Source organism: Gymnogyps californianus, chromosome 4 (genome assembly GCF_018139145.2).
Source record: "Gymnogyps californianus isolate 813 chromosome 4, ASM1813914v2, whole genome shotgun sequence".
Classification (NCBI taxonomy): Eukaryota; Metazoa; Chordata; class Aves; order Accipitriformes; family Cathartidae; genus Gymnogyps; species Gymnogyps californianus.
This window is the reverse complement of record NC_059474.1, coordinates 20,338,742-20,452,498: the sequence shown is the minus strand read 5'-3', so window position 1 is coordinate 20,452,498 and position 113,757 is coordinate 20,338,742. Positions and strand designations below refer to the sequence as shown.

Genomic DNA, 113,757 nt, shown 5'->3' with positions numbered 1-113,757 from the left:
AGCAGTGCTGCCAAGTCAGGCAGGATTTAGAAAGCAGAAATGCTGTCAGGGTGTCTGCAAAGGTGCAATGACTTCGGCTATTTACTGCCTGTCATGTTGTCTGACACAGCCTGTTAATGTCTAGTGGAGCTCCGGTGCTCACGAGAGAGGGGTTCATCCTGGACTGGGCGGTTTTAGCCTGCGTGGTGAGCACAGGGCTGGCGCTGGACTGCAAGCAGCACCTCGTCCTGCAGAAATCGCGGTAGAGGAACTCATTTGCAATTGCTATAAGGAGAAAAAAAAGAAAATAAAATGAAAAATCTTGCTGTAGCAAACGGAAAATCTGTCACTGGTCTAGGCTTACTCTTCCTGTTTATTCCTGTTCCTCGACTTGGTGTTTCTATTTAAAGAAATAAAGATATTTAGTGCCTGAGATAAGCATCCATTTATAATATTCTTGCAGAAGAGTTATATGCATTTCCAACTTTTCAGGGCATTACCCATAAAAAATCGAGTTAAATAAATATACAAAAGGGAAACAACACTGTTCTCTCTGGGGAATAATTTCTCTTGAAAATAGAAGATCATGCAACTGTCAAAGTACTCTACATCAGCCAACTTGAAAAATTCTTGAAATTCTTCCTCTTTAATAGCTTGAGAAGAAATCATTTTATGAGAGTGAGGGAGAGATGAACTGTAAGTAAGCTTTTTGAAAAAGCTGAATTCAGAAGCTCATTCTAGTCTGTCAACATAATTTAACAGAATTTCATCTTCACGTGTGGATATAAAATATAAATATGTAATGTAAAAAGTTGGGATGGAACCCAGCTATTAGATAATTTAGGTTATAATTTGTGTTTGCATTAATTCCCTGATGCTTTATTAAATGTTTATCCTTTCTGCTGCATAGCATTAATCTGAAGAGGGGTTTGCTGTTTGAGAGGAGACAAGAAATAAACACAAGACTTTCCTCGAGTTCAGTGTCCAATGGCCATAAATGGAAATATCTTGGGGTTTTTTTATTTCAAAGTGCGCATTGCACACATTGTGCATATTTGCACAACTTCAACACTGTGTGTAGCTTCAAGTCAAAGCTCAGGAGCCCCAGGGAGGTTGGGCCAGTAGGTCAGATATATGAGCAGCAGTTACGTACAAATAACTAAATACAAAACGATCTCTCTTTTTATGACACTTAATAGCAGGTGTCTCAGAAGTCTAATGATACCACAGATGAACTGAGCATGATTTTCAGATCTTTCTGTCCTTCTAGTGTACTAAAGAGACACAACCGTTGATAACAGGTTAATCTCTGCCTTGTGCTTGTGTACGCTGCGATGCTTCTGCTGTCACTGCTGGGGCGGGAGACAGGTTTGTGGGTACTGACAGCTGCCAAGTGCTTCTTCGGAGCGGTAGACTTGAGGCCTCCTACTCGAGTAGGAGGCAACAGGACTTCCCAGGACCAAAAAGGGAAAGCTCGGTCCCTTCCTACAGGAACAAGCCCAGTCCTGGCCCAGGCTCGTCCCTGTCCTCAGGAGCACGTCAGCAAGGTGAAAGAGGGCAGGTAGGAGCCACTGCAAGAAGCAGGGATGGAAGCAGACGGGAAAGGAGGAATTACAGATACTTCTACAAGCAAAAAGTTTGAGTCCCAAAACTGGCCTGATCCTTCTTCACACATTTCAGTTTAACTTCTGTTATGTTTATATGTAAAGGATTGGTCCAGTTTCACTTAAGCAGCAGACAGTATTTCAAATAAGAGAGTTGAAACTCTTTTGATTTACATACTGCAATACAGATACACTTTGCTTTATTTCAACAAAACATAACCCAGCATTCTCTTTAAATAACCTCCAAAATTTATTTGAAAGGCTATGGACTATCATGGATACCCAGTGCAGTTAAAGAGTAGGAGGAAAGCAAACTGTGCAAAGAAATACAAGTTGTTTTAAAGAATGCTAGGAAAGTGGCGGTGTGTCCACTCATGACCCCTTGTTTTGCATCTGTGCTAAGGTCTGAAAGGGATTTAGACACACCGTACCCAACCATACCAATGTAAATCATGACTTAAGTTTGTCTATCCTGCTCTTAAAACTCATCATTGATGAAGAATCTACCATCACCCGTGGCTTGACTATCCTTTCTCTTATAGGTTCTTCTGCTCTCTAGCCTGGTTCTTGCTGTAGATTAGACCCATTGTTTTGGTTGTATCCACTACAGACATGGGGACAGATCATTCTCTTCCTTGCAACAGCCTCGTGCAATCTTGAGAGTTTAACTCTGTACCAATGGCTCTTCCCTCTTTCAGCTAAACAGTCCCAATTCTTTTAAGCTTTTCTCCTAAATTTTGTAGGCTCCTATGTTGCATAGATCGCCTTTTCCTATGGACTATGCACCTCTTTCTGGAAGAGAAGTGCACAAACATCTCAGCGCATCAGCCAACCGGCATGGACTACTACTGCACGTGTCTTGCAGACTATATTACTCTCTATATCATAACGTGAGCTTTGCCTGATCCTTTCCTGCAGAACTGCTGTCTATGCAATTGTTTCCATTTTATATTTCTTTAGTTGGCTGTTCCTGCCAAGTATGGGATTTTACCTTTGTCTTAATTGAGTTACCTCCTTTTTTTAATTTCCCCCACCCCTTATTGTTTCTCCAGCTTGTCATGAACATTTTGAATTCTAATCCTTCCCCACAGCGTATTTACAGCCCTTCCAGCTTGGTGTCAGCTGTGAATTTAATCAGTTTACTTTTTGTTCCGTCATCCAAGTCATTAACAGAAGGGCTGAATAAAACCAAATCACAGACAAACTTCTGCACCCAAGGCAGGCTGTCCTCCCCATTGGGAACTGACTGGTTTCTAGACTGGGTGCAGATTTCCTACCGTCTCTGTACCTGCTTTATAGGGGTGTAATCAAGACCAATTTTTTTCCCCAGCTTGTATGTAAGAATATCATGTGAGACAGTAGTTAAGATATTTAGTAAAGCAAGTAAAGTTAAGATAAACATCTACTTCTCCATATGCAAGACTTGTTATTCTCTCATAGAAAGAAAATAAAAAGTTTCAGATGTCTTTTATTTATTTCCCTTTCTGGCTTTCAGGTGAATGCAAAAAGTTTGCCTCTTTTAGTAGTTTTTATGTGGCTGTGATTTCTGGATGGAGCCTCAGCTATCCTCCCTGAATCCTCAGACTTCATAGGAACCAAAACCATTTACTGGCCCTGTCTCAATGTATCGGCATTACCATTATTCCCCTGGCAGAGGTGAAGTGTCTTTGAAGTGCTGCCTGACACTAAGTGGCGTCTGAAACTGTAGGCATCCAAAAACTAATGAAAAGCCACCTTTTATGTGCATATCCCCACGTTGCTATATCTCCCTTCTGCCAAAAGAGTTGATGGAACCTGTTATATTTTAATGTTACATTAGCTATGGAAGAAAAGATGAGGTTAATTCATACTAACTAGACTAAATACATTTCCAAAGGTTCACATTTCTGACCCTTTTACTTCTTGCAAGCAGCACCTGTTTGTAAAAGTCGCCCAGTTTGTCCATGTTCCCCACCATCTTCATTACAATTGCCAATATCGTACAGCACACCTCACCAAAACCAGGAAAGCTATGCCCATTCCTAAGTTTGCATTTTAATGTAGTCATACGTGCATGTCAAGTTACTGCAGAAAGTGAAGAATTATGAGGTTTTATTTACAAACTCAGGAGGATCTTGGTACTCCCGTGCCACAGACAAGAAGCCTCCCGTTAGCACTTAAACTCTTGCTGACACCTGCAAGCACCAAAGGCTCTGCTTTGCACAAAAGCAAGCTAGAGCTCAGCAGAAGCTGAGGGCAATCATGTTTTATGAAGACAAAAGCCCACCTGGCTTTGACAGCAGACAGCAGTTCCTGCTCTGATAAGAGCCCATGCAAGCGTTGTATGTGGAGGCAGGTACCATTGACCAGCAGCCATGAAAGGCAACAGCTCTGGGCTTTTGCTGAAGTTGACTCTCAGCAGCATCTGGGAGGTTCCTTGTCCTTGAACGGTGCAGGAGTACAGGTTGAGTTCCTGGAGGCTTTCTCAAAGCAGGTATTTCACCACAGATGTTGAGGTATGCTACTATTAAAAAAAAAAAAAAAGTATGGCTTACTGTTGGGTACCCATCTCCTTCGAAAAATTGTGCAGAGTAGTTTGAGGTCTGAACCTCTGAGTACTTTTCAAAGCAGTTTGTGGTAAAAACCATTGTATTTGTATCTTTCAGGGCAGCAGAAAAAGAAAAAAAAAAACATGCATTTTTTTGTAGAGTAAAAATTGTTTTCATGGTAAAGTGGCTCCCCACCTTTTTAGCCATATTTATTCTAGTGGGTTGATTTTTGTAAGCATAACTGAAACCCTGGTAGACTAATGAAGTTTAACAATGTGTGTTAATTATATCCACTTTTGTTGTCTCAGTGAAAACACAGGATCCTAAATCCTGTTTACAATCTGAAATTTCAGAGGTTCCAGCCCCTCATCTGACCTTAACATCTCTTAGTTTCATGCAGCTTTTGTAAGCCTGTGCACATATTTAAGTTCCCCTGTGGAGAATGGTTTTGGAGATCAGATGTTCAGGGATTAGGAACACAAGAGTTTTTTACCTTGTTTAACATCATTTTGACGTTTTAGTGTAAGTCATTAAGATTGTTTTCTTGAACTGTCAAATGGGCCACAGTATGGGTGAACCATTTTTAGGAAAATTAAATAAAAAACATATTAATTTCTAAATGACTCACCTTTAAGAATTTTAACATAGAAACGTCAGCATGTGCAAAATTTTTATCTGAGGTAAATATTTTCACCTGAATTCCTCCCCAGGAAGATTAATTCCCAACTAAGTAAATAATTAAAGTCAGGGGCCATCCTGAGGAAGAGCAAGTAGGAATGGTCACTTCTATCTGAAGATGCTCTTAGTATTGTTTATATTTGCATTTGCTTTCTTTTTTTTTTTTTTTTTCTTTTAACTGTGCAATGGAACAAAGTTTCCCCAAATGGTGCCAGGTTTTAGGATCTCCGCAGAGATGCACTGTGGTTCTGTGGGTTCTAATTTCAGACCAGGTGAATCCCATTAGTTCCAACCCAGCAGCACAAAGGATTCGAACATCTCTGAAGCCGGGTGTTTGGCTCTAGAAAAACAGAGGATAGACAGGAGGCAAAACACATGAAAGGACTGTGTTTTTTACCAGCTCCAATGTATGCATTAATAAGCAAGACTGAGAATGCCACCTGCTTACAGAAAGGTTTTCAACTCACAGGGCATGGAGTTCTTAATAGTATTCCATTAGATATAATGAGGTATGCTGGTGCAGATTTCCCCCATGAAGTTAGTACACATTTGTACAAAATAAGGCTCCTGCTGGGGTGTTTTATGAATGTGGAGTCTTTCAGTTCCAGTTAAATAGGATAACCAGCTGTTTTCCAGGGCACATGGAGAAATCCTTGGATTGGTTGTTGTTCCTACTCTCGGCATTAGGATGCCTGCAAAAAAAGAACAAAAACACAGAAATATTTCACTGTGGCCTTGTTGAAGGGAAAGCGATCCTTCAAACGCATCAGAAATTGTTCTAATAGATGCGGGGAAAAACAAAGAGAAAAATCCATTTTCTTTGTCCTTTTATTTTGTTACAAGCCTTCCTTCCATCTTCAGCCTCCAGGTTTCCCTCCCATGAGTTGTCATCTGTTTTGTCACTTGCAAGATTTTATTCCCAAAACCTGCAGATGTTATTAAAACTGAGGATTATAAGGTTATGTAGTGCGTGGTAGAAGCCAGATACAGATTGGATTTTTTTTATTAGAGGATTACCAAATTTTGTTAACAGGAGTGTGCCTGAGTAATTCCACTGGAAGCTCTGCTGTGCTTGTTATGAAACATCTGATCCCGAAGCAGATACAGAGCTGCACCTTAGCAAGGTCCAGTTCTCTAACCACGGTGAGGACAGGTCACGTTTGTGATGTGTAAAGCTGGATCACCGCAAGAGGTGTATAATGGTTTCACTGGAAAAAGCATAGTGGTCATGGCAGAAAGTATCTCACCTACCATAAAATGCCAAATCTCCCACTGTCTTGTTCGCTTCAGAATCCTTTTCCACTGCTGGCACACATCATAAGCAACAAAATAAAATCAGCATATGAAGTATGTGCTTCAATGTTAGTTTTAAATACAGTGAAAATATCTAACACTTTTTGTAGCTTTTTATAACTTACATATCCATAGTACATGACACTAGGCCTTTAAGCAAACGTGTTGCTCCTAAGGCATGAGGTTATGATGACATATAACTAACTCTCTTAATGTCAATACATGGGTGTGTTTGTGAGTCAGGGGCTAACTCAAGCTAGTGAACCTAAAGCAAGAAATCGGAGAACATTAACAAAAAAAAAATCTGACCTTAGAGCCACCATTTTCTCATAGTGATGAACTTGTCTAAGGCCACCCAAGAGCTACTGAGGAGTTGATTTCTACAGGCTCTTCATTTAAGAGGAGGGTGAGTCAAGAAATTTCTAGAAGCTTCTAGCATTTTGCATAATGACTTGTACGCTGCTGTGGTGGGTTAACCCCGGTGGGCAGCTCAGACCCACCCAGCCGCTCGTTCCACCCCAAGAGGACGGGAGAGAGAATTGGAAGGGCAAAAGCAAGAAAACTCGCAGGTTGAGATAAAGACAGTTTAAGGGTGGCGGGGGCGGGGATGACAAAGACAACATGTGATGAAAAAGCAATCACTCCCCACCAGCAGACCAGTGCCCAGCAGTCCCTGAGTAACAGCAACTTTGGAAAAGCTTCGTCCCCTAGGTTTATTGCTGAGCATGACATCATATGGATTGCTGAGCACGACGTCATATGGTATGGAATATCCCTTTGGTCAGTTGGGGTCAGCTGTCCCAGCTGTGTCCCCTACCAGCCTCTTGCCCACTCCCAGCCTACTTGCTGGTGGCGTGGTGTGAGAAGCAGAGAAGGCCTTGATGCTGTGTAAGCACTGCTCTAAAACATCCCTGTGTTATCAACACTGTTTTGGTCATAAATCCAAACCACAGCACCATACGAGCTACTTATGAAGAAAATTAACTCCATCCCAGCCAGACCCAGTACACCTGCAAGGCTGGATGCTGGCATAGCCCTGTACTGGAAGGGAAAAGTGAAAACATATTTGTAAGTCACAGCTAATGTGGTTTGCAATTCCAAGAGGAAAGTGAAAGGTATTGAATAAGGACTTTATTTTGTACTTCCAGGTGTACCTTTCCTTCTGCTACAGGGCTGAATTACTGCTGCTGTGATAATAAAGTCCACTGGATTTGTCTGAGCAGACTCCTAATCGCTTAATAAATCACTCGAAAAGATATTTGGTAGAGTGGCAAATTATTAACTGGCTGGAGATCCAGCAAGCAGCAGCTGTTTCATACTAAAACTTGACTGGGAGAACTGGCCCAAGAACGCCTATGTTCAGTGCCAGAACCATGATTTTTTCTAAGTTTTAAAGTGTTCCTCACTTGTATCCATAGGGAAAGGGAAAATTTGGGTCCATGTATGTAGTTTTAAAGTGTAATTAATGGTATAAATGAATGTTTGGACATAATAAGTGGTATAAATGAACATACTATATTTATATATTTCCTAGCTGTGAATTAGTCGTACAGATCCTGTTCCACTCTGAATCTATTCATCAATTTGAGTTCTTGTGGTTATTCAGTTTATTAAAATCCAGTTGTATGTTTCTGCAGGAAGGATGAGTATCTTTTGCCTTGGTTATGGCTATTTACTCATGTTTCTGACTAGATCTAAGATGGCACAGTAGGAATCTTAGTTTATCTTTTGATTTAATGGATAAGTTTTAATTTCAAGATTGTTCTCACAATATCCAGCTGGGTGAGGATTTTAAAATCAGCTTTAGGAGAGTCCAGCTAGAATTCCACTAGGAAATTCAGATTTTAAAAAAACATCACATCAAAAGGTAAAATCCCTCTATAAGGTAGAATAGAGGATGCACACTATATGTAATCGCATAGTTACGTAGTTCCTCATTATAGCCATATAGTCTCATTTTTCAGACAACAGAAGAGGATCTCTGTGTTCTGAACGCTTCTGGTGTGGTGTGACCACACAGTTTGATAATTGCTGTACGTAGCTTCATCAGAGAATATTGTCACATCACAACAGGAAATAAGGTGCTAAGATTAAAATGCAGATTTGGATTCCGGATGTATTTTAGTCAGTGTCTTTCTCTTGACATGGAATAAGCCGTCTAACCTCCTCTTTCCTCCAATTTGCCCTTCTTCAAAATGTTGATAACAATGAGTCACTTCCTCACGGGGGTACTTTGAGGCTTAGATGAAGTCTGAGAAGTTGTTTCTGACCCTGAGCAAACTGATGTCAGAAACTGCAATTTTGGAATACTAATCTTTCAAGGCTTAGATAAATAATTGTCCACAAATGAAAAGCTATTTTCTCTGCAATTTTTTGGCCCCCTCTATATTATTCCTTGAATTAGTAGAGCCCAAACTTAATACAGACAACAGAGGAGATGGTGGACATTGCTTGCTTAAGTAAACAACAGCCAGAGCCCAAATTATTAGTAAATACCAAGGCTTCATTTAGGTTGAATAACGCTGCAATCCAACAAATAAATGAGCCATCAAGTTTGAATTTATGTAGCATACGAAACACATTAAAGCTATCTGACCATGACAAAGGCCTTTTCTGCTGTGAATAATGAGGCCAACACATTATAATATCCTTTAGATGAGACATTAAACCCAAGGTCCTTTCTGTTTGTCTCTGGTGGCTGTCCAGGTGGAAGTTAAAGACTCCATGACATTTCACTAAAACCATAGAAAATCTCCACCCCCCAATCGTATTACTTCCCCTGTAAAAAAATAAAATAAATTAAAAAATTAGAATAGCCAAGGCTGTGTATGTGTTGAATATCATCAAGCAAAATGCCAGTTCTCCTATCCATGAGGACAATGGGGAAAGTTCTCTTGTTTTAGTGAGAACAAGGTCAGTGTCCCTGGTATGAATGTAGGACTTCAAAAGTCCTTTGGGATTTTGAGAAAGTAAAGCAGAGAAAAATGCCTCATTCTCATCATTAACAAAAATTGTGAAAAAGAAGAACAAATGCAAATCATATATGATACGTTTGCATGTGTCTGCTTACATAACTAGACATGCACATTTACATGTGTAATTTCCAAGAAGAAATGGCTTGGAGACAAACAGAAAATAATTATGCCAGGAAAAACTCCTTACCTTAGCCTGTACATGTGCGATTCGCTTCAGGAAGTCCATCTCAATTTTCAGCTTCTTTTGTATAATCCTGATGATTTGGTATCACTTGAGATATTTTAGCTATGCCTTTAGTTTGATATGAGCCTCAGTGAATGTTTATCTACTGAGTGAAAACCAGACTCTTGTTCACTGACCCTGCATCTTAGTTGTGTAGTTTCACACCAAAGTTTCTTAGCATTGGATTCTCGTAAGGGTATGGCACAAGGCATCACGTGAAAGGTAAATTTCAGAGTCCTCTCACACGTGTAGATCTATTTCTTATTGTTATCTAGCTGACTGGACTCACTTATTTGAATTTAAAGGAATTAAAGAGAGGATGAGAGAACAACTCCCTTGAAAGAAAGAGAAGAATCACACTAGAGCTGAACCCCCTTAGCAGCAGAGATAATAAAGCCTTTCATGAAGAACTGACTGATGAATCTGGGCATCTTTCAATTTTCTGAATAATGAGCCAGCTCTTCCCTCTTGCCAAGAAACATATGGGATGTGAGGAAATCAGCTGGAAACCCAGCCATGTCTGTCCCGTTTGCCATCCTCTCCGCTAGAGGTGGGAGACTGGTGCCTTACGGGAAAGATGGTTTGAGGGAAACCTTGGTATTCAGCTAAAGCAAGCTCAGTCTTTGTGAGTCTTATGCCCCTTGATGTCTGCTCCCCTTTTATCAACAGGAATGCCACAGAAAGCTGAGGTACTTGTCCAACAGAGATTAATGCTGGCTGGGCTAAGGAATCTGTTCTTCCTTTTTTTAATGTGTATCTGCTTGAAACTCCTGACAGGATGGAAATGTCCCACAGGTCATATCTTTCAGGTCCTTATATTTGAGAAAGGCACTTTCCAAGAGAAGAGACGGTGGTAAGAGGAGAGCAATGTAAATATCTATCCAGGACACACCTTAATATTGATTTCATTGACTTTCATTTCATTCATCCCCATGTTAGTGATAGGAAGTCCTAGTAATGAGGACTGAAAACACATGCTGGCTTTGATTTTTTTTTTTTTTTTCCCCTTCTTTCTTTCTTTTCTTTCTTTTTTTTTTTCCCTTTTCCAAAAGTCGCTAAAGACCACGCTTTAAATGTATTTAATGACACTTAAAGATTTAGGTTGTTTGTGGGCTTTATTTTCAAAGTGCTAAGACCTCTAAGACCTTAGTAGTATAGAGCATCTCATGCAGGGAGGATGAAGGTTACTGAAACAGCAAAGAGAGGCTATGACACAGGACCAGTCTGAATGGGCTCCAGCAGTCTCGGCCCCTACACTGCAGAGCAGAGATGTCTGAGCATTCCTTGGGTGTGAGTCTGAGAGTAAGGTGTGAGCCGCATCCTAGGCGTGTCCATGTTGTTGATGCTGTGGATGGCAATTGCTGAAGGCTCTGCCCGTGGAGCGAGGATGACTCAGCTCCAAACACCTGATGAGGTTGCTGCTTCCATACTGGTCTGACACTTAGGGGATACGTGTACCCTATGACAGTACAGCCTGGTGTGATGCACATAACCTGGGTAATGGCAGAAGGAACGGCCGCAAAGCTGTGCAGCTGACCCTGTCCCTAAAGATCATCGCATGACTCCATTTCACCCTGTGATATGAAAGCCTCAAAAGGTTAAAAAAAATAGTTCCAGATCTTCCTATCAAAAAAAATTATGTGTGCTATCCATGTTACTTGTCTAAATGGGAAGATATTTAACTATCAAATGGATTTTTAAACCATGCCTTTTCTTCAATGGCAATAATTAAAGATGCTATTCTAATCTAAGGGGCCAGATTCAGTCCGTGCTTTGCGACAGCCACTTTGCACAAGGTAACTGCAAGCCTTGAAAGTAGCATAAGTGGTCTTCACAGCAACAAGTGGAGATTTCTTTGTTGTGGATCTCTCCTAGATGGACACAGAAAAGAATTTGTCCCTTCAAATTTAGCTCACTAACTTCTGAAAAAAAATATTTCGGTGATCTGAAAATTTTGTCTAATCTTCCATACAATCTGCTTTGGTATCGTTGTGTACCCTTCCACAAATTACCTACATAGCTTTATTCTATACCTTAAAATATTTTCAACATGCGGTATTAAACTCAACAGGATTTTTTTAAAAGTTACTGATTCCTAACCTTCCTTTTTGCCTCTTTACCTGCTGTCCAAAAAAAATGGAGGCAGGGTGCTCACAACATAGGGTCTGTGATGTATGACTGGATTGTTTGGACTCCATCCAGCAGAGGGTGGTGATAGACATCTGCCCAAAAAGCAATTAACTGCAATGTATTTGGAAAGACAAAATAATCCAATGGTGATTTACCACCTCCAGAAAGGGTTTGTGTTAGAAACAGGGTTGTTGTTTATTGTGGATTTTTTTCATCTGTTTTACTCTCAATTTTCAAGAATTAAGAAAAAGAAAAGTTGCGAAATATTTTACCATATAGCACAGACAACAATATGTAGAAGTAATTTATAGGGACATCTGAAGGGAAAACAGGGTTGCACCATTAGCCCCTCTAAAATGCATTGGAGTTGATGAATTATTTTAATGGGACAGAATGACAAAAAAGGGACTGTTTCACCTAAGCAGGGACAGCTGGTCCCTATGACAAGGATACATTGCTGTCTTGTGGAGTCTGCCAGCCAGCAAGGCTGAAATAATAGCACTGAGAGAGGTGTGAACGCTCCTCGTTCACCTTAATTGAGAGCTAATATGAAGTCTAATTATGAACACTTTGTATTAACTGCTTCGTGTCTGAAGGCAGATATCTGATCAACAGCCTTCCATCATGTCCAGGGAAAGTCTGCTTTGATTTTCCAGACAGTTACACATCCCGATGCCATGATGCCAGCTGTGCCAAACCACATCCAACTAACAACTGTCCTTACCAGAGGCTTTTGATCCTATTTCTGTTCCTGGGCAATGGGAGCTTGGGACAAAATTTCCATCTGGGGACCAAACTGCATGTTTCTCAAAAGCAGAACTTCTCCCTTGCCGCAGCCTGTGGGGCCAGGCGGCAGCTCTCTGGGACCTTTACAGGCTGTACCTGTACAGAAATCCCCCCTTGCTGCAAACCACTCTGTGCATGACAGCCCCAGCAGCCCGAGGAGCGGGGTTCATCCTGCTGCTCACGGCTGCCCTCACACCGCTGCCGGGGAGATCCACCAGCGTCACAGGCTGGAGGTGCAGGCACAGACTGCATCGACTGAACCATCTGCCAGGATTCAAAGCACGACAGGTGGGATTAGAGGATTTAGGTGACTAATTGCAGCATTTACTTTCATACAAAGTGTTTGTGTGAGGGGGAGAGAGGAGGATTAACTTGACTGCCAGAGATTTCTCCAATTATTTGAAAGGTGGTTGTAAAATGACTACTTAATGTTGCATCTCACCTGCTTCTGAGAACAAATGTGCTTAAATTTAAAAATGCCAACTAGATGGGGATGGGATGGCTCAAGGGACTGAGACTAAGGCTGCCGGGGCTTCATTTGTAAGTAAGTCACACGACTGAGGCTAGTGAAGAATGCAAGGCACCAACCATTTGCTGGCTTTTGTGGACTCTGTTAAATCAGACTGGAAACCACAGTCCAGTTCCAAAAGAATTAAGGACCTGATCCTACTTCCACTTAAAACAGTGGTCCAAGATTGAGGCTTAAGTACCACATTGCAAATCCTCAGTGCTACTTTTAGCAACTGTCCTGGCAAGTGGCGCAGAGAAGGCGAAGGTGAGCGGGCTCTGAAGAGCAAGCGCTTGGTGTTGCCCGCAGAACCAGGCTGAGTAGCACTGTCACAGCAGCGCTGGGCTCGTCCTGATGCTCAGGTTTGAAAGGAAAAGGTGGGGAGTATCTGCTGACTCCCATCAGCATTAAAAAAACCCCAACAAACCTACATGGGAGGGAGGGGAAGGAAAAGGAGGATGGAAAATAAGCTAAGAAAAAACAAAAGAACAAACATAAACAGAAAACCCATGCCAAAACCAAAGCCTTTGGTCCCCTGATCAAAACAACTTTGATCAATGCATCTATTCTCAGAAGCAACTTATTTTAGAAAGCAGCTAGCTTTCTAACAAATAAAGAATTGCTCTGTGGTTTCTTTCCAAAGCTTAAATTCAGCTTTCTAGAGTAAGATGAAAAGCTAATTTTCTTGAAGTTTAACATATTTGTGTAAGCACGTCAGGTGAAATAAATGACATTGATATTCAGTGTGTATATAGGTGGCACCAGCTCCCAAAACTCTATCTCTTTTCCATCTTACTGGAACATTAACTTATGCTCCTGAGGGCTATGCAGCATGCAGAGTGAGAGTGCGAACTTAAAGATAATTTATCATAGCTCTCTCCTGTGTATCGCTCTCTTTCCCTAAACTTTTCCATATCAGAATACAGAACAGAGGGAGTTTACTTTTGCCTTAGCTGCCTCTAACTGCACCCATGCAGGGTCTTATTCAAAACAAATGTTTGCATCCTGCGGATTGACTTCTCAGCATGTTCCCTTGGTAAGTAGATGAGTGGACATCTTACTATAATAACTGGGTCACAGGAACCTTAAGAATTGCTCTTTTGAATAACTATAGTAACAGTAAAATGTATTGACAGCTGTAGCAAGGGCAGAGGAGGGGAAAGGAGGAAAGGAATTTCATGGGAAAGCCTGTCATCCAGGCCAGCAGGAGCTGGTGACAGAGAGGTCCAAGGACCGCCATTCTTTACTCCTTGCTCCAACCGACTGTGAGCAACAGCTCTGGAAAGGCTTGGACTCTCTTTTTATTATGCATTTATATACTGACAGGTGTGACAGAGGTGTTCTTCTACTAAAGGTGCTATCTGAATAAGCACAACAATTAATAAGATAATTGAAATCTAATTTTAATAACAATGTAGATTATGTAGCACTGGTACCCAGTTTCCCTTTTTCATATTAATATCGATAAATTAGTCTGCATGAATTACTTAAGCTTATAGTTTACGTTTCAAGTAGAGCTCAGTTTTGCAATTCACATTTCACAGAATGGGAAACTGAGGCATAGTTTCTGCCGTCAGTACTGCTGACTTCACCACCACAATACTGAGCTGCTTTTTCTGGTTTTGCATAGGAATACCAATATTAGCTAATGTTGCTGATAGGGATCAGCATCAGAGATATCTGGAGTTGGCAGATTACATAGCTTTATTTTAAAAATAAAGTACTCGGAAGTATAATATATCTTCCTGAATATTTTTTCCTGTTCTTGTTTATTTGTATGTGATGTTAAAGGCAGGAGTAGGAGTTGCTGCAGAATAGGTAAAAAGCAATGAGTGAGAGGATGCGTGGCCCTTGAAGAGATCCAGAGTGCAGCAATTCCCCTGAAGCATCAAGATGGAGATTTATTGTTTATTTGTCTTTAGTTGTGTCTACACGAGAAAGACGCAGAGCTTGGCATAGGAGCACGCCTTGCAAATTTGCTTCCAAGGCCTTCACTTCCATCCGTCAGAGAGCCAAGCCATAGAAAAATAGTCTTTAGAAAAAGCTAGCAGAACGTGTGATCAGACGGGCTGCAAGTTTTGAAGAGAAATCTGACTGCCACAGTAGATGGTATTAGACAGTCTGGAACCCATAGAAACTTGCAATATCTGGGCAAAAATAAGCACTACAAAGAAAAGTCTGTAAAATGTAAACTCTGAATACGCAAGGAGCTTAATGATTATGTGCAGAGTGGGGGCACGCACAGTACTAAGCAGCACTCTTCCACCCACAGCCATACCTGTAAGAAAAAAGCCATTTCACAAAAGCTTGCAGGTAAGGGGAATAAAACAATAGAAAAACAAACTCCGCATAGCCTGGAGAGTGTATGCTGCACAAAGAAGACTGCATTGCCAGCTGTGTGAGATTGTATCAGATTATGTTGTGAATATGGTTCCAGTGGTGCGTGATAAAATAAAATGTGGAGAATGCAAGCTCTATGGTTGTTTGAAGAAACAGGCTGTTGATTGTAGAAGGCTTTGACAGTATTCTCAGGAATGTTTGATGCTGTATTTGTCCTGTTCTTGCAATTTCTCCTTACTCATATGCTACTGACCATCATCAGCAGAGGACGCTGACTAGTTTGACTCGTCGTCTGGCTCAGTACAGCCTTTCCTGTGTACCAGTGTTCAAGAGGAGGTTTTCAGCCTTTAAGAAGAGGTGGCCAGTCATTGTGGAAGCCACAATCTAATGAGACTTTCCAAAAGTAACATGAGCTTTCGATACTGGTTGTTCTATACAACATATGTAACATCCTTGTAATAATCTTGTTGGAGTTTTGTTGGAGTGGAATGGACTGATTGTTCCTAAATCCTTGAAGCAAGAAATGTTACATCTGCTATATAGGATACCTAGATATGGAAAAATCTAGACCATAGGTCAGAACCATGCTATGCAGGGATAAATGGACCTAAGTAGAGAGAAAATATCAATGGATGTTAAAAAAAAAAAAAAAAAAAAATCGAAGATAGGTGAATGAAAAATCTGGGAGGACAATTCCAGAAATTGTAAGACCATGGTCTAAGGTTGGCATGGATTTGTTTCTTTGCACTGCAGACAAATATGTATTGGTTTTGGATTATTACCATCATTGGCCAGAGTTGCATTGTTTGCAAAGGCAGCTACAAAATGGGTAATCTTGTGTGTGTAGCCAGAAACCACTTGTAGTGAGAAATACTGAGCTGTAACTTGATAGTTATGTGTTTAAATATTTATCAGAAGAACATGATAACAAGCACCCTCCTCTGAGACCAGAATAGCCAATGGTTCTGTTGAAGATAACATTAACATGGTTAAAATAATGTTTTAAATAAAAAGCTAAGGAATGTTATAAACTTGCATGCAGAGCTGTCACCTGCAGGAAATGTTGTTCAACAGAAAGGTTATTACCAAACAACCTGACTGTTTAAGCGTGAAAATTAAAAATAGGGAGTAGTGGAGTCTTTTAAACACTAGAAGCAAGCACACAGAAAATACAAAGCACGAGCAACAGTCTATGCTATGGCAGAACAATATGCATATTAATATGAAGAGTAAATACAGGTAAAAAAAGCTTCTTTTGTTTTTTGGAAGGTTTTTTTATGTTTTTTAAACCAGAACAAACTAAGAAAATGAAGACGATATGCCTTCAGAGGAGGAAAGGGATTTGGATGCTGAATCCCAGAATCAGGTGGTCATGGAAGAACCTGACATCTTTACAAGGGCAGACTGAGAAGAACAATGCAAAGACTAGAACAAGCGAGATGTTTTACAGCTCTAGAAAGCTAAGCAAACTGCCTCACAGACTGAGAATATAGGGTACGGTGTCTCACAGTCCATACTTTGTCCTTTCCCTTTGGAAGAGGGAGATATAAACAGCTCTTCAGTGGTTTGTACTGAACTATGGTCTTCCTGGTATAATATCTTGGCACAGACTAGCTGTTTGGAGTTAGTATTAGCAGCCTGACAGACTCAGAAATCCCTCTCCTCTCGTAAGCTCCTTCCACTGTTATCTGCTGGTCCTTATAGCACAGACTCATCACAGCTACAGCTGCTACTCCAACACGAAAGAGCTGTTGCAGAACAAGAGCAAACTACCATTATGGTAGTGACAAAAAGTTTGGCACTTTAAAGAAGTAGGGTCCAGCCAAACCATTTCTGCTTCTCTTTCAAATGCAGCACTTCAAAAAAAAAAAAAAAAAAAAAAGCATCATTGTCATCTTCTGCTTCACTAAAGTCCACTCCCTTTGCATGTGTCATCCTTGAATAGTTAGCAGTTAGCATCAGCTATGGCTAAACGTATCAATTGTACCTTAGACTTGTGACCCCTTTAAGAAGGACACTATTCAAAGTTTTTCCTCCTCTTTCACATTGAAATCCTTGAGCAGGAGGCACAAGGTTAGTAAAAGTCATCACAAAACCAGGAAACCAGCTGCCAAGTGCTAACCACTTTTCTATCTTACCTAAAGAGCACTCACTGACTCCCCCTAGTTTAAAGTCTTGTTTCTTGTTTGTAGGTGTTTGGGAAGAGAAAAAGTTTCCATACCTACTTGATTACAGTGAATGAAGGCAGTGAAGTACTAGCCAGTGCAAATTCCTGACACATCCACCACAAAGAAATGTAGCCAAATGCATCCACTTCGGTCCTCTAACACAGGTCTAATGTGCTGCCATGTTAAAAAAAAAAAGAAAAGAGATTGACATTGTGTAGTGTAAAAACTGTATTTTGTAGTTGCAGCTTGCATTGTAATGAGTTTATGATAATAGGAATGCACAAATATTGGTGCATTTATGTGCATGAAACAGGCTTATGAGGTAGGAGTTTGGGGAAGGAAAGGATTCTAAAAAATCCATCAGGGTGTACTGGTTTTGGCTGGGATAGAGTTAAATTTCTTCATAGTAGCTTGTATGGGGCTATGTTTTGGATTTGTGCCGAAAATAGTGTTGGTAACACACTGATGTTCTAGTTACTGCTGAGCAGTGCTTACACAGAGTCAAGGCCTTTTCTGCTTCTCACCCCACCCCACCAGCGAGGAGGCTGGGGTGCACAAGAAGCTGGGAGGGGACACAGCTGGGACAGCTGACCCCAACTGACCAAAGGGATATTCCATACCATATGACATTGTGCTCAGCAGTAAAACTGGGGGGTGAGGTTGGCAGGGGAGCTGCTGCTTCGGGACTGGCTGGGCATCGGTCTGTTGGTGGTGAGCAACTGTTTTCATTTGTATCACTTGTCTTTCTTGGGTTTTGTTTTCCTCTCTCTTTGTTATTTTTTTTCCCCTCTTTTCCTTATTATTATTATTATTATTATTATATCTTTTTAATTATTAAACTGTTTTTATCTCAGCCCAAGAGTTTCTTTTGCACTTTTACCCTTCCAATTCTCCCCCCATCCCACTGGGGTGGGGGGGGGGGGGCGAGCAAGCAGCTGTGCGGTGCTTAGTTGCTGGCTGGGGTTACACCACAACACAGGGACAATGGTTTTCATTATCATTTTATTTGTCATAAACAAAGGATATTTGCTTATATCCAAGGATCCGGATGGTCTAGATCCTACATTCTGAATTAATCACTTAAGCGTGCGGTAACCATCAGTACATAAAAGTTGTTGATTTCCAAGGTAAAACTGGTGTCAGCAAGCAAGGGGAGCCTAAGAAAGAAACAGCCCTCACACCATGTTCTCACCCAAATCTTTAACTGGTTTCTTCAGCCTTGCTGTCTGGCTTATCAGGAATCATTACATTGGCCAAATTAAGAGAGAGCCAGGTACATAACGTCTCACTCTCTCCAGAGAACACGGGTTACAAAGAAGACAACAGCCACTCAGCTCCATGGTTGCTCTGAGCCAGCAGATGAGGCTATTGCCATTCTACCAAGAATCAGAGTTGTTGGCTTGCTAGGTCAATCGGTATTATCTATATATTTATCTATCATTAAGATGAGAATTTTATAGGAATTGTAACAAACAGGAATATTCATGTATGCATTTTTTTCCTTCTTTGTTCCCTGCTACACTTCCTATAGCACCAACACCGTGCCAACAAGGATGAGGCTGGGGCTTTTACAGATTGCTCTCTGAGGAGCAGTATTCTTAATGCCAGGAAGATTTGCCAGAATAATAACCAGCAACCTTAGAAAGTAAAACCCAAGTCTTGGAATCTGAATGTATTCATCAGTATGCTCTCTTGCGCTAATGGTAATGAGCGAGTTATATACCTATGTATATAGAGCTCAATTTGAGAACTGTCTTGGGACAAGTTAAGTTCACATCAGCTACTGCTTAAAGTAAAAGTGGCCAATATATTATCAAGATGTAACAAAGATAGCATTGCATGTGATGTATGTGTACACCTTTAAAGCATCCTTGCTATAGATGCTCCTCTCTTCTAGGCGTTTGACCTCCAGGGTGACAACAATCCACAGCATCTGAAATCTGACTTAGATTTTCTAAGTGCAGGCGGCAGTTCAAAACTCCATGGAGATTGCTTAGATGAAGATGGAGTATTGGATACTATGGCCAGCTGGCTCCAGTTTCTATGCAAAGGAAGAGGTCACATGCGACCTTTTCTGCCTTCAAAACAAAGTAGGTTTGTCTCTGAGGCTTCCAACCTCTATGGCTATCACCCTAAAACTGAGAGCATTTTACCCGTGCCTGTGTATAGCATGAAATCTTGTAGGTACCAGCTAAGTCACTTCCTGACTGGAAGCTACATAAAGATGTGCAAGGAGACAGCGTGAAATTCAATGGTGAGCTGACCAAAGAGACAATCACTGATTCCTTCTTATGTCCAAGGGTTCTGGTCCTCTAATCCTGCTCAGTTTTTCTGTGGTGGCTAACAGATTATCACCCCACTGTCTGCAATGCCTTCTGAAAGAAGTTATCACTTTGCATGGATATGACAGAATAGGTAGCACATTTGCTCCTTAGCTCCCATAGCTAGAGCTCAGTATGAAACAGGAATCTACAGCATGAACTAAAGCAGTAGCTTATGGACTGATATATTAACTTCAGCCACCACTGCATGCATCTAAGGGAGAGAAGAGCCATTTTTGACCAGCCGTTTTCCACAGCCCACAGAGCATAGTTGATACTCATTCACTCCTTTTGGTGTACTGACACCTTGAGAGAGGATAGAAGCACAATTACCATGTGTCACTGGAAGAGGACTGCAAGGTAGTCCCTCCAGAACGTCCTCCAGAGTGACACCATATTTGGGTCTTGGTAACGTTCTTGGTTTTTCAGTGTTTCAGAAACTTGCCTCTATGCCTCCCTTTTCCTTCTGCGGGACTTCCACCTGCAGGTCAGCCTGGATACTGCAGCTGAAGGGTGACCTGCGCTTTGTGGCAAAATTAGCCAGATCAGCAGGTAGGTCCTACATTTCCAGCAGAAGGCAGGGAGAACTCTGGCTTTACTTGGCCGAGGTCCCCCAAAGTCAGGGACAGCTGGCGAGAGGGCCCATATCTGAGACACAGTCATTTCAGCATATGAGAGAAGTGTAGCTATCGGCTCTGTATTCCACACATCAGGATTCATCTTCCCATGGGCATAACATGAAGTACTCATGGTTATTTTAGCCAGGTGGGTTTTAGAAGACAGCGAAAAGCCTGACAAGCTCACCATTTGCAGATGTGGAAACAGTTTCTATAACTGACAATGTGCTTTGGCCATTTCTTATTAATGTCTATTGATAATCTCCTTCAGACATCAAATGAACTGGATAAGGACAGAGACTGTGTAGACAAAGAGCATCATTTGTGGTAACGTTCACACTGTGCTCACTCTTAGGCTTCAGAGAGGCTTACCTATTAATTTGAACAGGGTAGGAGGGGCTCTCTTTGCTGACCTACACTGTATAAAATAAAATATAGTTGCTAAAGTGGGATGGCTGACTTTGCTGTAAAGGTCCAAGCTTCTCTTCTCCCTTGTTTGATAAATGAGTGTCATCAGAATTACTGTGCTCTCCTGAAGCAATTAGTCATTATTGGATGATCAAAAGTATTTATCAAAACTTCAAGTGCGGTGCGATTGATCTTCATTTGGGTTGGAAGGGTTTCCTTGCTGGATTTTGGAGAAGGAATCCATCAGTGGCACAGCCATCAAACAGAAGGCAGCAGGTATATCCTTGTCAGAGAGATGTATGACTATGCAGAAATTCAAAAAGGTGCCAAGAAATGCAGCTCAGTAGCAGAGGTGGCTACTGTCACCTGGCAAAGCTGTTGGGGTTTTGAGTAGGAGATGGAAAGAACAGCTAACCAACCCACCTACATCAAGAACACCATAGCCTACCTTAAAACGTGCGCAGAGGAATTTTAATTAAAGGATTTATACAGCTGTGGAATCCTGAAAGCCTCTGAGTAATGTGCAATGGACTGAGACCTCCCTGGGAATGGCTCTTCAGTATTTGCAACATTAAAAACCTACAGAGGAGCTATTCCAACATGATGCGTTTGATCCACCTTATTCAGAAATCCTAGCTTCAAGATATGCAACCTGGATCAAAGTAACCTAAAATGTCATTGTAGCTGTTACAGCATCGTGTTCTTGAGCAATAGATGTGTTTAAGAAGACATCTCGATGGCAGGTCTTGATCTTGTAAAATGCCTTTAGGGCCAGTGAAAGGTTATTGGGTTTCAGAATACTTATCTTCAAGGTTTTCTGGTGATCTAAATGGTTTGCAACTGGACATGGTGCAGAAACTCTCTTTGTATGTTAACCACTGTTTCCATATGTGAAAGAGGTTAATATTTACTCAGGAAAGGCAGCCCTGCTCCTTGAGACACCAGTTTCCTCTTGCTATTCAATAATTCAAATACAAATAAATTAAATCCCCAGCTGAACTGGAAATACAGAACTATCAGTGGGAATTGCATTTGCAATCGCCTTCCTTCCTGGGGCAAATATTGCAGCAACAAAGCATTATACACCAACTCATTTTGACCATTCAACGAGCAGGTAAATTTTTCTTCTAATCAGTCTGTTTCTTTTCTTTTCTTTCCTTTTATTTTTTTCCTACTCTATTTATTTAAGCTAAAAGGGGCCAATTTTTGACTGTTTTTATAAAAACAGGTATAAATTCAGACTAATCTACTGAATACAGTTGGGTTACTATGGATTAACAGTGGTATAAATAACAGCAGAACTTGGCACAGTGTTTCCAAATTAATAAACCTAAATGTTTTTCAACTAATGAAATGGCTTGAATATGATCAAACAGATTTTGCTTTTAATATGTGAAAGAAAAATGTGTTTGCTTGACCTGTAAAGCAAGTTATGCCAAATTTGATCATGAAACAATATTTATGACTAATTTTTAATGCACTGAAAACAACTGAAGTGGGAAATGCTGATACACTAGTGTAACTATGACTGTGGAAATGGAACTAATGTAATAACTAAAACGAATGGGTGTAATGAAAGAATGAACTCACAGAGGTTGGTAATGCCTTAAAATGGTGTGATTTTGAGCCTAATGTGTATGGGGGGGAATAAAAAAAAAAAGTCAGCAGCTACAGCATGTGGAAGGAGTCTTTGCTGACATTTGCAGAGCATTGTGTTGTGCCAGCACTGTTGTAAGAAGTGTCTAAGAGCAAGAACATCGCAAAGTAATGAAATCTGGAGCACGGTGAAAAAGAATTACATGTGTGTGGACATAAATGTGGTCAAGTCCAGTATATTTCTATTGAAATTGGCATAACAGCTGATTTAACAAATAGACTCAGAATCTTTTCTTGGTGACATACTATCCCTTCCCATTTGCTGTACTTGAAAAAGAAAAAAATTCAGTTGAGGACATACATTTTTGAGAGACAGCACATGTGATAGAGTGCTGACTCTGCGTATCTCTGAAAATGGAAGTAATTGTACCGCAAAGTAAAACTGGATAAATGCAGAGAGAAATTACTTCCACTGAGAGTGGTGTCTTGTTCTCTTTTTAAAGTATCCTTTTAATGTTGTTAATAGATCTTCTTAAAAATAAATTATTTAAGGAGGCTTATCTTTAAAATACTACTAGAATTATGACTAGAAAACATATGAATCATTGCTGTTCTGTAGCACAATTAATTTTCATTGCTATGTTTGTGACCTACTTACACAGACCGCAAACACTAATCTCACTGGATAATTAAAAGAGTGTAAATATCATTTGTCCAGTCCCTGATGACTTGTTTTAGAAATCCAATGAGCTCTCTACAGTAAACTTGCAGATAAGAAATCCTCAGTTACATATAGACTTTAATTATTACATACCACTAATGATTCTTAATACTTGGTTTCATATTTTACACTTAGAATAATACAAACTGTATTTAACATGCAATTAAATATTTTCACTCATAAATTTATTTCTCTAACTGTAGCATTCTGATGCAACAGGATATGGATACATTGTACAAAACAGGCAAATACATTTGTCTTATATTTAGTCTTGGATAAAATATTTGTAATATTTTTGTTGATGTAAATGAGGTTTTCTTTAAAATTTACTACTGGCCTTCTAAATACAGGTGTATATTTCAGGATTGGACCAAAGAAATCAGTTTCACAATCAAGGAAATATTTGGCTAAAAGCCATCCTGATTGAGTGATAAAAAAAAATTAGCAATTAAAAACCATACATATTAGTTGCATGTATAATAAATTACATTGGGAGTCATAATAAACAGGAAGTGGTAATACAAATAGACTGAATGTTACAAGCACAGTAAAATGATAAAAGAAGCAAAAGATAAGGAAAAACTCCGTGACAGTGAATGATAATTTTATAAAGTATAGTAAGAATGACAGAAATCCTAGCAATGCTATAAGCTTGTAACTAGCTAAAGATAGTAAATTTGTTAATAATGATGAGGAAAGAGAAAGCATTATTTACTTTTGGGGGGGCTTCTGTTGGAAAGAAACTGGATGACATACTTGTATAGCATGAAACGCTTTCAAATCTACTAGTAAACTGTGAATTTACTTGGTATGTCTATGTTAAATGGATAGATAAATACATCTTCTGTCCTTAAAAATACCTTTTAAAAGTATTCCAAAGACAGACCGTGAGTCCTGCTGCATGTTGGTTATTATTTAAATACAAAATAATTCAATCTTTGTTAAATATATTATAAATAGTTCCAAAGATCAAAGCTCCATGCTAGTAGTGCTAAAATTGTGGGAAAACCAGTAAGTTCCAGGAAATATAAAGTTAGGGGTGAAGTATGCAATGGCCTTCAATATGAGACCTCAACAGAGGGTGTTAAGACAGTTGTTTATGTGGTACTTTACTGTGCTGTTACCAGGAGGACATATGGTGTGTTTCATCCTTAACTGTTCATTTTCTTCATCCACTTATAATTAGAGTCCAGGTACCAAGCAATCACCATGTGAGTAACTTAGGTACTTTACCACTCTTTGGTTTTCCTTTAAATATCTGGAATCCAGGTGTGCTTTCAGTGTGAAATAAGACACTACTTACTTCCATCTGTTTAACACATGAGTTTCAAGACTTATCATTTAGTACAATTGAAAAACATGCAAACCTTCAGTAGAGAAACTGCTGAGAGCTGCTGCTTGCATCTTCTCTATTGTGTATCATTTGCTCCGTCAATTCATACCAGTTTTCTGGTCCTCCCTACTCTCTTTACTCATGGACTAACTATGAGTGTTTGGAAACAAAGCTAGCCAGCCAAGTCTGGGGACATACGCTGAGGTAGGTGTGACATTTTGGACATTGAGATTTCCACCTATAAGGTCACCAGCTAAAACCAGCTCAACTGAACAATGATTAAAATTTCATCTCTAAGAGCTTCTGTGCAAAGGGACCAATATAGGAATCATTACACTGAACACACTGGAAGCGCATTAAACTAAGAATTGGAAAAGGAGTTGCTTCAGCTACAGCTGGTGTTTTTACACTAGGAGTTATTGCGGACGAGCTGTTCCTTATTTAAGCTTATACCTTACCTTGTTCTGGAGTAATGGTTTTGTGTAAGCCATTAGACTGACCCACGGAACCCTGTATTTGAAAAATTTCTGCCCCTAAATGGTGGTGTTATTATACTATGGAATAATTTGCAGGTTCATCAAAGAGGCTGCAAATTGCAAGAGCGTTGGAGGCCGAATCAGTTATCCCCAGGAGATACATCCTTCTCAGACGGGGGTGGGGTAATATAGGCATAGTCATATCTGTGGAAAGCTTTTTTTGTAGATGAACACAGGATTTAATTCAAAAAAGCTATTATCTAATACTTCTAATTGATACTAATTTATTTTTTAAACTGATGTTTGTAATTATTCTTGTATATGCAAAACAGTCTATTTGCATAACATACACACAGAGCTACACGAAACACAGCAGCCTGAGGTTCTACATCTTCTTTCCCTGACCCATTTTGTCATCTTTAATGTTTCTTTTGTCTCTTTTTGGCCTTCTCCATTCTCTTTTTTCCTTGATAGAAAAAATCCTTCTCCCTTATCATTCGTTCCTTACTCTTCCTTTTTTCTTTCCTTGGTTTTCTTACTCCTTTTTTTGATCTACACCTACCTACTTGTTTCTTCATTTTTCCAAACTCCATCCTCTCCCATGAGGTAAAGATATCCAGCAGTTGTCTTAGAATTCTGGCTTGCCTACCTACTAGTTGGCATTTGCTTTCATAGAGGGACTGGGTGAAATTCCTACTGTATCTGATCTCACAGAAGAGTGTTTCTCCTGCAATGGTTGTACACCAGTCCCCAGATGCTCACTAGTATGATAAGGAACGACATTTTAGAAGTAAATGTAATAAGTCTTGCCATAGTAGGCTCTTCAGGCCCTAAGTTTTTCTTTAGTAAGACTGATGGAAATAGTATATTAGCCTAGAAACTATTAATAACAATTGCAGATTAAAATATGGTAAGTGACTAGGTTTCATCCTGTCTCCACAGTGCATCACCCTCAGGGTTCCTCGTCTCCAGGACATCTGTTCCCAGCCACTCCACTCCTATAAATCTCCCTGTCATCCTTGGCTTTCTGTCCATCACTAGAGGTGATGTTTAGGCTCATTTGCACTGCCCAGTCATGTTCAGACCATCAGAAGCTACTGCTCCACGACCTCCATCTGCCTCTTGGTCCTTCACCCCAGTGTCAAGCTGGCCATGCCTTGCGACACTGCAGAACTCAAGTCTCTTCCCAGTTCCATTTTCCCTCCTCCTTTCCCTTCTTTGAAGGCAATAGTGCTCCTACTGACTAAATGCACAAGTCCATATCAGTACAGTGCTGACACGAGCCAGTAAAATGTTATAAAGAAGCCATGAACTCTTTATTTTACTTGATCAGTGATGAAAGTCACAGCTAGTTATGTGAATTACTAGTTTCTTGCATGACTATCTTGATCTAACTTTTACAGGGAGGTTTACTAAGCACTGGAATTTCATCTCTATAGGAAAAACTTATGCTGGCTTTCTAATAAGAACAAACAGGCAGACTCTGCAAAGATACTGACATTCTTCCACACCCTAAGCTGACGTGAATGCTATTCACTGTAAGAATGCTATTTGGCCACCACTTGCTGTTGTCATAGCTCTAGCAAGAGTAAAGATGCAGACACTGAGTTGAGACAATAACAGCCAACATGTGGAAATTACCATCAGAGACTGTTCTGAGAGAGAAAACTGACTGCAAGCGACACAGAGAAATCTGAAAAGGGGTTGCATGCAATGAGATTATTCTTCAGCACATGGCATGCCTGAAGTGAAAAAAAAAATTTCTATTTTTGTACAATTTTCTCCTGCATTTGAAGAATTATTTTAGCAATTGCAAAATACTTCTTTACCACCTAGATGACTCAAAACTTGGTAAACAGGTTTTCTTTGAACTTCCTAATTAAATTAGTTTTGGGTAGAATGCAAACACAATAAATTCCAGCTCTAAAGGTCACATTTTGGAAACATTATAAACCACTTAACAACAGAAGCTTAGAAGGAGAATGCTTTCTCAGCCTTTATGACCGCCTTGCAACGCTATAATAGCACTGGGACAGCAGTATTACTGCAATTAAATATCCTTTGCAACAGCCTGGAGAAGCGGAAACACTCTGGTCATCTAAGATGCGTAGCAGAGCAACACCCTTGGGACTGAGATGTGCATAAGGGTTAACTCTTTCTCAGGCATTGTAATGTGACAGCATCAGCTCCCACATATATAGCTCAGTCAATAAGCTTGTATTGATAAAATGATGAATTTATATATTTTATTGGTCAAAACTTTTGTACTTATGGAAGAGGGAATTCTTAAAGCTGTCTGTTACAGGATTCAGGAGACTTAGCTTTAGTCATTTGAGACTGTTCCCCTCCTCACTCTTCTGTGGTTACACTTGCAAGGGCAGAGGGAATAGGATGGGATGTGTATCTGTGCGATAGTCAAAACAGCAGTTACAATACATGTGGGGTGGAGGGGTAGCAGAAGCACATGGAGGTCTCCCACTGGACATGAGCAGCCTCCTAGACAGAATGGAGAAGCTGGCAGACCAGGAACATCCAAAACTGTCCCAGCTGAATCCTCCTGAGCCTGTCAGAGTCTCACAACCACAGCTATTTCACGTTAGAGAAAACAGCTACTCAGCTACTGCTCGCTGTTTTATTAGCTGCAGGTTCTTAAGCATGAATCTGAGAGCAATAGGTACATATCCTTATGCAATATGAGCTTCCATGCTCTCCAAGAATTCTTTGGTGACAAAAGGTAAGGACAAACTTCGGAAACTGCTCACTCCAATAAGTGACATTCTATTCTATGGGAATAAACTTGTATGCAGTCACACAATCATTACAATTAAAAATATAGAAATAACATGGTTTCTACAGTGTAAAAAAAAAAATAGCTGAGGGATAAATTATGGGAGTAAACAAGACACTTTTCTGTCCTTCAGGTTCACCTGGACGTCATGTGTACCGTCAAGACTTGTGTACCACCTATGATGTGCCTGACTGCATCCAGGGCAGTTTTTGTATACCTTTGTCAAACAGCCATCGTTTTGGCTGATAGCAAGTTTAGTTCTTAACCAAAACTAGAAAAAAACTGCATAGCTTGCAAACCAAACTATGAAAGTAAAAGGTATGAGAATACTATGCTCTCTGTAGAGAGAACATAGAAACATATTTAGAAAAGTGGCTTTCATATTTCCTTGAGATATGCAAGTTCATTCTACATATCTCTATCCCACAGCAGCTTGCATCTTCTAGGAATATTTGCTTCTGTGGTGTCTCCCTTCTTGACCGACACTGGAGGTTTTCACTGTTGCGAGCAGAAGTTTTTAAAACCTGAGCTTATAAGTGATGCTAAGAGGTTTAGCCGAGAGCTACAACAGTCATCCTCTCTGGTTTGGGCATGGATGACATTGTGCAATTCATACTGTCCAGTGAGTAATACTTGTACTGACTTGCTGCATTGCATTTCATGGCTTGTATTACATTCTGGTTCCAAATATAAAGTACAAAGAGTGGGATTATACCAATGTAGTAAGTTTGTTTCTACATGTTTTAAAAATTAGCATTTGTTGGATTGCTTACAGCTTACTTGTGCATTTAATGTATTGAACAATTACGTGTGATTTAAGCTGCAAACTCCAATACAGTATTTCTACATGCTATAGAAATGCAGACAATTTCCTCACACCCTCCCCCCACTACATATTCATACTTCTTATGTCTGCCAGATGGCGTGGAGCAAATTATTCTAGCACTCAGACCATGTGAATTTTAAGCAGATGAATATAACAGTCTGCGCAGCACTTCGCCTTCTTTTATCATTGACTGTGGTGCTGGCCTGTTTGATCACACCCCAGAACAAACAAATCTCATTAATCAGTGTTTTCCTTTTTTTTCCCCTTGGCTGCTTTTCCCTTTCCATTCACTTTCGGAGAATTTCTTTGGAAAGCCTTGTTTTTAGAAGGAGATAATTTTTTCAGTCTGTTTGGTGCTTTTATTTGAAAGTGAATTTAGCTTTAAGAAAAAGTGCCAGCGTGATAAAACTGAGATAAAACTGCGCAGTTCATGTATAAATGAAACTTGGCCTGGACATCTATGATGTAAGTTATCCACTAGTACTCCACAGCAATTTACATCTCTATAGTTGAAAGGGTAATGTGATTTAAAATCCATGTACCTTACATTACTAGGACTCTTACTGAAACTGTCATTGAAGATTCTGAATTATGCAATTCGAATATAGTTACTTCACCTCAAATGTCAGCGACATCAGCCAAGCAATAATTTGATGATGTCACTTAATTCACTCTTCCATGACTGAACTGGTCTTGAAGCACTCCTGACTTTTTGTTTTACTTTCAGTTCAGAGAGTCGTAAAAATATTGGTCAGAAGGGACCTTTGGAGATCATCTGGTCTAACCTCCCGTGTGACCTGGGACTCTTGCCAGTGCTAGAGCAGGTCAGCCATGGCTTTATCCGTGTGAGTCTTGAGAAGCCCCGAGGATGGAGATTTCACTGTCTCCCTGGGGAAACAACGGTATGAACCTGCTCCAGTGCTGCACTGTCCTCCTAGCAAGTCCAAACCTCCCTAACTGAAATTTGTGCCCATTGCCCCTTGTTATATTGTCTGTTACTACGGAGGAGAGTTTTGCTCCATCACCTTTGTGATTCCCCTTCAAGCATTGTAGGCTGCTGATAGATTGCTGCTTAGCTCTTCTTTGCCAGACTGAACAAGCCCAGCTCCCTCATTGCTCACTGATGGCCAATGACCAACCACTCCTCCTTGATGCCCCAACTGCCTTGGTGGCCCTCAGATGGAACTTCTCCAGTTTCTCCACATCCCCTTCAAAGTTGGACACAGACTCCAGATATGCCTTGGCCAGTGCACCTCACTGACAGTATCTGAATGAATCACCCTCTTCACAGCTGACTTAAGAAAACAGGTACTATTTAATACTGTTGGCTACTGAGTTGTTGCAGTAGTTTTCCTGTATCAGGACTTTGAGCCATAAAGACCTTTGGTTCTTAGAGAACTATTGTGGAACACACAACTTTTGGTACAGTCTTGGCTTTGCTTCTTGACTGTACTGGGGCTGCTTACAGGTTTCAGGATCATTCCTGTAGGAAGTTTATCTAGTAGCATGAATACATTGTCTCTGCTCCTCCTCCAGACGAAGAAGATAAAGTAACAAAGTCAATTTGCAGGCCAAGGCACCATCACTTGAGCACATTTCAAATAAATATCAAGCAAAAATATAGTATTTTGCTCTGTTGTTTTCCCTAATAAGCTCTTTGATGGGGATGGGAAAGAGCTGGAGGTTTGGGGAATTCGGGGGGAGGGTGGGTTGTAATGCTAGTTTCAAGAGCTAAATTTAATCATGTGGCAATTTTTTGCCACATAATACGTACATATTTCTGTTGGTGAAGACCTACCCAGAAATACAAAATACACACTGGGAGGGAGTCTTAATGGTGAAGGTACAAGCACACTAATAAGTGATAAAGAAACCCTTACCTATCTCCTCTTTGAAATTAGAAGCCCTTGTTAATATTCCAGCACAGACCTGGTTTATTGGGCTGCTGGCAATAGCAGTAGATCTATTTGAATCGAAATGAAAGCTGATGGAAGAAATTAAAAATACAGTGCAGCAGCCCAGTGCTGATAACCATATATGGTACACACCACATATTGAGAAATGGGCAGAAAGGAAGAGGCATTAAGAGTAGCATCAGTGCAGACTGGGATGCATTGCATCACAGGCATCTTGAAAGAACATACGATGAAACTCAGAAAGCTGCATTCACTAAACAACAGCAAGGTCAGAATTTAGGCTAACGCTTAGTTCTGATCTAGACTCAGTGTAGGGTAATTAGATTTATGTGGTATTTAACACTAGGAATTTTTCTCTTCCTGTTTCTTCTTTCTTTCTTATTCTCACCTGCCTCAATGACAAAGTCACAGTTGTATTCTACATAGCATCTGGGCTCATCTCCTGGGAGATCTGTGACATTGTACCTAGAACATATGGCCACTTTGCGTTTTCCCTGACCAAAGTTTCACCTGCAGCCTTCTCTCTTAATTTGTTCTACATTATTCTTTTTCCTCCAGTGAAATATTAGTTCTGCTTCCCTCTCCTTTGTGGTTTAGAGTTGATTTCTCAACATTGGTAACTTGCAACTTATTTTTAATTGAAAGTACATGTTGGTGTGTGGGAGTACATACACAGCCTATGCAAGCCTGTGCATGCATGCAGCACAGAGGAAGACTGCTGAGAAGGACTGCTGAGGACAGGCAGGGCTCTGTAGCCACAAGCTCTATGTACTTTAGAACATTAGGATAAGGGGGGAACAATGAGTGAGAAATAGGTCTGAGGTTTGCAATTTGATACCAATGTGCTGGTGAAGACACACACGCTTGCACATTAAATGTCTGATGAGGGCTTTAAGGCAAAAGAAGGTGACACCCTTCCTTTTCCTTAAGTGCTTTGTCTTTCAGTCTTCCTGTGACTCTTTCATCTTCACTTTCAAACTTTATCCCTTTAGAAAGTCTGAGAAGAGGCTCTGTTCAGAAGGCTGAATTTTTGTTCTTCTTTCTTCTGTTTCTGCTTCTCTTTCTCTTGTAACTGTCAGCTCTTATGCTCTTCTGTCCCTTTACCACTACTGTTTTTTCCCTTGGCATTCTCATCTTTTATACACCCCGCTCTTTTTCCTTCCCCCTGGGGGAACACAATATTGGAACTGAGATGAACCTAAAGAAGTAGTATTCCTCCAAGGAGCATCCAGATGATAGGCATGAGCAGAACTGGATGATTTTGTGAATGCAAGAGTGGATAGGACAGACTATATCTCAAAAATCTTCATGCTGAAATAAATTAGCATTTTTCATACTGACCCTATGAAACAGCACAATTTTCAGATCAAGTCAGCAGATGTTTTTGAAAGCACTGACACCAATCTCAATCTTAACTATTCTGGAGTTAGTATAGAAAAGTGATTTGTTGTTAAGATATGACAAAGCAGATTATGAACATGTCTCTTAGCTATTTCTTAGTATTAACTACTGAGAACATTTTAATTCAATAGCATTAATCACCATGGCATTAGACAGGGGTGACATTTACTCTCAATCAGAATACAGGTGGGAGATGCTGTCGTTACAAATAAAGCTACCATAGACCACCTGCAGAATCTGTACGGGTTATTGTTCAGTGGTATTCTTAAAGCACAAAGCAGCAAACCTCTTCTAGATCCATCCTGGGGATTACAAGACATTATTACCCTCAGCTTCCTAGCAATGTCCCTCTGCTGGACTGTTAATACTTTCCTGCTACCCTAACCTTCCAAGAAAGCAACTCATGTAAGCGCTCCCTAACTCATTTCTGTCCAAATGAGAAAGGTTAACTTAAAACAGTCCAAAAATTAGCTCTTTGTTAACGCGGCTTATTTCACAAAAGTAGATCAGAAAGCTTACAAAAACTACACCTATGGGAGAACTTTAGAGTTAAAGGATGTGTAGGAGGGATATTAGAGCTTTTTGTTGTACAAATGTCTATCAATAGACAGGTAACAGAGCTGCTCAGGTCTTGTTCTGCTATTTTAGATTTATTTTTAAGCGTCTGAATAGATACACCATTAAAAAGATGAGCATGTAAGAGTCTCATTTGATTTAACATCCTCTACAAGGTCCGCAGTGTTTCGGCTATGTCCTGGTTTCGGCTGGGACAGAGTTAACTCTCTTCTTAGTAGCTGGTACAGTGCTGGGTTTTGGATTTAGTGTGAGAATGATGTTGATAACACGCTGATGTTTTAGCTGTTGCTAAGTAGCGCTTATCTTAAGCCAAGGACTTTTCAGTTTCCCATGCTCTGCCAGCAAGCAGGTGCGCAAGAAGCTGGGAGGGAGCAGAGCCAGGGCAGCTGACCTGAACTAGCCAAAGGGGTATTCCATACCATGGAACGTCATGCCCAGTATATAAACAGGGGGGAGCTGGCCAGGAGGCACGGATCATGGCTCTGGCATCAGTCAGCGGGTGGTGAGCAACTGCATTGTGCATCACTGTTTTTTTTTTCCTTCCCCCCCGCCTTTTTTTGTTATATTCCTTTTCATTACTATTATTATTATTATTATATTTCATTATTATTATTGTTAGTATTATATTTTACTTTAGTTATTAAACTGTTCTTATCTCAACCCACGAGTTCTGCCTTCTTTCCTGATTCTCCTCCCCATCCCACCGCGAGCAGGGGCAGGGGGGACGGGGAGTGAGGGAGCAGCTGTGTGGTGCTTGGCTGCTGACTGGGGTTAAACCACGACAAGCTACATCTTGGAGGACTTGAAATGTTTTTTCCTACTTTACTGTTCCTGCAAACCAACATGCTTCACTGTAGGATACTGCATGCTTTTCATAGAATATTTGTACTGAAGATTCAGTCCTTACCCCATCACTCTCCCACACAAGGTGCTAAGCAGCACTGCCTTCTTTTAAAGGAAAGAAAATTCTCTAGGATTCTCCACTGTAAATTTGCTCCAAGGTATTAATCGATTTCCACTGGAATGTATGGAAAAATAAAGCCAATGTCAAATATCTGAATATTTCTGCAAAAAATGCTGAATAAGTGTTTTTCTAAGAACAGCTAATATTATTCATGTAAATGTAAACAAATCAATCAGGATGTCACTTTAATGTAGGATCAGTCATCTGGTATGGAAAAATGCATATTAAAAAATAGCTTTTACAAGAAAATACACAATTCTTTGGTCCTAATCCTCCAAAGATATATTCAAGTACTGAACTTTATCCACTACGAGCAGTGTCAGGCTGTTATGTCATGGATTTTTTCAGGCGATCTGGCAGCTGCCACAGTGTCCTGCCTCCGGTTGCTTGTCTGTGTCCCCATGCTACTCCATCTGTTGTCCTTGTTGGGAAACCAAACACGCTAAGAAACTGCTTTTACGTTGCTGTTGCTAGGCTATTTTTTTAGCCATATCGGTTTCACAGCCTGATGCACTGCATGACTACCCAAACAACCATGCCATAGCGAGGGAGAGGGTACTGCAGAGACGGGACTGAGCACTCAGGATTGGGACTGCTTCCTGATAGTGCTGCAGCACTATCTTGAAAAACCTCATTTACTCCTGTGGAACTACTTGCTGCATGTTAAATATAACATAAGACTGGGCTGTGTGTTACATATTTCATGTACCATTGCATAGATAGAAGGTACTTCAAAAACATGTTAAAATTGCAGAAGCACTTCTTTACCTCTGATAACCTTAATTCTGCCTCCCTTCTTATTATAGTAGTATTACAGTAATAGTACAGTACTGCTATAATAGTAGTATTACACATTCATATAGTACATGAAAATACTATACACAGTGCTATACACAATATAGTAGTATTACACATTCATAGAAGACAAGAAGAAGTTTGAACCAGCATCGCTTTATTTAGGCCATGTAGGCTGCATAACACCTAACAAGCACAGATGAGTCCCAGCCATTCTCTTTTCTGGAGGCATCTCCTACAACAAGGAAATGTTCACTGACATGATGCAAGATGGGGCCCAAGAAAATGAAGCCTGAAAGCAAGCTGCTGCCTTCAGAACAAGTTATCATCTGCTTTGCAGTTCAGGTCCAAAGAGTCTGAGCAAGACTATGGCAAGAGCATGCTCTTCACTGTCCTCTTTCTCTGTACCTTCCAGATCTGGGCAGAAACCAGCACTTACATAATAAATCCAACCTGCATGTGTATAGATCAACTATCCTATGTGCCTAGGGCAGGCCCAGTTTAACACAAGAAAGAGGCCATACATATGGCTCACCTTTGCAAAGGCAGAATTGTGTAGAAAACAAGGTCACCACTACTCTAAATACAAAAGTGAGCCTAAGGGCACATGAGACAGTTCTTTATATTAACCTAGATATGGCTGCTATAATTTTAAAAAATGCTGGAAGTATAGCATTCTCCTTGTTTTCAGCTGAGAGGCAAGTTGCTCCAGCTCTACAAAGAAGGTCACTCACCAGAATATCGTATCGGTTCTTTTGTTTTTACAAGAAGGAGCAGCTCTAGCAGCACCCTCTCCTTTCCCTTTGGGAACAGTCTTGCTCATTAGAGAGAAGGACATCGTTACAGGGTACGCAATGTAATATAATAGTGCTTTAATCCCCACCCCCCTAAAAAAAACCCCAAACTTAGCCAACGACTTCTTTCAGCTCCTTTAGGACTGTTATACTGGTTTTCAGATTATACTAAGGTTGTTACTCCCAGCTGTGAGCTGAGGATAGAATGACACACACTAACAAATAACCTCACTTCTACAAGGCTAGGGCTTTATGGTAATAAGTTGGCAAGAGGGAGGTTACACAGCTGCAGAAGTTTAAATCTGCTTTCAGTGTTTTCATTGGCTGCTGAGGATTTTTCTGCAAGTGGACTTCTAACACAGTTGGGGGAAAAAAGTCTTGATCATCTAGGGAAAGAATAAGGAAGACCATTTGTTAAAAAATTGGGCCCAGCTGGGCAAGGTATGATTGTTAATGTTTATGGTTTGTTACAAACTATTTCTAGGATATGATGGATTTTTAGTGTGTATAATTTTCTACTGCTATTATTTTGTTATGTAGTCTGGAACTTATTATGAAGATAAGGGTTAATATTTACCACTTTAGATGTTAGTAGCCCATGAGGTAGAGGTTATCAGATCGCCTATTTCACTGCTCACTAGCTTTTTTGTAATCTTAGCTTGTTGAAACTGCATATGTTCTATACAGGTAGCAGAAACTAAGCAAATAAGTTTCCTAATACTTAAGCAGATACTCAGAGTGAAGATGTACCACTGGTAGATCCAGCATGCCTAATCTTAGGCATGAATATGAATGTTTTACAGATTGTATTAAAGACAGCACTTTAAAAAAAAGTCTTAAGGAGCTAATGCAATAGTGAATAACAGGTGATTGTACTCAATACAAAAGGAATGAAAAATATATACCAATGTAGTACATTTTTTCCTTTTGCTGATGTGAAAAATTTGCAAAGAAAACACAAAAAAGAATCAGACTTTTACAAATAAGTGCCAACTGAAAAACTTGCATTTGCTTTTCTTCCAATACTCTAGCACAAGATCAAACAACAAGCTTGAAATTGTGGTCTTCTCTGACTTTAAACAGTTCTGACTTTAAATAGTTACTGCTCCCTAAAAACACCTTATATTTAAGGAGCTTCTCACAAGATTTCAGACTTGGCATAGAAAGCAGTTAGACTGTAAGGAGCTTAAAAGATAAACTGCCTTCACATACAACATATTAGCCTGTAGTTTCAGATGTTTCCAAATGCAGGAGGTATTAAAACAATGCCACTTTAACCACGAAGACCTAGAAGTTACGAGAACAATGTGTGAATTCCGTGTATAATGAATGTAAATTAGACATATAACCTAATTTACTCAGGGGTGATGTTTTGCATTTACACTATTTCTTTGATTTATATTCAAAGCACACAATGAATACCTGCTCTTGCAAGGTTTCTCTGAGGGGACTAAAGGTGATCATGAGGCCTCAGCAGGTGACTGAGGGGCTCAGAATAGCAACTGGTTGTCTACAGCAATGTATTTTGTTCTAGAGAATGGGGTTTCTTTCAAAAAGTGGTTTGTCACTCTGGTTAATGTTCTAGTAGATAAAAAACCTGCAATCTCTCTCCCTCGCCCTGCGCCCCGCCCCCCGAAACTTTACCAAACCCATTCAGACCTTTCTGACCTGCAGACTCAGTGTGTTCTGTATGGGATAACATTTAATAACCATTCATAAAATTCAGATAGTGTCTGTATGGCTGATAAAGTTTGCTGTCATGGCAATACTGCTGTTGCCATGCTGGCTTCCTACTGCGTACTTCCCAGAGCAATTCAAAGTGTTGATTTATATATATTTGAAGTGTTGCAAAGTTTAGCTTCTCTAATTACAGAGAAGCTGCCTCTTTTCTTCACTGCAGAAATTGAGATCAGTTCATGTATTCATCTTCATATTTTTAAATTTGAAAAACGTGGAAGTCTGACATTTTTAAACATACTCTGATTGTGGGTTCTTGTCTCAAGTATTCTTTCTCTGATGACATGACAGAACATGAGGATAATATCCATTTATTCACATGGGCTTGGTGGGGGAGGACAGAAAGAGAGTTTGTCTGTGATGAGCATTTGCATTTAAGGCTCCTGCATAATTTTTGAAGGGTATTACCCATTTTTATATATATATATAATTTTAAAACAGTGATTGCAATGATAATTATCAGAAATACTTCATTTTCATATTTTAAAATTAGTTTGCAGGAAATTATTTAATATCATATTTTGTAGATTTATAAAAAATAGGAGTTAGACTTGTTTTTAAAAAGTAAACTATTAAAAAAATATATATTGGCAGCGCAAGTGTGGCCATAGCATTGGGAGCATATAGACTGTAGCTTAGGGTCTACCGCAAGCCAGCCAGCCATTAAAGAAATATGTATTACAGAGGTTTTAGGGCTCTAACACACAAGCTTTAGTAGATTTAACCTCTCCTAGCTGTCTTACAACTCTGCTCATTATTGTGGCTTCCATTGCAGCAGCAGCATTCACTTCACCATCCCCTGTTTAAGCTTAAGCCAGTGAAGAAGGTGTGTTTCAACTAAGATGCTAGACTGGATAGATCTCATTTTTCTGCCCTTTATAGACCTGGTAATCTCTAGCAAAGGGGTAAAGCAATTAGCTACAGGCAATAATATCCTAAACTGTGACACTAGACTTCTCTGTCAGAAACCTCACCTGATCCAGGGTAGGTCTTTGAATTGCAGCTTGTCTGAGACCCATGTTTATTCTTTTGGGGAGAACGCAATGCACAACTAGAAAAAGCAAAACAACAAAAAATTAGAGATAATGTTATTCTCCTAAGCCATTGTTTCAGTTTTAAATGTTAATGCTCCTTTCAACCCAAATAGCATAGTAAGTATTATGCCCATACCAAAAGCAAAGAAATATTCACTGGAAATTGGCTAAGAGGATTTTGATACCCACGAGTACACTTTTTAAAACTAGGGTAAAAAATGGAGAGTAGAAGAGTAGATAGTCAAATGGCAACTCATATAAATGTATCCTGTTTTAGTAATCTAAGATTTTCATTTTTATAGATGGATATAAAAGACGGGGGGGGGATATAAAAACCTCTTATTTAACAAATGCCTTTGAAAAGGCAGAAAATATGCTTAAATATGCCCTATTTTACACGTTTCTTTCATCCTTTAGGCTTTTGACGTAATGCTTATCACTTTGTCATTATGAAAATTTGTGCTTACCAATCTTTTTTTGTCTCGTCTCATCTTATATTTAGGCTGTGATCCTGCAAGCACTTACCTACATGCTTAATTTTGCTACTCTTAGTAATCCCTTTGAAGTTAAAAGGATTATTTGCATTAGTAAAATAAGGCATGTGTGTGCTTGCAGGATGAAGGCCTTCCATTGTAAACTCTTTGGGATGAGACCAGATCATTTATTACACAGTCGTATAGCTCAAAGCACGGTTGGGTGGAGGATGAGTTCAGGAGTTTGCAAAGTATTGTTAAGAGAGTGAACTAGTGTGTGGGTGTCAGTCTGGGGCATAGCACTCAAGTAGCTGCTCACCCCAACTAACATGCAATCTTCCTCCCTTCTTTTTTGCATTTGCTGCTGAGGTACAGCCTAAGATCTCATACCTGCTGAGATACCTGCTTTTTTCCTACCTCCTAAAGCAGAAACTTGCCCGGTGTTGGCCATGTGGTAACCTGCAGCAAGATCCTAAGTAGCTTTATGCTGCTGTGCATAGGGATGAGCAATCAAGATTTGGAATTTATAGCTGCAGAGCTCTCCAGGCTCCCATTGTTGGACAGTTGCTGCCTTCTGAGAACCGCACAGCAGTAGCTGCTCATCCCAACCGATGCATGTAATGCTTTTATCTTCTTCCTCTGTTTTCCCACTTTCCAGGGAGACCTAGCCGCTATTTTTTTTTTCCTCCCTTCTCTGAGAAGCTAAATGTGTGCTATTCAAACACTCTGTTTCAATAATCTTCTGTTTAAGATAGACATCATTTAAAATCCACTTGGGGAGATATGTAGAAAGTCTTCCCTTAGCTGCATTCTGAGAACACAGCTCTGTGTACACTACCACAGCATCACAAAAAATAAGCTTGATACTTGGGACAGAGAGAGACACCCTGTAACGCTTATCCTCTGGCAACCTCTGACATAGATATCCCAGTGTTTTTTGTAATATAACTTGAAAAATTACTGCCAGCTTCACAGGAAAAGCTCAAAATCCAGCTTTCCAGGAATATTTATTTCAGTTGATAACTCTAAGCAGAATAATGTTATTCTTATTACACTAGTGTCTAGAACTCCAGTTGAGCTGTGGGTGCCGTTTTGTTATATTATCTAAAATTAGCAACAGGAATGCTCTTCTATTAAAGAACATACTCTAATGAAATATTTTAGTAGTTATACTGATGTAATCCCAGAAAATCTTTGGAACATGAAGCTATGGACAAACACCCACTTGCTGAGCTGGCTGTACTTGTGGAACAGGTCACTGCTACTTGATCTTTCCTGACCACTTTCGAATTTGTTAGCTGAGCCATTTATGTGAATGCTCCCTTGCTTTCACAGTCAGAGTTAACAAAAAATTATTATTTAAAACATCTGAACTAACCCAATTCCTTTGACCAAAATGCTTAGGGAGCGAGTGTTCATTCAAGTAGGTGAGCAAAGGTTGTGGTAATCTCTGGCAGAAGGGCTATGAAGAGTGACGGGGAGCAAGCCTTGCAAAGTGCATGTTTTTCCACAAATGTACCTAGATGAAGAGAGATACTGATATGATGGTAGTGCTTTTAATTTCTATCTTAAAATTACTTGTCTATGGTATGAATTTAAATGACTACAGTAGTGCTGAAGGAGCATGAAATAGACTGTGAACGGAGAGGGGAAGAATAGAGAACAGAATGTCCAATGGTTGATGTTCCCCAAATAGCTGTCAGAAGTATCAAGAACAGTGCCTCTTGCCTTTCCAGAAGCTCTTAGAGACTGGCTTTTATCAGCTGTGCTGAAGTATCAAGTGACCACACTGGAAGGTGAGGCAGCTGCTGAGACTTAGTGCCGGGAGGGAGCAGAAATGGCCGAAGGAAGTTGTTGTGTGAGAGCAGAGGTTGCTCAGCGAGCACCAAGTGTGCTTCTGACCTGAAGACATGGTCATTAGAGGCATCTCATGGTCTGCCTGACTTCATCTTCTCCTGCCCAGGCTCATCTGTGCCTTCAGTTAGAGGACAAATGCTACTTGTGTGGATGGTTAACCCAGTTCTTAAAAGGTGCTGGGGGTGGTAGGAGATGGGGAACAGCTCATGGGCACAAGAAACAACTCTGATGACCAACTCTTCTGGACCAGGCTTAAACTTGCAGACTTCTGCTGGCAGTTACGCTGGTTGGAAGTGTGAAAAATAACTAATTACAGCTGTAACTGTTCAAGCAGAACTTAACTGTAGTGAGGAAATGGCACTTGAACTCATGTGTCTTGTTTCACTTCAGGAATTGTGTTACTAAATGCCATCGTAGCCATGCTCACACTTAGAGAACTTTGATGTAGTACAACTAAACAGGACTATTGGCGTGTTTGTTAATGAACACAGGTTTCCCTTGCACTGGTAATCTTACATAGACACAGTAGACAAACTACAAGAGAAAGTGGCAAAACCTAGTAACTGTGTTTCTGGGTCTTTCAAAGACAGTTAAATTTTTTCCTCATGAAATACACTGCCATGAATACTTATTGTTGACATTGGAGTAGTCAAAGGCTTTATGTGCTTCTACAGCATGTAGATAGCTTTAATGTCCCTGGTTTTCTACTATTTCTGCTGCTACAGATGACTTGTGAAAGATGGCCTTTTTCCACACGCAGGGCTAACGTACCCAGGGAAGTCCGTGACAGCCCAAAACAGAGGTTTACCAAGACGGTTATCCTAGTTCAAACTCCCTCCGTGGAATCTCCCGTTCCAGCACACGCGTGCCCGGGCGAACAGACAGGGCTGTGGAAAAGGGTTTTTCTTGTAGGGCATCAACGGTAACGGCCAGGCTGCCAGCCCCTAACACGGCCGCCCCGACTCGCCGCGGAAGGTCCCTGCGCAGCCCGGCCCCGCTTTCCCCGAGCGGCCCCGAGCCGCAGCGACCAGCCGCCTCCGCCGCCACCATCATGGCGGGCCCGGCGCGACCCTTGCAGCGCGCGGGGCGGCGCCGACCGTTGGGCGCGCGCCGAGGGAAGGCTTTCGCAGGCGGACCCGCCCGCGCGCGCGCTCCACCCTCTCCCCCCCCCCCCACGTCGCCGCGCGCGCCAGCGTCTCGCGCAGCCCCGGCGCTTCCTTCCGGCCGCCATTTTAGTCGCTGTGCCTGGCCTCGCGGCGCCGTTGCTGCTGCTCGAGGAGCGGAGAGCGCGCTCCGCCGCACCCAGCCCCGGCCAGCCCGCCGACCGACCGACGGCCGCATCGAGCGGCTGCGCGCCACCCCGCCCGCCGCCGCCATCATGTCCAAGCGCCACCGCCTAGATCTGGGGGACGATTACAGCTCCAGCAAGAAACGCACCACCGACGGGTAAGGGGCGGCCCGGCCCGGCCCGGGGAGCGCGGCCTGCGGCGGGTGGGGGATCATAGCGGCTCCCGCGCAATCCGCTCCCCATCCTCGGCTTTGGCCGCTCCTCGCGGAGCTGGGCCTCCCCGGGGAGCGGGGCGGCCGCCATGCGGGGTGGAAGGAGCGGGTTGCAGCGGCCGAAGCCGCGCGGCGAGCCCCCAGCGGCGCCACCTCGGCTGGGCAGGCCCAGGAGCCTCGGCGGCTCTCTGGAGCGCTAGGCCTAGGCCCGGGATCGGCCTTTCTGTCGGGGCCGGGCCCCTCGGTGGGGGCAGAGGAGGCGGATGGCGGCAGCGCGGTGGTAGGGAGCGGGCGGGGAGAGCCTCGTGTGGCGGTGTTGGGAGGGGGAAGGGGAGGAAGCCGCCGGCCTAGCCGCTTGGGCGAGCTGGGCTGGGCTCCCGTCGCGGTGGAGCCGGGGGCGGCGCGCTGCTCGGCCCACTCCCCCGCGCCCGGCTTTGTCTGAGGCTCTTTTCGTTCTTTACCTCTTGTTCCCCCCCCCCCCCCCCCCCCCCCCCCCCCCCCCCCCTTCTTTTTTGTTTGTTTCCTTCATCCTCTCTCTGACTTGAGAGGTCTGGCAAATGTGGTCCTAGAGGTCATCATGAGGTTTGGTCCGGCTGTATAATTAGTGCCTACTCTGGTAGGAACGTTATTTCTTTGTTAACGTCTTTCACTCGGTAACCGGCAGGGATATGCTTGACTTCAAGTAAGCATCGATGGTGAGGTGGGTTTTGGGGTAGGGGTCAGGGGAGGGATTCTATTTTTTCCTTAGTTTTGTAAAGGTTAATGTTTTAGGACTGTACTGCACAACGTTTAGCAGATTTTCATTAAGATTAATGAAATGGCAGGAACACAGACAATACACTGGTGCTGTCCTTTTATACACAGTTGGTTTAGAGCCTTCTCTACATAATCTCTTATCCTCTAATTGGGCGGGGGAGGAAGGCAGGTGGCTCTTTAAAGTACATTTCTGAAGTCTAAAGAAACACAAATAAATACTATGTTTATCTAGTCTGTCCTTCTTGATGGAGCACAAAAGACTTCCGTGAATTAATCCATTTCTAAAGTCCAGCAGCATTGTTTTGGTCTAGATTATTTATCTAAGAAAAATACTTAATCTTGTTCTCAAAGCTTGCAATAACTAAAAGTCTACCGTAGCAATTAGTGTTCATTGATAAACAGTCTTTGAAAAACTTGCCTTTTTTTTTAAAGGTGAGCTTGTATAGCTTCAGTTTTTAACCCCTAGAGTTTGATGCATTTTTCTCTGCTAAACAAAAGTGAATGTTTATTATTGAACATCTATTTTTTGTATGTAGGATCACCATAATCTTATTTTTTAAATAAATGTATTGAGCTGTTTATTTCCTTTAATATGTTTTTGCCTGAGTTGAAAGAAGTTCAAATAGCTCTTCTGTGTATACAGAAAAGTTGTGCATATGCAGCTTTTTTGTACATAAAGATTTTTGTAAAATTTTCAAATGGTTATGCCAAAACTGGGCATTGTTTAGACATGGTACAACTGTTACAGTTGGTTGTAAAGATAATCACAGGTCAGTATTTCCTTGTTTGTATGTTGGTGGATTTTATAGTTTTGGCATGGTTTTATTTGGCATTGTTTTTGCTAATTATGTAGTGTCATCCTGAACTCTTGGTCTTACCGTTTTGTATATACTGTAATGAGTTTCCACCAGTGGTAAAACTTTTTAACCAGAAGTCGTTGATCTTTATGGCACCAAAAAACTATACAAGTGCTGGTCTTGTGCCCCTTCTTTGTCTCCTCCTCCGCTGCCAATAAAAGCATTAAATGGCATAGGACTGAGAACAAGTCACTATAAGCATAATTATTGAGTGTGATTATTTCTGGTATTACTTGAAATCTTAATTCATGTAGCACAAGCCATACTAATGTTACATTGTCTTGATTTATTTTAGAGTAGTTTGCTTTTACAGCTTATGGAAGGCTGTAAGGAAGATGCAGAGAGAGATTCTTGTTAATAGCATGTATGTACATGTCTTCCTCTGTGCAGAGAGTGCCTTTATGCAATTTAGTTGGTTTTGGAGCTGGATTAAGCTGAATTAGCTCCTTGGATGGTTACCACTTCCCATGCAGAATAGTAGTTTATCTTGCATTCAAACTGGACCATCTGACTAAATATGAAAGTTGTATTGAGTTTCCCTGCATTTTATTTAGTTCCATTTTAATTAAGGCCTGTATTGGTATGTGTGGCTCTACATGGCAACGATGCCAAGCCAACAGGCTTGTAATTGTTGATGTAACCTTAAGCATTGGCACAACATCTGTTTTCTTCCAGTCTTGAAGTATCATCTATGAAAGTAAAAAACTTCTTTGGAAAACAGGAATTGTATGGGAAGGTTTTTGGTTACAGTATTTGTGTGAATTGCATACATACTATTTAAAATCTGTTGATTTTTTCCCACACATACTTAACTTCAGTTGTTGTTGTGTAACATCACAGCTACTGTGTTAGTGGGATGTATCAGTCAAACTAATTGTACTTTGTTTTTTTATGTATAGAACAGAAATCCTCCTTTAGCTGCATTGGCTTTCTTGCATCAACTGTTGCCATGTCTAGTAATGGAGAAAAAACACTGATGTTCTATTAGATGTGCTTAGACTTCGACTGTGATGATCAGTGGTTTTACCTTGTGCCCTTTGTTTCCATTTTCATTTTATATGCTTTTCATCCTCTGATTTAGTGATTGCAACAGTGTTTCTTTTGTATCCATGTGTGTATATATTATATATGTGTGGTCATAAGGAAGTGAAAGCAGATAGCGGACCAGACTGCTTGAAAAACAAAGCAAAAAACCCCAACCCCCTTCTGATTATGGAGGCTGTTATGGGATTCAGGCACAAGACAAATGTGATCAAATTATGATTCTTTTATTGTTCATTTTTGGGTTTGAGATCAGTTTTCTCTGTGCAATAATGAAAAGTAACATAAATGTGACAATTTATAAATTAAGAACTGCCAAGTTGCATTTTTAGAAAGTTTAGTAAATTCATATGGCAGTGTAACTGTCATTCCTCTCTTCCCTTGTTGACTAAAGGAGTCTGGATGTGTTTGCTAAGTTTCAGTAATAATGGGAGACTGGGAAACATTTTTAGGAAAAAAAAAAAGTGCTGCTATAAAATGATCAAGTATTAGAGAGTAAGTTTGATGGCATGTTATATGTTGTGTTTTTTCTATTCTGAGATCTGGTTGCCCCCACTTCTCTTTTTTTAAGAGAGACACAACTCTCTTGATTAACCTGTAAGTAGTTCTTTACTTCTGAAACGTAGATAGAACTTGATAGGTTTGTTGTCTTATTTGTATTATTAAACAGCTGTAAGAGCTCGATGAAGAAACTGAGAAATGGGGGATTAACAGGACTTTCCGTTCTGGATCGTATTTGTAGTCCATTTAATCCACTGTCTTGTTCTTGAGGTTGTATTTTTATCTATGCTTTAAGCCCACACAAATTGCTACCAACACGTAAGATGACAGTGCTGCCCTCTCCCTTGTGCTGCAAGTGAGTGTTTGGGAGACTACCTCAGAGAACTGAGCTGAGTTAGAATTAACATTGGTGGAGGGGGTCTAGGGAGGGCTTGTTCTGCACAAGGCCATTGAAGTGCTTATACCAACACACAGGAAGGGTTGGCAACAGTGTGGTTCTGTTCATTTTAGCAGTAGTGCTGGTTTATGTGAGGCTGAAGCATACCTGAAGATACACTTGATCGGTGATGTAGAAGCTTCTGACATCATACTGTTCAAGTAAATGGTTATGGAATAGTTTGTGTTGTTGGTGTGGTTTTTTTACACTTTGACTAGATACCGATGAAGAATAAAAATCCTTCAGAAGCGCGCACACACAAAAAACCACCAAAAACCAAACAAAAACCCCATTAATAGTGTGTCTTATTCTTCTCTTCAGTGAAGGGTGTGCTGTAGGTTGGTGCATTTTACTCTGGCTTTACTATTATTAAATTGCTTTTACACCTTTATTTCCTTTTCTTATTAATGATATTACTGTCTGACCGTGCACTTGTTTATCCCAATACCTGCGGATGTTTAAAAATCTGGTTGTGAATAGCTCATTAACTGCAAGTTGAAAGCTTTATTCCTGTCTGATACATGGTCTTAGACTCTTTCACCATTAAGTGTAGCATAATGGCGCCTAGTTCCTTCGGTTTGTAACAGGGGTAACTTTTCCATACCAGAGAATATGAATCTATTGAGTTCTGCAATATTTGCCTGCCATTTTACAGTAAGAAGAGATTTCTAGCTTGTACAGTGTTTGACTGTGTTGGAAGGAATGTTGAAGCTATGGTATCTCAGATTCAAGCAAATGATCTAAAAGGGCCTTAATTTTCAGACAATTCAGTGTCCAAAGCTTTAGGAAAATCTATATACAAGTGAGTTAGGTAAGTGACAGTGAACAGTATGTTTTGTAATCCTTCTTTATTTTCAATGGGTCTGTGTTAAAAGAGGTCGTCTTAAAAAAAAAAAACAACTTATTGCAACAACCTCTGAAGCCATAATATGTTGAAGTATTGTGGGGGAAAAAAATACAGCCTGTATAGATTACATTCATTTATACAAGAACAGGAGTGGTGGTTGTTTCCAATGTGCAGCACACTTTGAATTAAAACTTATAGAGTCAGTACTAATATAGTCTTGGTTACTTCATCTTCTCTGTAGGTACGAATTTGCTTATTACTTCACCAGTTACATTTGAATGCCAACTGCATGTTTAAAAAAAAAAAAGCTGTGGAGAGGAGTGTTGGCCAATAGTTTTCTTTAGAAATGTTCTCTAGTCTTTCTTTCAGGCGTGCCTGAGTGCTGGTAAAGAAGAGGGGGAGGTTTTGTTTTCTCTTAATGACTATTCCTAAAAATGTTTATACGTGCATTTACTATAAAGCTGGTGTTGACTTAGTTTGTTGTTTTGCCTTTTGGATGGGATTTCAGTTAATACACAAAATAAGCTGAAGCTGAGGATATCCTCAGTTTTGCAGGCAAAGATGCCACTAATCTTTTGACTTACACTGTTTTAAAATGTGATGAGGTGTTTTTGTAAAGTGGGGCTTATTTCAAAGTGCTGAATTAGGGTAAGTTTGGGATTTTTATTAGAAGTATGTAGCTATAGTTCTTTGGGTCAAACTGGGGATTTCTTTGCAAGTGTTTCAGTGTTCGTAGGGAGCGTGAGATTATGTGCGAAAATAAGTACATGGATTTGCAAAATCAGAAACTGCCGCTAAGACTGAGGCCAGAGATTGAAATTTGAGTGGATAACTATGGTGAAAATACTGTTTTTCTTTTGCAAGTGCAATGAACTTTTTTTTGACTTAATATTTGGAACAAATGGGAATATATAAATGCTGGTTGTTTTAAGTGCGTGGTAGGAGGTGATGCTGGAGAAGATGGTACAACTTGGTAGTGTTAGGTTAATGGTTGGACTCTATGATCTTAAGGGTCTTTTCTAACCTAAATGGTTCTATGATTCTGTGAACTGTAGTGGCTGGTTTTAAGTCTGAGTTTCAGACTCAACAAACTGTATATCAAAGTTGATTGAGTCAGAATTGTATGGAAGACTTTGAACAAAAAAACCTGCAGAGTAATTGTGGGACACTAAAATCAAACTTTTCTTCCAGGGCTCACTTATCTTGAGTTAGTTTTTGTGGGTTAGCATAATTCCCTTGATAGGTAGGCAAGAAGACTATTTAGTGTTCTCTTATTTTTCTGCAGCAGCAGCAAGTAGGGATGGGAAGAACTGTGAGAAAAGTCTAGAACGTACAACTGATTCTTTATAGTCATTAAAAGAAGAGGGTTAAGACAATGCTCTCTTCATGTGATAGCTTTCTTCAGTCTTGCCTGTAATGAGAGGAACTGTGACAGTGCTTATGTACAATGAGTGTAACTATGTATATTTAATATTCAGCATGCATCATATACTGTTACTCTTTGCTGCTTATCCTTCCAGGTAGCTGTTTGCAAGGCTTTTTAAAAGATTTGATTTATATCCACTTTGTACTAGATACCTTTAAAGTTGTGTTGTATTTAAATTCCTACTCTGCATTTAAATATTCAAGTATCTCATTTTCTGTTGTGTCTCTTAACTCATTTTAGGAAAGATCGTGATCGGGACAGGGACCGTGATGACCGTTCTAAAGATCGTGACAGGGATCGTGACAGAGATAGAGATCGTGACAGAGAAAGGGACAAGGAAAAAGATTTGCGACCTACATCTAACTCTACGTACTATGCGGCTGCTGGGTTACCAACTATAAAACCAGCAATGATTCCACACAGTATTAACCCTTTCACAAATCTACCACATACACCACGATATTATGACATCCTGAAAAAAAGGCTACAACTTCCTGTCTGGGAATATAAAGAAAGATTTACGGATATTTTGATTAGGCATCAGTCATTTGTGCTGGTCGGAGAGACTGGGTCTGGTAAAACAACACAGGTGAGTTCTTATGTATATGATACTGCAGTTTTTTAAAGGTTGAGGCTGTTGCTAGATGTGCAAGGGGGTGAAACTTGCTTTAGTTTCTTGAAATTCATTGTGTAAGAACACCTCAAATTGTGAGCAAAACTAATTTGATGAATGTTTTATTTGCTTAATGAATACAAAAGTGAGAAGAACCTTTCAGCATCTTCCCCTTTCACAATCCAATCCTGTTCTCTGGCCCCTGCTTCTATTGGGCTTTATGATTGGTAGTTATCTTTTTGGTAAAGGAAGATAAAGAGATTTTAATGGCTAGACAGAAGTGTACTAATACACAAACTGAGGTGATGGTTCCAAATAGTTTATTTAGTTGTTTGAGTAGATAGCAGCTGGAAAGTAGGAAAAATGTTACAGAAGTAGGGACTTGTTAGTGTTTTATGAAACTTACTGCTGCAGCTATGAACTTAAAGGGAATTGAAATGTCAGATACAATTCTGACATGATCTGATTGGATCATGTGTTTTGGTGATATTCAAACTTGAGAGGAAGAGACTTGTGTTTCCTTGGTACTGAAACTTCTCAGAGGTCATATAGCTTTCCAGTGCTGCAGTTAAAATAACTTTTTTTTTTGTAGAGTCATGGATGTAAAAATATTTCTCAGCACTGAAAATAGTGATAACAGATTTGCAGAGCCTCCTTAACCCTTAAGAAGAATTTTGGGGACCAGTAAACAGGGAGGAGCTAAGATATGAGGAACACCACCGTGTGTTTATAGCAGGACAAACTTTCTCAAAACTTCAATCTATCCTCTGGTTTGCTGTTTGAAATCTGTGTGGAAAAGTGATGTAAAAAAGTTCTTTGTTCTGTAACCTGATAAATTCCTTTTATCTAGGCAGAAAATAAAACTGAAGGATATTTTAGTCTTTATAAAATGGATTATAGCTAACGTACAGTAAGTCTTAGAGAAATAAATTTTTAGTCATAAAATAAAATTTGGATGTCGAGAAAATGTGAAGGACATAGTAGTACATTGGATACCTTTTATAGCTGTGCCTGAAATATTTGAAGTTATGTGCCCTTCTTGCTGCAAATTTTAGGAACCAGTGTCTTGTTTGGAAGGTACCTTATGGCATTATCTGTATTGCTTTTTTAATGTGTATAAGCTGAGACCAGGATTTTATAGAATTCTTCAGAAAAGTTTGATTATGTAGTTACTTGGAAGCGATAGTATTCTGAATATTCATGTAAAAAAAAAAAATCGGTACTTATCTGTATGAAAATGATTTCTCATTGCATGATCTGAGAATTGAAGATCTAAAGGGTGTGTGTTCTTAATATCTATGCCTTAAACTTCAAATACATCTTATTGTCATGTCATTCCACAGGCATAAAGCTTTTCCTGAATTGTCTTACTACTTTACCCCTTCCTTTCCGAGACCTAAGGCATCTTTCCTAAAAATGAAATTTAAGCTCCCAAAAGCATGTAAGCTGTCTTGGAAGCTTCACTGCTTCCTCTGAATTCTCTCTATGACATTGCAGATACGTTTTGAAACAATTGAGAGTGTCTCTGTAGGAACATATCACTGAAAATGATCCTGCTGCCACTTAATTAAAACCTTGTTTTGCATGGGATAGCGTCACATCCTTTTTGTGATCAAGTGCTCTCTTAAAACCATTTGGGGGATGGTTGTTTTTCTTCTCCTTACATTCATTGATCAGAGCAAGATAAATAATTATCTGTGGTTAAGAAACCCTCTAATGCTCAAACTGAAGGTGTACATGAACTATTTATGCTTGCTTTTATTGGTATAGAGTTGGCATTATTTGAAATATATAATGAATTGTTCTTCCAAAATTATTATCTTCCCTTTCGTGGCGATAGTAGTCGGCTATGTAGTAGTAGATAATCTCTTTGAGAGTGAGCTGCTGCCTGTTAAGTCTCTTCCCTGATTATGTGCACATTTTCCCTTTGGTTTTGTAGAGCACCCAGATTTGGAAATGCTTGGCTTTGACAATGGAAGCAACAGGAAATAAAACTTGTTCCACGTAGACTTAAACCCAAAGCACTGAAGAAGTGTATTGGAAGCCAAGACCATTAATTTTCAAGTCTTCAGTATTTGCAATGGCTTGATTTGTAATTTAAACTTAACCTTCTAAGTTAACTCTTTTCTTTAAGTGCTCTCAAAATATGCTTAGTGGTGGAATGGGTGTCCTGAATTTCTTTTAGAAAGAGGTTAAGTACTTGCTATAATTGCAATGTGCACTCCCTTATAAATGTGGGATCATATGTGGTGCTGGTGTCATAATTTAAATTTCTTCTGTAGATGGAATAGTAGAGTAGCATCTGCTTTCACTTGGGAGTCTTAACTATAAAGGGTAGGATGTTTGTTGACATAACATAAGGGATGCCACTTTGTCAGCAAGTTTTCTTGGCAGGTGAAGTTCAGAAGCAAGGTGATTCTGAGTATAGCTTAATCTCCTGCTGTCCTTGCAGTTCACAAGAGGATTGATATGGGTAAAAGTCTGACACCTTTTCAACTAATGAAAATTCTGAGAGTTCTACCATATAACTTTTTAACAGAGAAAGTTTTCAATAAATTGAAGTGGCTCAGAAAAGCCAGAAGGACAGTGCTCTTCCCTCTCTTGCCCTGCATCCCTTTAAAAACATGACTTTCCTTTCACTTTGGAATAGTCTTTAACAGCCCTCAGTGCATTTGTCTTTGATCTTAGAGGCCACTGTATGTGTAGTCCCTACCCCCTCATGTTCATGGAGGTTATATTTGAAAATCTGTCTTAATTGAGAAAGTCCTTGAGGTTAAAGGGTACTAACTAAAACTGTTCCTCATGCTTTTGATATTGATAGAATGGCTTTTTTTTAAGGGAAGTCAAGGATTTTGGTGATTTGTAGGTTTTTTTTGTCAGTGGAGTTGAGTTAACTTTAGGTTTTATAAGAACCAGATGATAAGTGTTCAGTATATTCCCAGTCATGACTGAAGTAGAAAATGTAGTATGGCACAGTCCTTTTTCCTGGTGTTTGTATGTCTTTCAAAGCTGGACATGAAAAATATTCTGGTGGTCATCTAAATCAGCTTAAAACGTTGAAGTCTATGTAGCCCTTTTCTTTCATTTGACACCAGTGCTGTAGGTTTTGCTGTTTACTGGAAAACCACTTCTAAATTATTTTTATTTCATGCTACTGTGGCCCGACAGAACTGCTGTTTTAAAGTTTATTTCAGGACTTGCTCTGTTTACAGTCAAGAAGCTTCACCTAATGTGCTTAGAGTTGAGTTTTTATTAGTGACTTGGGAAGCAAATTCCTTTCTCTACACTGCATATTAGAGGAGTGTGTATATGTTACAGGATAGGGTTTCAGGTTCATGCTATCAATGTTCAAGAACTGCTATTATTTTTAGTTTGTAATAGGGTTTTCAGAAATTTGAGTTCTCAGCAGTCTAGTAGTCTCCTGTCATATTTTGATAGTCTTTGCTTTCTTCTTTTTGTATTTGTAATGGAAGTATGTTCTCCATTTAAAAAAAAAAAAGTTTTTCATTACAGCCTACACTTGTCTGCTTGTGGGTATGTTTTAGTGTTCACTTACGTCCATTTTGCTGTGGAAGTACAGTATTCCAGAAGAAAATTTTTCCTGGTTTAAATTATACTGCTTTTCCTGTTATTCCTTATTGGTGCAATGTATAAACTTTTTTTTTCCTCTGTAAATGTGAGCTTTTAAGAATACTTGAAAAGCAATTACTAAGGAGGAGTGGATTTTTTGATCTGTAGACTTGGAACTAGTTGTACCTGGAGATCTCTCCTCATAAAACGTCACACTGTGAACATGTTAAGAATATTCTATCTTCATCAAACTGTTACTGACCTTAGAAATTATTCTGAATAAACCTTCGTATTTTGGATGATTCTTACTGTTTCCAGATTCCTAACAAGAGCAGAAAACTGCTGACTGACAAATAAAATGAGTGCTAACATAGGAAGGAAAACATAGGGGTTTCATATCTGGTTGATAAAACTTCAAAAGAACAATAACTAACCTGATGAACATAACTAATTATTTGTTCATTTTATTTGTTGTGATTCCTGGCTAAGATGATTTTTATATCACTAAAATAATTCTTTTTGCTTAATGTATTAATAAGCATTACTTTTTCAAGCCACAATATATAATTTGCTTACTGTAAAACTTAAAACAATGAACTGTGCTACGGATCTCAAAATTCGGAGTGTTAGCTTTAATTTTGGTTGCTTTGGAGCATGTTGGCTGCTGCTAAATATCTGTATAAGGTACTGATCTAACAGTGCCTAAACGTACTGTGTACATACGTATTTCCTTGATAACTTTAAAGATAGTTATGTACATGCTTAATGTGAGTGTGCTTTATTTAGTGGCATTGGGTCCAACTAGTCTATCTGCTCTCATGCTTTCATATTTTTGTGCCTGCCGTTGGCATCTCAGTGGAATTACAACTAACTTTATTTGATACAATACGAAGGTTACAGATTACATCTGACCATTTGAAGTGTGTTTTAAAACTGAGTTTTATTCTTGACAGATCCCTCAATGGTGTGTTGACTACATGCGCTCATTACCTGGACCAAAGAGGGGAGTAGCATGTACCCAGCCTAGGAGAGTAGCTGCAATGAGTGTGGCACAGCGGGTTGCTGATGAGATGGATGTCATGCTGGGCCAGGAGGTTGGTTACTCTATTCGATTTGAAGACTGCAGTAGTGCAAAAACCATTTTGAAGTAAGTATGGCAACTGTCAGGTAAAGCTATAACACAGCCTACTCAAGGGTAGGGGGAATCAGAGAATAGTAAAGGGTGTGAGCAAAGTTATGAGAGGAGTAATGAGGAGGGGAGTGAATCTATGGACAGGTACTTTCTCTGTCTGAGTGGAGAAGAGAGACAGGAGCCGTAGCATGAGCTGAGAAAAACCTGAGGTGTGGGGCTTGAGGAGAATTGAAAATGAGTCATTCCTCCTAAGAAATCACTGCACCCTGTGGAAATTAATTTTAAGTGCTCTGTAAAGAAGAGGGTGATCGGAAGTATTTTTATGATTAAGGTGCTATTCAGAGTAAAGCCCTTCAGCATTCAGTTTCTCTTCATGTTATGCATTCAGCTGACCTTCGTCTGTGGTATCTTCCTACTCAAGGTAATCCTGGTGAAGTTCAGTAGCTTACTTCAGTAAGGAGAACTACCACAAAGTTTCAGAATTGGCATGTAGCTGACTGGAACACTTAATCCATAGTGTTTTAGTTGTCAACTGTTCTAGACTCCTGTGCTGTGTAGGTGGAACCAGGCCCACTTAATAAGTTGTTTGCAGATTACATTCAGAATGCACCGTTAAAAAGGATTCCACATAGTGTGGTTCAAGGAATAGTACTTATCTATCAAAAGATGTCTTCTCTTTTGCTCGTACAAGTAGTTGGAGGCTGGGAATAAAGTTAATGTGTAAAAAGAAATTTAACTGAGACAGAAAAGCAAAAAGTGAACAGATGATCTGCAAACAGAAAAAGGGAAAAACAATTGCAGAAATAGTATTTCTAGGATTTCAGAGGGTGTTTTTCCCTTTCTTTTCCTGTCTCTGATTGTAGACCTGGAAGTCAGCCAATAATAGTCTACGAACTAGTTACAAATGTTGCTAAACCTTGTTTCCCCCCCCCCTTTTTTTTTCCAAGCTTCCTCCCCTACTCGCAGATTTCACTTATACTCTGCAGTAATTTCTATTTGAAAACTTAAAATGGGCTTGTTACCTTGTTGGAAATAGTTTACTGATGTTTCTATTTTGAAAAAGTTGATTAAAAGCTTAGTTCAAGCAACCTAGTGAATGATATTGAAGAGGATTCTGTATGAGACTTATTAAATAAAATTTGTGTTGAAATTGTTTTTGTTTGTGTTCAGATATATGACTGATGGTATGTTACTTCGTGAAGCAATGAATGATCCTTTGCTGGAGCGCTATGGTGTTATAATTCTTGATGAGGCCCATGAGAGAACACTGGCTACTGATATTTTGATGGGAGTTTTGAAGGAAGTTGTAAGACAGAGATCTGATCTGAAGGTCAGTAATGATGAAGCCCAACAGCATCTCCTTTCTAGTTGCAGGCATACCAAATAAGGTATCTGTGTGCTTACCATTAGCTGATTTTTATAATCAACTGAAGTAGATCAACTGTTTTTTGATCTAATGATAATCTGAGAAGATAACCCTAGGAAATTCTTAATGCAGTTTGTATTGAGGAAAATACTAGAAACAACGTAATTGTAGATTAACCTTTCTGTATTTGAGTAGGAATTTTTTTGGACCTTTGTAACAAGGGTACTATATTCAGATGATAAAAGCATGCTTAAATCACAGTCAGCAGTTGAGTTGAGTTTCTTACTATTACATATTGTATGCATAACATTTCATGAATTCTTGTTAACCTTTGGAGTAACTCTTTTGGTTTTTTTTGTCCTCCAAACCTACAGGTTATAGTTATGAGTGCTACTTTAGATGCTGGCAAGTTTCAGATCTATTTTGATAACTGTCCTCTTCTAACTATCCCGGGTCGCACCCATCCTGTGGAGATATTCTATACTCCAGAACCAGAAAGGGACTACCTTGAGGCTGCCATTCGAACAGTGATCCAAATTCACATGTGTGAAGAAGAGGAAGGAGATCTCTTACTCTTTCTTACTGGACAGGAGGTACGTTCTTTTCTTTTCTTTTCATCCATCATTCCATACAGAAACTGTTTTAAGTGGCTTGTGTAGACTGAAATGTTTAGTTTCCTTTTCTAGTTTATCATTTGAATGACCTGAGGTTTTCCACCTGCCATACACTTCAGGTCCTTAGTCATTGTATGTATTTGTAATATGCATATGCTATGCAAGCCCTCTCTAAAATGAAAATTCTCATCTTACTTATGTACTTCTAAAATAGAAGCCTGGAGTATGAACCTAGGTTTGTACTGATGTGAACTCAAAAGTTCTGGGTACCTGGTAGCATCCATGTTTTTACTGAAAAAGTAGTTCTGTGCACTTTTGCATGTGTATTGTACAACTTACCTGAAGAATAACACTTTGGTTCTGCTACTTAGCTATCAGTAGTAGTTTTAATAAAAATATTTGGGTTTTGTTTTTTATGAATAGCTTTGAATATTAGGTTGTAGTCTTTCTGTACCACAAATATGGGGAGTTACGTCTCAGAAGTGGACTCAGTGCCTTGCAAAAGAGGATTGTTTGTACAAAAGCACTTAAGCTGAACTACATCAGGAAATGAGGATTTTCTGGAAATCTTAAATCCTTTGCTTGAAATAAACTGGGGTTTTTTTTAGTCCTAATCTGTTGCTTTGAAGCTCTTTTGAGTGGCCCTATTAGTAGACTGAGATGGAGAAGAGGTAAAAAAACCCATAGGCGTTGTGGAAGTTTACTTGACTGGGTCAACCTAAAATTAATATTTTTAGTAGGGGGAGAAATGCAGCTAGCAAAAATGTTTTTCTGACTCATTCTTCTTGCAGTCACTCCTCTTGAAGAAATATCCTTCAAAGGATGTGGAACAATTCAGTGTCTTTTAATCTAAGCATACACAGTCTTAACTATGCCAAGGGGGAAAAAATGGTACAAATAACTTGTGATCCTAAAGGTACACAGGCTTCTTCAGTAGATTTGCCAGTCATAAAGATGTGTTGCCTCTTAGACGAGTTTTAAAAGACACTTGATTAAAATGTCTTCTGGCAGGTTGTCTCCTCCCTTAGAAAACCAAAACAATGACTGTCACTGTAAAAGCAGATACTCTGGCCTTTACATTTGTCCTTCTTTGGAATATTGCTGTGAGTTAAAGTACATGTAGGGAAAAATACTTTAACAATTGTGGCTTTGAAACCTGCCTGTTTGGTTTTATTTAGAAGTTCTAGTTCAGACTAGTCTGGCAGGTAAATATGAGAACTAGTGAAACAACTGTTGCAAGTGGATGAACGAACCAGTGGCAACAGAAAGGACCACTGCTGTCCAGCTGTTTCAGAAGATTTTGTTTTCTTACCAGGATGCTAAATCAGGCCGGTCTTGAACCTTTCATGAAGAACAAATACCTACCCTTCTAGTTATCAATTATAAATGATGTCCTTGCTATATCAGTTAATATGTATTGCTCTAAATAACTTGTTCTAAAAATTATGGGAGTTGGGGACGGGGCAACTGCCTTCAGATGTTTCCAGCTCTGATCACCACTCACGTTTGGCAAATGGCTCTAGACCCAACTGGTCTAGTACCAGCCAGTGCTGCAGAGGTACTCTGTTCTTTTGTATGAACAGGTTCTTTGATTTCCACTGCGTTAATTTACAGGACATAATGTATTATAAACAAATTTTTAATAAAATCGTGCACATAATACATGTTCATATGTACAGATGTAATTATGCATAAATGTATCTAACAATATCCCTGTGTTGCCTTACTGAATCACTTAAAACTTGCATTAGTAAGCTACCATCCTCTGTTTTGTCTAGAGTTCTCCAGTCCATGTATCAGTGGATGATACTGTTCCGGGATTCTGGAGTGGCTCTGGCTGGAGCTAGTCTGAATTTAGCTAGTTAGCTTGAAATTGAAGTCTGGCTTAGCTTCTGTAGAGGATCTTTGAAGTGTTATATCCACCTTGATTCATAATGTTTTGGGACCTCTGTTGAGGCCTGTCTTTGAGCCTCCCAATACAGTCTACGTGTGTATTCCTGTTCAGTCTGAAGTGATAGGATCTACTGTAATGTCCAGAACTGGGAAGTGTGCTCTAGGTACCACTACCACTATGTAGTTTGGGTTCAGTAGGCTTAGTAGCTCAGGTCTTGCCATTGATTTTGCTGGGCAGAAATGCTTTGTAGTTCTTTTGGATTCTGGAAAACAATATGAACAGAATGCACAACGATTTGATTTTCTTGTCAAAGAGGCATTTACAAAGCCAAATGAAGTTACATAAGGGAAGATGTTTTAGGTGGAACCATGCAAGTGTGAACTGTTTTGAGTTTAAGAGGCTTCAGATGAGGAGTAATTGCAGTGGTCTAAGGCAGAATGAGGGTCCTTACTGGCTACTGCCTTCACTTCCCACTGAACCTGAAGTAATTTTATATGGGCGATAAGATGGATAGCAGTTAATTAGTACAGATTAATTAAGACACAGAGTTGATGATGGAACCTGGAGATACTAGGGAAGATTCTGTCTTGTCAGGCCCAAAAATAAAAAAGTTTGAATACATTTGGAAACCAAAGTAATCTTAGTTGTATAAGCCTGTTACTGGATGAAGATAAGATTGTTGTTAATGGTGCAGAAATAAGTGTTCAATAAAAGCTTCCTTCCTGAATCCTGAAAGGAGCAAAAGTATATGATTATGTTGCATGAACTGCTTTTCAGTCCATTAGTAACAAGAGGATGTTTTAAAAACAACGTTTATTAGGAGTAAACATTTTGAAACAGGACTTGTCCCACAGTCCCTGTAAGGAGGAGAGCTCATCTGTTGATTTTAAAAACAAACAAAAAACCACCCTGGTATAGCAAGGAGATTCCGGAACATGGAAATAATGTTCATGTTTCGTGCTAGTATTCAAAAAAGGGATAACCTGAGAGAACCTGGATAACTAAGCCAGGTTGCCTGACGTCAGTCACAGGCAAAATTGGAATCTCTGACAGGGAATTCTGTTCACAAGGAGAAAGTATAATTACATTTCAGTCAACATGCCTTTCCTAGACAATAGGTTTTGTCAAACTTGTTCTCAGTCATTGAGATTACAAATTTGGTAGTCTAGTTGTGTAGATACACATTTGTTAAACTTAACTTTAAATGTCTCGAGACTGGCTCACCTGCAGATCTCAGAGGTAGCTGGTTTATTGTCTACTGGAGTTCTGCTAAAACAGTATTAGATTTCACACTCCATTAAGATCAGTAATCTGAGAGTAGGTGTAAAATCCTTACAGATGAAATTTGCGAGGTGGGGGAGGCAGAAATAATGACACAGAAACTGTATAGATCTGTCTTGCATATCTTAGTAACCTAGGCACTTATGAATGCAAAGTGTGTTCTGTGCCACCCTAGTACCTTTTTCTCCATAAAGCCAAATGCATCATTACATATTTAGGAGGAAGAATCTAGGCTGCATCGGGAGATTTGAGGTACAGATCAGCTCTGTTGTTCTTGATTGTAGATAAATATACTGAAAAATGTTGCTGTGAAGTTCTGGTGTCAGTGTTCCAGAAAGGTTTAAAGTGATGTTGGTAAAACTGGTGTTGGTGTAGAAAAGAGTTGCAAAACATTTTTGAGGTTTTGGTACAATGTTTTGTAAACGAGGATTTATTTTTAAGGCACACTTTTTTCATCACAATGGGGCTGGTTAAGCTCTGGAACTGTGAAAGAAAGTAGCAGAGCCTTTCTTGTGAGGAAACTGAAGTCAAAATTGACAACTTTTTTAGTCTCAGTGGTAGTGATTGAGTAAAGTTAAGACAGTAGGTATACTGGGCTGCAGTGAACACAGGTTGTCTTGTTTAGCCTTGCATAGAAAGTATTGAGGAGTTGGGGAGCATAAACTGAAAGAAGAGTAGTAATATTAACTGTGCTCAAGTGCTAAAGGGAGGAAGGTTTTTTTGCTCCTCATTCATTTGAGATGATGTCAATATTAAATATTTCAAGTAGACCAGGTCAAAGTTTCTGAATATAGGAATCATGCTGAGACAAGTTCAGTTTTGACTTGTTGACAGAGCCGTTCTCAGTTATGGTCAAGTGTTGACTTGTTCCATGGACGACTTTTTTTGTCTAAGTATATAATTTTACGAAGTTTTGTTTCTCTGAATTTGTATTCAGAGCATCTCCTGAAATGGTGCAACTCTTAGGCCTGGTTCTTTTTACTGTTGTTTCCTCATTTTAGCTTGTAGCAGTTTGCTTTCATTCCTGGAGGAAGAAAGGGAGATTAGTGAAGACCCATGCAGCTTTAAGGACAAAGACAAAGGTTCATGTCATCAAAGTCAGATGTGGCTGGCAGTGCCCCTGTCTGTGATAGGAACTCGAAAGAGAAGGGGAAAGGTTAAGGTGTCTGTCAAATATTTCTGGTTTGGGAAGTACTTCTTATTTATGCGTTTAGTTTTCCTCTGCGTACTCATTTTACACAAGGTAAAATTGCCTTATACTTTTTTTGGCATTAGTTTCCTTCAGGGTTTAACACTTATGTCTACTTGATTCATTTATCCAAGGTGAAGCTAAATCTAACTGTGTATAGTGTAGCAGCTGATCTGCTGTAGATAAGACTGTCATCTCCTATTTAAGAGTTTAAAGTGTGTTCTAACTGGAGAGCAGTCTTGAAGTTTTGCTCACCTCATGAGATTCTTTAAGTGCTCCAAATACAGGGTCAACTGCAGAAAGGGTTTCTGAAATAAATAATGTTCCCCAAGGACATGTTTACAAAATGATGTTTACAAAATCATTGAATTCTGTTTAGCATGCCAAGTGCTCGAATTGTTCCATTAAATGTGCTTAAAATGACATCACTAGCCACCATCTTTTTGTAGAAATGTTTTTTCTGAAGATAATGAGATACAGTTTAGATCTTAAGATTGAGTGGAGCATGACCAGCAAGTTAAATGGATATTTACATATACCAGTTTGGCCTGTGAGCCAGACTGAATGCCAGCACTTTTGAAGTACTTTGGTGGCTCAGGGTAACTTGCGGTCAATCGTTTGGTAACTGCTGTTTAGTATCAGTGTAGTTTCAAGCCTCATCCGTGGCAGCATGAATGGGTCCTGCACACAAACAAAAGGGAAGGAAATTTGGGTTATTGGATTGTTAGCTTAGCGGGAGCAATTTAACTCAGTAACTTAGGACCACAAAGATGATCAAAGGACTGGGAAGCCTGCCATATGAGGAAAGGCTGAGAGAACTGGATTTGTTCAGCCTTGAGAAAAGAAGGCTTAGGGGAGACCTTATCACCATGTTGCAGTATTTAAAGGGTGGCTACAAAGAAGACGGAGACTCCCTTTTTACAAGGAGTCACAAAGAAAAGACGAGAGGTCATGGGTACAAGTTACTCCTGGGAGATTCCAACTGGACGCGAGGAAAACTTTTCACAATGAGAACAATCAGCCATTGGAATAATCTCCCTAGGGAAGTGGCGGATTCCCCAACACTGGATATGTTTAAGATTTGACTGGACAGGGTGCTGGGCCGTCTTGTCTAGACCGTGCTTTTGCCAAAAAAGTTTGGACCAGATGGTCCTTGAGGTCCTTTCCAACCTGGTGTTCTGTGATTCTGTGAACTTCATTGTTGCTAGTCTTCCTGGGTCTCTTTTTGTTTGCATTTTTTGACTACCGGTCAGTGAACTTCTTTGTATAAGAATCTTGACAGTATTTGTTCATTACAGATATGGTGCACTAACTCAATAATATATGCAACTGCTCCTATAATCCTTTTCTGTTTCTATTCTTGCTAATAGTAACCTTTCAGTGTGAGCACCTTTTTAATGCAGAAATACTATCAGGGAAAGAAATGGAAGTGAATTTCTACTGAGCATTCAGTTTGAATAGTGTAATAAAGACTTTATTTTCAACAGCAGATAAAGGAAAAAATGTGCTGTGCATGATAAGCAAAATTAGTCTCTTCTGTGGTTAATTTTATACAGCTCCTTTTAGATGAACTGCTAATGATATGTTCAAATCCATAGGTTTTGATGTAGAGCTAGGGAATATTAAGTATTGGAGTAGCGAGATGATAAACTTAAGCAGTGGAGATGTGGTATTGGAGGCAGCTGGTGAGGTATTGGTTTGTGGTTCATTTATTTCTGAGTCTCTCTTTCTTCGCTGTGTGTTCTGACACAGAGCCTGAGGAACCAACATGTTTCTAAACTAAACTGGCACAGACCATGTTTAAAAGTCATACCTAGAAGACTTTCTGTGATAAGGCTTTCAAAAGTGAGACCTTTTAGAAAAAAATTAGTATTACTAAATGTTACTTAGTAATACTAAGTCCTGTTCATGTTTTCAGTCTTGTTAGTATTTACTAATACAAATCAAAGGAGGGTGGGTGGGGAATTGGGTGGGATTTAAGCATTAGTCGTGTAAGTGGTACTCTTGAAGTTAAGCCATAGGAAAACTATCAGTTCTGTCCCTCTTGGTTTCAAATACTGACAGCTTTTCATCATGTCTTCCCAGATCATTTCTGTCAGGTTAAAGAAATGGGCTTCTTAGGAGACCTTCCTTTTGTCCCCTTCCAATGCTGTCCTTTGAGCAATGTGAAAGGTTTTATATTTACTTTCTGCAATGAGGGGTAAAAAGGAAACTTTAGCACTGTTACGGTGATAGAAGAAAAAATTATTTAATTTTACGAATAAGAGGGGTAGGAATTCAACTCTACCCTCTGTGTCTTGTTCTAGCTGAAGTAGTTTTTCTACATGTTCTGGGATGGGGGGTGCAAGCAGTACTGGACAGTATGAGAGAGAGATGGAAGACAAAGGGGCAGCCTGTGAAAAGATAATCTTGAGCATTAAAGAAACTAACCTGCAGCTAGTGCTTTCTGTGGTTAGTTTAACTGTTGCAAAGCAGTAAGAGGCTGTTGACCAGAGAGCAGCATTCAATACTCATTGTACAAAGAGTAAATGCAGCCAGGTCTGTTTCCACAGTTACAGTCCAGCAATTTTAGCTGTGAAATATCTCCAGGTGACATCAAATATGTTTATCTCGCTGAATGGTTAAAAGTGCTTTGGAGTACTTAATTTTGACCACAACTTGAGGCATTGAATACACGTCCTTTATGCCTGAAAAGCACATACAGCTCTTGTTTTCTGTGTTGATACTGTAAGATGTGTAACCTTTTTCAAAGTGTGTGCATATTTTGTGTACTGTTACTATAGTATTTTAACGCTGTTCATGAGAGTGTGTGAGACTCAGGACTGCAGTTTTGGATTTTGACTACTTGTGTGTGTGTAGTCACATATGCTTAGATGAAGTTTTCTCACTGTATTTTGCTGGAGCCGGAGCAAAAGTTCTGCTCTGTGTCAGCTTGAATCATTTAATATAACCAGTTATTTCACTTGATCTGCTATGAGAAGGGGAAAATAAAGCAAGCACTGTGCTTTTAATTTCTTGAGAGCTTGATATGTATAGCCGGTGTTGCTGTCCCCATCCAGAGGATGCTAAAATGTAATATAAGCAGCAATCCTGGCATTCTGAGAAATCAGGACTCCTTTTGTCAACAGGCTTCAAACTCAGAGTTTCCCTCTGGTCTGGTGAATCTTTGCATTTCTAGCTGCACAGAAACACAGCTTCAGTGAGAGGAATAAAAATTACTGCATTGAAGGGGTTTTTTTAGGCACTAGTCATCAGCCTGCCTTTTCTTTGGAAAAGTGGGTTAAGATGGAGTAAAAATCCTGTCAGATTCAGGAGGCATAAGTAACCTACTTACTGTTATGTGAAAATATAGATGGCTGCACTACTGTTTCTAATAAATCAGAGGGAAACTATGTGCCCTGTTCTTGCTTTGTTTTCGAAACAAAACACTGCTAAGCATTGGATCCCATACAGACTTAGGTCTTGCTGAAATTTGTGACACAATGGAAGTTCCTGTTGAAATCCTGAAGCTTTTTGGTGTCTCAGAATTGCTTTCTGATACTTAAGCTCCTGAATGAAATCCACCTAATTTGACAGGTATTCTAAATACTGCCTGTTGTCTACCAGTTGGCTGAAAACCAAGCAGCCTGCTCAGGGTTATGTGTAGAACCAGTCTTAATCACACCAATTTCTTGGAAGGAATATCATTTAAATTAGCTTAAATTTGATATAATAATAATAATCTTGATTAAATTATTTTCCTGGTTACTGCTTTTTTCCTTTTGTAAACTATCTTTAGCTGTAGGTACTAAATACAAATTGTTGACTCTCTCACTTTGATGTTTAGATGACTTTGTTTTTCCTGGTTGAAAAATATTCAGCACTCCATTACCTCCTTGATCACCAGTGTATCCATAAAAAGAAATATTTTCTCTTTGCTGATTCTTGTCTGTCTTTGGAGCTTTTCCAAGGAGAATCGCTGGTGCTGTTGAGGGTGTGGAAGAATGCTGAGGACTCCGTTAATATTCAAAGTGTACTACTATGGAGTTCTTAACTGCTACTTGATTCTAGTTTCTGTAGTGTTGCAGCTGAACTATAGATATTGTATGTGTATTGTTAATTCATTTTGATCGGATCAAACAAGTTTTTGGAAACTTTAAAGTACGTAATAGACTGGGACAATTCTGATGACTAGATTTTGTGAAGTATAGATATGTTGAGCCTATGTGGCACTTGCAGCTTGAGATAAATGAGCATTTTAGCTAGCATGTAACCTTTCCCCTTTTTGTGGTCTGTTTGCTATTTACCTTTCAGTAGTCAGCTCTTTTTAGAATGAGTGCACCGCTGGACAATTTTGTCGGCTACAATTTTACTGAGAACTGTTTCTCAAATAATAATCCAAGAAGTCTTCGGTTTTGTGAGGAACTAGGATCAAGTTTGTTGTGGTTTAACCCCAGCCAGCAACTCAGCACCATGCAGCTGCTTTCCCCCTCCCCCCTCCCAGTGGGGTGGGGAGGAGGAAAAAAAAAAAAAGTAAAACTCGTGGGTTGAGATAAGAACAGTTTAATAACTAAAGTAAAATAAAAATACACTACTAACTAATAATAATAATAATAATAGTAATGAAAAAGAATATAACAAAAAAAAAAAAGAGAGAAATAAAACCCAAGACAAGACAAGCAATGCACAATGCAATTGCTCACCACCCACTGACGGATGCCAGAGCTGCGATCCACCCCTCCTGGCCAATTCCCCCTAGTTTATATACTGAGCATGACGTTCCATGGTATGGAATACCCCTTTGGCTAGTTCAGGTCAGCTGCCCCGGCTGTGCTCCCTCCCAGCTTCTTGCACACCTGCTTGCTGGCAGAGCATGGGAAACTGAAAAGTCCTTGGCTGAAGATAAGCGCTACTTAGCAACAACTAAAACATCAGAGTGTTATCAACATTATTCTCACACTAAATCCAAAACTCAGCACTGTACCAGCTACTAAGAAGAGAGTTAACTCTGTCCCAGCCGAAACAAGGATAAAGTTCAATCTAGTTCAGCATTGCCTAAACATCACACTTTTTGCGTGTTAGGCCTCTTTTCTTCTTTGATTAATTCTGAAGCAGGTCTTTGTGCTGATGCACTGGGCAGTCATGGGTCTGACTTGCTCCTTTGATCCTGTGTCTGTTCCTACTTCCAGTACCCTGGTGTCCGCTATCTCAGGTAGTCTGTGATAGTCAGGGCTCTGAGGAATTTTTCAGGCATAATCTAAATGCAAGGCAAGCTTACTCTACCTTCCCCCTTTTCCCTCCAGGAAGAAAACCCTCCTCTTATGTGTGGGTTGATGGAATAATCCCTCTTCAAGGGGTTTTGTAATGGATTTGGAGTAGATGGTGTGCAAATATTTAAATGTGTGTGGTTTTTTTTTTTTAAAAGCCTTTCATACTTGAGTAAGTCGGGACTGTTGAATTAGACTTGATGAATCTTCAGAGGATTGAAGTTAGGATTGTGCCTTTAATTGTATCTCTCATATCTCCAGACTTAAATGTTTTCATGTGATACAAATGAATCTTTAACACTTAAATGAATCCTTAATACTTTCAAACTATTCTTACTACACCTGTTGCTTCTAGATTGTGTACTTTGGGATACCAGTTTTAGTTGTCTGCTGGAATTGGAGGGTGGTTGTGGATACAGTTGAAGTAGAGATACCATTTTCTGCCAGTGTGGTAAATAAAAGGAAACCACCCTTTCTTCTTTCTTTCTTTCTTCCTTTTTTTTTTTTAATTAAAACAATTCAGTACTAAAGAATTCTGTTTTACTGTCTTTAGATGAGTGGCAGTGGCTCTTGGTGACTTGCATCCTTCTTTCCACAGTTTATGATGAGAGGTCCATAGTTACCTCTGCAAATCTGCAGAGAGTAATGGTTATATATGCACTTGTCATCTCTATGTTGAAGTATTTTAATGAGTCCTGATTAGGGATACTTTGAAACTACATTGGGAAACTCTAGGGAGAAACAACACTTTTATCTCTTCTGAAAGATGATAGATGGCTGTGAACACATGTGGCCTGAAGAGTGTAGTGCGTTCATTTATCACTGCTTGCTTGTATTTTACTATCTCTTAAGTATAAAACTGGCCTGGAGTCTCTAGTCATTACTGTTGAAGATTAAGCATCCTGTCCAGCATCAGAGCTTTCCCAATTACATAGTGTAATCTGCTCAAATTCTATGAAACAGTGTAGTGACCTTCAGATCAGGAACTAAGGTCTGTGCTGTATTTTTGTTTTAGAATTTGGCTTGTGTTTTTTTGTGTTGGTTTTTTTTTTTTGAAAGATACAATTCAATTTTGTATTAAATATTTAACAGGCCCAAGTATCAGCTTGTCAAGACTTTGAACGGGTGCAAATTTGAGAGGGAGTGTCGCTGCCTAGTTAGTCAACTACTTACTTTTAACATGTTGTCTTTTTACATAAGCGCCATTGTTAAAGTATTAATTTACTGAGCTACTGTGTGTGATCTGTCAATTAAATTAGGTTTTTCCGTTTCGCTGGGAGGCTATTACTGAACTTAAAAAAAGAGGTTTATCAGCAGAACACCAGATACTTGACATCTGTGTAAAGATATTCAGTCTCTGTTAATATACCAGTAGGGGGCATTCCAGCTCAGTTTCTTGTATGCCTCTTACATTTTATGAAGGGTATGTTGGATTTGTTGGCAAAGTGCACCTTTGTTTAAAAGGTTTTTTGTAAATATCTGCAGTTCATTCAAATTGGCAAGATAATGCCAGAAAGCATTAGGCTTACTATTAAAGGGCTCTTTGACATCAAAGAGGAAATGCCTTCATTTTGCCATGCTTACAGTAATTATATATGCTGATCAATACAGAACATGAGTATTGTATTGTCTGCGCTTCTTTAAAACATACTCAATACAGTTGTGCTGAAAACTTAAAGTCTCTTTAAGAACAAATGAAGAAGACCCAGATTTGTTCCAAAATCTATCTGAATTTATGGTTTTTAAAAAGGAGTCTGCTTTTGCTTTTCTAATTACAGTTTAAAGAAGTAATTTTACAGAGCCTTTAGAGTAACCTGTTCCGTATATTTGCTTGAGGGTCTTAAGCATCACTTCAGCTTCAGGCTGATGAATTATTTGTGATAAAGGGAGGTCTGGCCTCTTTTCTTGGAGTATGTTGTAGCCATTTTTTGCTTTTGCCTACTGTTGCTTCTTGTCATGACAACTTCATTCTCCAGCTAGTGGTTCAGCTGGAATATCAATAGTTGGTAAGCGTGCCTCTTAGTTATACCAGTGGAGGCTCTGTTGTAATTTGTAAGTTGAAGTTAATGAATTGTGTTATTCATTAACCTAAACTTCTGTGCACTTTAATTTTCATTAAATCTTGTCTAACTATAGGTCACCTAGCTGACTTAAATGTAGTTGTTTTAAAGCGAAATGGAATTAGAAATGATTGGGCTGTGGTGAACTTTTTTTGTATGGTAAACTAGTCAGAAAATAGGCTAGCAAATACTGTAGAAAATACCAAGGTAAAAAAGGCATGAAAAATCTTTCTCATCTTCAGAGTATTCCACTGACTTTTCTTAAGCTTAAATGGGATTTCAGTTAATTTTAAAGTAAAATCTGAAACACTGGATTGAGAGGTTTGATTTTGAGCAGCTATGTTTATACTGTAAAGGTGTTTGTTCTCATTAGGTACAATGAAGCAAATCTGCCATATAATTGCATTAGTGATACGTGACATTAAAGCTTAATTGGCTTATTTTAAATATCTTGCACATCAATTTCTTTTAGATTGTGAAAATTGAAAAGGTCATGAGTGCAGTTTAATATTCCAGGGTGAGAGATTTCAATTTTAGTACAATTTGTAGAGAATTAATTAGGAAACATGACTGAAAGAAAAAGGATGTTGAATGCAAATTAGGCTGTTCATTAGAGTATAGAAGCTGAAGCATCTTGAAGTATTGTGGAAATTCGATTGCAAATTCAGTAAGCACCATGATTGATTTTTTTTTTTAATTTTATTTTTTAAAGTAGAAGTTATTATAATTGTTCTTCAGGATGTAGACTTAATACAGTTGTCATAAGGCGCTCTAAAATGCGCTGCCTTTTTCATGGAGTTCTCTTTTAACCAATGTTTTTGTTTTGCAGGAGATTGATGAAGCCTGCAAGAGGATAAAACGTGAAATTGATGATTTAGGCCCTGAAGTTGGTGACATCAAAATCATTCCATTGTATTCCACCCTTCCTCCGCAGCAACAGCAAAGGATTTTTGAACCTCCCCCACCAAAAAAACAAAATGGAGCGATAGGAAGAAAGGTATATAGTGCACTACTTTAGTATGCTGTTCAGTAACTAGCTACTCATAGTTGTGTGGGCAATTAAATATGTTTCAGCTGTTTTAAGTATATTTGGACAGCAGCAAGTAGAAGGTTTTTTTATAAAGCCTTAATAATCTAATATTTTATCACATTAAAATTTTTAGATAACTTAGAGTTTGTTTCTCAGTGCAGTTCAAAATTCTGGCTTCCATCTATCAGGCCAGAATGTTCTAGTAACAGTTTGATTTGACTGAATGAGGGTGGCGTTCATTTAAGTTTCTTATGAGAAATACGGTAAGTCAGATTAAATACTGAATTTGACAACCACCTGATTTACTTGAAGGGATGGAATTTTTTCCCAAAGTAATTATTCTGAGACATGTTTTTTTTTGAAACAAAATGGACTGTCTCTTCAAGGGACGTTATCAGGCAGGTTTTGTCTGTTTCTCAAGGTTTATGAGAAGGTGCAAGTTAAAACAACGTTGAAGTTAGAGGTTCGTGTTTTCTGCAGCAGTAAGCAAGGAATTGAGGTTCTTTCATTGGGCAAAATGGATTGGGAAACTGAAAAACTTGGAATGGCACTAGTGAATGTTCTTCATAAAATTCAATTCCGGAATGCTCACATAAACCACATTAGAAACTATGTGGCTATTTCTCTAAAACTGAAAATTTGGAAGGAGTCTTAATAGAGCTTCCTTAAGTTAAACTAATGCTATATGAAACTGTAGCGATCACAAAGTTAAAATTTTGAAGGTCAAAGCTGAATCATACTGTCTGCTCTAGGCAGGGTTTGTTCCTTGATTATTTGCTTTTTTTTGTGCAGTACAATGCATGTAGAATACTAGTGACAACTTTCTAGTGTTCTGGAAGAATAAATCACTTAATAAATTTAGTGAAATGATCCTCTGTTTCCTATTGAAGTTGATTGCAGAAAGCATTCAATCTGAAATCATGAAACTAATGCTGCAACAAGATTGTATTAGCAAATGACTTGAATGAAATTGCTTTTCAGTGATGAACAAGTGATAGCTGTGTATTTCATTAAATTTTCATTCATGTTTAAAACTGTGCACTTCAAAATAGGCAGTTTCTGGTTTTCTTGGTAAGAGGATAACAGATGCAGTGTGTAGCTTTCATTATGTTGAACTGACAAAGGCAGTACCAGTGTGTAAGAGGAAGACACTCCGTGTAGCAACTACTTTACTACAAGAAAAATTACCATGCTGGAAAGATGTCAACTGTAGGCAAAAGCAGGCACACAAAATATGTAAGCAACAGATTCAGACCTATAAGGCCATTATGGTTGTTGTTGGTTTTTTTGTTTTGTTTGGTTTTTTTGTGTGTGTTTTGGTTTGGTTTTTTGTTTTTCTTTTTAAAAGACCACTTTTCCTCTTTGGCTGGGATGCTCTGGCTTCTGTGTTTTGGTTTTTATCTCCGTAACAAATCTAGTAATGAGTGAAAGTGTGTCTATGTGTTGTAAATTTGTTTAAATGCTGTTTTAGTTTCAGTTAGCCTTAGTGATCAAGATATGTGAAGTAGGACCATGTGTTGCTGTGCCTCCACTATCTTACAAAATGTCTGCTTTCACACAGTCTCCTGTGGGTGTTGAACCTAGTTTTTAGAACTGCTGAGGAGAGAGCAAGCTAGCAGGAGGTCTGAATCATTTCAAAGGCTCTAATGGTCATAAAAACTAAGTGAAGTGCTTGCAGTATCTGAATAAGTATCTCCTGAGCTTCAGCTTTGTGAAAGAAAAGTAAGATGCTGGAAGTTACGTGGCATCTTGCGGTAGTAGTGATGGTAACAGCTAGTACTGAGAGAGCTTGATAACTTAGCACTTTTTTGTCCTTTTAGATGTGCTAGGCAAGATCAGCTATTATTGCAAGAAAGCTTAAGATTAAAGATAAAAAAAATGCTTTTACTAGTTACAGTTAATCAGAGTGTTTCATTTATACTGTGGAGGAAGATGAAGATGACTCAACAAGGAGCCTTTCTACTTCCCTTTCCTATGTTATACCTTCTTTCCAAACTGTGTTCTATTTTCTGTTCCAGGAGTCTTAAGCATTACTAGTTAATACATATGCAATATAGAAATTTTTTTATATATATAGATACTATGTATATTTTAATAGTCAAAGTAACTTGTTTAAATTAATATCTAAAACTCTTTGGTGTATCAAACTTTTAATCTGATATTTAAAAACATTTTTAACGTAACCATTTCAGTTATTGCAGAACTGCAGTTAAAGCTAATTAGGTACAATATATTATTTTACGTAGTTTAACACTAATTTCATTTTTTTTTGATTTCCAGGTAACTTTGTACTTTGATTTAGGCTTGAAAGATGTGGTGTAATTTCCTCAAGCTTTTTCTTAAATTTCTTGTGTTTTTACATTCATTAATTATGATTTTTTTAAGCAATGTGAAGTTAACAAATGAGAGCTGTACATACAACAGAATCTACTGTGTAAATAACTTTTTTCCTTCTACCTTTGGAAAATTCTGTACTATTCAAGTTAAGTAGATTCAAGTACAAGTTAAATTGCTGGACCTTTGTGGACTAAGCATATTAACAGTATTGAGTTATTGGTATTGAAGTGTCCTAATAGAAATTGGTGATTAAAAGCAGGACCAAAACCTTTTGACACTGCTCTATAATTAGTATTTGAAGATTCTGGGTATGGATGCTTCTATGCACTAGTAGATCCGGAAGAAGCTGAGACTTTTTAGATAAGGTACACTCTGTAACAGCAAGCTGAATGTGGATTGACTAGCCTTTTAAAATGGGAGTGGTAGTTTAATTTGCATATTTAATGACTTGCAAAATTTTAATGAAAATATATTGTGCTTTTGTGTCAGTACTTAATTGCATTGATGTTTGTGGCTTTTATCTCTGACTAATCTGTGCAGGTTACCTGTGAATAAAAGGTGTATGAGATTCTTTTTCTTTTTTTTTTTTTTCGTTTGAGGAGTTCTAAGTAGCACATCGTTTCAGGGTGGAACACCATAATTCCAAATTAATTTTGAATTTTTTTCCTCTGAAGTATTGCTTTCAATATATAGTAGTATTTGGGCAAGCTTAGACTTTAAGTCTACTTAAGAAGAGACAAGCTGAGGGTAATAAGTAGCTGACTGGCAAAGTGATCAGCCAGGAGGAAGAGAGATCAGCAGGATTTTCAATCTAGTCCAGCCACTGGCTTCATTGTAATTCTGAACAAATTGTTAGGGGTCTCTCAAATTCTAATTGCTAAACTGAAAACGATGACAGAATGCTCTGAAATTAAGAGGTGAAAGGTAAGTAGTTTTGATGAAGAGCTGAACGGGTTTTGGGTCTTTTCTGAGGTAGCTGATTAAACTTGCTAATAACATGTGATTTAGTGTGATCACTATTGGGATGAGAGCTAATGATATCTGTTACACCACATCTCTGGACATAAAATTTAAATGACGGCGAACCAAGTCAGAACTCGGATATCACTTCTGCTTTAATTTTTGCATGAGACTTAACCTTCAGAAAGTTTATAGACATTTAAGAATGTAACCTTAAAAATATGTAAAGATGTTTGAATATCTGGTAATTTAAAAAGACAAAGTTGAAATTAAATATCTATTGTTCAGGATTTTAGCTAGAACGTATTGATAACTGCTTTATTCCAAACAAAGTAAAAGAACATACTGTGCTGGTACAGTTATATAACCTTTGATTTAATATTCTTTAACCAGTTTGCCCTGTTCAGGCTTTTAAAAAAAAGTTTAAAAGCTGGAATTAACAGATGATCTTAAAGGGATCCAGTGTAGCTTTTCATTTTGTACCAGAGATGTGAGAAAAATTTTGAATAGCGGTTTTGTAAGTAAAATATTTGCTCTTCTGTTTTTTTTCTCCAAACTAACATTTGTTATATTGTTAGTAGAGATATAGGGGAGCAGAAACAGTGGACAGAAATTGCTCTGATTTCAATAGAAGTTAATCTGGTTGATTTCAGATCGTCCTGTAAAAGTGTTGGAGCACAGGTCTGGAAGTTATTGATGAAGTGAAGAAAAGTTTGCTGAAAATTCTTGCTGCAGAGACAGAATCAGAGCTCTTCGTTTTCAGGACAAAGTAGTTACTTTTACTATTTTATTTTTCGGCAGGTTGTTGTGTCCACTAATATTGCTGAGACATCATTAACAATAGATGGTGTTGTGTTTGTGATTGATCCTGGCTTTGCAAAACAGAAGGTAAATACTATTTTGTTTTCTCTTTCTTTATAGTAGGAAAGATACTGGAATCTGGTTTGCTCATGTAACTCTTCCCTTTGTAAACACTGATAGGTCTTTTCCCAATTGAAATCTTGACCTTGGTTGTTTTGTGTTTTACTTATGGTAGGTTTGCACTTAGTCTGCAAACTTTAGATATTTAGAGCAGTCCAAAACAGTGCAGTGCAGAAGAATTTTATTTTCACAAAATTGAAATGTGAGGATTTTGAGAGTTAGGCCTAGAATATGGATTTCCTGGATACTTTAGGAAGCATGGTTTTCTACTGTGCGTCTATGCCTGAGAATGCTCAAGTAAAACCAAGAAATCATATGAAAGTAAATAAAAATGGTGCTAGAAGCCACCTCTTCTTTTAAGTCAGGTCAGTGTAGAAAACTCCTGCACTAAAATGAGAAGAGAGAAATCATACATAGGGTAGTACTGTTTCTTGTCAGTATTTATCGTGTACTGTTGCAGACCTGAAGATTGTCATCAAGCTTGTATTGTGCTTCTTGGAACATCATGGGATGTTCAGAGGAACTGAAGTAGCTTGCCTACGGTCAACCCAATAACTAAAGAATAAAATACAAATCTCTTAATCTTTGTTTTAGTTTTTTCACTAACTATAACTGTCTTTAACTTGGTTTCTTAGACTTTTCCTTTAATACTCGTACACAGTGTCAGACTTTTAAACTTTTGCAAAATGAGATGTACAGCAGAATGTGAGTACAGTCAATGCATCTTCATACACAAGTTTCAATCACCATTTAGGCTGAGGTTTTTTTACAAGTAGTTCTTATACTGGAAGAATACCTTCTGTAATAAGAAATAATTTTTTTGTGTATGTTTTATACCTATTCACACCAGGAGGGTGTTAAAACATGGACCAAAGAACATCTTCAACTGAAACTGCTATCTGACTACTGCTTTTATTTTTCCCCTAGTATATTCTTTTCCATGAGCACTACTGAGTTGGCAAGGCTGCTGTTTATGTATGACTGCAATGGAAAGTTTACAGTAAATTCCAGCATATATTTTGTACTGTGACAGTCTGCATGTACCCTTGGAATACAGTCTTGCTTTGTCATGGGTCTGATTTTTACAGTTGTGTTCAACCTTAATGTTAGATTTTTCTGACCTCTAGAACATGATTATTCAACCTTATAATTGTATCAAGACAACTTTTTTCCCATGGAATGATTTGAGCATCAAGAGTGTGTTTAGCACTCTATAGAACAAATTGGACACATCCGTTCTGCCATGAAAATCTTATCTAAAAATACACACATTTAAGGAGGACAGGGAGCCTGGCAGGAGTCGTTAACAAATGAATAAAAAGTAAATGCTGTTCTCTAGGCACTTGTATTTGAAGCTCTCTGTCACTGATCTAGAGGCTTTTGTAGCCAATTTTTTTTCTCCTTTCAGATACGTATAACTTGTGATTTCCTAGTCAGAAGCTGTGTTTGAAAATGTTTAAAGCAGTCTGTATTTTTTTTTTTAGATAGTCGTCTTATCCGTGAGCAGTGTTCATTCTTTTCCTTCTTTCCTGCTCTGATTCCACTTTCAAATAGGTATACAATCCTCGTATCAGAGTGGAGTCTCTCTTGGTGACTGCCATTAGTAAAGCTTCTGCTCAGCAGCGAGCTGGCCGTGCTGGTCGTACTAGACCAGGCAAATGCTTCAGGCTTTACACAGAGAAGGCTTACAAAACTGAAATGCAGGTAAGATTACTTTTTTTAGATCATGTATATAAGAACATCTGATCAATACAGGTAGTTGAGTGCCATGCTACCAAACAAAATGAGAATTTGAATGCTTAAGTGGTTTAAAGTGTTTGGAAGAACAAGTGTTCTGAATTTTCTTTTTTTTCCCTCCCGCCCCCCCAGGACAACACATACCCTGAAATTTTGAGGTCTAACTTAGGATCTGTAGTATTGCAGCTCAAGAAGCTTGGTATAGATGATTTGGTGCACTTTGATTTTATGGATCCTCCAGGTATCTATGTCTATTTTATCTTGTCTGCTGTAAGTGTTATGTTTTGACTTACAAAGTCTTTATTTTGGTGAATATTCTATATAACAACAGTGTGGATAAATTCTTTTGTTTTTTCACTGTTTTTTATTGTAATCTGTAAAGAATGTCTTTTGTTTATCCTGAAATTCAGTGCTCTGTGTCTTATCAAAGCAAGCTTTTTATGTTTCTGTCTGTGTAACAGCTTTTAATGGAACCAAGGAATCTACTGAATGCCCCTTACCTGTAGAGGATGAGACAAAATTATGGGCATTAGAAAATCTATTACTTGATGAGTCTTTTTTTCCACTTATCACATTGATTACACATTCTAATTGTGCATCAGTTAACAACTGTATGTAAATAAAATTGGCTGGTGTTTTTAAAGGTGAATACATGTTTTTGGCTCAAACTATAAAGTTAATGTGCATCTCCCTTCTAAGTGTTAAATGTTCATATGTACTTTAAAAATAACTGGATTATATTGCTAATTAAAAAAGTAGATCAGCCATATATAAATACATCAAAGTTGGTTGGTTTTTTCCTCCTAAAATAAAAATACAATCTGTAAGCTTTTAAATAGCTCTACGTAACAACTACATTCTTTGTGCTGTGCAACATGTATGATAGCTTAGCAGGAAGGCTTTTGGATTTCCTTCTGTTGTTCTTTGTGGGTGTAATATACACTCACTATGAGGAATGCAGGATTAAGAGAACATTCTTACAGGCTCAGATTTGTGAAAGACTGTAGATGTCTAAAGTTGACATGGCTGAGATTTTAGAACTGTATCGATCTATTTTGTATGGAACAAGGGAAAACGTGGGGGGGAAGTGATATTACTGTGATACTGAACATTTCACAATGCTGCTGCTGTCTGAATTTTGAAAAGCAATAATCTTCAAATATTCAAAGCTTTTGATCCAGTTAAGAGCTCTTCTAAATAAGTGATTCCCCCCCACCCAGTTCATTCATGTCTAGATGTGTATAACTGAATTTGGTAACAATTTTGTGTTTGGTATTCAGTTGAATGGAGAATGAAAAATAAGATGGCTTATAGTCTCTGCTTCCTCATTGTTTGCTTATTCAGAGCAGTTTGATTAATCTGCCTACCTAAATATTTTTTTCTTTCAGCTCCTGAAACTCTGATGAGAGCCTTAGAGCTTTTGAATTATCTGGCTGCTTTAAATGATGATGGAGACTTGACTGAGTTGGGATCCATGATGGCTGAATTTCCACTGGACCCACAACTGGCTAAAATGGTTATTGCAAGTTGTGACTACAACTGTTCTAATGAGGTCCTATCTATTACTGCCATGTTGTCAGGTAATAGCAGGGAAAGAGATACTAAACAAAATGCAGATCATCAGTTTGGGGAAAATTTGAGTTTTCCACGTCAAAAACATAAACAATATAAATATATTTCTAATAAAATTGAAGTTGTTTTTTTAAAACTTCGTATAGGGGTTTAATCAATCATTATGGGTTTATGTAGAGACCTTGAAGCTAATGAGTAGTAACGTTAAGAAATTAACATGCATAAAATGGTCAAACAGTTTGCTCCTAACTTTAGTTAAAAGCGTAGATATTTGAGTTGATGGAGGGGAAGAAATCAGGCTACTGGAACAGAAATTTCTTTTTAGGCTCATAGTCAGGACTAGAAATGTCAGCTCAACCACTCTTGTTTTTAAGGCAATGAAATCTATTTTGTATTGTGCATTCTTCTGCACTTTGATAAATCGCAGTATTTCCAGAAGGATTACAGTGTAATTTATATTAAATCATAAGCTTGTACATGAAATGATGATACATTTTTCAGTCATTAAGTGGCAAAGCTGAAGAACAGTTGTTACTTTTAAAGGGAAGAAAGAAACTTCAGAGGAGGATGTATATTTATAAGAATTAATTTGTGTGCACAGCTGTACTTTGCTGCTGTGTTACGTGAATAGCACCAGAGCAGAGCTGCTGGTCGAGAGAGCTTGATGAGAGAAAAATGTTGTCAAGCAAGCCTTATATTTCATTTTCCAGTTATGTAGAACTAACTTCGTTTTATAGTTAGTCGTCATAGGACAGGCAGCAAGATTTAGTCTATTACGAAAATGGGGATGTTCTTACTCATAACTACTCTTTTTGTCTTTTGGGTGTGCTATTTTACCAGACTCTTCACAGTGCAGGTGTACTGATTACATGCTTAACTTGGTTGAACAGAGAAAAAAAAATGTTTTGGCTAAGTGTAAAATCTGTTGCTTCAGTTTAGTCTTACAGTATATTTATATGAAAGTTTTTAAGAACAAGCTAAAATGTTTGTTGCAGAGTTATGATTGTTCAGACTCAGAGCAGATGGGCAGGGCAGAATCATAATAATTTTTTTTTAATTAAAAGGTAGGCTTAATTGCGGAGGTGGTGGTAGGTTGGTGCCTGTCTTTCTCTTCCCTTCCCCCCTCTCCCCCAGTCTCTACTACAGAACAGTAAGTCTAGTATTTTTGTCTGTGGTCTTCAACTGATTTGTCTTACTCCTTTTTGTATTTACCTTTTCCCAGGCCATGATACTTTTTTTTGTTTTAAGGCACAATTAATGTCATGATAAATAAGTTTAAAAAAAAAAAAAGGATTGAAGCTGGTTAATGTATGGGTTGTAACTAAAATTCTGCTTTTAAAAACAAACAAACAAAAAAAACCAAAACAAAAAAACCCATAGTCCTAGTATTTGTGAGGACTGTTTCCCAAAGTAAACACTTTTTTAAACCAGTGGCACGACTGTATGTTATGGTGCCTTAAGTCCACATAAAGATTGTCGGGCTCTGGATAGCAATCCATGTATTAATAGTTTCGACTGAATGGAAAACTAGGTACCAGAAAAGAGCAGAGAATAGCATTGAATAAATGAGCGGATTAAATGATTGTACTTCATTTTATGAGAGCTGTGGTGTCTTGCTGTGGGGTAGGAAGTGCTAGTACTTATTCAAAACAGTGAGTTAAGCCAGTGATAGAATAATTTGGAATTTGCTTTTATTAGTCTGAGTTTGAAATTAAAATACACTTTATTATCTCTGTTTTCAAATGCAGGACCCAAAATACAGGGTGTTTATTTTGCACCTGCATTTCCATTTTCTTTAATGCATTGATCTCTTATGATTTCTTACCATGTGATTCACTGTTGCAGTGTGTATTTTTTTTCCTCAAGTTCCATCCAGTATTCAACATATTTTTGAAATGTAGTGTTTTGGGGCTTTTATGGGAATTTAAGAATAAAATGAAGAAAACCGCGTAACACCCCACGAAAAGGCCCTCATCTGTTAGGGGGAGATGAGGTGCAAAGAGGTGTTCTCATGGGATTGGTGGGCTTCAGTTATGAGAAGGCTAATGTAGTCCCAAGCAGCTGGAAAAAGATAAAGAATTTGTAGCGTCTTACTTAGCATTAGTTTTATTGAAATGTAACGTCTTAAAAATTACATCTACTTAAAACCAAAGTGATTTTTTTTTCTACTGTAGATCTCTATAAAGTGAAGATCTCTTATAACTACTTTCAACATCTTGTGAATTAGTATTGATATTACAAACCTATAACAATGTTGATAGACCATGAATTAAGTTGGCTGCAATAATATTTGTGGTCTTTGGTAGTCTGTATTTGGAAACGGAATGTTAAAACACGATTTTTGGATTCAAGTCAGACTGAGTTAGATTTATGTAAGAATATAATGATAAAGCTCATCACATTGCGATTTTTTTTTTTATTATTTCAAGTAGTGCCAAAGGACGGTTTAACCTTCCACCACTACCGCTACCATCACAACCTTTAGACTTATTAATACCTTCATTCACATGTTTCTGTATACCAGTGCTGATAACACTACCGTCTGGGGAAGAGAACTTGACTTTAGTAGCGTGTTCTGTCTAGTAGCAGACTTGTGATAAAACTCATGTTTGTTTAGACTGTGCTAGTGCAGTACCGTTTCAGAACTATATTCTTCACTCTGTCCATAGAGGCTTTCTGAGAAAGCAAATTTGCAATTGAAGTGTTTTGTTACACGGGGTACTGGCTCCTGGTAGAGCTATCAGCACTGGGTCTTGAACTAAGATCTGTTTAGCCTTCCAGTATACATAGGCAATCTTGATGGCCTTCAGACTAGAGATTTTGATGCCTACATATAGTTCTATTAAAATAATCAGGTACTCTGTAGCTTTGAAACCCTCTTGTCTTACAGATGTGGTTAGGTGTTGATGTACCAAATCAAGGTAGTAAACAGTCCAAGATGCAGTTGGAGGCCATCCTGCCCTGCCCTATGCTCTGTGAACTGACCTAGCTAGGCCTTGTTCCTCTATCTGTGAATGCGTGACTCATCGATATGGGCGTTTGTGTTGGGCCCATACCAACCTTGTTTAGTCCCACAGTGTTTTGTTCGCCCCACGGAAGCAAAGAAAGCAGCAGATGAAGCCAAGATGAGGTTTGCCCACATAGATGGAGATCATTTGACGTTGCTGAATGTCTACCATGCTTTCAAACAAAGTAAGTGTGCACCTGTTTTAGCAAAATTATTTGTAATACTTTGCGCTGCCAGCTTTCGTTCCTGGGTTCCAAGGACAGTTGAAAGGCTTGGGCTTGTTTTTTGAGCCATTCTATTGTAATCTTAAATATATATTTTTTTAAGTATGTAAAAGAGTTATTTAAGTGCTACTTTCCTTTGGGGGGGGAACAAAAAAACCTAGCCAAGAGATCATGTAATAAACTGATGAGTATGGAGATAAGCCAGGCTTTTAAATCAATGCTGGGTAACCTTGGACAGAAGGAAGTAAGTGTTCCTATAATTAAGAAATATTGGAAGTTTGTTATCTGACATTAATTATAGAAAAATCTGCATAATTGCTTAGTAATTTTTCAGGGAGAGTAGTGCAGAAAATACTGTGAATTTGGAGAAGAATATGTTCCTAGAACCAAAACCTTTTTAATCCTAACTTTTTAATATAGTTAGGGATTCTGTAATAAGGCCTTGGGGTGTATTGAGAGGCAAAGGGGTGATGCATCAACAAGAAGTAACTTAGAGCCAAACTATAAATTTATTTAATTTACCTCATTTCTGTGTATGGAAAATAATGATCCTCCTCAGCATAGCTGAAGTGTATTTTAGCAGCTTGAAAGAAAAAGATGGGAATGAATAGATGAAGCTAGGAGTTCTCTTGAAAAATGACTGCGTAAGTGGCACACTTTTTTAAACTGTGACTTACCCTGGTAGTAAGTAAAAAGATTTCTCTTAACTGCCAGCCATGTTAAATTAGGTGCTCCAGTTGCATTTTCCTGTAAGCAAACAAAAAAGCAATGGTCTCTTACCCTGAGTAAAAATAAACACAACTCAGTGCCCCTTTCTGTTGCAGCTTCGATCTAGAAATTTTACATTGAAACATTCTAACACTGTATCATTATGTGGCAATCCAAAATAAGGGTATCTTCAGAGTAGAAGTCCAAACAGAAGTATTCAAAACTGTTTAGTGAAGTTTCTCAGCTATAGTTTTAAACACCTGTGAATTGGAGATGTCTGTTGCTTGTTTTTTCTATTAGCTTTTTAGTTAACAGGATCCAGTATGCCTTGCAGCATTTTGTGTGTGCATGTTTCTGGAAGCCACTGCTTTCATGCTGTTACTGAGCGATGGAATTACTTGGGGAATAATCTTTTGTTCAGTTTCACTGTGAAATTTAGTAGGATTTCTGAGATTCAGGATCAGAACGCAAAATGCTGCTACTGTTTGTATCTAGAACAATATGAAACAGTTATGGGTCATCTAAAATGCACAGTTCAAATGGCACAAAGTAACATGCTATGGTACTTCAATTATGATTCTGCTGTATCGTGTACAAGAGCTTCAACAGTCATACTTCATTTTAAATATATTCTGTAAGATAAAGCGCCGAAAGAACTCAAACTTTCCTCAAGTTAAGTAACCTTCCTTCTTTTCAGTGCAGATTAAGAACAGTCTCTCTCTGTACAAGAGATACTTTAAGTTTTAATTTTTGTTAAAGTTGGTTTTGTTGGACTATTAAACTGACAAAGATTAGAAGAGCATCACTTGAGAAGTAACAGAATTGGTAGGGAGAACTGGGTTTCTTGGTGTTAAACATGCAGGTTTTTATCCTGACAGAATGGCTTAGGCTTGCTGTCTTAACAGACTTCTTATTAGAGCTATCAGCAGTAGAAACAGTAACTTAAGAGTACAGAGTTCTGTTACTAATGCTGTATTTTACCAGTCAGCTATGTTTACTTAAACTGCTGTGAGGTGTGTCACATGTAGTATTAGATTAGTCTGTATAGCTCTTAACTGTTACTTGAATGCTTAATTTAAGGAGGGTTTGGTTTCTCAAATACAGTATAATTATGTACAATATTCTTGTGTGTTCATTGCACGCTGCAGTTGAAGACTCTGCAGTGTTCCTTACATTCAGTTACATTTTACACTGCAGGTTTGGAAGATGATTTTTCTAGTTGCAGGACATGGTTTTTTGATATGTGCGGATTTATTGGTGTAGTATTTCAGCAAAACATCAGTGATTGTGTGTGTATTATGTTGGTGAGAGGAAAAAAGCTAATTTTCTTTTGTCCTGACCACGTGCTTCCTGAATAGAAAACAATTTGGGCAAGCTATCTAATGCAAGAAATTGACTGAATAAACTAAGAGCTGTTGTCATTTACAAAAGTTTATGGATATTTTTTTCTGGTTCATCTGACTGATCAATTGGTTAGTTGCTGTTTTATTTACTTGTTCTAATTGGATGAAATACTCATTTTTGATTCATGTTTTTTAATGTTGCAGATCATGAGTCGGTTCAGTGGTGTTATGACAACTTCATTAACTACAGGTCCCTGATGTCTGCAGACAATGTACGCCAACAGCTGTCACGAATCATGGATAGATTTAATTTGCCTCGGAGAAGCACAGACTTTACCAGCCGAGACTATTACATCAACATAAGAAAGGCATTAGTTACTGGGTATTTCATGCAGGTATGTGTGCGTTCTTGTAGGGAACATAGTTCAGTGTTTACGTGGCTTTTAATGTTAGTATGGTTATTATAATTTATCAAAACTTTATGAATGTTACTTAAATTATATATGGCTAACTATATTACCACTCTGTCAGGTTGCTTGGTTATTACTCAAGTAGTACATTCTGTAGTCAAATCTTATGTGAAAGAGAAGCTGTAGGCAATCTTACTAGTATCAAAATACTGTTTCTGGCATCACCAGTCAGGAATTGACCACTAACTTCTGAATAGCTGAGGAAGTAACTTCATAAAACATTTCCAAGTAACTGCAGAATATGTAGCTTTTAAATTATTTGTAATCTGACACAAATAGGGGAAGTATAGTTGTATATAAATATTAATTATAGGTAATCCTTATAGAAGGAGAATATTTTGTTTTGCCTACTTTTCTGTATTTATATTTCATTTTTAAATTACACGAGTCACAAGTACCAGAGCAGGTCTGTAATCTCAAGATGTATGCTGTTTGTAACTCTTTTGCCTCTTGAACCAGGATGGTATGGAAGCCAGTCTCCACTGCTACCTCCTGGATGCTTTGCATTTCATGTTAAGCATGCCTCCAAGCTAGAATGCAGGCTGCATTTTTTTCTTCGGTTTTGTGTTTGGTTGTTTGGGTTGGTTGGTTTTTTTTTTGGGTGGGTTGGTTTGGGTTTTTTTTTTTTTTTTTTTGCATAGTCCCTTCATGTTGTGTTTTTTCTCTTCAGCATTAATCCCTGGGGCTAGAAGAGTCCCTTTGCTGGCTCTTGCAGACCCAGGGGTACAGAATGTTTAATGGGAGTGAGTCTTCATCCTCATTGACTCTGGACTGTTGTGATAATGTTTTTCCCAGCAAACATGCGTTCTGATGCATCTCAACAATGTCTCTGCTAGAGCCTAATATCTCACTTCTGGAGAACACAACCTTGTTATCCTTAAGAGGCTGACCAGTGCCCATGGCATTTCCTAATTTTTCACTTGAACTATGCTGTAGTGGTATTTGAGCACAAAAGCTTACCAGTTGAAAAGGGAGCCATTGAGCAGGTTAGAATGTCAAGCAGCTTGACAGCTGCGCACTTACCACATCCTGACTGGGGCACAGACTTGGGTACCATGTATGTTTAATCTCCTCCACCCCTGGAAACAGTGCCTTCCCCAGGGATAAGCCAGCCAGCCTCTAGCAGAAACATGTTTCTGGGTTTTCGGAATACAGGAATATCAATGTCAGCAGCTGCATTTCACTGTAATGCAAATGGGAGATTAAGGCTGTTAGCTGTTTTTAAATATTAAAATGGTTCTAAAGACTGACTTGCTGTAACCTTCAGACAAGCAGGCTAGTCACTGTGTTCAGTCTTTTCTTTTGGGACATGTTTTCTTCATCTTTCTTGGGGACACTTTAGTAGACTTTGCTACCTACACCTTTAATTCTGTAAATCTTTTGCAAGAGAAAGAACAGTTCTGCCCGACAGTCCTTGTTGGGCCCCAGCTGGTTGAGGCAGGTCTGATTGCCACAGTTGCACTTTTGTTTGGCAGAGTACACTATGGCTCCCTTCGTTTGCTTGGACCTATAGGAGGTCACGTCCTGGGAAGTTTGTGCGCTGTCAGTTTGTTTTATGTTACTCAGAGTGAAACTCTTGCTCTAATAGGTGTTTTCCTGCTGTAGATATGGAACTGCACTGTTGGTGCAGGTAGCTTTTTGGTCTCCACTGCTCAGGAGTTAAAGATCTGACTATATTTTTGCTGTGAATAGAGTAGTAGGCTCACATAGATGAAAATGAAAGCCTTTCCAGAATTCTCCTTGGGCTGCCATGGTCAACAGGTTGTTTATGACCCCCCTCACCCAAAATGCCTAATTGAATTTTTGGGCTGAATCAAGAGATAGCTATGGCAGAACTGTTGAAGACATTTGGAATGGAAGCCATTTCAACAGTTTCTCTTCTCCTTTGATGTGTTTGAGTCCATTTTGTTTTGAGTTTCTTTGCTCTTTAACCTCCATGATAGCGTGATACCTGTTTGACCTTGACTCTGAACCTTCACTCATGAATTCCATGTTGCTTTGAGTAACCTTCAGTAGAAAACTTATAAATACTTATAAAAACTTATAAATACTCAAAAGAGATGTTATTTACCCGTAGCTGAAGTACTTAAAAATGTAGTCTGTATGCACATTGTACCCTCTCTAAGCAGATACGCAGGCTCTGGCATTTGGGGGCTCTTGTTCAGAAAACCTGAGTAATGAAATGCATACATCATTCTTTGTCCTCTTAGTACAGAACATGCATGGAATTCCAAGTCTGAGCACTTGCAAAGTGTGTGCATGTACCATAGATTGTCTCTGCATGTAAAGTACTAAGGTCTATGGGCAACACATGGCAGAAGTTGATTTTTCAAACCTTAAGTTTAAAAATGCAGTGTAAAGTGGAAAAAACAGTAGCAGCCATTGTTCTGAAATAGTTCTCATTGACTGCATTGTTTTATACTTCGGTAATTGCCAGTGTCCTAAAAACAATCATAAAATTTAACTGTAGAAATTTCTGTACTAATCAAGACCTGTGGTTGATGTCGGACAGTGCAGGCCTGTATTAGCTATTGAAATAGTACTAATTATATAAGTAGTACTAAGTACTGTAAATTTGCCTGCCTTCAGTTGTGTGTCAGTGACTGATAAATGTGGCACTTCTGTTAGTGACGAATTATCTCTTTACCGTTCATATTTAAATACAAACTTGAATTCCAGTAAATCTGCCATAGACAAGCAAAGGGAATAAAATAGTTTAAAACTGCCAACAATTCTGTGTACAGAAAAACTTCTGGAAGGGTAGATATTGAAAAGAAGTTAAGTGTCTTATAAATTTTTTGTGCTATGTCCCTGGTTTCTTCTAGTTTTTATAATGGAAAACTTTTATTGGCTTTTTGCAGTAACTATTTCTATATCACACATCAGAATATGCAAAGTATATATAAAATAGAACAAGAGTGGTGCTTGCAAAATCACTAAGAAACTGCTCATTGAAAATAAAATGCATCAGAGAAATACTGCTTTCTCAGTACTTTAGTGCTAGACGTATCCTGTCTTAAGAAGGGAGAGGGATTGGAAAATTGTACAACTATAACAATTGTAATTTGGCAACAGAACTCAAGAACTAGGTATAGAACATTACTCAACAGAAGTACGAAAACTAAGCTTATCATTTTTGGTGTTAATAGACATGTAGCTGAAATAACTGTGTGGTAAAGACTAAGCAAAAAATAATTGCACTACAGGAAGTAAGCTAAGGAAACTGTTAAAATTGAATTGGAAAAGGCAAGCAAATGCCAAAGTATCTTAAAGATGGGTCATCTTCCTCTTAGTGATTTTTTTTTTTTTTTTTAAGACTGATATTACGTGTTGTCTTAAAGAACTTAGGCTTTTATCATTGTATTTCCAGTCTAGTAGTGAAGGCAGAACAAGAATTGATAGTTGAAAATTTAAGTCAGAATTTAAAGGTGGAACAAAGTCCTGTGGTGTCTTCAAATCAAGCTTGGAATCTTTTTTGGAAGATGTGGCTTAGTCAAACACAGGATGTATCAGGGTCACTACAGAGGATGAAAATAAATGACCTGTGCTGTGCAGGAAGTTAGATGTCAGATGATTGGACGACTAATTAAAATCTCATTCTTGCTGCTACTCAGTCTTTGGTGCTATTTCATGTATAGAATGATGTATATTTTGAAGTCTTCACATAATCAGGCTCCTACAATAATAGAATGGTAATAAAATAAACCTATGACATGAAGGTGGTTACCAGTGCATTTAGTGGTATTCGTTTTGCTCTTTTAGAATGCAGAAGAACAGTTTAAAACTTTTTAATAGCTTCAGAAACACTGTGTGCTCTGCAAGCAGAAATTTCAGAAATCCAAGCAACTGACATTGCTCCTTTGGCGCATGCTAGCGTGCTTTTTTCAAAAAGAGAGACAAAAACCAATCATTTCTCTAGACTGTCTGTCAAGACTAGCCTGCCAAAATTTGTAGCCTTAAATCTAAAAAAGGTTGGATCTTGTGATACTATTCCTGCTTTTGCCCTTTTAAGTGCATTTGGATTTAGTGTTTGATGTGTTTGACTAAAGACCCCTTGGTCAGGCCCTCTAGGTTCAATGATGTGATAACCAGTAAGCACAAGCACACTTAAAATTTCAGAGGAGGATGTGTCATTAATAAAACTGTGACATCCTTGAAACCTCTATTATGAGAACTTGAACTGAAACCTTTTCCTATGGTGGCATGTGCCATGGTGGCCACTGTTTCTGTGTGGGTTTGTCATGTTGATAAAAGCATGATAATTGTCTCTAAATCATCAGCAGGTGGGCTTTCTCGATCTGCAGAGTAACCTGTTGCAGAGATGCATGGGCTGGCTTGGCTCTTTATGTTCCTTTTAGTCATGTTTGTGTAGCTCATGTTGTGTAGTCAATAGTGTTAATAGCTTTTCCCTCCATTTACAGCCCCATTCTTTGTTCAGGTAGCCTAATTCACAAATGGTTTATACTAATAGATGACAGGTTCCTTAATGATCTCAGGGTTCAAGTGTGTTCCCTAGTATCTTGCTTAGTACCACTACTCATTGAAAAATGAACCCATTTCCTAGACATGCTTTGTATGATTCTGTGGTTTCTTTGGAAGGTCATGCTTTTTATACTCTGGAAAACATCACAGAATCACAGAATGGTTGAGGTTGGAAGGGACCTCTGGAGGACATCTGACCCAACCACCACTACGTTGTATTTTACAGGCACAGGAATTGGTTGCATGCCAGGGGTTCAAAGGAGCATAAGTGTATATGCTGCCTCCCGTGTGTCCTTGTTCACTCCCTTATGTCAACCTTGGTGCTTGCCTGAGCCCATTCTAAATTCTTTTAGCATAGTGATCTGGCAAGCCACTTACACCTTCAGAGAAGTAGCAGAATTGGCGCTCTGCTGAAACAGCTCAGGCCAGGACGGAGCAGGAAAGTGTAGTAGCTGACAAGTAGATCATCATTGCTTGCTGTGGAGCCATAGCTTCACTGTGCATATTTCATGATAGAGTGTTACCATTACTGAGCCTGAAATTCTTTACCAATGTGTGTGCTAACAAGCATATTTAATAGAAACATCTGAATAGGATAAATACTGTAGCTCAATGTTAGCTCAGGCTCGAAATAAGTCGCAGTAGTATGTAACCTCTTGAAGGTGACTTATCCCCGATATCCATGTTCTAGGGAAACATTTTTTTCTTAATTGGGGTTATTCCAGTTCCTGTCCTTCCCTGGAAATTAAGAGCTAACTGTACTTTTCTGTAGCATTTCTTTTTCTTTGAGTATGTTTAATTAGTTAATTCAGAATCTCTTTACTTAGTTCAGAATTATACAAAGTAAACGAGAAATACAACTCTTTACTATCATTATAAATGACGTGGAAAAGGAAATTGTATGTATCTGGGAAAGCTAGATGATAAGACTTTACTATTTTAATACATCTGAGTGAGACTGAGGTGCTACAGGTAAATTGTATAGATTTAAATTTAACAGCACACTGTTTTCTAGAATGAAACCTAAATAAATGAATTGTTCTGTCCTTTTATAGGAAGAACAGAAACAGATAAAGCACCCAAATATTTTTGTACACATGCTTTACTTTTGATTTGAAAAGCAAAATTGATTTTTTAAAAAAAACCTTCTTTTACAAAAAAAAAAGGCATAATCCCACAGCAACATATGTGCTGTGATTGTGCTAGGTCTGTGACAAATGAGTTTCTAGTCTAGTCTGGTTTGCAGCTACACTGCTATTTAATTTTGTGAATGTTAGATTGAGTTGGATGAAATTAAGCCTAAATCGTTACAGTGCATTGTTAATCTCCATTTAAAAGAGCCTCTGTTGGCTCCTCAGACTTGAAATAAAGTAGCATTGTAATCTCTAAAATCTTGGGTGAAAAGATTTGCAGACTATTGAAATACTTTGTTCCACTCTTAAAACATGTTCTGGATATTAATGTCTTAAAATCTAAGAGAAGCACACTCAAAATAAGTAATTTGTTACTAAGGAGATATTCTGACTTAAAATTTGAGGTAGCTATTGCTTTAGAAGTCCTGGGATTTTTAATCTAATAGATGGAATTTACCCTTGACTAGGCAAAAAAAAAAGAAAAAGGTGAGATATACCTAGGAATTCAGAAAACAAGGAAGTACACAGTCTATATTAAAGGAAGGCAGCTAATGATGATCTGATTAAAAATGTGTCTTTCGGACATCTTTCAGCCATTGTCCATCCTGCTTAATCTTTTTACAGTATTTTTGTGTGTGTATATATGTAATAAGTCCTAAGGTCATCTTGAATTACCAGTATCAAAAGGTTAATTTTAGTTACCTGTTCTGTTAGAATAACTGTTCTTACAGAGGATATCCTTCTAAGGATAACTGTCTGCTTTACCAAATCTTAATGAGCTAGGTATCGCAGCATCTTGGCAAGGTAGGCATTATTCCCTTTCATAGAGCAAGAAGCTTAGTCAGAGAGAGGTTAATTGATTTTCACCAAGGTCACAGCAGAAGTGTGTTGCTGAACCTACGTTTTCCAGCTCTGAAGCTCATGCTGTAACAAGGCTGTTCTTATTTCTGACATACTAAACTTCCCATTCTTACTGGACTGACATATTTTTTTCAGGCCCACTGCGTGAGAGGATTTGCAGAATAATACGTGCATCAGTAAAATTACTAGTGAAACACTGCACTAATAAAAACTTGATAACATCGTGGCTTACCAGTCCCACAGTAGCTACTGCAATGAGGTGCTTGAAGCAGATGTTTGTAGTAGACCACAGTTGACTGTGTGATGTTACAAACCTGTCCGATTAGATATTCCCTTCCAATACTTCTGTTTGCATTGCTGCTGTTCTAATAACGGTTCTTCTCTTTGGGTGATAACTATTTTTGTATGTTGCTTGAATTGTGTATTAGAATATACACTTACCATGGCAGTTACCAAAAACATCTGGCATCTTGATTGTGTCTATAAAAAAACCTGAATAGTTGAAGTGGTCAAGTAATGTGCCAAATTTAGATGAGGTTTGAAAGTTGGGATGGTAGATTTTGTATAGAACACTTAAGAGTCAGCTTGAAATCACTTCATTTAAAAATTGCCTGTGGTAATGAAAGAATGTCTTTTTACTTAGGTGGCACATTTGGAACGAACAGGGCATTACTTAACAGTAAAAGATAACCAGGTGGTGCAGTTGCATCCCTCCACTGTTCTTGATCATAAACCAGAATGGGTGCTCTATAATGAGTTTGTCCTTACAACAAAGAATTACATCCGGACATGTACAGACATCAAGCCAGAATGGTAAGCCAAAAGTCTTAAAACAGTCATGACCTACTGTAAAGCTCTTGTTTTTCTTTTTCCTTTTTTAAACTGAGGTAATTCCTTTCATTTTTCCTGAAGCTCATATTATTAAAATGGTTCGGGGGACGGCAATGGCATGGACTTGAGATCTTGTAGATGACTAAAGGTTTTCTTTGTGGATACTTGTTTCTGTTTGGGAGTTGTGTGCGAAGCTCGGATGCCCAGGCTCTGTGTGCGGTGTGCAGAGAGATGCTTGACTTAAAACAGGTTACTTCAGTAAGCCTGTTAGGAAGGAGCTGCTTGGAGATGCTAGGTTTGGGGATATGTCCTAGCACCCACTTGTGTACCTAAGTTAAGAGATACCGGTAGATGTCTCTGTTCTCAAGATCGAGGGTAGGACCTCTCTTGGCAGTAGGTGTCTGTAATTTTTCCAGAAGGATCTGAACAGGATTCTGTGCTTTCTTAAAATTTGAAGAGGTGGTAATACTGGTACAGCCTGCCTGGTCATAATATTTATTAGTCAATAGAATGTATATCAAGGAAATGAGAGGCCTGATCCTCTGCAGACAAGCAGAGATCTGAATCATCTTGCATGTCTTTAAGGTTGTACTTAAACTGCCAAGTTGTAGGCTTTGGGGACATGGGAGGCTCTTCAACTGTTGTTGAAATTGTCCTGTTGTGCAGAAGGAGTTTAAAGATTCGTTAGCCGGAAAACATAGCGTGCTATATATATATTGTCCGTAGTATTTTAATGGAAAATATGTGTTTGAAACCTTCCTTAGAAATCTTTTTCTCAACAAGTGCTATATAGCCTAAAGCAGGACCCTATGGCCTCGATTGCATTTTCAAGCTTAAAACACTTAAGGCTGAACTGTACTCTTACCCAGAGTGATACTTAGGTGAACTTCTGTGGCTTGTGGACTTTGACACTGAGCAGCAGCAGCTCTGACTGTACGGGCTGCTATGGGACGTACTGAAGCAGCAGTGTGGGTCTGTAAGGGACATATGGCTGAACAGGAGCATCAGCGTCTCGTGAGACTCAAGCGCGTGCTTTTTTGCTTTGGACTTGGGCGCTTGCACAGGGTGGGACTGAGATTTGAAATGTGTGTGCGTGTGTGTAAACTTTCATTAATCTTAGAATCGCAGAATGAGCTGAAAATAATGGATAATCTTTGTTTCCCTCAGTTGTAGAATTTCTGTAGGATGCATCTTGAAGTTTGAGTGTTAGTAACAAACTTTTCCTTTTTTGACAGGCTGGTGAAAATTGCCCCTCAATATTATGACATGAGCAATTTTCCACAGTGCGAAGCAAAGAGACAGTTGGATCGCATCATTGCCAAACTTCAGTCCAAGGAATACTCACAGTACTGAATTTGTGCTTTGAACTGAAGTTATTCAGAGGACAGCTTTAAGAGATGAAAGGATTCAAAGTTCAAGTTGTGCTCTTCACTTTGGTTCAATAATGGCCTTTATTTGAAAGCTTTTTAATTTTTCTTTACAGTAAATATTCCATTCTGATTTCATAAATTAAACATTTATGCCTCCCTTTTGTGTTGACACTGTAGCTCATACTGGAAAAGCTGATCAATGTTTTGCAGTTTATTGAAAGTAGTTCTATATATAACAATGTTATAAGCATTTCTTTAGAAATGGTTGAAAATGCTTCTAAAATGTGATTATCGACCATGGTATGCATGATCGTTGTAATTGTTGACATTCCTTTTAGAAGTTGTGAAATGTTACAACTTGTGCTTATGTAGACACAATCTTCGGCTTCAGTACAAAAGTACTGACTTCAATAAAGTCTATTTATACTAATTTTGTGCCACAGTATGTCAGTATTTCTATTGTTTTGATCAAAACATGAGAAGCCATTTAGTCTCCCATTAAACTGCTGTTTTATTGACACGGCAGTAGTTTAAATATTTTAATATTAAAAGTGCAGATGCTTAAGCAGCACAATTACGATGACATCAATATAATGCATACAATGTTGATCCCTTGCAAACTTGTTTAAAAGTGAAATGCATGCAGATGTTTTTGGAGAATGCTTTCTTCAAACATACTCCTAGATATTTCTTGGACAGAACTGTAGTAGTGTGTCCTGTCAAGTGAAGTGTCTGTGGCCAGTTAGAAATTACCCTGCTGGGCAATGTTCAGATACAGTTTAAGATCAACACAAATAATAGCATAAGCGACACTGTAGGTCAAATTATATTGCACCATTGTAATTTTGTAGTGATTTTTAGTGAAATATGACTTGACAGCATTTTCGATTTGAGAAAGCTAATCCTATGTGGAATTTATAGGAAGATTTGATCAAGAGGGCTGGAGCCCCTCTCCTGTGAGGACAGGCTGAGAGAGTTGGGTTTTTTCAGCCTGGAGAAGAGAAGGCTCCGGGGAGACAGCAGCCTTCCAGTACCTAAGGGGGGCCTACAAGAAAGCCAGAGAGGGACTTTTTACAAGGGCGTGTAGTGATAGGACAAGGGGTGATGGCTTTAAACTGAGAGAGGGTAGATTTAGATTAGATGTAAGGAAGAAGTTCTTCACTGTGAGGGTGGTGAGGCACTGGAACAGGTTGCCCAGAGAGGTTGTGGATGCCCCCTCCCTGGAAGTGTTCAAGGCCAGGTTGGATGGGGCTTTGAGCAACCTGGTCTAGTGGAAGGTGTCCCTGCCTGTGGCAGGGGGGCTGGAACTAGATGATCTTCAAGGTCCCTTCCAAGGTCCCTTCGTTCTGGGATTCTATGATATAACATATTTGGTCAGATTTCCGTTTTTCCTCTCCCTGGAGTACACTGAGATTTGGTCCTTCTGGCAAAGAGAAGCTGGAGCAGCTCTTGCTGAAACAGGTTCCCCTAGAATGGGGGCTGTGTGTTGCCATGCTGTAAGGCTGAAGCAAAAATAGGTTGTGTTTGGAGAGCTGGCAACTAACCTCAGACTAATCTTAAGCACTGATGTTTGGGGTATCCTATTTAAATCATAGCAGTTGGCTATAAAATTACTTGGAATCAAGTAATTTGGGGACTTTCTTCTAATTCCAACTTTTTTTTTCTAAATTGCCATTTATGTGATAGGGAGTGGAGAAGTTTTGAAAACTTTTTTGTTAGCCATGAAAACAGTACTGTGAAGGAAAACATGTCTGAAGGTTAAAATTTGAGTGAATTTATAATACACAGTGGGACTTGCGAGTCTGCCTCAAGTCTGATAAGTGAGAGAGAGGGGGATCTCCCCCACTTCAGGCAGTGTGGGATGGGTCTGGGCTTTCTGCCCTATGAAATAGGTTTCAGTAGGAAGGAGGGAGGTTGACTCTTCATAAAATGTTGAACTGGATTAAGTTTTCTGACTGCAGTTACAAGAGTTTTTATTTAAAACATAGGGATCCTGAACTTCTTAAGCAATTTGATTTCAAACTAGTATTCCTAAACATACAAATGTTTCTTTTACAAATCCGTGCTCTAGGATAACTCAAGTTCAATATGTGGGGTTTCACGATGGCTTGCTTATCCTCCTTTCGGGGTGCAGAGGGGCTACTTTGTGCAATGCTGAAAAGTGGCCGCTCCCCAGGTAAGAATTTCTCTAGCATTCGTGTGCAGCCTTCAGCTAAATGGTGTAGAACCACCTTCTGTACGACTCTTCCTAGGTATGGCGAGGTCCACAAACAGAGCCAATTCTCAGCATGAAATCCCTTGAGGACCCCCGAACCAGCTGGCATAAACTGCAGTAGCTTTGGTACTTGCGAATGGGGGAGCAGATGGCTATGGCCGTGAGTGGAACTTGACACGGGAGAGACTTTGGCAGGGTTTTCTTTTTTTTTCTTTTTTTATTTGTCATACCCACAAACTCAGCTTGGGCTGTGACAGCCGACCTGGGATCTTTCACTCTCCTCTGTCTTTGCTACCAGGAATGCAAACACTACAGGCCAAATTAATGTCCTCTGACAGCTGTGCAACCCTGCCATCTTCCAATTAAGTCAGTGACACCTGTGCAATGCACCTAACGGCACTGGGGTGCACCGGTGTCACTGGCTTAATTGGAAGGCTGTCGGGTGTCCCAGCTGTCAGTGGGGACAGAGCAGGCCCAGTGCCCGCTCCCCTCCCGGCAGCGGGAATGCGAGCTATGGGAAGCAGCTTGGCTGGTGGGACCCCGCTGGAATCTGGGGGCTAGCGCTTCGAGAAGGTACTGAAGCTCAAGCAGCTGGGGAATCCAGTGGATTTGATACTTGCGTGACATTTGTATATGTCATCGTGATTCCCTGGAAAATGCTTCTGTTGCTGAAGGACTGTGACAAGCAAAGCGCTTGCAGTACTTAAGTTTAGGACTAAAGCATTTTCTCATACCGGACTGTGTGTGCTAAATACACAGTTGTTCCTTCACTAACGATGGGGTAGTGGAGAATGGCCCTAGGGTTGGAGCGTCTTTGTGCAGGCATCATGCAGTTGCTGTTCTACTGCACAATACTGATTTTTAACAACTGAGGGTATTTAAGGGTTTGGGGCAGTAACACAGAGACTCACTTAAATCACTGTGGTTACCTTGGAGTCACTGCAAATTTCACTTTTTTTGGGGGACGTAATTTTAGAGCCATATAGCAGCGGGAAGGGAGGAAGTTATCTAAGAAGTAACTGGCCCTCTCTGAAGGAGTAATGACAGGCAGAGCATGGCTTCTTAGAGAAAGACATTTTTCTAGGTCCTAAAGGGAAACTGTATCAGGAACCCTCTTCTTAACTACCGTTATCTCAGGGATATAGCAGATGCCTGCAGAATAACTTGGTTTTGAGAATAGCCCTGGCTTTTCATAAGCATTGAAAGGTAAAACCTCATTCCCATTGTTCTGGTGGAAAAACTGTCAAAAAAGGTTGCCCAGAGAAACAAAAGGAGACTAAGGAGGAGGTGTAGGAGTGAGGCCGCTTTATGAGCGTATGAAGTTCACTGCCTCCCTCTTTAGAACAGTTAAAAACACCTGCGGTCCTGCTCATCATCAGAGCTTTGGTTTTGGCCGCTTATACAGCAGACTGCAGTAAATGGGGGAAAAAGTTGGAAATGGCAAAATACACAAGAGTTTGCTAATGTCACACAGAAATCTAGCTTCCCAGGCATTTTGTTCTGTGAAATGCCACAGCTGACTAAAAGACCCTGTGGCTCTTTCTGCTGGGCTGTGGAGCGAGGGATCCTGGATAAAGCACATCGGCTGCCCCGACCAACTTGTGCTGTTTGCTGTTCTGCCGTTCTTACTAATGTCGCTTCGGAGCGTTCAAACTACTAGCTAGGGTGTAAGCATGTTTATCTTGGAGTACTGAGGAATTGCTCCCTTAGGATTAGTTGGTTATCTGCTTTGGAACAATCTAAAAGGAAAAACAATACTTTATTTACTTACAGTGATTTTTTTACCAGAGGAATTCTGGTGGTTTTTGAAAATACATGGTTTGTATAAGATAAACTATTTATAGTGCGGGACTTCTGAAAATATAGAATGGATTAGATGATAGGAAAATAGTACTAAGGAGTATATTTTTTTGAAAAGAGGAGAGTCTTCCATCTTAATCGTGCTTCTGTATCCTACCTCAAAGCAGTAAAGGGCTAATATTGATATGAGGTAGTAAGTATGTTTAGGTTTGTTAGATACAGAGGTAGTTACTAATGACTGAGTACACAAAGTACACAATGACTGTGTTTAGATATGTATCTACTAACATTACGGAGACATAAAGAAGTGACCAGTTATACACTGTGTTTAGATTTGTAGGGATTTGATAGCATTTAGAATTTTTGTCAGAGAAAAGAATAAATGGTGACTTCATGCTTCGCTATGTCTTGATGTCATAAAAATCCCTGAACTTTTGCTTTTGGGAGATCTGTACATACACCAGTGCAAAACACACGCGCCAAAGTTCCTTTGGGGGTTACAGGAACGTATTCGTTTGTTGTACCTGTATTCATTCACTGAAGTTAGAGCCGTTGGCGCAGGCCAGTTTGTGTTGATGTGTTCTGTACCAGTTTGGTCAGCTTTGCGTGACAGAGCGGTACCACAATTTCTGATCACCTTCACCCTTTTTGGATCAGGGCTTGTGAAACAGCATTCGTTTGTGATGTGTAATTTTCAGCCTGTGCTGCTACACAGTGCATATTGGAAACTGCTAATTATTTGCCATAAGAAATGCAGCTTAAAGCAAAAATGCTGACATTAACTTTCAGTATGTCATTTGAAAAGATACCTTAACAAAAGTCAAAGGGTAGAGAGTTTTCCTTCCATCCAGTCAAGCTACAGTTATTAATTTGTAATCAGATTGCTATAGTTTTCTTCATTTTCTGACAATTTAGCAATAAAAAGCCATACCACACCACAATACTAGGAAGCAGAGTTGTATTCTAAAGTACGTGAATTTATTCACTTACTGTAATTTGTGAGGAATAGCCATTTATCTTGCTTTTAGAACAGCTGAAGGTTTTAATAATAAACATCTTTTACTATTAGAAGTATAATCTTGTATTGGTACTCTGACCTTTTAAAATTATTTAACTTCAGGACTATGTATGTGACGTAAGATTTATGTGAAGCAGAGAGGGAAAAATGATCTACTTGGTCACCCTAGTTCATTTTTCTACTAATACATCTTACACTGGTACCTTGGTTTTGTGGTATGCTTCCTAGAACTGTTCTGATACAAAACTGTGCATTGGCCCTAGTAATACAACCATCAGGTATTTCTGAGCTTGAAATGAGCAGCTTTCAAACCAGGATGAAACCATTATGAGAGTGTTTGCCCCTCTTTTCACTTTTCCTTTCGCAAATGACAAGCTTGGGCTGCCTCTAATTTGCACTGATGCGTTTGAGATAAGTGGTTGGCCTCAAGGAGATCCCAGCTTTGGGTATCAAGGGATTAAACTAAATATGGTAACAGCAGTAAAATAACATTCCTGTAGCAGCAGTAACAGACTAGTTCTGATTGGAGGTGTTCTAATTTTGCAGTTTCAACTCTGATACGGTAGTTTCTCAGGAACACTGAATGTATGTTGGACAGATGATAAAATAATTTTCATTTGTGTACCTCTTGGCTCTGAGTGGTTCTTTAAGCTTTTTCCAGCTATGAAAGCTATGCAGTAGTTATGTTGTATAGAAAAATAAAACATAGCACAAATTAATGTTGATAATAAATATTTCCTGTGGCTCTAAACATTTATGATTTTGGGTTGGTCTTATTCTTTTAGCTAAAGTAGGCTCTTGCCTTCCATTTGAATTCAGTGTTTATTTTGTAAGCATATCACATTAATGTTCCCAGCCTCATTGCTTCCAGCAGCGTAAACAATAAACACGTAAAGCATCGAGCACTTATTGGGCTCCATGGAGTGGAGGGTTGCTGGTGGACCTATTTCCTGACTGCTTTGGCTGTTTAAATATTCAGCCATGTAGCGAAACCACTTCTGCTTATATTAGTAACCAGTTTTATCCTCAAAAATAGCAACCTTTTCAGCTTTATGAAGATGCTAGTGTTTACTATCAAAATTCATGTGTGATTTTAAAGAGTTACAAACTAAACTCGACCTTTCAAACCTTAGAATGGTATCTTTGAGGTTGTTTCATTTTGCATGTTGAATAACAAGTAACTGATAAGCCTTTTACTGTGACAGGGATAGTACCATTCTTTTAAAAAAATTAATGCACTGTGAACTTTTCCTGAAAGGCTTACAATTTGTACAGCAGCAGAAGGTTAAAAGCAGTGTGATGCACGAAATGTTTCTGTGAGCAGCTAGCTGTCCAAGAGGATATTGACAGCTTTGTTCCAATGAGTTACTGGGTTACGCAATATGATGGAAGTAAACTTAAATTACTGCTACTTTTACATACTTTCAAAAAGTAATTGGATTAAGAGCAGAAATCAAAGATAAGAATTGCCAAGAATTTAAAATTCCACTCTTAATGATCACAATAATATGTACCCTGTTCGTTGAAAACAGACACTTCATTTTTAGTAAATTTATGGACAATGAACAGCTTCATCTTATAAGCAAACCGGTGTTAAAGAAAAATCCATACAAAAATGGAAACAAGAACATTAGAATATTTATTTCATCTTGGATGTTAGGTCGGGGCTGTGCTTTACACTTTTTTGCTCTAAAGCTCCTTGTTGGACTCACTGCTATGTAAACCCAAACACTCTATTCAAACGTCTGTTCTCTGTGTTCTCAAGCATTGTCAAATACAAGGTTGAATGGTAACGTGGTGGTAGAGTTGTGATTTTTCTGCAGCCTAGAGAGATCCTCTTTGTTTCTGGAGGAGAATTATGGAAGGAAAAGTGAATAGGAAAATACTCAATTATATGAAGCGGTAATGGCCTACTTCATGATCTCCTTCATAATCGTATTTGTTCTTCACACAATAATTGCCTGCAATGAATGTTATTTTTGCAAGTAAAGCTTAAGAATCCAACCGTTTGTAGTCTACTGGCTTGATATAAGACTAATGTTTAGATCTCTCATTAGGTACAGTGAGGTTTCAGAAATTAATTTGCCTTTTTTAGCAGTCTCTTGATCAAACTGATTTGATTATAGAAACAACTTTATCAATGCTGGGCTGTCTGGACTCAACAGAACTTCCTAAATTAGCAACAAAGTCAACAGCAAATCTTTGCTCTTACTACTTCCAAAACTTCAACATTAAAAAAGTAAAAATTTGCAGAGACATTCTAATTGCCTTTCATTGCATTCACTTTAACCTGCTTTAAGAAAAACGATGATTCTTTCCCTTGATTTTGGGCGATATGTAACAGAAAGGACATGTGCTTACAAGCTGCAATACCGTGTCTGGTACAAACGCCTGCCTAGGTTTTCTCCTAGTGAGGTTTGTTTTTATTAATTGGATCAAATAGGATGATGTCACCGAAGAAATCCAAAGTTAATGATCTGTCAAATCTCTTTGAAATATCTATCAATTATTTCTGAGGGTTTGCTGCCTCTTTGTGGTATTTCTTGTGTAAAAGTGGAATTCTGTATTGATCAAAGCTTTTCTTGGGATTGTGCAAAAGACAGTTCAATGCAATTTCCGTGAGTTCTACAGTGTGTGACTGCGAGTCTTTCTTCCTCCCTCCTCCACGTTCCTCCCCACACGATACACTCCTTTGGCGTATAGTGCCAAAGGAGTAGCCAAATATTTTTTGAATGTCTGTAATATACTTTGTGATGATGAGGTGCTACTGCTTTATCCATCGGCTTTGAATAATGTGCTGAACGGTGAAGCCTCTTATCTTTTTCATTATCTGAGCAATGACAAGAGATGTCGTCATACCTTTCAGTGCATTCATTCTTAGACGGCATCTTTACCACGATTGATAAAAAGGTGGTGAGTCTACTCCGTTTATGTCACTCAGTATTTTGCTAATGATCCCAGTGTACCCAGAAGCAGGCAGAATAGCTGTGGGGTTTTTCTCAGATGTAAAGAAACTTACGCTAGAGGCAGAGACTTGTGACAAGCCAACCATCTTGATTCCTGCTAATTTGGGTTATTCTAGGATTATTTTTCCCCTCCTTTGATTAGTTACTTCATATAGTTACTTCATAACTATAATCACAGAAATCACAGAAACATAATCACAGAAATCACAGAAGCATAATCACAGAAATCACAGAAACATAATCAGAAATGTTATTTTTGGGAAGTTATAATCTGATAGGGCTTTAGTAATTTATTTACATTGTTAATTGGTGGTGAGACTATAAAAGTTACGAACTACCTCATAAGTTCATGCCTGCCTACATTTGAATGGCACGTATTCACTGGTGGTTATTTATAATTTTGGGGGTATTGAACTGATGGAGATTACTCATGTTGAAAAGCTGCTGGAAGGCCTGAACTAGGAATTAAATTATCATAGTGGCTTCATTTTGTTAACAGTCTCATTGAAAATATCTTGCTTGCAGGACAATCAAACTCATCAGTGTTCTGCTCTTCCACTTCAGTAGACAAAGTTTTAATCAGTGGCACACTTGATCTTGCAGAATTCAAGGAAAATAATTTCCTGCATTTTTGAGATGAGCAAAAATTCATGTAATCTAGCTTTTAAACTCCTGGCACTTCTTTTTTCTTTCTTTCTTTTTGAATAATCAGCTTTACTTCATTCTGTTGCCTATTTCACGTAACTTCAATTATCAAGATGACCCAATGCTTAGATGGGATTAACTCATGGATGAAGAGCAAGCAACTGAATCTGAACTCGGGCAAGGCAAATAATAGACTGATGGCGAGATCAAAACATGTTGAAAAATGTACCGATTTCTCTGAAGTCGTGTATTTGCAATTGGTCTTTGCATTTAGATGGCTTCAGAGAACCTTGTTACTCATTGCTGATGATCTCACATAGCAGCATTTACAAAATAATACTTTTCTACTGTCCTCTTTTTCTTGGACCTGCCATCCTATCTTAGTGGTCAGTCATCTAGCTTCAATTATCTTTTTATCTTTTGGATGAAGAACAACACCCTATGCAATCTTCACCATCTAGCAAACTTACAAAAATGAGTTATATTCCAGGTCTTGTTTTTTTTCTTCAAGACTCTTAACAGCCTGGACTCAGCGCTGGGATGAAGACTATGAGTGCCAAAGCCAGTGTCAGTTATTTCCTTGCTGTAACTGAGCTTTCTGAAATAAGGGTAAAACGTGTCTGTGCAGTAAGCGTGCAGTAACCGTAAGTACAAGATGGTCAGCAGTAATTAATAATCATCTAGAATCTCACTACCTTCTGCTTTAATTGCAAGGACCATTTCTTTGAGCGTTTCTTCTCTCACTATAGACAGCAAAGACTCCAACACAATACTGCTGCCTTTTTGATGAGAGGAAGATCAAGCAGATGTTAGCCACCTAGTTTAGTGCACTGTTTGAAAGTATTCAGATATTACAGTGATATATACAATCATGAGAAGTATATTGGACATAACGTAACAGAACTTTAGAAAAGCTGACTCTGATAAATTCTTACACCACCACCATTCAGTGGATGGAAAGTATCAGTTTTCTGTATTTTGATCAATGACATTCAGTTTTCTGAATGCAATTTTCTTTCAGCAGAACCTTGTATTTTTTCAATGGTGGTGTGTAATTGAATTTTGGGAGTGGGATTCCGGGATGCTTTAGAAAAGCTGTATTTTGATTAATCTTGATCTGTTATGCTAATGCTGGAAAATCTGCACATGTAGCTCTTGTGGTTGAGGCTGATGAATCCAATGTGCGGAAGCTGTTCTGGGAACTCCAGGTCTCTCAGGTAGCTTGGAACTGGGCTGTCGAGCCATGTGAAGGTGAAAAAAGCCATCTGGATTTTAGCTAGAACACAGTGAGAAGCCAATGAAAAAAAGCAGAACACTGAAATGATGTTTTAAAGGTGACCGTGGTTGCTGTGTTCTCATCCACTGGTGGTTTAATTCTCAGTTATGTCTAATCTTACATTTTTGTATTATAGACACGAGTTATCTTGAAAGTTAAATAGAAACCGAAACACTCTGGAATCTCCATTTATTTCTGCTCTAAGTAGGTTTTTGCTCCTCTGGGGCTAATTGCTTTTATAAACATTGTCTAACAATGTTGCTTGACTTTTCCAAGGGTCTGGTACTTAAACTGTTGATCTCCTCAAATATTAAAAGGATGTAATACCTAGCTCCAGACGTGTTCATAAAGCAAAATTAAATCATTTGATGGAAGGTGCTAAGGAAGCTTTAAAGTATTAGCCTAATAGAAAACCTATCAGTGGACTTTTAAAGCCTTTCCTCTTCAATTTTTATGGACTGTCTTAATTGACTTTAAAAGGCTTTTATGCACTTATGAATAGGCTAAGTAGAAATAGTCTTTTTTTTCACCTGCAAATAAGATACAAGGACAGCTTCTAACTTTATTTTAGAATATCTGATATTATAGGCTTTTGCCCTGTGAGAAGGGATTTTCAACTAATGAAGTCTAGTAAAGTCAGGAATAAAAAAAGTTACATGTGTCTGCTAATGCTGAAAACTTGGGGGGAAAAAAAAAGTGACAATGACGAATAAAAGAATAGTACCCATAAACCATTTTGAGTTACTTATGATCGCAAACTTTAAAAATGGTGGGGACCACAGCACTCAGTTTAGATGCCACACTGATTATTGGAGGGAAACTAAACTGCCTAAACAAAATGTACAGCCATGGAGCATCACTTTGTGTTGTAGAATCTTAATTTAGAGGCTACAGCTGAGTTGAATCCTGATCCCCTTGGGACTGTTCTGGTAGAAATCTGTCTGCTTACATGGAACGTATAAGTTGAAGATGAATGTCTTTTCTATCTCAAATTCTCCATATGCTTCTCAAACCAAAGACCTCTAGAAGCCTTGCTTTTCAGGGAATTTCTCAAGAGATGACTCTGCGTAAAGAAAAGAAAGATGTGTTCATGATGCGCTGGCTTTTGCCTGCAACAATGGGGTACGTTTACTCTTTGAGAGGTCTCTCCCAAAACTTGGCACTTGGTGATACCAGATCTATTATTGGCTCAAACAGCAGTCCCTGGGCTTAGGCTTGTCTCTGTGCACCAGCCTCGGGGGAATGAGGACGTGCTGTCTGTGAGAAGACAGGACCAGCCTCAATTTGAAAGCTTCACCCTGATTCACCTTATTCCCATACCAGACAGGCTTTGCAGGTAAAAAAACCTCAAACCCCTCAACCCCCCAAGAAAACAGTTTCTAGTTTATTTAATAGACTTGGAAAGTCTTTAAGCTGAAAACATGGAAGCAAAGAGCAAACTAAATTAAATTCTAGACTGTATTTAACAAGATGCTTTTCTAGCTGCTTTGCTATCCTTTACCTAGTACTGAGGCACATCCTAACTGCACGGTATTATGCTATGTGCGACTCTGAAGAGATTTGAGTAATTTTCTGTGTTCCCCCTGCACCAGGCCTCTTTCTTTCAGCACAGATGGAGTATTAATGGTTATCCTGAGGTTACTTTTGTTATTCAAACATTTCCTGGATTTTGCTGTTTCTTCCACCCCTCACCAATCCATTTGTTCCAAGTTCCTTACAAGAGTTTATTTTATTTTATCTCCACTTTACTCCTTCCTGCCGACAGGACTGAATACACTTTAGCGTATTTTCTATGGAGCTGTTAGCACACTGGGATGGGATATTAGACAATGGTTATTTGTGGATTTTATTATGTTTGGTTACACACTTCTAGTAATAGAAGTAACATACAAAGTTTTTTTGCTTCATCACCAACATCACAGTAACAATGATGTTAGTGTGCTAAATCATGCGATAGACAAATAGATTATTAGCCATTTCAGTAATGGCTGGTTGACTGAAAACATCTACAAATGGTCTGGAGGAGCAATACATAATGCTATAAATAAGTTTTCAGATCTTGTTTTGCTGCCAGCAGAAGTGTGCTCTGCAGAGGCCTTGAATAGGTTCTGAGTAGTTCACAGCTGTAAGAAAAGACTACAGCTGGATCTCCATTAGTAACTGATCACTGTGCAATTAAGCTTAACCTCCTACCAGTGATGGTCCCCCAGGGGCAACTCTGAACATCAAATGAAGAGATTTTGAGCTAGAGCAAGTGGTTAACAGCAGGATGAGGAACCATGTTTGAAGGAAAAAGATAAGAAAAAACCCAAACATTTAAGAACCCGTCATCTATTTTGAGACTTTTAAAGAACATTGCATTGGAGGGGCAGATAGCATGTCTGTCACTAGAGGAGAGGAAGTAGGGTAAATGCCACCTACTGAAGTGTATTTTACCTAATACTAAGGTATTAGGGGAAAAAAAAAAAGAAAACAAAAAAGAAAAGGAGAAAAGAAAGGAGAATAGTCCAAACCGTAGGATTTTCAGTTCAAAATGTAGGAATTTTGGTTCAAACCATAGAATTTTATAGTGCAAACTTCACCTGAACAGAATAAATAGCTCAGAGGTCAGGCTATGCTGGAGTCAGGATGGAATGCACTAAGACTTAATATGAAGATGAAACATGCGATGTCAAGTTGCTTAGAATTTTAGAAGTGAGATGCTTTGAACACTGACCCCTCAGAGAGAAGGGAAGAAAACAATTCAAGAAGGCTAATGAAGTAGAAAGGAATTTTATGCCTTAACTGTTGCTGTCTGAACAGCTGAAATGAATTCTTAAACCACATGAAGTTTTGTGGGCCACTGATGAGCAGCCTTAACAGGCTCAAGTCTCTGAAGGAAAATACTGAAGCAATTTGAGAAACAAACCATTGTGGACATAGTGAACACCTTACTTCTGATGTAGTTTCCATATTCTGTTGCTGGGAACCTTTCTCCTGTATTTTTACCTGGTTTAGGGCAGGATGAAATGCTCTTTGACCTCGTATGGTACAGAGCTGCCTGTCACAAAGGTTCCTCTGGATGATGAATTCAGGTATTCTTGGCTAGCCTTCATTCAGGCAAAGTCAACACACAGCAAAAAGCCAAGTTTCTACTATACTCAAGTGTGTTTCATGGTATTGCATGCTTATGCCACATTTGGAGACTGAAGAAAATAAGATTTCCTCAACAACTAGAATGGTCAAAGGATTCCATGGGTATTACTAAATGGTGGTTTCTTCCTTCAAATATCAGGGGGTGGGGAGTGAGGAGCTTCAGTGGGCCTTTGATGAGAGTTGCGGCAGAAAACCGTCTCTAGTCTTTTCCATTGATGGCTATGGGCTGTTATGACTGTGCTGGGCGCTGCTCAACAAACCACTGGCCCTCCCAGTTACAATCTGGAAGCAAAAATAATATTTTTTTAAAATGAAAAACATATAATATAGCCTTACATGAAATAGAAGAACTATTCTGAAAGAAAATTACCAGCTACAGTATATGCTTTCCATTTATAATTATCTGAGTTTTGTGAGATCAACGTAAGCTGATGAGGAAAACGTTCCCCTTGTTAGAGGACCGCGCTTGAGGTGCTGGGTATGCAATTGGGGCAAGAAATACTCCAGGAATATTGTCAACGTAATCCAATCTATTTCCATTAATTGCTTGGCAAACACTTTGAAATCATTATATTCAGTGTGACTTCACTGTGTCCGACGAACAATTTGACGACGGCTTACGGGCCGTCAGTTTTCCTTTTCTTATGGCCGGGAGGGTTCCCTGCCGATCTGGGGCGCCTTTGCAGGGCGTCGTCGTCACCACGGCTGCGACAGGAGCAGGCGGCTGGATGCACCGCCACGGGCGGGAGGGAAGTCACGTTGGCGGTGCCGCTTATGTGATCACCGACACGCTTAAAAACAAACGAAAAAATTTATTCCGCTTTTCTGCCGCTCCTTGAAAACGGGGTGCTGACGAAAATACCCCCCAAAAAAAGGAAAAAGCGAGGGAAATTGCACCCGGCAAGACGGGGACCCGCTGACGACTCCGAGGCGAAGTTTCCCGAGGACGGGAGGTGGCGCCCCGCCCCCTCCAGCTCCGGCGCCCGCCGCGGGGCGGCCCGGCCCGGCCCGGGCTGCGGCGCCGGGGTGACGGCTGTGCCCGCACACCCCTCGCGGGTCGCATGCGGGAACCCCGCATCCAACTTTTCAGGCGCGGGGCGGGGCGGGGCGGGGCGGGGGAGGCCGGGCCGCGGCCGGGAGGGCGGTCCCGCCCGCGGCGGCGCTGCCCCGGCGCGGCGGGGGAGGACGCGCGTCGCCACTTGCCCGCTCCTTCCCCGCCGCGGTGCAGTCGCAGGTCCTGCAAGCGCCCCTTGTTTCCTTGCGCAGGCTGCGCTGCCGGGCAGGGACGGGGGTGGGTGGGGATGGAGAGGTCGCCTGGCGCTGGTGATTCAGTGCCGGGGACCGTAGCACAGCCTGTCCCCGGCGGCGGCGGCGGCGGCGGCGGCAGCGGAGTGAGCGCGCGCACGTGACGCCGGCTCCGGTTCCTCAGTGCCTCCACAAACAGACGCACGCACACACACACACACACGCGTTACCCTCTCCTCCATCCAGCCTCGCTCGCTCCCGCACGCTCCCTCGCACGCACCGCGCAAGCCGCCGCCAGGGCGAAGCTGTCGGCACACTCCGCGGTGGCAGCACCAGCGGCGGCAGCGATCGCGCAAGAGGCAAGAGTTTGCGAAGGCTGCTGCGTGCCTTCCCGAAGAGGTTTTGCGCCCAGAGGATGGCTGGCTGCGGGCTGTCAGAAGACGCTTGCTTCTCCTCCTTCTTTTACAACTACACCTCCTCCTGGGAGACCTCCTACAACCAGGTAAGAGGTGGCCGGTGCTGCGAGGCGCGCTTGCCGCCGCTGCGCCCGCCGTGCTCCTCGGGGGAGGCGAAGGTGGTGCCAGTGTGCGCAGGAAGGGTCTGGAAGTGTTTCTGTTCAGCGTGTGTATGTGGGGGGCAATAAGCCGAGGAAGGAAACGAGAGAAAAGAGCCTTTTCCCGTGTGCCTTCCAGCCCCCTTCCCTCCGCCCCCCCCCCCCCCCCCCCCCCCCCCCCCCCCCCCCGTGAGGAAGAGGAGCGGGAGGAGGGCTGAGGAGCGGGAGCCGTAGTGTGCGGAGGGCTGCGCGTTACCCGGGAGCAACTCGGGGCACAACGAGGCAACTCGAGCGAAGCGTCCCCGAGCCTCCCCCTCGGCTGCGCTCGCCGCCGTCCTCCGCGCATTGAGGGTCCTCGCTGAAGGCAGCCAGACGAGTTTGCCGGGGCGGGGGGAGTGGGCGTGCGAGTGACAGGCTTGGTGCGAGAGGGACCCTCCCCACGCCCGTTCCCCTCTCCCTCAGAAATGGCTGCATGTGCATTCGACCTCGTAATTTCGGATCCTGCCTAGGTGGAAGTAGTTCGGCTTACCCGTCTCTCCTGATTCAGCCCCCCCCGTACTTAACTTTGATGACTGTGCAATGCAGAGCGCGGAGCCGGATAACGCCGGCTCCTCCGGCCGGGTCGGTCTCTACCGGCCGCGCCGTGGCTCGGGCCGCGGGGGGCGGCTGGCGAGGTGGTGAGGGAGAGTGGGGAGAGAGCAGGAATCGCGCCTCAGAGGCAGAGAGCTATTCTGGGAGCCTCCGAAACGTCTTTAATTAAATAACTGTTGTAGTCTGCTGCCCCCGCTGCTTGTCTGGTGAAAGTCTACAGGCAACTGTCATTTATAAACTACATTGGTGCGTGTGTGCGCGCGTGTGGAAGGGGGTTTCTGGTGCTGGCGTGACAGGAAAAGTTGGGCAGCGGGTGGAAGCGGGCTGCGGGGCAGGTGAAAGGCGCCCCCGGGCCGCGGAGGCGGAGGTGCCCGCGCGGGGGCGGGAGAGCCGCCCGCGGCCCCTGAGGCGGCGAGGGGCTCCGGGGGCGGCGGGGGGGGTCGCCTCCCCGCTCTCTCCCTGCGGGCGGCAGAGCCCGCTGAGCTCATGGAAAAAGGCGCAGCCCGCAGCGCCGGTTTCCAGGAAACTGAAATCCCCGAACTAGCAGTTGCGGGTTTAAGGTTACACCTCGCAGCGAGGGATCGAGAGACCGCGCGCTCCTCCCTGCCTCCAGGAGTTAACAACACCGAGCGGCGAGGAGCGGGGCCCCTCCTCCGGCAGCAGCCGGCCGGTCGGCCCGCGAGCCCAGGCGCGGGCGGCCGGCGGAGTTGGGGGGCCGGGCCGTGGCGGTGGGGCCCTGGAGCCCTGACAACCGGCTCGTCCCTTGAAGCAGCCGAATAAATACAGGTCTCTGGTGTCCCGGGTGCGAGCGGACGCTTGCCGGGCCCATCCCGGAAGGCACCTCGTGCTGGGTAAAGCTGCCTGCCGAGTTTGCCGCCCCAGTCAGGGGGAGAGCCTTCCTCGCAGGGAGCAAGTCAGGCTCGCTGGCGCCGAGGAGAGGGGCGTTTCGCGCGGGGAACAGGCACACGGAGGCACGTATCAAGCGCAGAGCCGCCGCTGAACTGCTGCCTCCCGAGTGCGCCGGAGCCGCTCTGGCTCGATGAAGTCGTCAGGTGTCGCCGGTGGCCCCGCGCCTGGCGGGGCGGGAGGGCGGCAGGTGCGCGGGGGTGGCGGCCGTTGGCGGGCCCGTAACCGCCACCGCCAGCTCGCGGCTGACAGGGCCGGCCAGGGCGCCGCCTGCGAGCCGCCACTCGGGGCGGGGGGCGGAGGGCTGCCCGAATTCACCGTCCTGGTGCTCAGCAGCACGGCGTGCCCGACCGCCCGGGGCTGGCTGCGGCGTAAGTTTGCTCAGTGCTTGCCGCGAGCGGTGGCTTGGGGTGGCCGGTGCTGCTCGGCCCGTGCTGGTGTGTGCTGCTCTGCACATACCGAGTGCACGCACGGGCGCCGGTGTGTTTATACGAGCAGAGAACGTACATTATTATCCTGATAAATACGAGTCCACGCAAGTAACTGACATTTAAGAAGGGCTTATGCCTGGTATAAAAGGCAGGCAGTCATACAAAGACTCCTTTGAAACCATCAGAGGAGGAAAATGGTTAGGAACGCAGACAATACAATCAGGTTTAAACCAGTTCCTTTATCTAAAGTTAGTTTAATTCTGTAGCGAAACAGTTCCGTGAAAGAATGGCATTGTGAAATGATAGGTTCCCTTACATTTCTTTTCAGGAGAGCAAGCGCGTATCGCAATGGAAGCAGGAAGAATTACTGACAAATCCAGAGTTGATCTATTCTAAATACCAATGTTGAACTGTATCTAAGGGAAAACGGGGGAGATAATTCAGGATGCAGAAGGTCTATTTATAGAAGGACTATATAAACTGTGGGATATATACACAAAGTTGAATTAAATATGCATGATTAGGAAAGGAGTTTAGAAGGAGAAGGTGTAATCGTTATATAGCATTACAACGGGAACAGATGAGCTTGCAAGACTTTCCAGGGTGAAGATGAGAAGAATTTTTAAGATACATATTCTTTCTGGTGCTCAAGGCTCCTTTCTGTTTTCATCTTTTGTGTATTACGTTAGCATTTACATCAGTCAAATTCACCAGCTGAGGATTAGCAGTAGATGTTAGTCTGAATATGAAATCAAAATGAATATGGGATTTTGCTGCAAATAGATTTTTCTTACAAGTTTTAACACTTAAAAAGGCAGAGTTGGCTCAAATTTGACAGTCAGCCATATTCGTGTTTGTTTGTTTTTACCTGAATTGCATCCAAAAAAAAAAAAAAGCTTGCAAACCATTTCTTCTTGCTAAATATAGAAACGTAGCTGAAATAGAATTTGTTTTGTATACTCTGTTTAAAACAAAACAGCAAACAGAAAAACTTTAAAACAAAGTGCTGAGATGAGAAGATGGGTTGACTACTGGAAAAACAGTTTTTTATTCCTAGATCAATATGATGCACTCTCAACATCTAGTACGGGGTAAAAGGATCCCTTGTATAATATCAATAACGGTTCAGCCATAGCTTACTAAAAGAATCTTTTCCTGGCATCTCAAGGCTTTAATGAGAGTATAAGTAATCAAAATAAGACTTAATAATGGAACCAGTCAGGTTAAAGAGAACAGTGATTTCTTCTAGAACCGTAATATACTATCTGACAGTTTTGAAAGCAGAGATGGGACATTTGCTTTATAATTCAGGAAGGTTGAGAGATGCGTTTCAACTTTTGTATTTTGGTACATTATTGCAGTTCATTTTTAAGCACACGTTTATATGCGTGATTTGTTGGTAATATTCTTGGAAGGAACTTTTTCCATTGCATATTAAATTCCAAAGTGCATCACAGAAAAGCTTGTATTGGAAAAATTGCATCTAGAAACTTTATGAAGTCTGTTTTGAACCCATTTCTGAGACAGTCTTCCAGAAAATAAGGCTCTACAATAGTTACAAATAAGACTTTGCATTACTAAGGAGAACTCCAAAAAGATTGACTATTCTCCTGAAGTTTGCTGACTTTTTTTGCAGTTATTTTAGTACAGGGACTTAGCCATTACGCTAAATTCTAGACTAGACAAACTTGTAGACTTAAATCCTGAGAACTATGAATTGTGGTTGCATAAACTTACCTGCTGTGTCTTGCCAATGTGTGTAAACCTGAGGCGAAGAAATGTCCAGCAGATTTCCTGTTGATTCATTCTGTGATCTGCATTTTTAGACCATCAATAAACATTCTACTTTTAGTTCTTTATTTTGTGAATATGTGTTTGCCAGAAACTTCCTGAGTGTATCTTCTGGCTTACTGAAATTCCCTTTACATCTGTTTCTTAATTAGTAGTCATGAGGAAAGAACAGCTATTTCTAAGTACTGCAAAGGGGGTATTCAGCCTTGCAAGAGCAGTAATATTCTTGGGCATAACCTGTCCATGCTGAACTGGCAGCATTATGTGTATTAATTATTTTTCACTCTCTGGTCCAGAACTGGATACGTTGTTGTGTTACTAATCTATATGGTTGGGAAGTGCTTGAAAATAATTTGAAATGTAGTTCATGAATGAAATCCTATGACTAAGGCATAAATCGGGATACTTATTTTAATTCGACCTCAAGAAAATCCCTGCAGTGTAGAAGTAAAATGAGAGTATGCTGCCTGATTACTACGATTATTTCAGAGATTTTTCCCTGCAACACTCAGCTGAGGGCTTGTTACCTGGCACCATCTCTTTGTCCTGTGATTTAAACATGGTGGTACTTTATACAACATACTTTCACAGAGTGTATTCTGTGGATATAAGTCAGTCAGTGAAAGATTAAGCTAAGAGCCAACTTTGTGGCTTGGCTCTTTGTCTTTACGTATGCGGGGACAAAAGTACCCCAATGCAGTCAGAGCTTCCTGCCGGTATTTTTGGGGAGCTGGACTGAATGTATTATGTTGCTTTTATGCATTTTCTTGTTTTAACTAGAGTAAGTCCAATGGCCATTTCTATTTTGTTCCATAGCCAGTGAGACTTTTTGGCTTACTTTTGTTTCCGTGGTTTCTGGATTTTTTTATTTTTTATTTTTTTTAGGGTTTATTTTATTTGAATAGTAGAACTCAGAGTCTGTGCAGGTTTGGAAATATGCTAGATGAGTTCATGTTAATGCACTGCACATGTGTAGCATATACTAAGTATGTATGTGTGTGAGGATATTGAATGAAAGATACTATATCAATCTGCACGAGATTGGGCAGTGCACTTTATGATTTTTGTAGACCTTTGTCTTTAATAGAAAAAGAGTCAGTTGATAGTTGTACATTATTTGGCTGTGAAAACCAATGGAATAAAACCATCATTCAGCTTCAGTTATATGTTAGCAAAGCCTGTAACATCTCTGCAAATTAAAAGCACACTGTCAAAACTAAATTACTTAAGAAAAAGCAGCAATCCTGGTTTAGTATTAACAGAAAAGACTTGGTAATTAAAAAAAAAAGTTAATCTTGGATTTGGAATTTTTCTGACTTTTCTGTATCCAAGGGGTGTTGTATGCTGGTACACAAAGCTGGGAAAATGGAACACAGTAAAAATGAAAGTGAAACTTAAGAGACCTATTTTCTTGGTATCCCAGCAAAAGAAAAACAATAGGATAATGAGGAAGATGTAGTTTAATAAAACAGGTAATAGACTTTAAAAAAAAGTTGTTAATCATGATTCTCTTTCTTTCAGAGATTAATGCCTTAATTGGTCATTCAACACAGTAACATGCTCATGCCCCGGAGCAAAACAGCAAAACAGCTAAATAGTGGTACAGTAGAGCACAATAACGTAAGTTTAAAGCACATGCAGAAAATGGGCAAGGTGTTATTTTTGTATCTTAGTTTAGAAGAAAAGCTCATGTGCAGATTCTGAGTTACAGTTATGGCTGTGACGAACTAATGATGAACTAATTTTAGTGCTTTATTCATAAGACGAGATTTTCAAAAATACAGTTGTGTTCAGGAGAAAATGTCGGTAGTTCTAGCAATGTGTTCTGTAGGAAGAGGGCAGGGAGTTCTTAGCTGGTCAAATGTTCATGTGGTCTAAGCAGAAATGTAAAAGTGCAGGGTTTGCATTGGAATGAGAATGGGGTCATCCACCCTTTGTACTCATCATCAGGGAAGCAGAACCTTCTTCCAGAGAGACCATAGGAAATCAATGAGTACACTTTGCTAGTGTAGAGATAAATGTGTACTGCAGAAGGGTATTAAATATAAAAGGGCAGCAGTAAAATGATTTACTACATGAAGCAGTGGAACTTTCTTTTGGTCACCTAAAAGGCTGTTTTCAATTTTTGATAACATAATTGTATTTTTTTAATACTAATAACTGAAAAAAACTGGCAAATTAGCCATTTTACAGGGATGTGAGGTATATAATGTAAGCTAGGAGAGGCTTGTTTACAAATGGCAGCTTATTTACAAATATATACATGTTTTTTAACATATTATCTGGCATTTATCATTTAGATTATAATCATCTGATCTGACTTACCAAAAGTTAATGGGTTTTTTAATGTTTTTTCCTGAGGCAGTGCGGATGCTTGCAATCCAGTTTGTCTCGCCATGACCAGAAGGTATCACTGAGGGATACCAGCACAACGGATGCACATAGGAGAGAACCTGACGTACATTTAGGTGTAGAGGCTTAATGAAATGTGGAAGAGCAGGTGCACAGTCCTAATGTGTCGGTGGTTTTTTTATTTCCTCTGATGTGTCTGTTTGCTGTGTGAGCAAATCTCCTTGTACATTTAAAACCTATAGGACTGTAAAATTGCTAAAAAGGATGGAAACCCAATAATTCTACAATATTTTTTGTCTTAGACTCTGTGTTCTCTACAAGTGGCAGTTGAGAGTCCCCTTCTGCTAAGTAGCTGTGTGTTACTGTCTCTAAAGGTAAAATTAAGGTGGAGAGAGATTAATAGCAGAGTGACCCTTGCTCTGGATATGGCACTCGTGACACTGTGGTCCTAATTTTGGAAGGAGAAATTGGGCACTCTCGGTTCCATATGAACTCACTGGGACCTGAAATGACGAGAGGTGCATCTACGCTAGCACTTTTCCTGGGCGCAGAAGTGTGCTGCATTCATCCCGACTCTGCTGTGCTTTGGTTAATGTTGTAGATTGGTCTTGTTGCAAATGAACGGAATTCATTTTGGATAGAACTGAACTGGGAGATGTGCTCCAGGAGAACCCCTAGTGCCTTTGAGCTACAAATTGACATTCAACTGATGAGATGAGACCAGAGCTAGGATGAAGTTAAATAATCAAACAAACCACACCCTGAAGCACATGGTGCGAAGCATATAGCGTAGACCTCAGATCCTCAGCACCAGCTGTCTGGTTTTTCTAGTCTTGCAGTTCTCTATTACTTGCTCGTGTAGACAGGCTCTGCCCATAGTCGAGTTTACCTAGCCGAGAGTGCATGAAAGCCCGTATTTGGGAGGCTGGTTGGAGACTCGTGGGTAGAGTGGTCACCTGACATACATTCTTATGTCGCAATCATAAGACCATTATTATTTCCCTCAAAAAGGGGTAGTTTGTGTTGGCATGAAGAGAAAAGGTTCATTTGATCACTTGTAATATAACACATGAACGAGTAAGAGGCACTGGTGCTTTGACTCACAAAAGCCCTCCACATTTTTAACCCATTTTATTATTTGCAAGAGCAATTTAGTTCCTAATGTTAACAATGAGTGATTATGATTCTGTACTTCCGTTTACAGCATAAATTAGCATTTTGTTTTCCATTACAGCTTTTGAATGAGGAATTATAATGTATAATTTGCTGCAAATAGATGTTATCATCTCTTTGGATGTGAACAACCATATAAACTTGAGCAAATGATAAAAATGGAATCAATTACTTCTTAAATGGAAGTAGTTTACAAACCTTCACATACAAAATGGCAATAGTAGCTGGTTATTGTAACAAATAATTAGGTTTTTTTTTAAACATTTATTGAATTCCATTGACAATTTAGTAATTGTTTATAGAATATTTAACCATCCCCCTCACAAAATACGTGCCACATAATATATGCATTTTTTAAACTGCAGATTGCCTCTGTAGTCCTTGTGTGAAGCTTTACTCATGTAAGTTCACCTGTACAAATGTTCCAGAAGGGGAGCACTGAGACACGGATCACACTGATGATGATTAGAGAGCTTCACAGTATTCTGGAATTAGTAGATCAAGATTGAAATTGTAGAGGAGAGAAGAGTGAAGAGTATGTGTTGTAGGCTGTAACCAAAGCCTGCTGAAGGTGATGTGAATTTTTCTGCCACTTTTGAACTTATAATCTAGGTCCTGGTTATTAGAAGGATAAAGAAGAGGAAGAGATGTTATTATAGTTGCTTGAATGAGTGAATGCTGGCAGTCTCTACTGGAGGGGAAGGTAATATCTTGTACTTTAATGAGTTTACTAGTTTGAATTTCACAAAACGAGTTTTCGCTGTCAGTTGCTACGGTATGTTTCTGTATTATACAGAGTTATTCATGCTTGGAAAAATACCAGTCCACAGCCAAAATGAATGTGAGAAACAGTCCAGAATCCTACTCATTCTCTTCCCCTTGCAGAGACTTGCTTCATATCACTAAAGGACATAATCCAAGCATAATTTCCAACCCCTTCCTTTCAAGGAGGCTGTCTAAATTCTGATTATTTTCTACATACCGGTTTGCATGTGTGTTTTATTTCTGATCCCCTAAAGTTCTGACCATAAAGCCACCACCTACATCACCTCCTGTCAACCTGAATTCACCAGCCTTTTTGTCACAGTCTTCCCTGGTAACCCCATTGCATCCATCCATTCTGTATGCAGTATAAGCCCCAGTTGAACATACTGTCTTGATTGCCCCCACCTTCTGTCTTACCCTTATTTAAAAATACAAATCGAAGTCCGTACTTTGCCTCATTTAGTGCTTTAGATTTTAGACTTCTTGTCCTTTTAAAGCCTTTGCATGATTTAGCTTTTTCCTGTTTACTGTTACCACCACCTCTTTCTGTTTACGACTGATGCTAGATTTGATGCTTGCTGGATTGCTTCTCCTAACCAGCACTTTTTTGCTGTCCCCACACTTGCCCCTTTTACTTAGTGAAGTCATGAGCCTGTTGAAGATGATCATGTAAGCTTTTCTCTACCTGGTCTCTTGAGAGCCATTGTTGCCTAATTATTAAAAATGGATTATTTTGTGCTTGGAAAACTATGGAACAAGCTGATGAAAACCCAGTCATCACCCTGACTGCTGCATTTCACTGTATTCATCTGTTGCTTGTTTCTTTAGGTTGGTATCTGCTGCCATACTTTGATCAGTCTGTAGATCAGATAAACAATAGCTTTTTATTCTTCTAATAATTAAAAAAAGACTAATGATGTCTTTTCTCATTTGCTCCACTCTAAAAAACATTACAAGTGAAGTAATTAAGGGGGGAAAAAAAAGAATGATAAAATGGGAATAGCATAACTTGCAATTCAGGGTGCTGTATTCAGCCTTAGAGCCTTCTTTTGAGACCATGGAGCTGATTGCTTAGGATGGAGCTTTCTCGTAATTTTGTTTTTGAGGCAGCTGTTGGTTGTGAAAATGTACTTGTTTTCTCATTTTGACTAAAAGTCTGTCTGTTTGTTTGGGCTTTTTTTTTTTTAAAAAAAACCTTTCTGAACAAACTGTCTTGACTGGGGCAGGAGGTGAATGTTATGATGGTGCATATTTGCAGTGAGGCTTTTTGAAGCTTAGAATGGGTGTCTGTTGTAGTAATGATTCCTGAAGGGCTGCTGGAACTTGGTTTTAGAAATGTGTGTGTGGCTTCATAAAACATATCCACAGTCATCATGGGGCCCCTGGACTGAGCAATTCACAGTGTCAGAGGTGTATCTGGATTGTAAAAACTCACTCCAACAAGATAACTCACTTCAACCACTTGTTTTCAATTTTTTTTTCTTGAGTCCAACAGCACACTGTGACTTGATGTTTCTGCTGAACTTTTAACTTTTTATTCATGAAGCTTCTTATTATATCTGACTGCTACCTCTATATGCTCATAGTTTGCTTAGGCCTTGATCCAGCAGACCACTTAATTGCTCAACTGTAAACACTTGAAGTCAATGGAACTGCTTACAGGTTTAAAGTGAGTGTGTAGTATGTTGCATTGGGGCCTTAGACAGCTGTATCTTAAGGACAGAGAACTTTGCTT

The 113,757-nt window shown here is 39.6% G+C and overlaps 1 protein-coding gene across 1 annotated transcript; it reads left to right on the top strand.

Moving 5' to 3' along the window:
* Positions 1–41,162: 41,162 nt before the first annotated feature.
* On the top strand, positions 41,163–89,584 carry DHX15 (DEAH-box helicase 15). Its single transcript, XM_050896746.1, has 14 exons — positions 41,163–41,291; positions 47,450–47,798; positions 52,346–52,539; positions 53,695–53,854; positions 54,265–54,483; positions 67,004–67,171; positions 71,303–71,389; positions 72,977–73,126; positions 73,292–73,400; positions 74,548–74,739; positions 77,801–77,923; positions 80,218–80,408; positions 87,603–87,772; positions 89,026–89,584. The coding sequence occupies exons 1-14, from the start codon at positions 41,224–41,226 to the stop codon at positions 89,141–89,143; spliced, it is 2,298 nt and encodes a 765-aa protein (XP_050752703.1). The 5' UTR covers positions 41,163–41,223; the 3' UTR covers positions 89,144–89,584.
* The last annotated feature ends 24,173 nt before the right edge of the window (positions 89,585–113,757 follow it).

Coding starts and splice junctions, on each gene's coding strand:
- DHX15 (XM_050896746.1), top strand. CDS start 41,224: ATGTCCAAGCGCCACCGCCTAGATCTGGGGGACGATTACAGCTCCAGC. Junction 71,390..72,976: donor CTGGCTTTGCAAAACAGAAG/GTAAATACTATT, acceptor ACTTTCAAATAG/GTATACAATCCTCGTATCAG. Junction 87,773..89,025: donor ACAGACATCAAGCCAGAATG/GTAAGCCAAAAG, acceptor CTTTTTTGACAG/GCTGGTGAAAATTGCCCCTC.